The sequence below is a fragment of the Malaya genurostris genome, chromosome 3 (genome assembly GCF_030247185.1).
Source record: "Malaya genurostris strain Urasoe2022 chromosome 3, Malgen_1.1, whole genome shotgun sequence".
In the NCBI taxonomy this organism is placed as follows: domain Eukaryota; kingdom Metazoa; phylum Arthropoda; class Insecta; order Diptera; family Culicidae; genus Malaya; species Malaya genurostris.
In genome coordinates this window covers 115,095,197-115,239,375 of record NC_080572.1, presented here as the reverse complement: position 1 = coordinate 115,239,375, position 144,179 = coordinate 115,095,197, and the positions used below count along the sequence as shown (strand labels likewise).

The 144,179-nt window shown below is 36.3% G+C and overlaps 3 protein-coding genes across 3 annotated transcripts; 2 read left to right on the top strand and 1 right to left on the bottom strand.

Moving 5' to 3' along the window:
* Positions 1–1,119: 1,119 nt before the first annotated feature.
* LOC131433937 (uncharacterized) lies at positions 1,120–3,351 on the bottom strand. The gene is made up of 3 exons (XM_058600558.1): positions 2,913–3,351; positions 1,189–2,509; positions 1,120–1,129 (listed from the first exon to the last, which is right to left on the bottom strand). The coding sequence occupies exons 1-3, from the start codon at positions 3,349–3,351 to the stop codon at positions 1,120–1,122; spliced, it is 1,770 nt and encodes a 589-aa protein (XP_058456541.1).
* A 45,248-nt stretch (positions 3,352–48,599) lies between these two features.
* LOC131436244 (allatotropins-like) lies at positions 48,600–133,157 on the top strand. Its single transcript, XM_058604869.1, has 3 exons — positions 48,600–49,353; positions 116,642–116,991; positions 132,290–133,157. The coding sequence occupies exons 1-3, from the start codon at positions 49,348–49,350 to the stop codon at positions 132,441–132,443; spliced, it is 510 nt and encodes a 169-aa protein (XP_058460852.1). The 5' UTR covers positions 48,600–49,347; the 3' UTR covers positions 132,444–133,157.
* A 5,342-nt stretch (positions 133,158–138,499) lies between these two features.
* Positions 138,500–139,978, top strand: LOC131438845 (probable chitinase 10). The gene is made up of 2 exons (XM_058609179.1): positions 138,500–138,583; positions 138,637–139,978. The coding sequence occupies exons 1-2, from the start codon at positions 138,577–138,579 to the stop codon at positions 139,770–139,772; spliced, it is 1,143 nt and encodes a 380-aa protein (XP_058465162.1). The 5' UTR covers positions 138,500–138,576; the 3' UTR covers positions 139,773–139,978.
* Positions 139,979–144,179: the final 4,201 nt, after the last annotated feature.

Sequence of the window (144,179 nt, the reverse complement as noted above, 5' to 3'; positions counted from 1 at the left end):
TATGTTAACTTAAAAATATTATTTTCGATTTGAATGTGTCTTTGCTCATATTAAAATCAAATAAATGATACACGGTATTGAAACGATGACAACAGACATCCATTGGGTTGTTTTGGCCATACTGTGTGCGATGAAGTGAGCGACGAAGAAAATCCGTTCTTCGCAATGATCTTCCCGGAACGTTAAAATTAATTCTTTCCAGTAGTATGGGGCAATCAATGTTGTCATTTAGTAGGTCGAACACGAAGAGTTGTTGAAGGAGTATACGTCTGTTTTGTAAAGTAGGTAGGTTGATGAGAGCACAGAGATTCTCGTAACGAGGTAGTTGAGGACGATTTATCCAAGGTAGTCTTCGGAGTGCGAATCGGACGAAGCACTTCTGCACCCTTTCGATCCGATCGATGTGAACACCGTGATACGGAGCCCAAATTGTAACTCCATACTCCAGAATACTGCGTACTAGTGCGATGTAAACTGTTTTGAGGCAGTACACGTCGTTGAAGTTTTGAGTGTTTCGTTTGATTAGTCCCAAAACTGCATAGGCCTTCGCAGTAACGAATGAAAACTGCTCGATGAAACGGAGCTTGCAATCGAGAATAATGCCCAAGTCTTTAATAGACGAAACTCGTTCAACTGAAGCCATCATCATGGAGTATTCGAAAATAATTGGAGACTGTGCCCGTGAGAAAGTGATCACATTACATTTCTTAACGTTTACTGTCATACCGTTTCTGTCACACCAAATCAAGGATTCGGTCAATATCCATTTGTAGAGCACAGCAATCCACAAGGCTTGCAATGATACGATAAATTTTGAGGTCGTCAGCATACGTTACTTTAAATGACGACAATTCACTGTAAAGATCGTTCACGAATAACACGAAAAGAAGTGGTCCGAGATGGCTCCCTTGCGGTACACCCGAAGTAACGTGAAATGAATCCGAGAGTGCAGATCCGATTCGTACGGAAGCATTACGATCCGTGAGATATGATAGAATCCAATTGGTTAACCAAACAGGGAATCCACTACGCCTCAATTTTTCCACAGCGAACTGATGAGGAACACGGTCGAATGCTTTTGAAAAATCAAAATACACCGCATCGATTTGTTGTCGTTTTTCAAGTTTGTCTATCAATAAAGAAACGTAGCTCATTAAATTGGTGGTAGTAGACCGCTTTTTGACAAACCCATGCTGATCAGTGAAGATAATGTGCTTTACTGATGGGTAAAGAACATCCAACACCATGCGTTGATTGTTGTACACCTCGCGTTCAGTAAAAGCAAAAGCAGGTATACTCAAAGAATACGTCGGCAAACTACTCAGGTACGATTCTGACAAAGGCGGTGAGTTATTACTTAGCACGCTTTGAAAGAATGACGAGAATAGGTTGGCTGAATCCGAAACTGTCGACGAAGATTGGTGACGATAGTGGACACTGACAGGAATTCCACGGGAAGAAGTTTTATTTCGCAGATGAGACCAAAATTGTTTCGGGACAGCCTTCAAATTGATCTCCATCCGTGAGACGTACAGCCGAAAACACGATGCGTTCAATAATTCAAACTGGTGTTCCAAATCACGAACGAGCAATTTGTCATCTAGATTTTTTGTCCGGAAAAATCGTTTGCGAGCTTTCCTTAGACGATTCCTGAGGTTACGCAGCTCTCCATTCCACCAAGGTTGTTTGTTATTAGATTGATATCTGCGTTTTCTTCTAGGCACGAGATATCGAAAAATTGTATCTAATTCATAATAGAACTTCTCTATTGTTTCATCCAAAGTGCCATGCGCCAGTATCTCCACCCAGTTAATTCGTGTAATTTCAGCACTTAACTCACGAAAATTACACCGATTGAAATCGTAGAAAATTTCTGCATCGTCAATCATGTGCACGCATTGAGGAACTTCAATTTTTAAAATGAAAGAAAAATTGTGGTGATCTAGTTTCATTAGTGGCGATGGTGGTGCTAGAATTTCGCAATCATTGGCGCAACTAACAAATGCTAAGTCTAGCAGTTTTCCATGCAGGTTCGTTAAAAAGTTAATTTGTTGTAAACCGGAAGCAATCATAGTTTCCACTAATAAATGTTCATGCTCTGAAGACGCGTTGTTCGGCAGTAGACACCCAACTTCCTCATCCAAGCTCCAGCGTAACAACGATAAATTATAGTCGCCTAAGACTACAACCCTATCACGGTCTCCAAATTTATTGTAAAGCTCATTCACATAAAAGGCATGTTGCTCATATAGAGAAAGATCAGTATTCGGCGGTAAATAAATAGCACAAATGACAAAACCAGTGCTCTCGCATGTGGCACGGACTGCTATCTGCTCAAGACGGTCAGCTCCATGAACGTACACTGTGCTACTCTCAATGCCCTTTTTTATTCCAATCAAAACGCCGCCACCACGCAGATACTGGCTAGTCAAATTATTACGATCACATCGATAAACAATGTACTGGTCGGTAAGCTCTGTATCAAGTATATTACCATTAAGCCAAGTTTCTGTGAGTACAATCACGTCGTAATCAGAAGCAGAAAGAGACGAGAAAAGTGCATTCGTTTTGGTGCGTAAACCCCGGACGTTTTGATAGTAAATTGTTAGTAATCGGTTCATATGGTTATATACGCTGTTTGAAACAATGCTGTTGGATATCGATTGGGAATGTAGAGTTGAATTAGAATAAGCAGTGTGCGACATATTATAGGGTGACGTAGCACACATAAAATTTGTCGTCGGATGATTATTACAGGTCAGGTTGAAATTGAAAGCTTGTTCGTGGCTAAAATTTGAATTCCCGGAAAATGATTCCCTTTTGCCATGTAGATTGCAATAGAGATAGAGATTTGAACTGCAACCCAACTCCGACCTTGAAAGATACAAAGGATAGCTCATCAAGATTTCTACCTTTTGGAACTAGCTTGTGCACTTCGACAGTCGCGTCGGTATTCAGGTTACGCTGTACCAACTCGCGTATGTTCTCATCGGTGGCTTTAGGATTAAAGCCGGACAAATATAGCCAAAACATATTTTCGGTGGACTTACGTGTTGCCAATGGTATCACAATATTTGCATCCACGTCTTTTGTTCCTTCTGTTACATCAAAAGTAGTCTGATCGACGTCATCATCTGTTCGGGGGCACTTACGAGAGTTTTTTGAAGTTCCATCTTCTCTACTGGACTTCTGAAATGCGGCTGGAATATGCTGTAAAATTTTATTTATTTTTTCGCTGTTTAGCTCCATTTCTTGTCTCAGTTCTAGTAGCGCTTTGTTGTATTCCTCGCTTATAACGGTTATGGCATTGTTCGTGGATGAGATGGTCTGACGGAAAGTGGCATTTGCCATTATTTTTGTGCACGCATTGCACATCCAGAATATATTCGAGCATTCAGCAATTAAATCACGAGTCGCACTTGATTGCTTCACGCACTTTAGATGGAAGGATGATCGGCAAAATCCGCTGCAAACTATTTCTTTTGCTTTCTTTAGCTCGCAAGCGCAGGCACAACAAACTGAGATGGAATCCATTGTTTGGTTACGGGTGGATGCTTGGAATTAAAAATTGTCTGGATCGCTTATTCGGTCACACGAAGCGGGTGTACTCCAATTATACCGGGTGATGTAAGAAACGGTGATTATAATAATAACGATGAAAATGTTGAAACGGGCATAAAATACAAAAAAAATCACTGGTTAAAAATCGAATACGTAACACAAGCTACAAATCTGTTTACCTCAAACTGACGACAGGTCCTCGATGTTGCTCTCGTGTGTCTTGTTTCGGGAACAGTTGCTCAGCAAATGGTAGGAAAAATGAACCACTCAACTTTTATATGGATGCTCTTGTATAGAGGCAGACATCTCGCGTTCTGATTGGCTGGTGCTGTCATGCGTCAAATCAAACAGGTTTTTCAATAAAGTACTATTGAAAAAGTTCAATGTTGTTGCAATTCACGTTCAAGTTGAAAGTTTTCGATTCTATTGGTAGTTAGATTATATAAATCCTTCTACAGATCACTGAGCTATGAGCTTTCAAAATACGAGAAAGGCAAACGCGCCTTATGAATTATCCTCTTTGATACTCGTTTATACCAAACAATTCAGAAAAGTTTAATTTTGAACTATTTGAGAATATGTCACACAACTGAAAATTTTATCATAAAATTGTGATTATATTTCCGATGGCATGTAGCAAGAATTATGTTGATGCATTAGATACAACAGGAGATATTCACGATCAAAAACTTATCACTCTCTCAGAGGGTAAATTTTGAAAAGGCGCCCCATAGTAAAGTAAGTCGTATTCACGACAAAAATAACGGGTATTCAGAGTTCAAATGTGATAGAAAGGATTGGGCGGGTGATTGAGAGCATAAAGTCTTAGATTTTGTGCTTTTAACGGGTTTTGTTACATTAAACTAAAAACGGACAAGTTCAACAAGTAAGCATAAATACTTTTGTTAGATATGTATAGTTTAAAGTTCGATATTCAAATTCACAAATAATCTTATTATGTTTGTTTGTTTCATTTTATTAGTGACTTTAACTGTTTATGGTAATTCGCCGCAATAACCCAAATTTTGCTTTTTAATAAATTAAATTAAAAGTGTGCAATGGTTCCATGAAGAAATTTCTCATCCGAAAGAATAATAGAAATAACATAATAATATTGAATGATACTAGATTTCGGTTATAAAAATTTTTAAATATGAGCTAAAAACAGATTAATTTATCGAATTGTTGTATTTGTACACAAAAGGTTAAAATATTTAATTCGAATTGATATTTGTTTCAAAATTAACAGATTGATATGGAGTAGGTAGTAAAATATATTGAAAACTGAATGTTTCAATACTCCAAGTAGAAAAAAATCTGGAATTGTACTAAATTGCGAGTAAATTAAAAATATATAAATATAAAAAATTAATTTTTGTAAGGTTAGAATAACTATACTGAATAAGTTCAGTACCACCAAAAATCAAGTACGATTAAGTTCAAAGTAAGGAAGCGAATCAATTCTTAGAACAAACATTATCGCATAAACGATGAAAAGTGGGCCAACAATCAGTTATAATATTTCAAAACTACGGTTCCCGAAAAGTCGGAACATGTATTAGGTTAAGTAAAAAAAAGTTCAATGAGAATTAAAACAGATATAAGATCGAATACAGTTTCATATAAAAAGTATACGTTGTATTCTGGGCGATCTTCAAATTTTGAGTTGGCTAAAAGAAATTCGAAAGAATGGGTATTCACAGTTCAAATGTGATAGAAAGGGTTGGGCGGGCGATTAAAAGCATAAAATCTTGGATTTTGTGCTTTTAACGGGTTTTATCACATTTGAATTTTTGTTTATTTGAAACAAATTAAACTCAAAAGTTCAAAATGCAAGGAAAACCACTTTCGTTAGATAATTATAGTTTAATGTTTGACATTCAAATTCACAAACAACCTCATTATTTATACTTCATAAATTGACGGTAAGGACTGTATCATAGATTTTTAAAAGAATCTTGAAAATTAAAAATTGATTCTGGATTTTGGAAAATAATTTAATGTTCAAAGTTTTTTCGTTATGGCACTATGGAAAATTTTACCTTTAGAAAAATAATAAAGATAAATGTGCAATATTAAAAATTTTATTGCCAAAATTTTAAATACTGAAAATTCATAGATTACGATGATATAATTTATGAATGTAAGATTGTTTTATTTGATGACAAAAGTTCGAAAAGTTTAATTCGATTTGAAATTTGTTTATAAATTACCAGATTGAAGTGGAGAAGGCGGTGAAATGTATTGAATATTTAATGTTTGGATATAAAAAATTCTGGAGTTATGCCTAATTGTGAGTAAAATGAAAACATGTGCTTGTGCAAAAAAAACTTTTTGGAAACTAGGATAAAATATATTGAATAATTTCGGTATCCTCAAAGATACCATTATAATTAAGTTAAAAGTGAGGAAGCGAATCAACTCTTAGAACATAAATCGCATAAACAATGAGAAGTGCGCCAACAAATAGTTCTGTCTAGTATTTCAAAACTACTGTTCCTGAAGGGTTAGGAATATGTATTATGTTGAGTAAATAAAATATCAAAGGTGAGAAATTGAATAAATGTTCAGAACAAGTATTTCAGCCAAAATGATGAAAAGTATACAAAACATGAAAATGAATACAAATATAAGATCATTAATGAAATAAATTAAACTAAAATAATGAAATAAATAAAGCTAAAAACGGAAAAGTTCAACAAGTAAGCAAAAACACTTTTGTTAGACATTTACAGTATAATGTTCACAAACAATCCCATTGTTTATTCTTCATGAATTGCCGGCAAGGAAAATTGTTACGATGGAGTATAAAGATGATGTTAAGACTTTATTTCCTGAAAAAGGTATCTTTGTTTTATGGATCCAATTTTTGCTGAATGAATTAAATATAAAGTGTCCAAAGAACTTATAGAAGCGTTGAAAACAAAACGTTTTGTTTTGAATGAAATTATAAATTTGAAGTTGTTACCGTTTGGGTGCTGTCCCCTATATACCAGTTGTAAGCAAGCAAGAATCACAAGAGAGATGGTGTAAAAGATTTTTCACCACAGTAAGCTTGAAATTATAGCAAAATAAAGTCATAGGTACAAATTGTCTAAAATCCCGTCTAATTTGTTGTATATGATAAAGGTTCCGTTTATTGATAATTGTGTTACATAAATAGGGTAAAGTGAGTAAAATTAAGCACTTAAATTCTAGTAATTTAAGTAATAGTCTGTAATTAAAATTTATACAAAATGTCGCAATAAACACACAAAATACACAAATTACACAATATACTCGAAGTCAGCGTAAACAGGAAACTCGCGGAAAAAGCTGGTTATGGGAAAGTCAAAGAAGTTAGAAGATATATAGAGAGAGAGATTGATTACTTGGGAATCATGAACCAAGATTTTTTGGAATAAACCTGTCGAAGAGAATAGTTGAAGATAGCAAATATTATAGAAGAAGTAAGGAGTTATAAAAAAGGAATAAAAACTTTTTGGAATTGAAAATCAGGACCCATTAGTGACTTACTAAAGTCATTGGGGTAGCTTATTAACTGGAACACGAGGGCGAGAGAAAAACAAAACCGCGACCAGTAAAGGCCTCAGACCAACACCCCACGAACAGAAGTTCGGGGGTAATTGGTAACGATCCACCCGCAGCCGACCAACTATGTCTGTCGAATCATCCGTTTCCATGAGTGACCAGATACCACCGTGCATTACAGCCAGCTACTGTAGAGTTTTCCCAACCACCACCCAGAAACAGCAGGCCGGCCGAAGAACAGTTGCAATCTACACCCACACAAACACCTAATTTTGTAAGTAGAGTTAAAATAAAACCAGTGTATAAGTAAAGACCGTGTTTGGGTTTTTAATTGATGTCATCATGTCTTTGAGCCGACCTTGAGCCTCCGAACCTCACGCTTGAGCTCGCCAGGAAAAAGAGGCCTTTGGAGCCCACCCCAGACGGTCCCCGTGGCTCTGACCAGGGACTAGGGGCAATTAAATAGTGGTCCTTAAGACCCGTTAAGTAACAAAGTTTGACAACCTTATTTTGAGTGCAGGCACATTATTTCTGATCAATTTTATTCTGTCCAAGGTTGAAAGGTTACGAAATTTATGGTATGTTCCAATTATATTTACAAATTTATGTGTGTAATATTTTCATGTTATAATCAGTACTTAAAACTGTATAGTAAATTTTAAAATAATCTTGGAAATTAAGAATTGATTGAGGAAAATAATTATTTATTTTAGGTTATTTAATTATGGTACTAAGAAAAATTTCACCATCTGGAAAATAATAAATATTTGATAGCCAAAAATTTAAATATTGAAAATTGCTAGATAACGGTAATATAATTTATGAATATAAGCTAAAAAGCTTGAAATATGTTTAAAAATTATGTGATTGGCATGAAGGAGGCGATTAAATATATAGAAAATTTAATTCTGGAATTATAGGGAGCAAAAGGAAAATATATGATTGTGAAAAATGATTTTTTGGAAATTAGGATAAAACATATTGAATAATTTCGGTATCAGCAAAGTTGCCAAGTACGGTTAAGTTCAAGGTGATGGATGTGAATTAATTCAAACAAATAAAGTTTATTTCATAAAAGACGAAAGTGCGCCAACAAATAGTTCTGTCTATTATTTCAACTGTTTCCGAAAGGTCAGGAACCGGGAATCAGCACTAATTGGCTCAAATGACACGTTACCCTAGTTATTTGGAGATTTGTGCCTTGCCGTAGCTTCTCATCAATTTCCTGATGGAAAGGGAAGGATAAAAGGAACCCCCGAGAAGATTCAGAGATTTTACGAAGGCGACACCATTATGCATTCCCGAAAGAATGCAGAACGATTCACAGTATGTACGAGCAGAAGTAAATTCGGCACCCCATAAGGGATGCTAAACAATCTGCTGAGACCTATTTAAAGTTAATTTAGAAAGGATTCATTCACTCCAGGAAGAACGATGAACTCTTCTAACTATAGCTTCTAGCCACATTGCATTGTTAGAACAATAGAATATCCTTTAATTTTAGCTTCGCATACACAGGTTCAACCATGTATGGAGAGCCAAAAACCCTGATACGTACTTGCGTCAATGCGGGACAGTTACATATCAGATGATATGAAGTACCATAATCGCATTCACAAAAATCACACGAATAATACTCAGCACGTTGAATAGTAGCCATGTGATAATTGAGTTTGCAGTGTCCAGTCAGAGCTCTGACCAGAATACTGCAATTATGGTTGGAAAAATGCAGTAGACTCTTTGAGATTTTCAGATTCAAATTTGGTAAACATGTTTTTGTCTGAGCGCAAGTTTGCAAGCTGCGCCAGAAGCTGGCATGTTTGGATACAGTCCAAGAACGAATCTTGTGCTTTATCCAACTAGTTGAAAGTGTTAAAGCTGATTCAAAACCAACAAAATCATTCGTTGCTCCTGCTCTAGCCAACTCATCAGTCCATTCATTTCCAGTAATACCAGAATGGCCGGGTATCCATAGCCGTGAATCATTCGAACTGACTGTCGGAACAAAAATAAATTCGTTTACCACAGATTCTCTGCTGAAGCGCCGATTGTATTCCACACAGAATCTCGTAGATTTCTGCTTGGAACACAGTACAGTATCTACCAAGTGAATGAGACTGATCTAGCCTCATTTAACGGCAGTAGACACCAGCACCAGCACGACCATTCAACAGAGAACCGCCCGTATAACAAATTATGTGTTCATCAAGTTGTCGTTCCAAATAACCAGACAACCATACCTTACGAAGAGGATAGCTCACATTGAATGTTTTGTAAGGAAAACTGCATGTGAGAGTTAGGTCACTAGGAACGGTAAATACTCATCCCACGTAACCATTTGAGACCACAAGCGAGTGTGGCTAGTAGCACAGTCTAAGGGTGAAGCCAGAGAGAAAGCGACAAGCGATGCGATGCGATCATTAAAGTTCTGTATTTCATTCATTTGTTTACAGCAAAAAATTAACATGTATTTCAGAGTAAACACGAGGCGTTGCGTAGTGACAAGCGATTTTCGGTGCGACAAACAACGTAGCAGTACGTTCACAGTTTTTCATGCGATTAACGAGCGACCAAAGGTTTCCTACATTATTTTTCGTAATGGCGGAAGAAGATAATTTTATTGATATCAAAGCACTAATCGGAGCAGTTTTAACGGAATGCGCAAGTGTTGGAGATTTGAAAACACTAGAAATTACTGGCATGTACAGTCAATGAAAGTGCATTAAATGAGTTTTGAGAATATTTCGAGTTATGTCGATGGAAAAAGTTTCTACATTTTCCATAAATTTTTAATTGAAAATGTTAAGAAGCTTGCTTCTAATCGGTACTACTTCTGGAAATAGAACTTCGAAAGTTGAAACTACTGCAGAAAAAAACATTGTCGCGTGAGAAAGATTTGCATTCTGCAAAAAAGCTACAACTTCGGATAGAGCTGCAGGCGATTAACACTACAGCATGTAGACGGCTTAAATAAGAGTGGATTCAGTCAAGATGATTTCGATTCATTTTGATCAGAATTTTCTTTTCATTAAATAGGAATATAATTAAACTTTATTGTTTTGTTACGACTATCACTTTGACACTCGCTATCATTGGAAAACTTTCGCGTTACGCATCGCGTCGCGTGTCGCGTCCACTCTGGCTTCACCCTAGAGGGTTACTGTTCTAAGGCCCTGTAACCTTAAGACGGCATGCACAAGATAATGCTTCTTGTTTTAGGAACACATGCAGTGGTTTAATGCACAGAAGCGCCTTAAGAGCAGCAGTAGGAGTTGTCGTGAATGCTCCTGTCATCGCCATTAGGATAAACTTTTGGAGATGATTTAGCTTTGACTGAACTGTCGCAACTTCTCCTTTTTGCCACCATACAAGACATCCATATGCTGAAATTCGTCTAACGATAGTTGTGTAGATCCAATGAATGTATCTGGGATTGAATCCCCATGATTTTCTGAAAGCTCGTCTGCATTGGCCGAAAGCTATCCTTTCAATCCTGAAGTCAATATGAGCAGACCAATTCAGTTTTGAATCAAGAATAACCCCGACGTATTTAACTTGATCGACCACAGTGATTTCTGAACCGAAGAACTGTAACGGACGAGCTCATGCGATTATCCTATGATAAGTGAAAAGCACCATTGATGTTTTGCCCGGATTTACAGATAATCCAACCTGAAAACACCATTGCTTAACAGATCGCAGGGCTTGCTGCATTAAATCAAAGAGAGTGTTATACATCATAGCAGGCGCGTAGCCAGAGAAAATTTTCGAGGGGGGGGGGGGGGGGGGGGCGGGGTTTAGAACATGGTGATAAATCAACACATGTACAATTTATATCACAATGTTTCCCATGGGTTATAATTTTTTGTTTCGGGGGGGGGGGGGGGGTTTGAACCCCTAAAACCCCCCCCTGTGTACGCGCCTGCATCATAGGATAATCGTCGGCAAAACAATAAATCAGATATCCATGGGTATTGAGTTTCCTTAACAAACCATTAGTGACTAGGTTCCATAGAAGTGGGGATAGTACACTTAAGGACACTTCCATAGAAGTGAGGATAGTACCTTAAGGACACTCACACGCTTTCTAATCTCTGCTTGTCGAAGCGATGAAGAAAGAGATCGATTGCTAAGCATTGAGTGTATCCAAATTGTAATACTTGAAGGTATATCATGACCACGAGCTGCTTCCAGAATTGAATTGAAAGACACTTTATCAAAGGCACCTTCAATATCTAGGAAAACTCCCAAGCAAGATGGCTTTTGTGAGAAAGCTTTTTCAATGTTGTACACAACATCATGTAACAGGGTTGTAGTGGACTGTCCACGCTGGTAGGCTTGTTCATTCCATGTAGCGGATGCACGCCTAAACTAACATTCCTGATAAAGTGATCGACTATGCTTTTCACTGTTTTAAGAAGAAATGAGCTAAGACTGATAGGAGGCCTGAAACTCTTCGCTTCCTCATAAGTGTCGCGACCGCCTTTGGGAATAAATTTGACAATTATTTCCTGTCAGGCTCTTGGAATATATCAGTCGCAAGACTAATAGTAAGTATTTTCTTCAAAACATTTTTGAAATGTTCATACCCTTTCTGCAGTAACACTGGGAAAACTCCATCCTTTCCAGGAGACTTGTACGGAGCAAAACTCTCAATTGCCCATTTGACCGATTCAATCGTCACAACGCTTCGAGCAAGGGCCCAAGAATCGTAACTACCTGAAAAAGTCTCGGGAAGAGCTGTCGGTGATGGATCCATACATCCTGGAAAGTGAGTGTTAAAAAGATAGTGAAGTACATCACCTTCTTCAGACAAGTGTTCACCATCTGAAGTTCTTAAGAAACTGACATTAAAGTCCTTGGACTTCGAAAGTAACTTATTTAAACTGCTAGCCTCGTTGAGACTAGAGACATTTGTGCAAAGGCTTTTCCAACCACTTCGTTCAGACGATCGAAGCCGACACGAATGCTTCCGACCCATCTCTGCGTCGGTGGTTCCAAGCTCTTCTGCATAGTTTCCTTAGTCTAGCAAGTTCAGCATTCCACCAAGGAGTTCCTCTAGTAGCTCGCACAATCCGAAGTGGACAAGCCTCTTCATATGCTGCAACTATGAGTGAGTCTGTCTCGTCGACAACATTTTCTAAATCAATTGGGGTTTAAATTGTTGGTTGGTACCCGTAAAATCTAGTCGAAAACCCCTTTTCATAGAGGTCCCAGTTTGTAGATTTGGGATTACGATATGTGATAATATCAAATTTAACGTTTGAATGATCAAAGAAGATGTACTCATGATCAGACAACGAAGGTTCGAGCTCATCGGAGACGAGCCAATTCACCAACTCATGCGCAATTCTATGAGAGCAGAGAGTTACGTCCAAAACCTCCTCTCTTCCAGCTCTCGCAAAAGTTGGACGGTTTCCTGCATTGACTATGTGCAGGTTTGTACTGCTCACAAATTCCATCATATCAGATCCTCTCGAATTTATATCTGTGCTGCCCCAAATGTGTGAGCATTTATGTCACTGCCGATTACAAGCGGTAAATCACTTTTGCAGCAGTTTGATACAACCTTTTTGAAGTCATCGCTTGGCGAAGGTTGGTTATGCGGTAAAAATGCTGAACAATAGACATATGTCTATGCCATCAATAGTCATACCAACTGTGACAGCACAAATATCCCGAGTTGTATGCTCCGATATGAGAGAAACATCAAGAGCACTATTTGCAAGTATGCATACTCGAGGCATTTCACGTGGAGTAGTCATACCGTTCTTGTTGAAGGCAACGAAGACTGGTTTTAACAACTTTCCAACGTAGAAATTTCCCTTTTGGAAATATGGTTCTTGAACCAAAGCTATATAAGTTTTATCTTTTTGCAGAAGTCTGAATAGATTCATAGTTGCTGTACGTTTGTGCTGGAGATTGATTTGTGTAACTATAACCGTTATAAAATAAAGTAATGAACACATCATCTCCAGCAGTTATCGTACAACAACTAGAAGAAACCATGTATATTGGCTTATAATCGCCTATAGCGAACCATGGAAGGATTTTTTACGTGCTTTCAGCATTCAAATCTCACAAGTTGCGAAGTATGAGATCGTCCACTGTGCCAGAGCTTCGATTCATTTAGTAAGGGCAAAACCCAAGATATTCCGTTCACGACTGCATTGTTTAACCTTTTGCAGCCATTCAGTCATCGGCATGGAAATACACCTTGACTTGGGAGTTCCTATTTTTGAGGCCTTTCACGACATGGAACAGAAAACCAGTGGATCAATTCTTGGTAGAAAATAATTTCACCGGATGCCACACGGCTTACCTGTTTGGTGAACTTATACCAGCGGTACAGGTGGACAGTAGCGTTATTCTTAGCCAATTGGGAAACCGTTATCCACACTACACGGCTATCAAGGCTGCTCAGAAAGGGAAGTTGACATTAATGGTCAACTTTCATGGGTGGCTGAGCAGCCGGTTAACGTGAGGATGTGAACCAATTCAAACAAACAAACATTATCGCATTAACTACGAAAGTGTGCCAACAAAGTTCTGTCTATTATTTCAAAATTACTGTTCCCGAAAGGTCAGGAATATGTGTTAGGTCGAGTAAACAAAAGTTTAAACGTGAGAAAGCGAGAAACTGTCCCACCAAACCAAAAACCGCTGCCATTTCGCAATGTTTCAGAATCTGTCAATTTTCATGGCTGCGTCCTGTTGTTTACACTCTTCTCTAATCACTTGTGCAGTTTTTTTTTTTTTCAATTATATAATTTATTAAGGCACACTGCTTAAGCTCTAAGATGCCAAGGGCTTTTTCTAATTTTAATTAACAAATAACTTAAAACAAGGATAGTATATTAAGATAATGTAATGACTTTGGCAGATCCCGCCTTCAGCTAGCAATCGGCACCGGCCGGCGTACTGAATGTAACACGTTGGTAAGTATCTTGGTATTAGCCGCTTTTTTCTGTCCGTGTGGGTTCGCGGGGAACACCCCCAGGCTACGAATACCAGGCGGGTGGCCCATATTCATCTCATAGACTACAGCGGCCGTCCGTGGGCAATGATGATGATGTTACGGAGGAAAATGAAAAAAAAAATATATACAGAGAAGTAAATATTACGGAGAACAGAGTAAAAAGGGGATATGGGACTTGTGCAGTTGTTTATTCGTTTTCATTAGTTTGTTTCGAAATGCGTGGACTTTCAGAAGAACAACGTCGAAAAATTGTGTACAAATGGTGCACAGAACGCGGACTGTCACTGAGAAAGATAGCAACAATGGAAGGAGTGAGTGAAAAAGCCGTGCGAAATGCAATCAGGAAGTTTGGTGAGGATAACACCTTTGAAGATAAACCGAAAACGGGTCGAAAAAAAGGTCCTGCTAACCCTCAGTTGGATAAACGTATACTGAAGGCGTTCGAGCAAAAGAAGCAGGTTTCAGTTCGGGATGTGGCCAAAAAAGTGGGCACTTCGAAGTCAAATGTTCTTCGTGCTAAAAAACGTTTGAATCTTCAAACCTGTAAGAAGCAGAAACAACCAAAACGTAGTCCGAAACAAGAAGCATCGATTCTTGCTGGAAATTTGAACTGCATAATCATGGACGACGAAACTTACGTGAAACTCGATTACAAATCCTTGCCGGGACCACAATATTGTACGGTGCGAGAAGGGCAAGTGTTAAACCAGTCCGAGACATCGATTGAAATAGAAAAAAATGGTAAGAAAGCTATGGTCTGGCAAGCAATTTGTAGCTGCGGTAAGATTTCGAAACTTTTCATCACCACTGCTTCAATGATCAGCGAAATATACATCAAGGAATGTTTACAAAAACGACTTCTACCCATGATTCGAAGCCACAAGGATCCTGTTGTCTTCTGGCCAAATCTTGCTTCTTGCCACTACTCGAAAACAACGGTAGAATGGTATACTACCAAAAATGTCACTTTCGTCCCAAAAGACATGAATCTTCGACCAATTGAGGAATTTTGGGCATTAACGAAGGCACATCTTAGGAAACATGTCTCGGCAGCCGAAACCATTCAACAGTTCCAAAAAGATTGGAAAAAAGTGTCAAAACTTGTCGCCAAGAAGTCTGTACGGAATTCAATGAGGAACGTTCGCAAGAAGGTGCGCCAGCTAGTCTACAATGGCTAAGTAGCAAATGTTGAGAATAATATTCTGTTGTTTTAGTCTAATATTATCAGTATATCGAATAAAATTTGAATATATAACACTTGTGAATTATTTACAGCGAAATCAAAGTGCGTCCATACTTTCTGGGACAGTCTTTAGTCAAAAAGATAAAAAGTATAGGAAACTTGAAACTGAATATCAATATACGATCGTTACTTCAAGTTACAAGTGTACGAAATTCGAATAGTTTCAGAAAAAAAGTATTCTCTTGTATTCTGGAGTGAGATGTCTATCTCCTCTGTGTGACGAAGAGCAAGCAAAATTTCTCCCCTCGCACTGACAACTTCAACAAGAGCTCTTCTCTTTCACATATATACACCACTGTTGTATAAAGTGTGCACGCATCATGAGTGCGTTTGTTTATTTTCTTTTACCTCCTCCACTGAATCGCACCTAAGTGCTAGAGCATTAGCTAATAAATTCTGAGGTGGATGCAGATACTTTCACAGAGGTGTACACACCGATGAGCACTCTGGTGTATGGTTTGCGTAGAAGAAGCGTGGGCACGCAAAATCAGCAAAATAAAACAATTTATCGTTAAATTTTCGGTTTTCATTGCAAATTTTTCATAGCACGGCCAGATCTACTCTCTATTAATTGAAGTTCACAGAAGTGTTCGCTCACCATCACGCGCCAGTGGTCACTTGGGTGTATTTAGACGAGAGCGCGTGAGGGCGATTCATGCGAAAAGAATGTGTTTCACTCGCGCCAGCTGCTTTAACCACAAGCACACACTCAAATGCTGTCTATTCGACACTGAGACGAAGTGCGCTTTCCTCTTTGTGCGATGCTTCGTTTTTTCCATCCTCGGTGTGGACAAGAATCTGACGCCAGTGTGTATCACTCTGGTGAAATGCCATCTCTGTTCTGGACGATCTTCATGTTTTGAGTATGGTAAAACAAATCGAAAAAATGGGTATTCAAAGTTCAAATGTGATAGGAAGGGTTGGCCAGGTGATTAAATGTATAAAATCTTATGTCGTATTCGCTTGAGATAACTGAAACAGACAGGATAGTTCCACCAAGCAAACACTTTTAACAAAAATGTGTTAGTTTCGCAGTTAGCAACGGGGGCTCGAGCAAATCTGATATAAAAACCAGGTTCGAAACTGACTCCATTTTCAGTACAACAACTTCAAAACTAGGTTCGAAACTTGCAGCAAACCAACGGTTTGACAGCAGTTAGAGTGGAAACTGGGTTTGGTTTGGCATCAAGCGAAAACGTTATTAGATTTTGTGCTTTTAACGGGTTTTATCACATTTGAACTTTCATTTGTCTGAAATAAGTTAAACTAAAAACGGAAAAGTTTAACAAGTAAATTAAAACACGTTTGTTAGATAATTATAGTTCAATGCTTGACATTCAAATCTATAAATTACTCGTTGTAATAGCATCCTCGTTACTCATACTTCATGAATTTCTGGTAATGAAAATTGTTACGATGAAGCAGAGAGATTATTTTAATGTTTTATTTCCTGACAAGGTATCTTTACTTCATTGATTGCTAACGAAATTTTGTTTCTGAATAAATTAAATATAAAGCATGCAAAGAACTTATAGAAATTTTAATATGGTTTCAACCCACTCCCCCATGGAAGATTTTTCAACAGTAAGTTCCATGAACAATAGAGTACTTTTTATATAAAAGTGCAAATAAATTGACTTTTCTTTCAAATTTTTGCACCCTTTTAATTCAATTGAAGATTGCATAGATTTTTGTCGGAGTTTGCTTTTTATATTATGTGACATTACATCTAATGATTCTATATTTGTGAGCCTGTGTAACTCATTTGTACTAAACCAGGGAGGACGCTTCAAAATCATTTTCAGAATTTTATTCTGAATCCTTTGAAGCGTTTTCTTCCTGGTGGAATAACAACTTGACCAAATTGGTACTGCATAAAGCATGGCTGGTCTGAAAATTTGTTTATAAATTAACAGTTTGTTTTTGTCGTGAATACGACTTACTTTACTATGGGGCGCCTTTTCAAAATTTACCCTCTGAGAGAGTGATAAGTTTTTGATCGTGAATATCTCCTGTTATATCTAACGAATCAACATAATTCTTGTTACATGCCATCGGAAATATGATCACAATTTTATGATAAAACTTTCAGTTGTGTGACATATTCTTAAATAGTTCACAATTAAACTTTTCTGAAATGTTTGGTATAAACGAGTATCAAAGAGGATAAATTCATATGGCGCGTTCGCCTTTCTCGTATTTTGAAAGCTCATAGCTCAGTGATCTGTAGAAGGATTTATATAATCTAACTACCAATAGAATCGAAAATCTTCAACTTAAACGTGTATTACAACAATATTGAAGTTTTTCAATAGTACACTATTGAAAAACCTGTTTGATTTAACCCATGACAGCACCAGCCAATCAGAACGCGAGATGTCTGCATCTATACAAGAGCATCCATATAAAAGTTGAATGGTTCACTTTTCCTTCCATTTGCTGAGCAACTCTTCCCGAAACAAGACACACGACAGCAACATCGAGGACCTGTCGTCTCATTGTTTCCCGATATGAATGCACGAGACACCGTCAGCACAATGACACCGAAAAAGGCAGCCAAAAAGTCCTGCAAGGCCCATTGCCGAAACAAGACACACACGAGAACCATCTCAGATCTCAATATTTCCTACCAAAAGATTCATCAAGATGGGAGTTAAAATAATTTGCACCGTCACTAACACATTCAATTACGAACGGCAATGCGAAAGCGAAAGTGATGATTTTGAACACATCTTTATACTAGTTTACAAATATGCCGTGCGAAACAGAGTTGCCACAGATCAATATGTATTTTTGTCGCGAGTACTTTAGTATGCGGCCGAAAACAAAAATTGTTAGAACAAATGTTTCCACTTGATTTGCGCATTCTACTTTCCAGGCGTATCAGAACTGGCTAAACTTAAAGCAATTCTAAATATTTCTTTATCACAGTGATGTGGTCATCCTGAAAAGGACGGGGTTTTCAACGGATGGCCAGCTGCAGATGGCGAGGGATGATTTTCGTTTTCGTTGTCATGGGCAGCGTTACCGGTCAACTCCAACACTTCGGCAACCAAGTACTCCATCACTGCCGCCAGATAGACCGATGCACCAGCACTGACACGCTCGGCGTAGTTCCCCTTCCGAGGCAAACGATGGATTCTGCCGCCAACTGGGCACTTCAGACCAGCACGGTTTGAGCGGGACTTTACCTTGCCCTTAATTGTTCCTCCACAATATGCTGTTAACAGCTCGACGACCCATTCAGAATTACTGGCTGCCGCTCTGCTAACTCTCTCTTTTATATCGTTTCACTGTTTCCCGTTCTGCGTATAGGAAAGGAATTCTAACAAAGGGGACGTCCTACCGTGCTACCACTAGCACGTATAAAAGGAGATGTGATGTGAGAAATAGCGTCATTTAAGTTAAAGCAGCTACTCTGTACGTACGAGACACCGTCAGAACGATGGCTCCGAAAACAGATAGAAAAGCAAATTTGTACCGTCCCTAACACATTCAATTACGAACGGCAATGCGAAAGCGAATGTGATGATGTTGAACACATCTTTATACTAGTATGGGGTCGTGTGAAAATATGCCATGCGAAACAGGGTTGCCATATATACAGGTTAATCTGTATTATTATTATTACTATCATTATTATTATTAGAATCACTCTTGCATACCGAAGATCGTCGATACATTTCAGACCAGGCCATTGCAATTGTCTCGTACTGAAATTTCGAGAAGAATCAAATATCTTCGAACTTCATAGCTTCAATAAAAATAAACTACAAATTTGTCGTACCTAGCTTCCTATATTAGCAAATTAAAAAGGAATTGTTTCAAGTTTGGAACATATAGTTGTAGAATAGTAGCTGTTTAATGTAACTAATCTGTACTTTAATGTAGGTGTATCGCTTCAAATTCTATTAGTGAAAAAGAGGAAAGCTTGCACAATTCATACAATCAATCAACTAACTGATATTCGGAAAAGTGATGGGAGCGTGTCAGTTTTTTCGTATTCACGACATCCAGTTATGTCTCTGACATAACTCACCCGCCTTTTTTTAGACAGAGCTTAGAATTTCTGTTTATTAGAGGATATAAACATTTAATATATTTATTTCACTTTACTTAAGTTTACGTTTCGTCTTCGACTCATCAGTGCGTCAGCAGATTATGTTGAACTGCTGACGCAAACCCCCGGATCAACATAATCCGCTGAGCAGACGTAAAGTTAATGCTATTTGCAAGACACTTTTTTATTACACAAGAAGTGTAACATCTAAACTGACGTCTCGAACGAAACTCTTTGCCTGGATTCCTTCAATGTGATCCTTGAAAGTGAGTTTTTTGTCATACGTTAAACCTAAGTATTTAGCTTGATCAGACTATGTCAATTCTAAGCCATTCAATTTGAGAATGTGATTATTGTTTGGTTTAAGAAAAGAAGCTCTTGGCTTAAGAGGAAAGATAATTAATTGCGTTTTTGCTGCATGTGGTTTAATTTTCCGTTTTGACAGATAATCACTGAAAATATTTAAACTTCTTTGTAGGCGACTGCAGATCACTCTTAGATTTCTACCTGTGGCTAACAGACTTGTATCGTCACATAATAGCGATTTCTGAAAACCAACAGGTAGATTTGGAAGATCAGAAGTGAAAATATTATACAAGGTTGGAGCTACGCTTGAACCCTGCGGAACACCTGCTCGTACGGGTAGCAATTCAGATTTACAATTCTGATAGCTAACCTGAAGAGTACGATCAATTAAATAATTTTGAATCATTTTGATCAAATAAATTGGAAACTGGAAATCAGACATTTTTGCTATTGAACCTTTGTGCCAAACACTGTCGAATGCTATTTCTATGTCTAGAAAAGCAACTCCAGTGGATAACCCAGAAGATTTATTTGCTTTTATCATGTTCGTTATTCTGACAAGTTGATGAGTAGTTGAATGTTCATGACGAAATCCAAACTGCTCTGGTAAATTTTTTTATTTTTTTTACATTAAATAATAGTTGTACTATTTATTTATTTAGTACATTAAATATTTATTGTTTCTCTTTGGTTACATTTCTATATGATGTTACATGTCAAGTGATGTAGTAATGTTACTTTTCATCTTTAATTTACCGTAATTTTCTAGCTAATAATTTTTGATTAAATTTCTTTTTTACAGTTTAACTAAGAGACTGTTTGATTTATGAATGCTCTGGTAAAAAAATTGAATTCTTATTTATATGAGACATCATTCTCAACAAGATAATTCTTCCAAAAAGTTTACTGATAGAAGAAAGTAAGCTAATTGGTCGATAACTTGATGTTTCTGCTGGGTTTTTATCAGGTTTGAGGATAGGAATTACTTTAGCGTTTTTCCATCTTTTTGGGAAGTAATCTAATGAAAAACACTTGTTGAAAATTTTAACCAGGAGTCTCAAGGCAACATCGGGAAGATTTTTAATAAGAATATTAAAAATTCCATCATTACCAGGAGCCTTCATGTTTTTAAGTTTCCTAATAATTGACTTAATTTCATCAAAATTCGTCTCAATAATGCCATCTTGTAATAACACTTGAGTTGAAATATGATCATATTTCAGTGAGATTTCATTTTCAATAGGACTCACAACGTTCAAATTAAAATTGTGGACACTCTCGAACTGCCGAGCAAGTTTTTGAGCTTTTTCGCCATCTGTAAGAAGCATTTGATTTTCTTCCTTAAGAGCAGGTATCGGTTTCTGAGGTTTCTTAAGAACCTTAGAAAGTTTCCAGAAAGGTTTAGAATATGGTTTAATTTGTTCAACTTCTTTAGCGAAATTTTCATTTCGCAAAAGAGTAAATCTATGGTTAATTTCGTTTTGTAAATCCTTAACTTTGTTTTTCATAGTAGGATCACGAGAACGTTGATATTGTCGTCGACGAACATTTTTCAACCGAATGAGCAGTTGAAGATTGTCATCGATGATAAGAGAATTTAATTTAGTTTGAGCTTTGGGAACTGAAATATTTCAAGCTTCGATAATGTAATGATTCATTTGAATTGCTGTGTCGATGTCCGCAGAATTTTCTTAAATAGTTTCATGATTCACATGATTTTTAATGTGAGATCTGTAATTCAATTAATTAGCTCTATGATAGTTAAATATATAACTAATTGGATTAATTAAAGCTTCGTTGGAAAGTCTGAATGTTACAGGAAGATGATCTTAGTCAAAGTCAGCATGTGTAATCGGTTCACTACAAATTTGACTTTGATCCGTTAGAACCAGATCAATTGTAGACGGGTTTTTCACGGAAGAGAAACAAGTCGGATTACTGGGATGAAGAACTATGAAGTAACCAGCTGAGAGATGATTATGCAGTATTTTACCATTACTGTTATTTTGCATACAATTCCACTGGACATGCTTAGCATTTAAGTCCCCTATTACGAAAAATTTCGGTCGATATCTTGTGAGTTTTTGCAAATCGCCTTTAAAGAAATTTAATTGTTCGTCGGTGCATTGGAATGGCAAACATGCTCCAGCGATGAAATAAATTCCATGAATGGTTTCAACTTCGATTCCCAAGCTTTCAATAACTTTAGTATTGAAAGAAGGTAAAATTCGATGTTTAATTTGCGGTTGGACAAAAATGGCAACTCCACCACCCATTCCAGTAAACCTGTCAAATCGATGAACCACATAATATGGATTACTTTTCAATTTGACATTTGGTTTAAAAAAAGTTTCTCTCACAATGGCAATATGAATTTTGTGAACTTTGAGAAAATTATAAAATTCATCTTCACTCGATTTTGAAGAACGAGCATTCCAATTTAAGATATTCAAATAATTATTTAACATCACTGTTAAATTCTAAATTCATTATAATATTATTTGCAAATTGCCATCCAATTTGAAATGCTTCGAAACGTGATGAAGTCGAATTCATTCGAATGATCATTTGAAAAAGTTGATCTTGTAGGTAGATCATTTTATTTTCAGTTATATCGCCTAAATCGACTTTATTTAACGAAGCGAATGGCATTGAACGAATATTGGTAGGCAGACTGCCATTAGAACTGCCATTAGAAGAGGATGATTTGGCCGATCTACCTATTAATAAATTGTTTTCGTTAGAAGATGAACTGCAAGGCGTTCCTGTGTTTTGATTATTTACATTAGAAGAATGAAGTGGTAGATTTCTACCTGTTACACTAGCGTAACTGACATTAGAAGAAGATGATGACGAGGTCGATCTACCTGTCAATAAATTGTTTTCGTTAGAAGACGAATTGGAAGGCGTACCTGTTTTTTGTTCTAAATTCGAAGAAATAGGTGCCTTAGAAGAATTAGGCGTTGAATTTGTAACGGTTTGTTGATTTTCAGGTATGTTTGGTAAATTCAAGGTCGTTGATTTGACTTTGACTCTAAGCGAACGGCGGTTAATTTTTTTCCCTGACAGAACATTTCAAATAATTGGATTTATGATTTCCATCGCAATTTGAACATGAAAATTTATCAGTGGTTTCATTCATTGGATAAACGTCTTTCGAATGCGATTTACCACAATTCAAGCACCGTATATCCATGTGACAATTTTTGGTTCCAAGGCCGAAGCCTTGGCCACGACGACATTACGTTAAGTTTGCAATACGATTATGCCGTTTATAATGTTCTCAATGAATTTTAATGTGGGAAATGAAACGTACTTTTTCTAAAGTTTTGAAATTGTTTACGTCACTTCGATTGAAGTGTATTAGGTAAAGTTCATGGGAAATTCCAGAGCGTGGTTTAGATGTACCATTCGCCCTTTTTTTTATACGTATCACTTGGGAAGGGGCAAAACCAAGCAATTCTTTTAGTTCATTTTTAATTTCATTGATTTGATTATTTGATAACCCTTCAAGACAGCCTTGAAGGGTCTGTCTGATTTTATATCATATGAATAAAATTTTTGAAGTTTCTTGGACAAATATCGAATAAGACGTTCGTAATCTTCCAATCCACATTCTCCTCTTCGTCCGATTTGAAATGAGACTTTTACTTACGGGAGAAAAGTAGAAATCTCAGTATGGAATGCTTTGAAGTCGGAAATCATCACCGTCACTGGTGGCTTAGATTGTTGTTTCTTTCCAGAACGACAAGCGTCCATTTTGGGAATTTTTGAAGAATTTTCTTCTATGTCGCTACAATCGGATTCAGAAAGAATCTCGTAAATATTGTTAGACGGCATAGAATCAACGGAAGGGAAATCCATCCGTTGTTCTTTATTTTTACATTCAGATTCTATGAGATCGTGAATGTTATTAGAAAAATGTGACATAACGGATTGTGATTTATTACGTATTGAAATATTTTTAGTCTTAGGCTTGTTGCCTTTCCGGTTGGACGCAGGCATTTTTGAAGTGAATGAAATTTGAAATTAAATTAACTAGCCTAAATTAGTCTTCGATTAGACTCCTAGTTAGAAAAAGTCTTGATAAAGACTGATTTTGTTGTAGTCTTAATAAAGACTGATTAGTTCGAGAATAGTACTTTGAATAGCTAGCCTTAAAGAAGGCTGATTAATTTCTTATTCTGAAAAAGACTGATTATATTAGAATATCACTCTTTGTATAACCTTGAGAAAAGCTGACTAATTGTTAGTCTTTAAAAAGACTGTTAGTGATTCAGGTAGCCTTGAAAAAGACTGAAGCCTTGAATCAATGAAACTCTGGTAGCCAGAAAAAATTTCCAGGAGCCAAGAGCTATACGCGTGCGGTGCGAATGACTGCTCAACACCGACTGACATGGACGCTGCTATTATTTCTAACAGCACCTGTACTTATTGACACGCATTTTTGCCGAAGTTTGGAGCAATATTATGTCGAACTTGTCAGTAAACAACAAATAAAGCTTTTAGCTTTTACTGAAACTCGGTGATACGCTTGGCATGTAATGTCTCTTGTCGTCGCTATTGCTTGTGAAGCTGGAAAACATATAAATTGGATGAAGGAAAAGGATTTTTATATTTCGTGACAAATGAAATCAAAAACAAAGAAGTGACAAGTCACAGAGGTGCCATCGCATAAAGGTGCGAAGACGAAGGGGTGCAAAGGCACAGGAGTGCTAAAGCAACCCAGTGCTGACGACATATATCGCGAGGTGGTACACTGCAAGCATCACATTTGATCGCCACCAAGAGCCGAAGCACTGTACCTGGGGTCAGGTACAGGCAGCACACCAAGTTCAGTGGTGTTTACAACGACGGCAGAGCAACTGAGATAGCAGAAAACGACAGAAGACTGCCAATTGGAAACAGCAGAAGACTGCCAATTGGAAATCGTTGGATGAGCTTCACGTCGTTCTTTACGATAAAGGAACAGAGACATCAGCTACAAGGTAGATTCAATTTAATTTATTTTTTATATCTCTTATATCTGAAATTTTACTAAACATAAGTTTTCATTTTGGTATTATTAATTTACAAAAAAAAAACAGCTAATGTAATGGATGATATCATGGAAGATCATCCGAGTCCGATTCCGGATACTAGTAAGAGCTTAAATACTCCGAGGGCTAAACATTATCCACAGAGTACCACTGGGCCATGGATAGTCTATCTTCGAAAAAAGAAAAGATTTTAAATTTGATGCAAATTACAAAGGATTTGACATCACATTTCTCTGAAGTTAAAGAAATATGTAGAGTTAATAGAGATAAAATTCGAGTTGTTGTCAACGATTTGAAACAGGCAAACGATATTGTAATCTGTAAATTATTTGCTATTGAATATCGAGTTTACATTCCATCGAAGGAGGTGGAAATTGACGGTGTTGTGACTGAAGCAAGTCTGACAGCCGATGATTCACTTAAAAATGGAGTTGGTCGTTTTAAAAACTCCATGCTTGAGGGAGTTAGGATACTCGAGTGCAAGCAATTGTATTCAGCATCTGTTGTTGATGGAATTAAGTCTTATCGGCCCTCAGATTCGTTTCGAGTAACATTTGTCGGATTTGCGTTGCCTAGCCATGTCTATATCGATAAAATTCGTCTTCCTGTTCGGTTTTTCGTACCGCATGTTATGAATTGCACGAACTGTAAAAAATTCGGGCATACAGCTACTTACTGTAGTAATAAGTCCAAATATATCAAATGTCAAGGGCCTCATAAGGATAATCTTTGCGATAAAAATGTTGAAAAATGTATTTATTGTGGGGAGAGTCCTCATGATGATCATTCAGTATGCGCTGCATTTAAGTTGCGTAAAGACAAAATTACGCTTTCTTTAAAAGCACGGTCTAAGCACATACGCAGAAATGCTTAAAACGGTCATACATGTCTCCCCTTTGGAAACCGAAAACGGTTTTTCAAATCTTGCGGAGCAAGAGTAATCTGACTCTGACGGAAATAGTGAAGATACCTCGTTTGTCACTCCTCAAGGGTCTGTTAAGAGGAGATAACCAAACCACAAAATATCAAAAAAGACACCTAAAACTACTCTTTCAAAAAAAGATCCCCCTGTTAAATCTAAAAAGCCAAATTTAAAACCAAAAACTGTGCCTCCTGGTTTGTCAAATTCACAAACCAATCCCGGAACCAGCACAAGAAAAGACAATAATCCAGTGGTCTCCGTTTCACAGCCACCGTCAGGATTACTGAAGTTTTCGGAAATTGTACAATGGATTTTCGCAGCATTCAATATTTCTGAACCTTTAAAGACCATCATAACGGCATTCCTTCCAATAGCCAGCTCTCTCAGGTTTTGTATCATTTGATGGATAATTTGTCATCCGCCGCAAATGATTCAATCACTGTCCTGTAGTTGAATTGTTGAAGCATCATGCCAAAATTTGATTCATTTAAAGTTTTGTTGCATAGTCAAAAATATGATGTATTTGCTTTGTGCGAAACATGGCTTACATTAAATATAGTCTTAAATTTTAATGACTTCATCATTACAAGGTGAGATGAAAAAACTGCAACAAAGTAAAACGCCATAATTTTTTCATTTTTTTTTTAAATTTTATTGAATGAAAGCAAAAAATGTCGGAAATAACATCAAATTTGAGAATCGGTTTAGATTTGTTCGAATTGGCCACCTTTGGCACGAACTATGGCCTTCAAACGGCCAATGAAACCATCACACGCTGCCCGAAAGTGGCTCTGCGGTATTTTGTCCCATTCTCGGCGAAGCGCTTGCTTGAGATGATCGACACTTTGGTATTTTTTAGTGCCAACCTTGCTTTCCAAAATACCCCAGGCACAATAGTCCAACGGATTGGCATCCGGAGATTTTGGTGGCCATTGTGCGGTGGAAATGAAGCGAGGAACCTCATTTCTTAACCATTCTTGGGTGGCGCGTGCTGAGTGCGATGGTGCTGAGTCCTGTTGGAATGTCCAAGGTCTGCGGCCGAAATGTTTGCGTGCCCAGGGCTTCAGAACTCCCTCCAAAATATTTTCGCGATAGATTTGCGCATTTATTTTGACCCCACGGTCGATGAATACGAGCGGCGAGCGACCATCGGCTGTTATGGCGGCCCACACCATCACCATGGCCGGCTTTTGAGTTCTGGTGGCCAACCGAAGTTGCAAATTTTCAGCTGACCTCTCTGGCAAGTAAACACGATCATTTTGTTTGTTTACAAACTGCTGGATAACGAATGGTTTCTCATCGGAGAAAACCAAATTCGGCAGTTCACCACTTTCGGCCAAGCGAAGCAACTCTTTAGCTTTTTCGAGTCTAACTTTTTTTTGCGCATCAGTAAGATCTTGCACTTTTTGGAACTTCAATGGCTTTAGTCCAAGCTCATTTTTCAATATTTGCCGAATGGCATATTGCGATATGTTCAGCTCACGAGCCATTTTTCGGCCACTGCGACGCGGATTTCGTTCAATTCGCTTCTTCACTTTTCGAACCATTTCTGCCGATGTTGCTGTTTTTTTTCGTCCACTTCCTTGACGTCGGGCTACGCTACCAGTATCACGGTAACGAGCGATGGTACGAGACACAAAAGATTTATTCACTTTTAAATGCTGGAGGGCTCTAACGATAGCCACTTGTGGTTTTCCTGCCAAATGCAAAGCAATCACACTATCACACTTGAATTCCATCACAAATAACTTTTTTTCTGAAAAATTCCCACCAAAATGCTTTTGTGCGCTTGTAAATAATATAATGAGCTGTCACTAGAATAAATCTGACAGCTGTGGGACGAGCGGTTTAGAAATGACAGCAGTCTGAAGTTGGTTGCAGTTTTTTCATCTCACCTTGTATACGTCTCGATAGAGACTCCCCGTATGGTGGAGTGCTTTAAGGAATTAAGAAATGTTATTCCTTTTATATATTAAACATTCTTTCGACTTCTAGTATAGAAGTTGTTGCTTGTCAAGTAAACAATAAAGGAAAGGACATTTGCATTGCTTCGCTATATATTCCTCCAAGAGCTCAAGTTGGACAACTACAGCTCAATGAAATTGTCGAAGCCCTTCCTGCTCCACGTTTGATTTTAGGAGATTTCAATTCGCACGGAATGATGTGGGGTTCCGTTTACAATGATAGCAGATCATCTCTAATAACGTATATAATATTTGCGACAATTTTAGCATGACGGTACTAAATATGGGTAGCATGACACGGATCCCAAGACCTCCTGCACGTCCAAGTGCTTTAGATTTATCTCTTTGCTCGACTTCAATTCGACTAGATTGCACCTGGAAAATATTTCCTGATTTGCACGGTAGCGATCATTTACCAATCATCATCTCAATTAGCAGTAACAAAGGCATTGCTAATTCAATTAATATTCCATATGATTTGACAAAAAATATTGACTGGATTAAATTCCAAAGTAATATGTCAAGTATCTTAAATTCAATGGAAGAGCTCCCCCCACTTGAAGAATATGACTTCCTCGTTTGTTCGATTCTGGAGGCCGCAGAACAAGCCCAAACCAAACGATTTCTTGGTCCATCGTCTAACAGAAGACCTCCAAACCCTTGGTGAGACAAAGAGTGCTCAGATACTAAGCACGCGAAACAAAATTCTTTCAAGACGTTTTTAAAACGAGGAGGAGGAACTCCTCAGAATTTTGAAAAATTCTCGACTTTAGAAACCAAGTACAAGAGCATACTTCGAGCCAAGAAATGTAGCTATTGGAGACATTTTGTCGAAGGTTTGTCGAGAGAAACCTCAATGAGCACTCTTTGGAATACGGCCAGACGAATGAGGAATCGTAACGTAGAAAATGAGAGTGAGGAATACTCGAACCGATGGATATTTGATTTTGCGAGAAAAGTTTGTCCAGATTCTTACAGCATTATTAGGGAATCTTTTCCAAATAATGGTTCCATTGATAGCCCCTTTTCAATGATGATATTTCCCATAGCACTCATGTCTTGTAACAATAACGCTCCTGGGTTGGACAGAATTAAATTCAATTTGGTGAAGAATCTGCCCGACCTCGCAAAAAGACGTTTGTTGGAATTGTTCAACAAGTTTCTTGAGCAAAACATTGTTCCATCTGACTGGAGGCAAGTGAAAGTTATCGCCATTCAAAAGCCGGGGAAACCAGCTTCCTATCACAACTCATATAGACCCATTGCGATGTTGTCCTGCAACAAAAAAATTATTCTACGACGTCTCGACACTTGGGTCGAGACGAACGGTTTGTTGTCAGATATTCAGTTTGGCTTCCGTAGAAATAAAGGGACGAATGATTGCTTTGCATTACTTTCGTCTGACATCCAAATTGCCTTCGCTCAAAAGCAACAAATGGCATCTGTATTTTTAGACATTAAAGGAGCATTTGATTCAGTTTCCATTGATGTTCTTTCAGACAAGCTCCACAATCATGGACTCCCAGCGGTTATAAATAATTATTTGCACAACCTTTTGTCAGAGAAACGCATGCATTTTTCACATGGCGATTTGGCTACATTCAGAATTAGCTACATGGGTCTACCGCAAGGCTCATGCCTCGGTCCGCTGCTTTATAATTTTTACGTGAATGACATTGACAGCTGTCTAGTAACCCCATGTACACTAAGACAATTGATGGCGTGGTTTCAGTTACTGGACCCAAAGCTGTTGAACTGCAAAAACCATTGCAAGATACCTTAGATAACTTGTTCGTTTGGACTGTTCATCAGGGTTTCGAATTCTCTGAGGCGAAAACAAAGCTGGTCGTCTTTTCAAGAAAGCATGATCCCGCGCAGCTTCAGCTTCATATGATGGGAAGAATGATCCTACAGGTTTTGACTTTCAAACCTTGGGGTGTGGTTTGATTCCAAATGCACGTGGGGAGGACACATTAGGTTTCTGATAACAAAATGCCCACAAAGAGTAAATTTTCTTCGAACAACAACAGGATCTTGGTGGGGTGCTCATCCGGAAGATCTAATAAAATGGTATCAGACAACGATACTTTCAGTGATGGAATATGGATGCGTTTGCTTTCGTTCCTCTGCAAACTCTCATATTATCAAATTAGAGCGAATTCAATATCGTTGTTTGCGAATTGCTTTAGGTTGCATGCATTCGACACATACAATGAGTCTTGAAGTTCTGGCGGAAGTTCTTCCATTGAAAGATCGTTTTTGGGAGCTTTCATCGCGACTGCTAATAAGATGTGAGGTACTGAATCCCCTGGCTATTGATAACTTCGAAAGGCTAGTTGAGCTTCAATCTCAAACAGGATCCATGACAGTATATTTTAACCATATGTCACAGGAAATCAACCCTTCAAGATATATTCCTATCCGTGTCAGCCTCCTAAATGTCCCTGACTCAACTTTATTTTTCGACACATCCATGCAGCGCGAAGTGCGTGGAATCCCGGAACACCTACAATCGTTGGAAATCCCAAAAATATTTACAAGTAAGTTCAGGCATATCGACTCTGAGAAAATATTTTATACGGACGGATCACGAATTGAAGAGACTACTGGGTTTGGTATATTCAATAATAATGTTTCGGTCTCATTTAGACTTCAAGAACCTGCATCTGTTTATATAGCAGAGTTAGCAGCAGTTCATTATAGTTTGAGTGTAATCGTCACATTATCTCCAAACCACTTTTTTCTCTTCACAGATAGTCTGAGTGCAATTGAAGCCATTCGCTCAAACGCTGCTGGCAAAAATGAACCGTTTTTCTTGAGCAAAATAAAACAGTGCTTGAAAGACATATTGAATAATAATTATCAAATCACAATAGTTTGGGTCCCGGCTCATTGCTCCATTCCAGGCAAAGAAAGAGCCGATATTTTAGCCAAACGTGGTGCTATTGAGGGTTAAATTTATGAGAGACCGGTTGCTTTCAACGAACTCTATAGCGCGTCTCGCCAAAGAACACTTGCCAGCTGGCAAGCTTCTTGGGATAAAGATGATCTGGGTCGGTGGATGCACTCAATTATTCCTAAAATATCGACAAAGGCATGGTTCAGGGGACTGGATGTGAGTAGAGATTTCATTCGTGTAATGTCCGGACTCATGTCCAATCACTACATCTCCTTCGAATTAGACTTTCCGAGACTAATCATTGTGCTTGTGGCGAAGGTTTCCGCGATACTGACCATGTTGTTTAGACATGCGTGGAGTATCGTGATGTCAGATCTCAACTAATAAATTCCTTGCGTACACAAGGTAGACTATCCAATCTCCCAGTTCGCGACATTCTAGCTTGTCGTGACGTTCCTTACATGAAACTTCTTTATTATTTCATTAAGTCCATTGGAGTTCCAATTTAAATTTCATTTTATGTTAGACTGTTTTCTTTTCCATGAGTTCAACCAATAGCCAGCTATCTTAAAAAAAATAAAGCTATAATAGTGATGAACTGATACAAACAAACCTGAAATACTCTCGATCCCCGTCCCTGTCCACCATCTTCATTGGAACTAACAAGATCTTTTTTTGTCACTAACTTTTTCGTTCCCCCTTCCCTGTCTCTTCACCATCTCGATGGCAACTAATTAGATCTCTATCGTTTTCAGACATTTTGTTCTCACATCCCCTTTTTACCCCGTTTCCACAATATTTTTTTTTTCATTCTCTTCCGCAACATCACCATCATCGTCCACGGAAGACCGCTCCAGTCAAAAACCAGCATGCGGGCCACCCGCCTGGGGGTGTTTCTCGCGGACCCACACGGACCGAAGGATGCGGCCAACATGGATAGTCGCCTGCTGAAAGCTGAATACTCGAGAGTCCGCTACCCCGATACTACATTACATAATGAAACTATTCTAGTTTTAAGTTAGTCATAATTAAGATCAGTGTTGGTGATTGCCGAAAATTTGACAGAAACTGCTATATTGCTCTCTATATTGTATACAACATTTTCAATCCGTTAGGAGATGCTACAAGAACTCGAGTCATTCAATGCATGAACCGCGAGAGAATTTTTCTACATTTCTTCGCTCCACTTTATACTCTGAGTATTTCACGGCCCTTGAAAAAAAAAATACAGTCTGATAATGATCGTTGCTGTGTGGAATTTCCCAAGAGAGGATCACAAGTTGACAATTATCGCAGAAAATCGAATCGATGGTTCAACTTGATGTTTCTCATACTAGGTTGTAATATTTCAAAACCCTTGTGTGGAGCATTCACATACATTTTCATAGACACAAGTTATACAAAGGTTATATGTCCATAGTTAGAATAAGCGGCAATAGTAAAATGATTCTATCGCAATTGTCAACTGCCTGTATAGAATCGGATCGCGAAACGAGAATAAGCGACCGTTTGTTGCTTCAGAGAGGATCCCCACAGCAGCGTGCTAACCTTTGATTCTCAGAAATGTCATCGAAAAAAATTCGCTCTCGCACTGGTGTCTATTCTATGTTAAATGAGCCATGCCGGGTGTTTGTTGTTGCGATGATATTAATCTCTCTTTGATGGCACTGATTCAATCGTGTGAAGAGTGAAGAGTGAGCATTCTTTGATACGATAAAAGCCATCCTTGATTAAGATTAGTAAATATTCTTGGCATCTTAGAGCTTAAGCAGTGTGCCTAAAAATTATATTATAATATCGAATAAAAAAAACCTGAAATAGTTATAAGATCATGTACAAAATAAATGTATTTCATTTAATGTAATTTATAATAGCAACTCGCTTGATAAAAACAGTGTTCAGATTAACTAATGAATACCAACATACTAATATGATATTCGAAATGTATTAGGTTTAAAGTACTATGTATTGTGGATGCTACGGCGAAGAAAAACTTATGCCTACGAAATAAACGTATTTATGAAAAAAAAACTAGTATCTCGTTTTCATATACACTATACATAAATTTTTCCTTTTTTTTCTGGTGGAGGCGTTGAGTAGCATTAGAAACAATTATCTTTAGCCGTTACGTTTAAATACTGATGGCTCGGCAATTCATGATTTAATTCTCGCAAAATCGCAGCTGACAAGCTCGACTATAATTCAATGTTAACAAATTTAGGAGTGTCGAGATTATCAGTATTCATACATGTTGCCGAGACAATCACAGAGCATTCGGCTGTGCAAATCTTGGCATTTTTTGCCGAGATTCAGCAATACAATTTAAGTGTGTAATGCTAATGCTAATGATAATATGTATTTCGGACATGACGTATGACCATTATCAGTGATTGAAGTGATGATCATATGTTATGACCGAAATACCTGTTTGAACAAAAAAGTTAATGTCAGAAACGTAATTGGATGACGTGAACATGATAAAAAATAACATGTTTTTTCATGCATCTGAATTTTTAAAATTGTTCTCATAAGTAAATAGATTGTGTGAATAGTGCAAGGTTTTATTTTTCTTACTTTCATCATTGAAACGGTTCTAACATACAATTAACAACAAAACAGACAAAAGAGAATATTAAATTGTTCGACTGCAGAAGTACACAATCTACGAATTACAATAATTTCAATGGAAGAAAGTATCAAAAAGTTCATGAATATTTAATTTACTGTCTCTCACATCCTCAAAACCGTTGTCTGAGCACGAGAAGTGCTCATACCAAACATTTTGGAAAAATATAATTTTGAGTTATTTGTTATTATTGCATACTACTGAAAATTTCAACATAAATTGCAGAACATATTACCGATTGTATGGAAATTGAATTATGTTGTTGGATTAATTGCAAGATATTCACTATTAAGTTCTACCCATCCTTGCTCGAGATAAATTTTGAAAAGGCGACTCATAGTAAAGTAAGTGATATTCAAGACAAAAATAACATTGTGACTATTATCGTTCAGTTATTGGTAGATTGAACAAGTGGCAGTGTGTAAACAGAAGTGGAATGTTCCATTCAACAAAGACTCCAACTGTGAAAAGTGTAGTGCAAATAAATGAACTGGTTTGTTGCAACAAAATTTTACTAGTTACAAAAAAATTTTGGATTTCTATCCATCAACAACCAATTTACTGTTGAAACCCTATCCAGTTTTCGTTTCAGTTCTAGAACAAAATCTAACAAATTCCATTTTTTACTAAAAATATTCAGATTTGAAACATTTAATTTTCGTGTGCTTCACACAGAACGGTTTCATTGAACTTGAACACTGAAATAATCATTTGATGTTTAGTAGTTTTAAATGCACTGGATTTTCCTGCGTGTAGTATGAAGGCATGGAAAAGTTGTAATCTAGTATCACGAGGTTAAATGCTCGCTCAATTGGCAATAACCGGTTAAATACGTTTATAATCGAAAGTCATGTTATAGTTTTTCAAGTAGAAACTGTGGTGAAAGCTAATCGGTGAGAGTGTTCATGAAATAGGATGTTAATTACTTTTCACTAGAGTCAATTTCTTTGTAGTTTTAAGTACGCATGTCTACTGTATACAGACACATCTCGGTTATGCTAATGAAATGAACGTTAGATTGAATAGCGTGACTAAGAAATAAACCACACGATAGACTGAAGTTTTAGAAGATGTCTTACCCCGAGAGCTGAGCCATGGTTACATAAAATGTGCCGGATTATCAAAGTTGGATTAAAATGATGTAGCGTTCGAATCGCTATCATCCAAAATGCATAATAATAACGTTCTCATTGATTGTTTTTCTCTTCAGTAGCAGGCATTTTTTGCAGTGTGAGTTAACGAATTAGTTCATATTTCCGAAAATGTTATGTCAAACTTTCGCGCTCGCTTTAATACTCGTTCTTGTCCTTGGGAATATCATCCAATCGTTACAATGTCTCGCGGAATAAAATTTAAATAGTATTAAATATGAAATGAATTTCGGGGACGCCAATCAGTGTATGTTCGTTTCTATGGATGTGCAAAATAAAACTCATAGCGAACACATGTCAACTTGGTTAAATCGTCGAATGTTAAAACAAAATGAATATAAATGATGCACCATATGTTTGTGTTTCGTTGAATTTGAATTTATGCTACTTACACATTTCATAAACAACAGTTGACGAAAACGCTTTGATATGGTCAATTTTGAATACAAATAGTTTTATTTCTCAGATGCTTCACGCTCTAAGGTGCGCTTGCTCTTCTCACGAGGGTTGATTAATTTCATTTAGGAAAATCCCTTCGGTTACAGATGACTTGATCTGTTTTTCTTGCATCGGATAGGACGAGTGAGTGTTGAAAACAAAGAACAGCATCGAACGCGACGTGCAACTGAGAGGCAAAGTAAAACTCGTCTTATGTTAGCAAAAGTGCAACAAAAATCTAAAGTAATCAGTGTAAGTAACGCAAAGTAAATACCTTCTTCTACTGGCAGCAAAATGTTTATCTATAAAGATGCGTCGCAACGCGTTTTGTGTAGCTTATAGTATTCGGCTTGCGGAACTTTTTTGCTTAGCAAGTTATTTTTTGTTCGATCAGTCTGTCATCTCATAGGTGGATGCGGTAAACGTTGTTGAGTACAAACAAGCTCGGATATAAGGAATGCAATGCTGCTAAAGGATGCAAGAAAACATCCGTTTGCTCTTGCTTGTCGTAAGGAAGGATTGCCGTTACAGAAAGAAGGAGACTAATGTTGTTGAATTAGTTCTAATAAATATAGTAATCTGTATGATAAATATTGCCATACCCTTATGGTTGGGACTGAGTAAAGGATAAAATCCGTTTATGACGCAACCTCGGCAATAAAGATGGCTTTTTCGTAGCAGTGTCCATGCGGAGGTGTGAATAGTATGTTAGGATTGGATAATTTGCAAGTTATTTTATGCGAAAACTAATCAGACAACAAGCACAAGCTGATCATGGTTTTTAATCACAAATTATAGTAAAATTACATTCGCAATGTTTTTCAAAACGTAATTATCGAAATTACCTCGACACCCAGGGATCACAGAAATAGTTCTCTCGAATGATGAGCAAACACTGTGATAATCGCTAGCAGTCATAATATTTTGGAAATGAAAATGAACGTATATAGAACGTACTTAATCTAACTAGCAGTAAGATGATACTTTTTTAATAATTCCATATTTGAAAATCAATGCATCAATGTGCAAAGATGTAGTTCATTTCAAATTGAATTTATAAGATTTTAGTTTCATTATTGTGCTTATTTTGTAATAATATATTTCAACAAATTCTTTGTTACCAAAATTAAATAGTTTAAACACCCCAAAAATAAATGCTTGAAACTACAAAAAATATCTGATTATTTACCTCAAGTTCGCTTGTTAAAAATAAATTTCACTTGTGAGAGTAAATGTTTTAGTTATGCGTTTCGGTCAACTTCTCGGTCAGCAATATCGTAGTAAATTTATCAAAATGAACTAACTCGAAATAAACGAACTTTTAATTGAGTCCAGGTTCTAGAGCTTCGATTTTACAAAAAAACCATTAATTGAAATATAAAAACAATTTTTTTGTTATTCGAAATAAAAATTATTTTTTATTTTCAAGTATTCTATTGATTCCTATCATTTTATATTGCATACTTTAAATACAATTTAATGCCATAACATTTCGACTCAAATGTCGAGCTGGAAAGATTCTTAGGCTATACAATTGTAGCACTAGTCCTGGAGTTGTTGCAATTGCTTACGAGATCGGTCAAATATCGGATTTGGAATTTTCGCCTCACACACGGAAACTAAACTGTCATTTTTTGTTTATCATGCTAGAAGTTTAGCAATGACACTCAACAAAGACACGCACCACAAACGAGTAGTAAAACGTTAAAGTTGGGCATGACATACACCCTAACCGGAAAATTAAACGTTTCAATGAGGTGTCACTCGTGCAACTGAGCAATGACACAGTCCCAACAAATTTACCTGTATGCATGAAAGCAAAAAATGTCTCTGTTGGTTTAACCTATTTTTCAGGTTATGTGACGCCTGTTGTAATAAACAATTTTTACTGTTGGTTTCTTCAGGGTTGCAGCTAATCATTCACCGCTTGAACAACGAAATTTTGTCTATGTAGCTGCTTATAGCTTTATCACTAAACTCACAGATGATAAAGAAATGCAACAAAAGAATTTAATGAAGAAAATATAATTGTTTTTTCCTCGTCCTGAAAGAAACGGCAAATGCAATACAATTGACGGTACACAAATTTGAACCAATTAAGATATAAAAAAAATATTTTACATAAAAAACCTCAGATATAATCAGATACAACCGATGCAAATGTTTGGCATAATATCTTGATATTTTAACAGCTATCCGTTGTCATTTCATATTAAATTCCCAAGAAGAAATTCACCAGCAAAATGTTCACAGGGCTTTAAAAAAAATCCTTTACTTGCAGAATGGCTTACTGGAAGAGCTTTTCTGATTTCGTTTTCAAGAATGTTGCTGATAAGCCTAATGCTACGGGTGCACTTTCAGGGAAATACAAATAGTACCACGCAGATGAAATTGAAACATTTATAGTGTAGGAATATCTATCAAATACATGGGAAACTTGTTTTACAATTAACCTTTATATTCTTCTGCAAACTTCCACTTATATGAAATGACCATTACGAAACTGACATAAATGACTTTTCTTTGTCATTGAAAATTTTCAATATAAAGAATTTCTTGTGAGCTGAAGAGGATTTGAATACAGCAATTTCATTTACCTGAATGGTTATGATAAAATCAACAGATATGCTAATAAAATCAAGTACATTTTAATTGAAACAAACAGGACGTGAAACAACAATTGTAATATTGTAATTTTGTGATCTGCGGGATATCCGTGCAACATTATTCCGAATTTTTCGTCTATTTAGACATAACAGTTAGTCTGAAAATAGAACAAAATATCGAGAAAAGTTCCAAAAAAACGTTTTAATCCACGATATCAGTGAATTCCACCAAATTCTTCGATGCCCCAAACTTGGATTTAAAAATTGTTAATAAAACGCTTGATTGCTTAATACTAAATCCCATACACACTTCAAACCTCGAGCGCGAAAATATAGTTTCTCCGATCGACCTAAAATTTTGCATGGTGCTTATGGGACCCAAAAGGAAAACGAAAAGTAAAAGGTGTACCGTGCAGACTGTATATGAACCATGAATTGCAACAGCTACTTAGAAAACCACTTATCCAATGCCATAAAAACTTCAGTGAACGTAAGAAGGTTGTAGACGCAGCGGAAGAGTATCCCTATTTAGTACATTCAAGAAATGTGAATATTTTGAGCACGAAATTTAGTATAAAGTAACTTCATCTTTTTCTTGCATTTCCATAAATTTAGTAATTAACGTTAAATGTACTCGCTTGATAAATACAGTGTTTAGATTAACTAATGAATACCAACATGCTAATATGATATTCGAAATGTATTAGGTTTAAAGTACTATGTATTGTGTATGCCACGGCAAAGAAAAACTTAGGTATATTACCTATGAAACAAACGTATTTATGGAGAAAAAAAAAACGTTAAATTTAATTATGTTTTGTGTATGCGCTGGAAATTCGTCTGTAATCAGATGGAACAATTATTAGTAAAATTGTACAATAATTTTTAACATATAGCGATATTGGCTTAGAGGATGTATTTAGCCTCAGGTGTGCTAAATCACCGCCTACCATTTTATGTTTTCCGTGTCAATACTTGTTTGACACCACCATCAATTAATTACCAAACAGATGCGCGTTTTATTAATAGACACATTGCGTAGTAATTGATCCGTATTACTTATTGTCATCGAGGATTTAACGTGTCACAGTAAATTAATTTTTCGCGGTTGCGAAACTTTTGTTCCGCATCGCATTGTTTCGCGCAAGGATGCGACATCTCATTACAGGTTTAGCTTATTTATTGAAACGTGACGAAGTAGATTGCCGTGTGTTTAAGTTGTGAGGGAGGACAGATTTGGTGCGTGATTTGTGTTTTCTATGCATATTCGTTTTATTTGATTGTACATATCACGAATACATTATATAGAATACCAACATTCGGCAGAAGTCGTAAACTATAAAAAACTACTCAGTAAACAGTATTCCTCTGATATATTCGTAGCACAAAAAAATCCAAAATATGTTCTCATTCTGGGGCTAGGCTTTTGTAGATTATAGTGTTCAGTTTTGGGAGAAAAAAAGGCTAAATGGAAATTTGAAAAGACATGATTTCCTTCCGAAATGCCTGAAAAAGTCTAAGTGGTAACCTCAGCAGCGTTTACTTGTGTTTCAGATATAGACAAAAAAGAACAGCAGCGAATACTAGTTTTAAATTTGACAGTAGGACTGATCGAATAAATTAAATTAAAACGGCTGGCTTCACGATCAGAAATCCATATCATGATTATAATAAAATTATAGATCGTTTAGATATTTATACCAGAAAAGAAATATTATTAATGTGTACACTTTTTCATCCGATAGATAGTTCCTAAGATAGTTGTATCAGAATTTTGTTTGTAAATATTCATTTATATATATATATCTAATTATGATAAAAAAAATTTGAATTCTGATCAGTATGAAGAAAATATATTTGTTTTTTCCTGAAAGAAACGGCAAATGCAATACAATTGACGGTACACAAATTTAAACCAATTAAGATATAGCAAAAAATATTTTACATAAAAAAAACCTCAGATATAATCAAATACAACCGATGCAAATGTTTGCCATAATAACTTGATATTTTAACAGCTATCCGTTGTGAATTCATATTAAAGTCAGATACATTTTGTGCTATAATATCAAAATTTAGTTCAATTTTGATAAACACATCTTATCGGGTGGAGATACGTTTGTTTCAGTTTTAGTTCTATTACAGATCTCATTCATATAACACTTGATTTTGCTCTAATTCAGCTACTAGATTAATATAGTTGATCATTGCATAGATGGCTAAGCTTATTAAAAAAAAATAGATTGAAACGTTAGAATTTAGATCCCATACACTGTTATTGAATTCCATCAGGATCCGGAAGAATGACTACTTTAAAAACGGCATTCGCCAAATCTTGGTAAATCCAGGTGAAATCCCGCACCTTTTTAAAAATTGATATTTTTTCAAAACTAATCCCCGAATCAGAACTTAACTTGTTGTAGGCAGGAATGGCGTTTCGCCATAAAGTTTTTGCAGCATCTATACCGATAAGGGGCCACAACACCTTAATTTTACTGGAAATGTCAATTCTTACTAACATATCCAAAAAACTGCACACAACGAAAAGAAGCTTTACACAACGCAATAAATGGGTGGATTAGTAAGAATTAACACAACACCGGGAAAAGCTTGCTTTCTACTGTTCTGAAATTTTTACTATGCAATTCGCTTCTAGATTCACCTGTTTATGAAAATCTTCAGTTAGAATGAATTCTCTGTTCCTTGTTTGATGCCTACCAGATGTACTTCTAATTGAGAGTACTAATTCAAAATACCACTGAAATCCATTGATTTTAATGGAATTCAATGGTGTTTCGAATTGGTACTCTTATTTACCACGCTAAATTATGAAAATTTCTGTATATCACCATGGGATTCTTCGAAGAATTTGCATTTGACGATCGAATTGAAATTTATATACAGGGTCCGCCATCTAGCTTTTTTTTGAACTAGCGGTTATTTCGACATTGGAAACATTAATGTCATTTCTGATTTGACAGAAACTTAGTTTTATCCTTCCGCTGAACGAAAATGGTTGTGTATACACTTGAGGAACGCGTGAAAATAGTGCAGTTTTACTTTGAAAATCATGGTAATGTTGCGGAATGTGTGTCAAATAATCATCTTCTCGGATGAGGCACATTTTCCTCTCGGTAATTATGTTAATAAGCGAAATTGTCGCATCTGGGGGACGGAGAACCCGGACGTTATCATGGAAAGCCAATGCATCCCCAGAGAGTGACGATTTGGTGCGGATTTTTGTCTGGCGGTATCATAGGGCCATTTTTCTTCGAAAATGAGGCAGAAGCCGCCGCCACGGTCAATGGCGAGCGCTACCGCGCCATGATTAGCGATTGGTTCGTCCCGTTACTTGAAGAGGAAGACTTGGACAACCATTTGGTTCCAACAAGACGGCGCTCCGTGCCACGCAGCCAACGCTACGATCGATCTTCTGCGCATAGTCTTCGAAGATCGAATTATCAGTCGAAATTCGGATGTCGTTTGGCTGCCTCGGAGCTGTGATTTGACGCCGTTAGACTATTATCTTTGGAGGGGAGTCAAAGATAAGTGTTATGTGGACAAGCCAGAGACAATTCAAACCTTGAAGGACAACATTCGTGCAGCCATAGCTGAAATAAAGCAGGCAGCCATTTGAATGAAATTATATTCCACAATTAACCGGAAGGATTGTTTTTTTAATATGAAAAAATAAATTTTGAAATCGAATGAACCGTTTGTGTTTTGTTGCATGTTTAAAATAAAGTTATATGGCGGGCCCTGTATTGAACGTTAGAGAAAACGAATGAAAATTAACCATGATCTATGAAGATATACCTTTTATTGGTATTGGAAATCGAAGACCAAATAAACCAATGACACTTTCGTTAGTCGTCGTCGAAACGACAACAGTACATATTTCAGATTTTACTTTTTTGTTTTATGTCTCGGATGGGACTGTAACAATCAACGTTGTAAGTGTTCTTTCAATTCAACACCCTTAATTTTTTTATCATGAATTGAGAATTAGACTGGAAATCGTTATACATTTTTTTAAAGTTTTGGACACCCGTTCCAGCGGTATTTTGATTTTGGAAGTTGGATGTAAATTGATTTGCGTTACACATATTACTTTAGAAAAATATTAATTCACTCATCTTCGCCAAAAAAATGAACAAACGTGCTCCCGTATAAACGACGACACAAAAACACCTGCAATTAGGTCGGTGCATGGCCGACCCCACCAAAATCACTATAGTTGTCGCCTCTGCGCATAATAACCTGTTCATAAAATACACTCGATCTACCTGCCCCTTCGGCCAGCCAGCCCCGGTCTCCCCTACTCGCAAAATTCAAATGTTTATTGATTTACCAATAGTGTTTGTGGATACTGTACACTTGTACTTTGAGCTCTAAAGCTAAGGAACTGTTTCCAGTGTATATCATGTTAGCAAATCAGTGCAAAACTCAACACCAGAGCAAGTATCCTCGAGCAATTACAGTATGCAACCTTCTAGCATGACTTCCTAGAGATTTTCATTTCACCCGGTTGTGCTGTCATATTATTATATATGACATAAATGGATGAAATTATGCTAAGGGGATGAGTTGAATGAGCCTTGACTGCTAACAGGTGTATGTTTTAGAATAAATGTGCTACATCATGAATGGCTACACTTTCGCGCTCACAAATGAACTCTCTTGCTAACACGTGCTTTTAGATGTTGCGCAGTTGCGGAGTTCATTTTTGGGTTGCCTGCATGCGACATGTAACAGGAGAGTCAGCTACGATAAGTAGGACATATTATGCTACAACCCGCAACGTGAAATTTGCTTGTTCATGCTTACTTTTGCCTCATAACTATGAACCATATTTTTGCGGAAGCAAACAATTGACGTGCGTAGATTGAAACTGGGATAATTCAGTTGAGGACAAATTTTTTCTTTATTCCAACGAAGGAAAAAAATAATTTACCTTCGTATGCTTTACTGCTTTACTAAGTTTCTTACAAATGAGTGACCGTGTTGAGTTCAATTGACATTTAAAAAATATATTGATTGTCGATTCGGTCTGACAAAGAATTCACTTTCGAATTTATTAATCAATTTCTTCTCATTGAAGAGCAATACAATTATTTCCGAACAATTTCAGGAATGAGTAGACGAAAAAGTGACAAAATCAGAATCGACCTTCTCCGATTTGGATGAAACTTTGCACATGGCTTCAGTATGGCAAACCATAAGTTTTGAACCGATTGAGAGGTCAATCCGACTCACGACTGATTTTTCAAAAGGGCGTATGTATTTTTGCATTTCACAAAAATTGCCTTTTTGAAATACAATTAACTCGAAAACCGTTAATTGTACAATGGTGTTCAAGAAGAAGTTGTAGGGAATTGATTGGGCACTCAAAATACATATATATATACACTGAATTTTTTTTTTTGATTTTTTTCTCAATAACTACAAAATAATCCGAAAAAGTTAAATAAAAATAAGTATGGTTTTATTTTTTTTTTGATAATTTTTATTTTAAAGCTGTTATTAAAACCTACAGATTGATGGCTATCCAATCCGTGCCTTTTGAAAAATGAAGAAGTTACAGCTAAAACAGCTTACGGGTCTCGTTGTAATTCGGAAACCGTTCATCGTACAAAAATGGCGTCCAGGAAGAAGTTGAAGGGAATCAATAGGGCACTCTAAAAAAATATACATTAAAAAAATTGGTTTTTTTCTCAATAATTTCAAAATGAATAAAATAAATTAAATTTAAAAAAATCTGGGTTTCGATTTTTTTTGAAAATTTTTGTTTTAAAGCTCTTATTAAAACCTACAGATTGATGTCTATCCCATCCGTGCCTTTTGAAAACTGAAGAAGTTACAGCTGAAACAATTTACAGATATATTCGAAATTTCAAGTTCTCTTTCAAAGATAATCATTTAAACAGTAGAATATTATTCTACAGATTAAAGGCAATAAATTTGTTCATGATATCCTTTCTTCTAAAAGTAGCTGTTCTTGAGATACTTGGATATTTAATTACAACACCATTTATTATATTTCCATGAATTGTTTATTTGCTTGCTATATCTACAATTATTACATGTACATGAATAATTCTTAGTTATATTTAAGGTTTTATTTATGTCTGACGAAGCTGCCTTGCTGTACAAAAACAGACAAAATTTTGCAAGTCTCCTTAAATTTAAATCAATGTATAACATTGATGCTGAGTGGCATTTTTTGAAACTTCTCATGGTAAAGGACTATGTGATGCACTCGGGGGTAATTTAAAGCGAATGGCACGACGTGAAAGCTTGGCTAAACTACACGAACACCCAATCACAACTGCAAAACTATTATATGAATGGGCAGAGCAGAGACGTCGAGATGCATTCACGGCCATGTCTTTTTGTTACGTGTCACAAGAAGAATATAATCGGGGTGTGACCGAGTGGAGTAGTGTTTATAAGGATACCAAAATGATTCCAGGCAACTTCTTCATGAACGCCATTTTTGTACAATTAACGATTTCCGAGTTACAACGATTTGAAAAAGACAATTTTGTGAAATGCAAAAATACATATGCCCTTTTCAAAAATCAGTCATATAATGAGTGCCCCTAAAAAAGGAGATTTAATGTGAAAATTATAGGGGAGGAGAGTTTAAAGGATAAATTGTTTATATGATCGAATACAGCTCCGAAACAACAATATAGATTATTACCTAACTTGGCACAAGTAATTCTGCTATAACGGATATTTTAAAGAGGAGGGGTTAGTAAGTGTTTGCTTACAGAAGGAATTTGAGGCAAAATGTTTTAAATTCTCGATTGAAGATAGTAAGTGTCTCGATTAAAAAAACTCTCACTCCATCTGTTAGTACATATCGGAATAATTCTATAACAATTCAGAAAATTACCACCTAATTTGGCACAGGTCCTTTTTGAAATTCAGAGGTGGTAATAAGGGTATATTTATTTTTCTTGGTGAGATATTCATTGCACAGGTGAACAAAAGAATGGAGCACTGAGAGGGCAAAAAGCAGTATTAAGTTCACTTACTTCAATGTAAAATTTATTCGGCGATACTTCCTGACTAATACAGATACCTCTTTAACATCAAAATAGATTATAGAGTGTAGCAAGTGCCCCAAACATGGGAAGTATAAAATAAAAATTGATCGGATTTTACGGAAAAATGGTGCAGCATATTCCTAGCAACTTCACGGATAAAAATCCATGATATAATGAAACACAAAATTTCATGAGCAATTGATATTGATTGATATTATGAAAATTTTCATGGAAGATTTGTTATTGTTTATAATATCAATTATTTCGATCATGAAATCATGCCTCATTATTCATGATAGATATGTTTAATGATTTAATGTTTTTGATTCGTGGTACCGGCAATGGATTTTTATCCGTGTAAAAGAGGGTCTGGAAAGTATTTTCAAGAGGGAGGTGGAATAAGTATTCTTAACAAAGGGAGGTAACATTGATCTGAATTGACAAAGAAATCACACAATCAATGTGTATTTTTTTATGTAAATTGACAAAACTATCGACCCAAAGTGATGGAAATAATTTTACAACAATTGTATTAACTGAATTGTTATTCTATAGTACGAATGTTATTTTGATGATAGACAGCCTTCCGTTATCAAATAATAATTATCACTATCTTGAACGATTTCGTTGATATAGCGAGGAGGGAGTAGCAAGTGTTTATAATCATGGAAGCCTAAGGTTATGTACAAGGTGAGATGAAAAAACTGCAACCAACTTCAGACTGCTGTCATTTCTAAACCGCTCGTCCCACAGCTGTCAGATTTATTCTAGTGACAGCTCATTATATTATTTACAAGCGCACAAAAGCATTTTGGTGGGAATTTTTCAGAAAAAAAGTTATTTGTGATGGAATTCAAGTGTGATAGTGTGATTGCTTTGCATTTGGCAGGAAAACCACAAGTGGCTATCGTTAGAGCCCTCCAGCATTTAAAAGTGAATAAATCTTTTGTGTCTCGTACCATCGCTCGTTACCGTGATACTGGTAGCGTAGCCCGACGTCAAGGAAGTGGACGAAAAAAAAACAGCAACATCGGCAGAAATGGTTCGAAAAGTGAAGAAGCGAATTGAACGAAATCCGCGTCGCAGTGGCCGAAAAATGGCTCGTGAGCTGAACATATCGCAATATGCCATTCGGCAAATATTGAAAAATGAGCTTGGACTAAAGCCATTGAAGTTCCAAAAAGTGCAAGATCTTACTGATGCGCAAAAAAAAGTTAGACTCGAAAAAGCTAAAGAGTTGCTTCGCTTGGCCGAAAGTGGTGAACTGCCGAATTTGGTTTTCTCCGATGAGAAACCATTCGTTATCCAGCAGTTTGTAAACAAACAAAATGATCGTGTTTACTTGCCAGAGAGGTCAGCTGAAAATTTGCAACTTCGGTTGGCCACCAGAACTCAAAAGCCGGCCATGGTGATGGTGTGGGCCGCCATAACAGCCGATGGTCGCTCGCCGCTCGTATTCATCGACCGTGGGGTCAAAATAAATGCGCAAATCTATCGCGAAAATATTTTGGAGGGAGTTCTGAAGCCCTGGGCACGCAAACATTTCGGCCGCAGACCTTGGACATTCCAACAGGACTCAGCACCATCGCACTCAGCACGCGCCACCCAAGAATGGTTAAGAAATGAGGTTCCTCGCTTCATTTCCACCGCACAATGGCCACCAAAATCTCCGGATGCCAATCCGTTGGACTATTGTGCCTGGGGTATTTTGGAAAGCAAGGTTGGCACTAAAAAATACCAAAGTGTCGATCATCTCAAGCAAGCGCTTCGCCGAGAATGGGACAAAATACCGCAGAGCCACTTTCGGGTAGATCGTATGTGGAGAGGAACGTTAATTCAAGTACGTTACGAGCACCACAAACCGAGCCGGTGACTGCCCATGGAGTGGATGACAACGCGAATATAATTCACTCATCCGCTCTGCGTAAAGGCAGGCGTAGACTGAGCAAAAAAATGTAACCAAGCCAAAATCATACATTCTGTTTTGTGCGAAAGTGTATACTTTGCATATTTGGTCATTGAGCGAAGATCGAATTTAGTGCCAAAGATTTAGTGACGTATCCGACACATCGCACGTTTTTCGTTATAAGCTAAATTTTCTCCAAAAATGGGATTTTGCAAAGTAGCGAAAATTTCCAGAAGGAATGATTAAAGCCTTTTTACCTTTTTTATATATAAAAAAATAGGTATAGAATTCGCTCAAACTTTAGAAAATTTTTCCGAGGCCCGGAGGGCCGAATTACATATACCAATCGATTCAGCTCGACGAACTGAGCAAATGTCCGTGTGTGTATGTGTGTGTGTCTGTATGAGTGTTGTCAACTAAGAGGTCGAGATCTTAGAGATGACTGGACCGATTTCGATCAAACTAGTCGCAAATGAAAGGTTTCCCCGTCACCGCTGACCGTTTTTCTACAAACTCAGATTCATATGAAAAGTCGTATGCTCCCAAACAAGGTTCCTGAATTACGTTTGGATCCGACTTCTGGTTCCGAAACTACAGGATGATATGTGAAACGAAATTAAAATAGTGTTACTCACCGATCTAAGATTCAAATGAAATCTAGGAACCATAAAAGATTGAAATTAAACATCTTAAGATCCTATAAAACATCTCGCTTTTTTGTCAGATCCAACTTCCGGTTTAGGAGATACAAGATGATTAGTATAAAAATGTCCATTTCACATAAATTTATCTGGATTATCGGGTTTGTAGACTTGGGTAGTTGATAACCAAATAAACTTATTTCAGTTTTAGCGGTATTCAGTTTTCGATTCGAAAGGTACAGAAAATTTAATTCGCACTATGATTTCTCGAAGATGTCTATACTAATGTTTAAACAGTTTGAATCAATTGTAAACTATACAGCTTTTAGAATTTCGGTTCCGGTGTTGAATCGTTTTTCAAAGCTCAATTATTTTCTTTGAAAGGTCAAACCAAATAAACAAAAAATCAAATTAAAATACTTATGGTACCATACAAAATTGGTAAATCTTATCCGATTCCAGCTTCCGATTCTGGAATGAATTTTTAAAATTCAAACCAATATAGAAGATGACAATATTAAAAAGCTTCAAAGTTGAACTGAAAGCTATTGCAATTTATTCGTCACATTAATTTATGGCCATACGAATACATTTTCGGTTATGCTGGTTCCTGAATACCGGTTCTGGAAGTACCGTAAATAATGACGAAAAACTCTAAAGTGGAACTTACTTCGACATATCATGGAATGTTCAATCGATTATTACTTTTTTAGATTCAAATTCGATCCGATTTGCAGTTTCGACATTACAGGGTAATGAGTGAATAGAATTTAAAATTGCCGCTTGAAACGAGGGTCATTAAAATAATGCCATGAGAACTAAACCACCGAAGAATATTCATGCAAAAATACATGCGGATGATAAATAATTATTATAATTTAATTTTTAAAGATTATATGGCTTTCTATATAACAGTGGATCTTTATCCAATTTTGCCAGCGCCCATACATGATTAAATTATACACCAAAGTTATACTTGCAAAAAATCACTCTTTATAAGCAATTATTTGTGCCTTAATTGCCTCTAGAACCCCATCGACCGTGTAGTGTTTTGTTCAATCGAGTCGTCTTAGATGTGACTTTCCTACATTGCGATGATCCCCCAATTGTTGCAGCTTCCTACCTCTTAGGTTAATTTTCTCACAAGTCTTATGTTTCCTATTTAATTCTTCTGTTATTTTGCCCCTCTGCTTCTCGTATAGTATTGAAATGAAGGGTAATAAAGGTCAGAATAATAATCTGGGCTACGAACTAATCGAATGTTTTTAAGGTAGACAAGTGATAAGTGTATAACATTAAAACGTATGTATTGATCTGATTCAATTTGGTTATTCTAATTAATTATTGTGTATGTGAAAGATAGACAAATGTCACATTTTCACAAATATCCTGATAAACTTAGCTGTCATATTTATAATTCATAGCATTAGTTAGTCGTACTACAATTTTCAAATTACCTAGTAACAATGTGAGTGTTATTATTCCGTGACGTTGTGTAGCAAACCGGTATGCCGGCGCCAACAACCTGAATGCAACATCGCAGCTACCTAGTCAGGAGATGTAGTAAGGCACACAACATAAACACGCAGACGAGCTACGCAGCCGACTGCGATGAGAACGACGACGATGATGATGATGGATGGTAAGGAAATAAAAGGAACTGATCTTCTCGAGCAGCATGCACTCCTTCTTGGTAACCCCGAGGATACAGATACTACAGAAGAGCTAAGCAAACGACAGAAAGTGATCCTTAGTGACAGTGAAAAGCACTTAGTAGAATAGAGACTCTCTCTGGCCAATCTGTGTCAATTTAGCAGGTGCATCCTGCGGAAAAAATAATGCACTAAAACTAAAACAAAAAAATAATTCTCCAACATATTTTTTACAAGGCGGAGTGAGAGTGTTGCATAGTGAACTAGAGTAAAGATAACACACTGACACTATTGTTTTCCGAGTGCCCTATTCAAATTCGTGTATTTCTGTTTATACAAAGGCAGCAAAGGCAACGCTGAGAATTTTTTTCTCACAATAATCCTCCACTGAGCGGTTAATTCAAGTGCATCTTCATACGGATCCACTTAAATCTTGCTACTTGTCAGTCCTGTTGAGCCTGTCGGGTGAATAGCGACAAAAACATCCATGAAAAGTACATCGTCAGTGAATAGATTTATGACGAGGAAATTCTATGAATAAATTTGAGAATCCGCAAGATTTGTCGGATTCGGGGCGCCGTCCGAGCAACTAGCTGCAAGAGGATTCATCGTAACGCCTCTCATTGCGCTGCACATACCGTGGTGCGTAGGTGCTTCCGTTAAAGGGCAAACAAAAAAAGCGGGAGGAGCTGCAATAAATTTATCGCCGACGCTCAAGTGCAACGTGATAAAAAATACTGACAAATTTAGTGATCCATTGTGAAAGCTATGGAGGTGAGTATAGAAGTGATTTATTGTAATTTGGCTCTGTGTGCTTCAAAATTCAAACAGTTGTTAAGCGGAAATTGACAGAGGTTGTTTTGTATTTCAATCTGCACCTGAAGAATGCTACGATAATTGGAATCTGAAATTCGGGAAAAGATATGTTTGAAATCTCGTTTCAGATGCATATCCATGAAAAATATTCCCCATGGAAGCTTCTTAGAAGACTTTAGTACAATTCTAGTAGCTACTAAAAATTCCGCGTTAGTTCACATTTTGTGCGGCATAGGCTATGGCCGGGTGAGCATGTGAAATCTGCCCCAAACGGAAATCATATTGTTATACTGCATTCAAAAAAGCTTAGACTGGAGACAATTTTCTAAAATTTTAAAATCAAATTTCGAAATCAAAAATGCCTTTAAATTTACTTAAAGTACAAGTTATTTCTCCCCTCTCCGTCGTTCTCAAGTTATTATTTTGATTTTTTAATAGTTCGTGGTGCGATCTTACGCTAAATTTTCCGCCAATTTTGAGGTGAAAAACTACCAATTACCAAAATGAACTAAGTGTATGTATTATTGATACAAAGCTGTTTGGAATTTAATCAGCTTATAAATTATCAATAATATTAATTTAACTTTCATTTATATGTCAAATCTGTTGAAACAAGCATTTTGAATTACAGGGTGATGAAAGTTAAAAATGTCTAACCTTCATAAAGTTGACAACACAAAAAAGTACAGAATCTTCGAAGCAGATTGTGATTTTTTTAACTTGTGGGCCTGGTTATTTGATGGCTCTAACAACTTACTGCAACTGCGACAGTCTCGGATTCGTATACTTGAGACAAGAGTTTTACATCCGGCATTGGGAGATCCCTAAGATTGTATTTCCTCATTTAAACAATGCTTTTTTGTACCCTTGAACTTGCATCTATAGTAATTAGGATTTATCTTATTTTTTTTTTGGTTTCTTCTAATAACGGCCATCTGTCAATATTCAATTTTCTAGAAGTGATGACCATTTCTTTTTCTTTTGCTGATATGATCGAATGTCAACGCGCCGGGTGTCATCCGGAATCCTGTGAATATTGACAGATGGCCTATTGGCCGTTTTCAGAAAAACAAGGATTTTCTAGCGTATCGTAGAGTGCCCTTTTTAAAAATCAAAATACTGCAGTATCAATAGATTTATCGAACCGATTCACTGATGATGGCTTGTAGTAACCGTCGAAATACGTGAAGTATCTGTTATTCTAACGAGACATACATAGTTGAAGTGTAGTGATGCAACAGTGATCTAAAGAAAATTGGTACGTACAAAAAAAACTGCAATTCAATAAGTTAAAAAAGTTCAATTGACTACATTACTTTTATTAAAAATTGAAAGTTACAGCATTATATGGTATTACATTTCTTCTGTTCGAACGAAATCTCGAACCTCTAGATGGAACTCATAATCGTCCGCATAGTGGAATCGGACACAGAATCAGCGCATTTCGTTTATGTTGTTTTTACTGGATGTCCCTGACTCGACTCAGACCAGCCCAGTCCAGATGTCCAGTCAAGTTTGGCATATATTTCATCATCGAGCAAGCCCTTGATCTTCATCGAAACACGTACAGGAGCCTGTTTAATCTTGTATCTTGCTCTGGAAAGGATGTTTCACACTGTTTGAAAGTTGTGCATTCTGACCACATCACGAATTGAAAGACCGGGATTGGCCTTGTCGCACTTCAACACTCTATATGTACTATTTATTCTTTAAATTTCTCATGAAGTTATTTTTGAACTAGTTTGATCAAACTTGCACCAGTTATTTTCGATAGAAGTGTAAACAGAACGTATGTATGAGTATTAAATGAAGGTTTCATTCTGAAGTATTTTGGAAAAATTCGAAACGGTATATTAGTAAGTATTTTTTGGAATAATTTGCAATAGTAACAAAGGTTTCGATGATTTCAAATGACTTTTTTTATGACATTTTGTCATGATTAATACTCATCAATATATTACTGCGGAACCGGAGGTAGGATCCAGATAAAAAACGAAACGCAAAAACAAGTATGTAATAATTAACTTCATAAGCAAAAATAAGATGAACCGATTCTGTTCTAACCCCTGGGGTTGACAGTTCATTGCAAAAGTGGCAACTTTACGCCCTGCAGTACTAAATAATTGATGATTGATTTCGCTACATATAATGAACGTTTTACTCAAGAAGTGGAATGGATATATAGATATCAAGATATAGGTATGTTTCAAGAATCCGTTAAGAATTTCAAGTCGAAAATTTTGTGTCCGATTAAGCCCCACTTTTAGTCCCGCACAGTATATTCATTTTCAGTACGAAATGAACATTTGAAAGCACTAACCAGACCGTCATTACAATGGACAGAAATCAAATATACCCAAAAATCGGAATTATTTATTTTTTTTGTGGTTTAAAAAAAATCAGGTCGGGTACAGGTAAAGGTTCAGGTTTGAATTTAAGAAACTGCATACTCGACCGCCTCTATCAAGCAACTTACGAAGCTTGGTAATATCAGTTTAAGAAGTTTCGGAAACAGATTGTTCACCCATCAAACTGCGAGAAAGTTCGCTTGGAATTTGTTCTGTAAAAAAAATTGAGAAAATTCACCAAGAACTAATTCAGTACTTTCAATCTTGTAAATATTCCACGTGTACATCAAAGCAGCGAGAAAATAAATTTGCAGCTATGGTTGTTTTGGGTATCTACCATTCACCAAGAAGAAGTGCCAAATTCGTAGACTGTTTAGTTTTGAAAAGATTTACAATATTCTTTCTAAAAACTCATCGTAATATTGAAAGAGAGTGTCGTCGTATTTGATTAAGTCTGTAGCAGTGCCGTAGTGAGAGTGGGGCGAATGAGGCGACTGCCAACATCCAGGGGGCACCAAAACATGATGGAATTGGTAAAAATTTGTTGTACAAATAATTTACGAAAACATTAATTTCTTGCGGTTTTTTTTCGGCAAAACTATTTGAATTAGATTATGTTTTAGGTTAATATTATACTGCTACAAAAATCCGATGAGATATCGCCGTAATCATTATCCTTCATATATATGAAGATGCAATTATATCGTCAATTAGAATACATAACCACCATTCAGCGCCGACCGTAACAAATATTTTTTATGACCAAGAGACGCTCTCTTCTCGATTGTGGACGTACACTTGGACTTACCAAAGAGCAAATTCTCAGAAAGTAAACCCGCGAACGTTTTAAAGAGAAAAAAATTAATTTTCTCAAAACCGTTGGGAAGATTCCCCTTCCACTCTGAAAGGGATTACAATTCCCGAAAATTAGCTTTTGGGAGATCCAAATTTAAATAAATGTGAAAGTGCGTAGATATTTGTACTACTATTTACTCAACTGATTCGCGCGTTTCGACGAAGGACTACTCTTTGAATTCTTTATGGGAATGCGAATTCAAAATGCGATAAAAAACAGTGGTCAGGTCGCATCGATTCGAATAGATATAACTATATTTGAGACAGTTGGTAGTCGAACTTTAATAAAAACGAACAATGTTTAATTTTCCATGTTTACCAAGCCGTACTCATAGCTTCCCCTAACAGAGACGACAATTTCGGTTCCATTAAATCTCTTTGCATTTCGCATAAAACTAGAATCTCCTTGTCTGTACAAAACAAAGCAAAGTCATGGTGTTACACTCTTTCTGTAGAATTTGGCCTTTCTATTTCAACACACTTCGCAGTCGATTCTTAGCGTTCAGGTCCTTCAAGGTCGGGGCTCAAACATACAACTACTGGTTTGTAAGACCAGTGCCCTATGCATTGAACCGCCAACCCTTGTCCGCACTAGGACTTGAATTTATGATTGACTTATGTTGATACAACACCTCTTATCACCAACATAAACAAACTACCGATACTTTTCAGGAAATTCAAAGTTCTGAAAAAGCACTGAAAATACATTTAACCTCGATACTAATAAGAATATGAGGAACACAAAATGTAACAGCTTCCTAAATGTTCAAAACAGAAACTAACAGTGATTTTGACAATACCTTATGATAAAAAAAGAACCGGAATTTTATTAAAAAACGCAAAATTTCAATTCTTAATAAATTTCTTTATTATCGCCTTCAAAGTACTCTCCTCCTGCGGCAATACATGCATGCCAACGCTTGATCCAATTTTCCATACAAGTTTTATAGGCCGCCGAAGGTATGGCCTTTAGTTCACGCAGCGAATTCTTTTTTATGGTCTCTATGGTCTCAAAACGCGTTCCCCGCAATGGCAATTTGAGTCTGGGGAAGAGGAAAAAGTCACACGGGGCCATATCTGGAGATTACGGTGCTTGGTTGATGATATTGGTTGAGTTTTTGGCCAAAAACTGCGACAGAACCAACTCTGTGTGAGCCGGCGTTTTTGAATGTAATTCAGCGTTTTGGCACCAGCCGAGAAGCGACGCGTTTCAAATCCAAAACATCAGTTAAAATGTGTTCGGCTGATCCATAAGAGATGCCCAATAACACAGCAATCTCTCTAATCGGTACAGAACGATTTTGCAACACGATTTGCTTCGCCGATTCAATGTTTTCTTCAGTAACAGATGTTGTTGGGCGGCCAGGGATCTCATCATGATCCAAGCTTGTACGACCACCTTTGAAGCGTTTATACCACTCGTATGCCTGTGTTTTTCCTAGACACGATTCACCAAAGGCCTTTTCTAACGTTTCGGAACACTTAAATCCATTTGCAACACAAAATTTGATGCACGCACGTTGTTCTAACTTTTCATCCATTATAAAAAATTTTCAATTGCTTTGTATAGACGCCAAACAAAAACTAATCGTACGATATGCGTTAAAATTTGACAGAATGTGTATAAAAGTGTTGCCAACGTTGAGAGAATAAAAGTTTACCGATTGGACAAGCGCGGGAATTTTAAAATGAAAATTCCGGTTCTTTTTTGATCATAAGGTAGTTGTGTAGTCCTACGTCGACAATTCGAACAACCCAAAGGACTATTCCTTGTAGTGTTTCATGCTATGTACATTCGGGTGCCAATATTTTGGAGTCATCTCTAATTTCGTAAAGCGGTAGTGCTCAAAAGTGGAAGCACCTCAAAAAATTCCTATGCGAAAGTTAAGCTAAATCGGATAAATTCGAGTGTCATCTCGAAAAATTTATTTTAGAAGAAAAATCGACTCTGGAAATTTGGAAATTTTCGAGATCCTAAATTTTTTTTGATGTCAAATATTTTAAAATTGCTTTAAATGTCGAGATATGACCAGGTCTCGACATTTCATGCAATTCTAAGACATTTGGATTAAAAATAATCGATTTTGGAATTCCATGATCGATTTTTTACCAAAAAAAAATTTTTTGAGATGACAATAGATCTCGATGTTTAAGACAATTCTAAGACATTTGCCATAAAAAAGTATTTCGCTTTCGGAAATCTCATGTTTCATTGTCGATTTTTCTAAACTATTTTCGAGATGACACTAGATCTCTATGTTTCATGCAACTCATGACAGCTATCATCAATTCCTCTTTTCACATTTGATATAATAGGTTTTAAGTCGTATTGAAGCTTTCATAAAACCTTTTGCATGGTCTAACAACTTAGCAAGAACAACTCACCAAAAATAAAATAACTAGAACGGGGATTAAACATTTAAACATTGTTATTTCAATTCACTCACAAAACTACTTTCGTGTTAATGTGTGGTTTAAAGTATATCTGTGACACATTTGCTGTGGGTTATAGGATTTATTACATTTTAGGTTAAGTGTAATTTGCATTAAGGAAAATTTCATGTTCACCATTTTGATGTTCTATAGTTGCATTTATTGCCATTTTCAGATTTCAGAATACAAATAAGGAGGATTGGAGGAGTAATTTTAATGTTACCGTAAAGCAGGTTTTAAAACTTTATTGAATTTTTCATCATTTCGAATTAGGTTAAAGCAGATAAAAAATTCATATGCAAAAAATTTGAGCCTAATCGGATAAAAGTAGTGCTGGTTCTTCATTTTGATTTATAAACATTTTGAAGAACTGTTCACTTGGCTGTTTCAGTAGACTTTTTACAGTTTTAATGCGGGACTCACTCAAGAGAGCTACATGTATTTACTAAAATATTTACTACAATAACCCTACAGAAAAATGAAATAATGTATGTTTATGGTGTTTGTTAAAAAATTGACGGGGGCGACTATTTCGATTCTGGTCTGTAGTTACTTTGATTAAAAGTACATCTTAAACTTAAATAAATCTTAATAATTTCATTGAGCAATCTTTGTTGTTAAATTATACTAGCATCGAGAACCCTATGAAACAATGGCAGCTACAGTGGAAGAATTTGGTATTGTCTATCTGTGTGACGAATTTCAACTGATAGTGTTAACTCAAGTTCGCTTTCACGTGCGATGTGAATAAGGTTCCCTCGCAAAATAATGAATGATTCAATTTCCTCGAAATACATGAACAGGTGGTGTGCAAAGTTTGGTGTGTTATACGTTGATGGGACATATGTTAACTATGCAATCTACGTGCCGCATTCGAAAGTGAGCTGTAGACCTAGTGTGGAAGGACATTCAATTCGGAGGTGTGATTGAAAATGAATGGAAAATGACCCAACAACTATGTTGCAACATCTCGTTGCACTGAAATTAAAAACCGCAGCTGAACGAGCACAGTAGGGCATGAATGGAGACTTTTTTTTCTCAATTTTGGATAGTCGCTCACGGTTTTCAGCTGCTATAATACTTTTTAGCTTTCCCGCGAATGTGATTAATCATCATGTGCTAATAACATAAATCGAATAGTGACTACACTAAGGACATCGAAAATGATCGTTTATTGTTCTTTTCAATTTGGCTGAGCATGAAATCGATAAGTACTACTCACTCATAAATTCAATAAGAGTTGAGAAAAGAGGAGGTAAATAAGCTACAGGACTCGTAAAGACGACATTTTGCTTTAAGACCAGCGCCATATACTTTGAACCGACGACCCGGGTAAGTCCCATAATGTTTCGGAAGAGTTAAATACATTTATAGATTTTATATATTCAAAGGTATATTTACCAAACGTGGATTACCTCCTGAAAAGTTAATCACAATAGGCGTGTGCGACGGACTCAAAACTTATTCTCCATTTTTAAAGTTTAAGACTAGAAAAAATTTTGCTAATTTTATTGTAGACAACATTTCAACTACTGTAATCTTCATAACTGTAACTAGTGTTGTTCGAAGTGGAACATTCAAGCTGGCTCAAGATTTTTCAATATTATATACAAATCAAACATATGATCAACCAGATTATGTGTTTCGATTGTATATCAAATTGATAAACTGGATGTGCTTGTGTCGTGTGATAGATTGAAACGGTTTCTGTTTATTTCGAAGGTCTTTATTTTGTACGTAGTTTTTGCGGTTCAATTTCTATGTTGTACGACTTCGGTTGTATCCCGGGTTGGCCGTTCAATGCATAGGGCTCTGGTCTTACAAACCAGTTGTCATATGTTCGAGCCCCGACCTGGAAGGATTCGTAGTGTCAGTAGAAAAGTAGCACCAGCCATGCAATGGTTCTGTACACTCTGAATCGGTTGCGAAGTCTGTTGTAACAGAAGGTCATATTCCACTACAGGAATGTAATACCAAGGCTTTGCTTTACGACTTCGGTTGCTCGCGGCACCGTTTTTTATTCTTACACAAAAATTTATATCAAAGTGCTTAGTCGATACTTAAATTAACAATAAACAACATATTGTTTCATTATCGCATCGTTTGCTTAGAGCGAATCCTATATCTATCGCGACCACTAAGGAAGAGTCTGACAAGTCGTCATTCTTCAGTAAAGTAGATGAAGCATCAATATTCCTTTTCTTCCATTTTTTCTGAACAATGAAAATTGGATAGAAACCAGCTCGGCAATTGAGTTGATTATAGAGTGTTCGAAAAAGTAATTTTTCATGACCCGTCAAAAAGTCAGTTCGGTAGTTTCAATAAAATAAATGATTGAATAAACCATAATTTTGATATTTACTTTGACATTGCAATTCAATACATTGACATAATTAAGGCTAAATAAATTGCTCTTACCAAAAATTAGTTATTTATAGTTATTTCTAAATCTGGCAGCTTACACCAAATTCATCATACATAAATTCATTGCGGCTAACACGTTACTAAAAATACCCTTTAACAACAATAAGGAATTTCGAACACGTTTTATTCTAAACACGATTATTTAAAACTGCTGCTATGATATCTCGAAAGCTATTCGACTGATTCTGCTCAAAGTTATCTAGCTTTTATACTACATGTGTAACTTCAAACTGAACTAAAAGAATTATAATTGTTTCGGGAGCTTTTGAGAAAATATATAAGCCCAAAAAAGAGGAAAATTGACAAAACAACTCGTAAAAATATTTTTTGATTGAATTTTATGGTTTGAAACTTTCCAAAACAATTATTTTCTTCTTTTTCTTTATTTCTGTTCCAAACATAGTATCAAGTACCAAAATGATGTAAGGTTTTTTTGATTTCCAATAAACAGAACAGTCGGAACCAGTACAACAGTGGAAACCTCTTCTTTTATAGGGGTAGATGGGGTAAAATGTACCCCCTAAGGAAATGTAGCTATATCTTAACTCTAGAGAATAACTCGGAAGAGTTTCATGCTTAACTATCTTTTGTAATCATTATTTCTCAAAATTACGTACAAATACTTACTGAATGCATTGAAAAATACATAAAATATCTTATTTTCCAAAACCCTTAAAAAATGTCTATTGAAATATATGCGGGGCATGACGCCTGATCGTGGAAAACATGAAAAATATACATTTTAAATTACGCGAAATGATGATTATCTGAACATAGAGGCAGGATGATCTTAAACAACGAATAAACATCCATCAAAACAACGGATTAAAGTTCATGACAACCACGGGGCAATATGCACCCTCATAAAGCTTCTTCTTCTTATTTAAAGGAAGCTTTAGACTTTTCTTTGACGAAATATTTGCCAGGTGGGAGATTGTTCACTATTATTCATTAAGTTGATAACTTATGGATAATTTTTGTTAGCGAATTCTTGAGCTTTTTGCCTCACACAATTCGGGTCGTTTTGCCTGGTTACATAATTAAAATCGTCTTCCTCACCCTAGAAAGTTACTATGGAACGAACATAAAAAAATACTTATAACAGAGACATGATTCGTTTTTTCTAAATTTTCCAAATATGATTGAATCATCGCTACCAAAATTTTATAGTAATCTGTTGTTATGGCGGACTTTCAGTTTCATTAAAATTTCAGTGAAAAAAATTGGTAACTTTTGAGAAAAGCAAAAGGTGCGTTATGCCTCGAGGGTGCTTGTTACTTATTGATGATTACACTGACAATTGAATTGTAATTACCCAAGTAGCAAATGTAACTTATTGAAATTTCAAGATGTTCTACAATTACTTTAAAATTATGTTAGATATGTTCAGAAAGGTTTTTAAATATATTAAAATTGGTTGTGGAACTTATCACTGTAAAGCGTATCACAAAAGTCAGACCTTCTAAGATGAATGACTATACTGTATTGTTGTTTAATTCAACTAGAAGATTTAAACTGATCAAAATAAAACAAAACGTAGTGCATTTCTTTCCGAAATATTAACATATTAATGATTCCTGTTATTTAGATAATCACGTTGCGTGAGCCATTTCCTACTCAACTCACTGTTACCATTGATGCCATATTAGAAAATATTCAAGAAAGAATCATTTAGAGATCTTTCAGGTTCAATAAAGGATTACTTTGATCTAAATCGTCTGTAAATTTTGAGAATGTTTGAATATACGTATTTCAAACACCATTCCGATCATCCTCATTGAAAATAATAGACTGTTCTTTTCACAGAAATTGGTGTACAATCATCAAAACACGTTAATTCAAAGGCGCTTGAAAATTTCGGGCGTACGAATACCATAAAAATGCAGTTCGGTGTAGATTTTTGTCGGAAATATGATCAGCAATTTATGATAAAATTCTCAGTAGTATAAAATATCCACAAATAACAAAAAGATATAGTTTTCTAAAACGTTTGGTTTCAACTAGAGTTAAAGAGAAAAACTTATTTCTCATGCTCGGACGACAATTTTTTTTTATTTTGAGCGACAGTGCATTTTCGGGTTACTAACTGGGTAGGTATAAAATTGGCTGCAAAGTCTGCAGAAACAGAAGGTCAAATTCCACAAAAGGGAATGTAATATCAAGGTTTTGTTAAACAATTTACACAATATATCAACTTATGAGACTGATTTTAGATATTCAGAAGTGAGAAGTTTTATTTGTATTTGGGACATCCACTTATGTCTCCGACATTACCCATCCACTTTTTATTTACAAAAACACAATAGATTAATTCTGCAATATGTAGCATTATCATTTTTCATGTAAAGATTACTTTACAAGATCCATGTTTGTGTTAGGAGCAGGTATATTGGAAATTCAATGTGGAACTTATTCACTAGAAATTAAGTTTGTGAGATCGACGCATGAGTTTTTGCATTAGTTGCACAATCGTTGTGAATTCTCACAATAAGTGAATTCGTAATAACGGAAAAACTTAAAGATATGCTGCACAACACAGAAAAAGTGCGCTTTTTCTATAACACAACAGTTATTAGAATAGTAATATAAACTAACTTAATAAACTGCACAATCAGTAGATAAATACAGGACAGCAACTTATCATGCTACTTGGGTAACTTCTAATAATACGGAACCCACTCATATCACACTTCACCAAATTCTTCAGAAACTCAATATTACAGACCCAAAATGTACTTACCCTTATGCTTTCCCTATAATGCTAAACAATATGAAAATTTTGGTTAAAATTCTCAAAAGCCAAAAATTTCCTATGACTAAAACGTACAGAATTTAGTGACTGCCCTCCTTATATGAAAAAATCTGAGATCTGTGATATACAGGGTGGCCCATTTAAAGTGGAAGCATCGGGCAACTCAATATCTTTTGACAGATTTTCTGTCGCACTGCTCTGCAAAATTTAATCAATAAATCTTCCATATAGTAGAAAAATAATCAAATCAGTTCATTCTGCTTAGAATTGAAATTCAAGAAAAGCTAAATTCTTAGTCAAAAGCTCTTCCGTTTTTCTTGAAACTGGTCGAGAAAAATTATTTCAGTTTCAGCTTACCCAGTAAATCCGAACATCGGACGCATCGTGCACGAGAGCTTTTGATTGCGTTTAGAGCTTACATAGTGTATCGGTAGAACAAAAGAGTGAAGATATACCAAAGCAGAGAGCGGATGTCTGATACTCAGGAGAGATGCGATATATCAGGGTTTGGATTTCCAATCCTGAACATAGGGCAAGAGTTTTTCTGGCCCTAAAGAGGCGAACGACCATAAGGGTAAAGCCTCTATGATCAAAACAAAACAGTGTTTAACACTCCTTCACACACAATCGGGGAGACGGCGGCTCGAAAATGCGAAATTGTTTGATATTCCTTCTCTCTATTTCTCTAGCGATACATAATGTAAAAATAAAGCTTTCTTAGGTCGACGCGGTTGATGCAAATGGTGCAGAATTGTCCGATGCCGGGCCGATCGTAGCGCTTCGATATCGTGCTCAATCGGACCGATAATCGGGCCGATGATCGGACCGATGCGGGTCGACAAAATCCACCGGGCACTAACACATTTCATTATCAACGAACACATTACTAAACATATTTTCTCTTGCAGAAATTATTGCGGAATAAAGATTTATGCACCTTCTATTAGTAATCCCGCAAAATAGGAACCTTCAATTCAGAAAGTTTAGCGCACGTGAATTAAAATCTACATTATACATTTAAACTCAATCGCTCAAGCCACTGTGATAAACTGGTTGCACTGCCTATATAAACACATAGATCTATCTAAAAGCAAAGCCTTGGTATTACATTCCTGTAGTGGAATTTGAACTTCTGTTTCAACAGACTTCGCAGCCGATTCAGAGTGTACAGAACCAGTGCATGGCTAGTGCTACGAATCTAAGAATCCTTCCAGGTCGGGGCTCGAACATACGACAACTGGTTTGTAAGACCAGCGCCCTATGCATTGAACCGCCAACCCGGGACGTAGATCTATCTACGTAGCAAATAAAATGTACGTAATACACAAATTTTCAACACTAAATCAGGTGTTTCGCAAGATAGTAACTTAGAACCCTTATTATTTATATTATTTTCCAACGATGTTGCATTGCTTTTGGGATATGATTGTAAATTAATCTGTATCTCGTGTATGATTGTAAATTAATCTGTATCGCAGTGTTGCAAGATTTGCAAATAACGTTCGCAGATTGGTGCAAGGAGAATAAACTAACTATTTATGTAGCCAAATGTCAAGTTTTCACATTCCATCAGATTTAAAGCCCTATTATATTTGATTGTAGTATTGATGGAACAATTTTGTCTAAAGTGAATACCTGATATTGGAGGATAACTAAATGCTAAACTGACAGTCGATGGCCAGCGGTCGCAAGTTATTTCAAAAACTTCACACCATGCTTTATATTGTTTGTCGTCCACCAGATTCTTGCAAACGCTTCAGTAATTTTGTGTCCGCAACACATAACATGGAGTCGTGGACTAGATCGTGTTCAGAAACGCTTTGTTCGCATTGCATTACAAGTCTGCCGTAGATGAAACCTGTAAACTTGCTACCATATTCCAGCATATGACAATTATTGGGAATCGTTACATTACAATGCCGAAAAGAATTCAACAAGCATTGACTATTTCGAAATTGATCAACGGGAAGATTGATTATCCAGAACTACGCTGCAAAATTAACTTTCGAGTACGAAACAGATCATTGTGAAATACGATTCTTCTTCAAAACGGATTTCACAAGACTATATTTGGAAGTAACGAACCTATAACTGCGTGCACAAAAGCTTTTACTTATGTTGATGAAACTTTTGGGTTTTAGTCAATATCTGACAATGAATGAAATGTGGATCCATATGCATTCATTCACTCTGGACTCAAAACGATTATCATTTGAGTGGACTGCAGCCGGTGAACCATGTCCGAAGCATTGAAAAGTACAACAATCAGCTGAAAAGGTTCAACCTTCAGTATTTTAGGATGCTCATGGTATAATCTTCATCGACTATCTTGAGAAATGACAAGCAACCAATAGCGAATACTACATAGCGTTTTTAGATCGTTTGAATGCGAAGAAAAAACCACTGTTTCACCAAGATAATGTATCAGGAATCAGTAGACTAATTGGCTCAAGTGGCACGTTCTCCTAGTTATTTGGAGATAATGTACCGATTCACAAGTCGATAGCAAAGATGGTTAGATTGAACGAATTACACTATCGTCTAGTCCATATCTGACCCTCGGTGACTATTGGCTATTCACTCAACCCAAATGTAGAAGAAATTGCAGAATGTGAAGCCTATTTTGAGACAAAAGATAAATTTTTCTACAAGCACAGCATCGAGAAATTAGAGAAGCATTGGAAAGATTGTATTGCTCTCTATATTGTTAGTCACACTACACTTCTATGTCAACATCTGTTCACTGCCTTCACTCACTGTGCTCTTCTGCCTATCCAGTACTAGTCCACACAGCTTACACACTCACCTTATTATACTCAAACTCATTGTTTTTTTTATTAAATAAATATTTATTAGAATATGAGTTAAAATTAAAATATGAAGATTTAAATTGGGTGTTCAGCCACAAGTGGTGACTTTTCAGACCTATTATATACATATCACCATGAAGACATCATTTGCTTCCGCAATTCTGTGATTTTTGTGTAGGGAAAATTGTAAACCTACTTGAATTATGTAATGTGTAAAAGGAATCTATATACTAACTTACTAACTAATACAGAGATCGAATCGATTCAATTGAATATTGCATCGATTTTTTGTCGGAGTTTGCTTATAATATTATGTGACATTATATCTAATGGTTCTATATTTGTGAGTCTGTGTAACTCATTTGTACCAAACTAGGGGGACGCTTCAAAATCATTTTCAGAATTTCATTCAGCGTTTTTTTCCTGGTCAAACTCATTGTTGCTAACACGGATACCACATGTACCAAACAACATATAAAGACAACGTAATCATTTTAGTTGTGCTTGACTCGTACCGAAATTTGGAAAGTATTATTTTTGTCAGTTTCAAGATAATTTTTTGCAAAAAAATAAGTTTCTTGGAAAAAATCAATGTTTGTTTTGCTGATTATCGTAAACTCTATGAACATTTCAAACCCTTTCGAACCTTAACTTATATGTGTCAGTCTAAGTTTTCATGAATTTTTAATGTTGTTTATATAACGGATGATTGATGCAATAGCAATAACAGCATGTAGCCGTTCTCATAATTTTCAATGTTTGATTTCTAATTGATTCATTTATTAATCAATTTGTTCGAACAGTTTTCCACATCACCCAATCGAAGCTCGCTTTCGTTCAGAGTTTACAAATTATGTCAGAGAGTAAATTATTATGCAATAGATTTTTTCGCTTCTCAGTCACCTTTGACTTTGCAATTTTCTTCCTCCAGGAAGCCACTTCTAAGGCGGCGAAAGTGCTGGATTACTATAGAACAACCAAGCAAAGAACAAATCATTTCCATTTTCAGTTTTTTGCTTGTTTCCTTTTCTAGCGGTGCAGTGGTAAGATGAAAATAAGAAAAGAATAGAAAAGAGTGAAAATTGTCCTTTCTTCGAGATAATTACTGCGATTTGTGCCTTTGGGGCAACACTTTGTATCGAAGTAGAACTGCTGTACTGACTATTATTTGCTACGTTAAGTACAACGGAAACATGTGTGAGATATGCTTAAGTATATATTCAGAAAAGATAAGAATTTAATATTTATACATAAACTTACACTTTTTTCTCTCAATATTTGTGAACCCTACGATATTATATTCATTCCTTTCCGTGCCGAGGGATGTTCGTTATGATTTGGGTAGAGAAAAAAATTTTCAGTAATACTTGTATGAATGTAATATTTTGATAGTAAAGCTAGAAATTTGCATGCCAATATTTGATTGAATTGCTTACCAACAAGCACCCAGTCAGGTTCCGTGAATAATAAATGTAGGAAAAAGATTAGAACCAGTTTGACTATTTCACTATAAACCTACTTAATCATAAGATATGTGATATTAGGACGAAATCGTCTAGTTGCCGCGATAAACAAATTAAAATTAAGAAGATTTATCCCAGGAAACATTTTCCCTAGATAACTACGTTATTCTGCTGACTCATATGCTGCTGGATTGCGTATTTTAGTCCTCATAGCATGTTTAGAGATAAACAAAATGAGTTTTCTCGTTCATCAGTCAGACCAGCCGCCACGACTGCTCGAACATATCGATAGAATCCTTTTGCTGATACATGCAAATATACTGCATATATGCGAGCGTATATTTCCCCCGCATTTGTTTGGTTCATTGAAACGTGAAGTGACGTCTCTGTTCTTATAATTGCAAACTGAAAGCATAATGCAATGTTGCATGATGTTATTGGATGCTCATATTTTCCGAAGAGTTTATCTAAAAATTCAAGACACACGCTTTTGACACCAAATATTTTTTCTTCTATTTATAGATTCGCGTGCTTCCAACAGCTTCGCTTTTGCATTGATTGACCAATCAGAGCGATGCTTTCCCTTTGATATATCGTGTACTCCTTTTCAAAACCGTCGTCTATGGTAGGAAAATCCGACAAAGTGAATCATTTTGATTGACTAATTGCTTTCACTTTTGTAGTGAGTACGTCTTACTTTACTATGGGCGCCGTTTTAAAAATTCGAGATTGGATCCCCAGAGTTGCGGTTATCAGAATACGACTATGTAAACCAAAAACAACAACGTTATAATTAACGAAATTATCCAGTAGTACAGTTAAGAAATACTCTCGGCATTTTAGAGCTAAGGCAGCACTAACTAAATGAAAAATATTTGATTCAATTTTCAACAATGTGAGATAACCATAAATATCTTAAAAATTAGGTGTATAAAAACTTGTGGAAATAATGAGAAAAACTCATCGCGCTTGGTGGTATTTTCGCTCTCGGACGACGGGTTTGAGGTAGTCAGACAAATATCAGTCCCGATGTTCAACAGGACGGTATTCATTCCGAGTCAGGAATTCAACTTAAGGATTCTGGAACAAAATTCAAGATATGAATTTCAGATCCTGGCACAAACTTTAGATCTCGACTCCAAATCTGACTTCTGAATAAGAATTCAATTTCTGTACTGGTATTCAGAAGGGCCACATCATAGCATTCTCTACGATATTAAACACTGTTCGGAGCATTTTTATCGAACGCGAAGTTGCCTTTATTCGTACTCGTTTGGTGCGAATTTCGTACTGCGAAAAGTGCTCAAAGCTAATCAATTTATTCTAGATTTGCACTAAACAGTAGAATTTATCTCCGATTTGCAAAGAACCAAGTTTTATAGTGCTTTAGATAACCATTAGAGCCATTAGAAAGGCGTTAGGTACAACAGGATATATTTAAGAACAAAAACTTATCACTCTTTCAGAGGGTAAATTTTGGAAAAGCGCCTCATAGTCGTATTCACGACAAAACTTGGCCCTCATCTCAACTAGGAACGCAACCAATTAGTATGGTAGTGGCTGGTATTAGTATGGTAGTGAAGGAAAGAACCTTTGAAATAAACCCATCGGACATGTCCACACAATCAAACCATTTAAACTCAACCAACTAGGTCTTTGGCAAGAATTAGTGTTCGTCCATTAATCTCTTGCCACACACAAGTGCCAACTCAGGACGAATAATCCAATTTGCTTGTGAACGTCACTAAATCTGATTATCTTATTTTTGTTTTTATTTTCGTAAACGTGATTTTCACTGATACTGATTTCACATGACAAAAAATCAGTTGTGAAAAGTTCACGAGCAAACATTCTGTTCGATGATATTTAAGAAAAAAGTTCGCGTATCGAATATATTTGATACGATTCTTGAACAAAAGATTTTTGGGAATTTCTCAGTTGCGAATTTATTCTGAAGAGATTTTTTTATTGATGAATATAATAATTAAATCTTGCACGAATCACTTCGGTGTCAAATTGAAGCGTCTTTGACTCATCAGTGCGTAGCAGCTTATGTTGAGACGAAACGTAAAATAACTTTGAAAATTTGCATAAATTTAGGGGTTAAAAAAAGCTTTTTTCCCCATTTCAAATTATCAGAATCTGTACGGCTAGATAGCCGAAATGTGTTTCGTCCGAGACATCAGTTTGTACCTCATACTTCAGATGTATTCAGATGTAAAACGTTGACAACAATCAGATAGCTGAGAGAAAAAAGTACGGGTATGTAATGTCAGAGACATAACTGGATTTCGTGAATACGAATAAAACTGACACTCTTTCTTTACACTTCCGAATATCAATTAGTTGATCGATTGCGTGAATTGTGCAAGCTTTCCTCTTTTTCACTGCTACTACATTGAACGTTCTGACACACAATTAAATATTACGAAATAACCAGTATAGTTCTTCGTTTCGGATTTAAATATTTCAGAGAAAAAAGTTATCAAAATGCCGTACGAGATAAATTTCTGGCATTCAGAAGGGCCAAATTGTGTAATTCTCTAAGATATTAAACGCACGGTTGCGAATTTTGCACTGCGAAAATTGCACAAAGCTAAATCAAATTATCATGAAAACTGGCTCTGTGACCTGAGCCTTTGACGCTTTACACCACGCAAAGGGTCTACTTCCATTGCCGACTGCTCCTCCTGACGACCGAAGTCCAAATAAGAGGGCGACCTGGACGTTTCACGCTTTATACTTGGTTTGTTCTTACTGATGTTGGTGGGAGAACCTCACATCGACATCCAGTTTCGTCTGTAGCAATAGAAGAAATTAACAGTTTTTAATCAAACCTTTTATACATGTTCGGATCTGATATGTGCCTGACTACCTCAAAACCGTCGTCCGGGTGCGAAAAAGGCAAGCAAGCGTGATGATTTTTTTCCAAAAGTTTAAGAAAACTTTGTTTTTCAGTTATTTATGTTGTTGAAAATTTAATCACAAATTCCTGATCATATTTCCGATAGCTTGTAGAATAAATTATGTTGTTGGGTTAAGTACATCAAGAAATATCCGCGATAAACTTCTGCCCATTGTTGTACAGGGAAAATTTTGAAAAGGCGCCCCATAGTAAAGTAAGTCGTATTCACGACAAAAAGCAGAAATCCATTGGATCTATTTTTGGTTGAGTTTTTTTCAGCAGGATTCCACACAGCATGTAGGCTGGTCCTGTCCAGAGAAAGATAATAGCCCCTTAAAACAAATAACTGTGCACATAATTACTCGCCAATGTAATATCTCCTATGTTACTCATTCCCGCCGAAATTTTTCCTATAATTTATCACGATTCGACAATTTTGCATCTCATCATTGAATTTTCGGTATAACAAGAGCTATTCTAGTTTGATTGCTCGGCAACAAGTTGGAATCGTTGGCTTCGTTTCGAAACATCTCTCCTATCATGGCTCTTCGTTCCTTCTCTGGAATTGAAGGCAACCGCAAACGTTTTCACTCTTGTGCCACAAGAACGCAATAAAGCTCAACCTGTTGCATGTTGCATGTTTATCGGGGTAATGTTCGACAAGACAAACACATATGAACATGCTGGCGATCTAAATAAAAATTGAGGAAGATGTGTAGGCTAGCTGTACTCAATATCGTTGCAGTGTGGCTTTTACATAAATGAATACACTCAGTATTCGGGTGAACCCGATGTTTTCTCTCATGTCATACAATTTTTGAGGATAGTGGGTCTGGATTTATGACTATCACCCATTAAAGTTGAATGTTAATTAAACAGACTTTAGCTTACGGAGAGTACAATCGATTGTGCTTGCACCAGCATACCATCTACTTGAATACCGTTTATTGAGGATATTAGTCTCGAACGGAGAAAAAAATACGATACTAGAGTTACATATAGTTTCCTGTGAAAAGACGATATGTTATCCATTGGACTGATGTCAGGAAAATGGAAATCACAACGGAAGGTATCCTCTTGAATATATACAAACAGCATGTGGAAGCTAGTACGGAAATCACTCTCTATGAAGCCTGTATTGTAAAGACAGGGTAATGATCCATTCTAAAGTAAATTTGAATAATTAAGGAAGTGTTGGAATTGTTCCGACGACGAATCAATGCTGTGTATTCCTTTTCAAACTTCTAATCGTTCGGTCAAATGCGGATATCAAATAAACTGATTGCATATTAAACTAAAAATTGGCCTTGAAAGTGTTTCTCGGTTTATATTACAATTAGTACAATGAATGAATTCCAGTCACTCGAAATGCTTTAATGTAAATCAAATAGTTTTAGTGATTACGGCAAACTAAAGGCTTAAAGTATTTTTAATTATTAAATTATTAATATTGCTTGTGAGTACGGTGGGTGATACCAGAGTCGTATTGAGGAGGATAGTCGCGCCAACGTCCTGGGGCGTCATTGGTTTGTTCACATGAAAATACAACTCTACATCGATTTAGAATACAGAACCGCCATTATTTTTCTTGAGCAAAAGTCTTTCTCTTGTCGATTGTAGATAATTTATACTGGATATACGTAACTCCACCAACCGCCAATTATAACGGCCCATTCATAGACAGGACCAGGAAAAAAATGCCGGTCTTGAAAATAGCACAAGACATTGATATTTAACTTTTACTGGTCGTAAAAGAAATACCAAATCGTGAACTTGTAGATACCTATAAATTGGTTGATTTGTCATAAAAATCGAAATGCTACAGTCTGATTTCGTTGTTGTCTAGTCGAATGCCGTACCTCTAATGTGCCGTTTATTGCTAACTGTAAGGAAGGATTTTTTTCATTAAAAAAACTTGAATAGGTTTGGAAGTTCAAGAAAAATCACTGGAACATCAAAAATATTTGCTACAATGTGAAAATTTGGATGCTGAATTTAGAAATAATGCATATATTAAACATAAATTGAAAAAAATAATTCTTTCGGAACATAAAGATCGCGTCATGTTTTTCGAGCTATTTTGAATTCCAATTATTCAAACTACTAGAGCTTGCTGTTTGGTTGCACACCTGATGTCTCTCGTCACGAGCAGATGGCGCAAATAATCCGTTATCGTGAGATTGTTAATAGGAAAGTCTCGGTAAAAGGAAGTTGTATTGATTTCATTTTTACTGATGACTAGACTGACGAAAGACTGAAAAAATTGTGGTTTATCCAAAGTAAATATAATCTTTCTATTTACGTACCATGGGCTAGCTCATGCTTAAACCTAGCAGGGGTTCCTCGAATGTAGAAATTAGGTAGTTTTGTGACCTCGATTTTTCTTCTCATACCACATCTCGATGGACACTTTTTATGGAGGCACAAAAAGTTTTATTGAAAAGGCGTTCAGCAAATGAATGAAGTCACTCAATTCTCAAATCAAAAAAATCTACAAAGTCTTGCAAAATACACAGATAAAAATATTTCGTGAATTTATATCAATTTACATGCACATATTTGGAGCAGGCAATTGAATGGAAAGTTACTTTACATTTTTTGAAATACACAGTCTCGTTACTAAACATTTTTTGAAATACACAGTCTCGTTCATTGGAAAATCTATGCAATTCAATTTAATTTTACATCGATCATGGTTTTTAAATCAAATTTTCGATTCAACTTATGTCTATTTCATCACATTATGGCTTGTCGTTTAAATTTCATTATTTGTTTCTGTGTATGGTTGGAAACCAAACAACCGTAATATAAAATTTTTCGCCGATAATTTTTCCTCGATATTTGGGATCAAATTCTGATTCAAGTCGTTAGCGTAATCTGCAAACAAAAAATTTCTTTTGTTTTTATAATTTTATGTAGAATTTTGTCCAGATCCGACTCCTGGTTCCACAAGTACCGGAAATACTAATCGAAATATATGCCCAAACAAACTTTTGTGTTCCTACTCAATATTCAAAGAAAAGTTTTTTTTAATGAATCCCTTATTATTAATAATGAAAACATGAGATAGATGAGAAAGGCATTATAGCACCACTAGGTGGATTAAAAAAGGTGTTTCTGGTTAGGATTTTCTTGCTTTGAGTTCTACTGAACTGAAAAAATTTTTGTTATATGTTATCCCAAGTAGCATGTTAAGTTGCTGTGCTTTATTTTTTTACTGATTGTGCAATTTATCAAGTTAGTTTATATTACTATTCTAGTAACTGTTGTGTTATGGAAAAAGGGATTTTTTCTGTGTTATTGCAACATATCTTTAAGTTCTTCCGTTACTACGAACATTTATTCACAACGATTGTGCAACTGATACAAAAACTCATGCGTCGATCCCATCGCAAAGGGAGTAATAAAATCAGCAAAAAACAATTGTGAAACTCGTGAACAGTACTACGTAATGTAAACAAGAAATAGAATGACGTTTACAAAAACATAACAAACTTAATTTCTAGTGAATAAATTCCACATTTGATTTTCAATACAACTGCTCTTAACACAAATATGGATCTTGTAAAATAATCTGCACATGAAAAATAGATAATACTACATATTGTATCTTTTGTGTTTTTGTAAATGAAAAATCAACAATGAACTGCATTTTTATGGTGAAACATGTATTCGTACGCCCGAGGGTAAAAGCGCTTTTGAATTCACGTGTTTTGATTACTATACACCAATTTCTGTGAAGATAACAGTGTATTATGTGTAATGAGTATTATCGGAATGGTACTTAAAATATGTATATTTAAACATTCTTAAAATTTTCAGATGATTTTGATCAAACTAATGGTTTGTTGAACCTGAAAAAATCTCGAAATGAATTTTTCTTGAATATTTTTCAATATGACATCGATGGTAACAGTGAGTTGTATAGAAAATGGTTCGCGCAACGTAATGACTTATATTATCTAAATAACAGGAAACATTAACATGTTAATATTTCGGAAAGAAATTCTCTACGATTTGTTTTTTTCATCAGTTTAAATCTTCTAGTTGAATTAAAAAACAATACAGTATAGTCATTCATCTTAACAGGACCGACTTTTGTGATACGCACTGTAGGTATTATTTTGGTAAGCCCATGTGCTGGAGTTGCAAAAACAAGTTGCTCAAGCGGTATTATATAACTATGAGAGGAACTATGACTTAATTTTTCGTTCAATATCTTTAAAAAGTGATGTTAGGTCAGCTCATTTTTTTTTCGCGTCTGCTCAAACTGAATTTATTTTTTATTTATTTTTTTATTTTTTTATTTTTTTATTCATATACAAATTATCGGATTGTTTTTGTTTTCATTGCGTATGTAATGCTGTCTTTCTGCAACTTTTATGATAATATTCTTATGTTTGCAAGTTTTGCGTTCATTTCAAACAGATAAATCTTTGTACAAGTTTTTTGCAAGTTTTGAATTTTATATGCACACACTGACCTAAAAATTCACGAGGAAACTACAACTATGCGGACTCGCCAGGTTCTCAATTCGGCTTAATCATTTTTTGCCTTGCGGAGAGCATCATTTCGCTATTTTTTCTTCCGCAAGAGATTTACAGTAATGTCGCCTATATTGTGTCCGATACAATTATGACAGCCGTTTGGAAAATGTTTGATAAGTTGCATAATTGTTATAGTTAATCCCATTTTACATGACGATGTGAAATTTTTTGCAGAACTTCTATAACTGTTAGTGAAACATGAACAAATTGGTGATTTGTTGCAGAATTGTTTTGGATGTAATTAAAGTTGTTCTACATTGATTTTTTCGGTAGTATTGTGAAACTTAATAGTGATAAGTTGCACAACCGATTTTAATATATTAACATATCTAACATAAATACTAATTCTATATCAATTGTACAACATCTAGAAATTTCAATAAGTTATATTTGCTATTTGGGTAGTTTTATGACTAGGCAGGAAGTGTAAGGAACATAAATATAACAAAAATATTAATTTTGTTAAACGTATTCTTTGAAATAAGGATAAGCAACACGACTTCATATTTCGACAAAACTAAATTAATCAGTTTGAATTCGTCACACCAATTGCCTTCTTTATGCTTGTTATTATTTGCTAAACGGCTCGGAACGAGAAAAAACTACACCTCAGCAAAATGCAAAAGTAACTTTACGTAAAATTTCTTTAGTTTTCTTACGACCTTGTAAGTAAGAATATTTTGTACACTAAGAATCGGTTGCAAAGTTAGTTCAATACTTGAAAAAAAATGAGTTAGTTTCCTCTGACGTACAGCAATTTAATGTCTTTCGACAGAATAGCATATAAATAAAGGGTCGGCAGAATGCGCGTCATTTTTTTCTCATAAAAAGGAAGTATGTTACGGGCACAGGTTTAGAAACAATCAATCTGTTGTGTAAATATTTATATTTGATTAGTCGTAAGGCACCGAGGTCGATATTGTGAATCGTATATCCAACCCATTTGATATTGCTATAACTTATGCTAGTCGCACCTATACGGTTCCTACTAATGTGTTACACACTTATCAGTTCAAAACTATGTCAGCCTTTCTTACATCAAAAAATTGTCGTCAGTTTATTTAGTCAATGTAGCTGTAGAATAAGTTCAGAAATTCTCAAAATCGAATAGAAATTTCGAATTATAAATTTTGTGCAGATCGCTTAATAATCTGCTCGTGTGCTCTTGAGGGGTTATGTAATTATGTTACAAAAACCTGTTTTAATCCACCTAGTGGTGTAATGCTGCCTTTCACATGTATACTATTGTGGTATTCTATTCAAAATTTTAGTATAACATACAGAATGAAACAGTGCTTTGCTCGCTCCTTAAGAAAACGAAGTGGGGCTATGGATTATATGGACTTCCGGTACCGGAACCCGAGAACCGGTATAATCGAAGTTGGTTCGTACGGCCACCAACTAACATGACGTACCAACTCTACTAAATTTTATTCAAATTTTGAAGATTTTATAAAATTTTGTCATCGCACTCTAAATGACGATTTAAATGTTTGTTGTATCCGAAAATATGCAGTAATTTTTGGTAGGACCATAAGACTTTTCATTTGAGCCTAAGATTGGGAATAACGGTTTTGAGCCCAGTTTACAATATTTTTTACGGTTTTTGTTCCGCCAGTTTAAGCGACGGTGTACAATATTGAACACACTTAACCCTATAACTCCGGAACCGGAAGTCGTATCCGGATGAAATTCAGGAATTGCGTATGCGACCGGAAGACCTTTCATTTGAATCTAAGTTTGTGGAAATCGGACAAAACATCGCTGAGAAAAGTGAGTGAGATTCATTTTGGTATATATGACCACTGTTTCCGGTGCTTCCGGAACCGGATACCGGGAACCAGGTTAGCCGGAATCGTTTATTTGCCTACTGATAATGACTATCGATTTGTGTAGTTTTGATACCAGTTTAGATTTTTTTTAAAGTCAAAATCGGTTCAGTGTTCCTAGAAAACCTAGTGAGATTTTTTGACACATACACACACGGTTGTTTCAGAGCCTTGCACCCTTTTTGAACTTCGGAACTGTGTTTCGTGTGCCGGTTCGGATGCTTTCTCTTTTTGTATGTTTGAAAGTGTGTTGTACCTTCTGGCCACATCTCGGATCAAAAGACTTGGGTTTGCATCAACGCACCTCAATACCTTGCTGCGTAGTTGACGATCCCTGAATTCAGTTATTTTGTAGATCTTCTGATTTCGTTCCAAACTCAGGGCTTCCTTGTAGGTTTTGAACTAACCCTTTAGTCAGCTTGAAACTGGACTTCAGTGCATGTGCTCTTCTGGAAACCCATAAAGAAGTTCTTTCACACTTCCCTTTCAATGGACAGAATCTCACAGTACTACATCATGATTTTACATTCTACATGCCGAGCATTGTTGCTGTCGTTAGCGAATTCTATTGCTTTGCGCTCCGAGTAGAATTGAAAGTAAATAATACTACAAATTTTATTCAGTCGAAGTCAATGCACTAGCTTTAGACCGAGAAGCTTTTGCTTCCCAATCAAAGTTTCAAGATCTTGTACTGAAGTTTGAATACGACACTATTTGAAGTCAACAACGCGATTATATTTTTCTTGATGCAAGAGCGTATTGTTCACTGCATTTTCTCATTACTGCTGTCTTAGATGAAATGGGAAAGCGAACTGATTACACATTATTGTTTAGAATTTTACGCAATGTTGAACATATTCTTCGTGTAACTAACTCCTTAACGCATCCTCGGTGCAAATATACTGTCTTCGAATATGCCCGTCTCGAACAACGTTGAACTATTTGCTGCACGAAAGAGAGAAGGGTGAAAATGAATAAGCAATAATCGTAAAGAACCCGAATCTATGAATACAATCTTCGCTGTTGGTATACATCGTACATGTTCGTTTTATACATTCGTTTGTCATTCGTTGATTTACTTTATTCTTCGAATTGGTTCGAATAGCGTCACTGCGATGATCGTTGAATTCCATTCTTCGCGAAGCATTCTTAATCTAATAAATTCATCATATCTCGTGAGGAAGCAACAATGGGAGAGTGCTGGGATATGCTTCATCACACCCACATAAGACTATGCTACTAATATAGAGGAAGACGTCTTAATTTGCTTTTTTAAAGGCAGCTCTAACGATCATCGCGAATTAGGTTTTAACGATGATCGCTGCGAACAACCATGCTTAGTTTAAGACATGGCACTTCGGTTTTCGTTCGGTTTAAGACATGGCACTTCGGTGCCGATCAAAAAAGTGTTTTGTTAAACACTTGTCCCGGGTTGGCAGTTCAATGCATAGGACGCTGGTTTTACAAGCCAGTTGTCGTATGTTCGAGCCCCGACCTGGAAGGATTTTTAGTGTCATTAGGATACATAGTACAAGCCATTCTGTACGCTAAGAATCGGCTGCGAAGTCTGTTAAAACTGAAAGGCCAAATTCCTTTGCTTTGTTAAATACTTGCGATGGCTAAGACAAAAACATTTTTGAAATTACAGATTTTGGTTATTCTGTTGAGTTTGGGTTTGAGTAGGAAGTTAAAAGAAAGATGAAACTAATAGAGCATTGAATAGAGTGTGGAAGCAATAATGAATGCATAAATTTATGCATTATAAATTTTAGTTGTGCTAAACTAAAAAAAAACAGTTTCAAAAGAGTAAAAATCAGAAACGGAGAACCGTTGAATACCGTATCCCTTCCACATATGAGTCGAATTACGGTACGTTGTTGACTTCGGATACTCACGAACAAGTTGTAGTGACGATGCAAACACACGTTATAATTCATTACGGTAAGGGAAATGACAGCGTCAGCGGAATCGGAAATAAACCAACCAGTATCACAACCGTTTTCTTGACGAAGCATGCTGTCTTGCCGGAATGAGCTTATCAAAAAGTTTTATGAGTAGCATAACGACATATATGGTTCTTATATACATTATTATTCTTAAACAGTTTGTAAATAATATTGTCTAGAAATATTCATTTGTAATCGATTGAATTGAATGTCATGCGTACGAAAAATGAATATAAGATTGTGTTTGTTTCTTGTTACAAAATAGCACACAAACGACGGCACGAATTATGCTTCAGAAGAAAATCTTCACCCTCAGTGGATGGACAACCTCTAAGCTTTGCTGCTTTCCACGAAATTGTGCAAGGCGCAATTCGGTACTGTGATACATGTTTGCATGGCTAACAGTTTAAAACCCCGCAACGTTTAAATGCTCGAAGCCATGGAAGACAAATTAAATGCAATGTTTTGAATCTCAAAGCTAGGGGTCTAGCAATGAAGTCTTTTGGCAATGAATCTGGTAGGGTAACTAGCAACTGTGTTTGTACTAGTAAGTTTTGAGTAAATCGGATAAATCATGCATAGTAAAATTACCTTTTAGCTGTAATTTAGTTTATTATATCTAAAAAAATGAAGCTAATGTATTGAAAAGAAAATCATGATAAAATTAACCGCCCACAACATAAGCTGTGTTTAGATGTACAATAAAAAACATGAAGAAGTTTTAATTGATTGTTATGTTTTCTTTTTATTTGCATTGATTTATGGGAAAGGAATTGTATATAGGGGTGGGAATATTAGACGTACAGCTCTATGGAGGTTGTTCAAAAAAAACTTCACAGAAACTTCACCTGTTTGTTTGGGTACAGTATTATTAGCATCTTTTTTTTCCTGGTGCTTGTAGATAATATATATGTATATTAATATTATAGGGGGACGAGCTTATTAACTGCAAAAAGAATATCCTTAGGTTGATTAATGGGTATAAAAGATCGCATTTAATTCATTTTAGAAATAGACATTATTAACCACATAATATAAATCCTTATCAATATTCCATGAATTTAAAGTTCGATTGAACAGAGACATTTGTTAGAAATTGAATTGAGATGCTTTGATGGTTAGTACGACAAATGGGATTCAGGATAGCTGTTTGAATCTCAATTGTTCCATTTTTAGATCGAAAACGGGTTAAACCCCAAATGACCACAAAATGAATCGGCCACGTAACTAGCCGCCGAGCTTTACGTCTGTTGAGCAGTTTATGTTGAACTGTAAGATAGCATAACAGTTGAACATAAATTGTAATGAACAGACGAGTCGAAAATGAATCGTAAAGAAAAACAAGTTAGGTTAATCACAAAAAATAGCATTTGATTGGGCATCAGGCAACTTGTGGTGAAGTGATTGAGAAAAACGTGATTAATCCACCTAGCAGTGAGATGATACCTTTTTTTATCAATTCGCATGTGTTTTTTTGTATGGATATTCTTAGGTGTTTTAGTTCTCATGACATTATTTTAATTATCGTCGTTTCAAACGGCAAATTGAGATTTTAATCACTTACTACCCTGTAATTTCGAATCTGCAAATCGTATCGAATTTCAATCTTAACGTGTGATATTCGATTGAACATTCCATGAGATGTCGAAATAAGTTCCACTTTAGAGTTTTTCGTCATTATTTATGGTACTTCCAGAGCTGGTATTCAGGAACTAGCATAACCCAAAATGATTCGAATGGCCATAAATTAATACGCCAAACAATTTACATCTTCTATATCGGTATGAATTTTGAAAATTCATCATCTCTAATTCCAGAATCGCATAAAATTCACCAATTTTGTATGAGACCTTAAGTCCTTTAATTTGAATTTGTTTTTGTTTTTGAAGTTCGATTTGGCCTTTTTGAAAAAATGATTAAACTTTGAGAAACGATTCGAAACTGGATCCGGAGTTCTAAGATCGGTGTAGCCGAAATCAGATAAATTCACCTGAGGAGTATGTAGACATCTTTGAGAAATTGTAGTGCGAATTAAAATTTGGGGGTACTTTCCGAATCCAAAAAAGAATACCGCTTAAACTGAAATAAATTTATTTGGTGTTCGACTATCCAAATTTGCAAACCCGATAAACCTGATTAATTTATGTGAAATGGAAATTTTTATACTAATCACCCTATATCTCCTAAACCAGAAATTGGATCGGACTAATTTTTATAGGATTTTAAGACATCTCATTTGAATCATAGATGATTCTTAGATTTCATTTGAATCTTAGATCGGTTCAGCCATCTACGAGAAAAATGAATTGCATTATTTTAATTTCGTTTCACATGTCATCCTGTGGTTCCGAAATCAGAAGTCGGATCCAAATTTGGAAGTATACTAGTTTTCATATGAATCTGAGTTTGTAGAAAACGGTTTAGCCATCTCCGAAAAAATTGAATGAAATTATTTGTCACACACGCATTTGCTGATCTCGACGAACTGAGTCGTATGGTATATGGAAGTTATGTTCTTCCAGCTTTTATTGCTGTAAGTAGTTTAAATCAATATAATTATGGAATTACTTTCAACTCGAAAATGCTGATATCATCTGGTTTATAAATGCCATATTCAAACGATTATGTTGCCAAAAACGAACCGTGCTAAAATCGGTCCAAGGCAAATTGTCATGAAAAAGGATGCTGTACACAGTCTTTTGGGCACTTAGAAACAATTGTATGTCACAGTATAAAAATCGTGTTTTCCGTTGCTCCCAAGCATTTCTTTGTCATACAGTGCTCAAAACTTCTACTGCTGGAATAAGGGGAAAAGTCGTTTACAAAAAAATATTGATATCTCCGTTAAAAATGGACGGATTTTAACAAACTATGGCTTGTTGGATAGCTATTACCGTGCGGAATCTAAGTCTAAAAACATATTCTGTTTTCAAGGTCAATTGTGACAGATACTGTCAAAAAACTTTTGACATAAAACTCCGTATAACTCAAAAAGTAAACATCTTATCTCAAAACCATTCAATAGCGTTTTGGGTGACGGGGAGACCTTTCATTTGCGACTAGTTTGATCAAAATCGGTCCAGCCATCTCTGAGATCTCGACCTCTTAGTTGACAACACACATACAGACACATACACATACACACACACACACAGACAGACAATTGCTCAGTTCGTCGAGCTGAATCGATTGGTTTATGACATTCGGCCCTCCGGGCCTCGGAAAATTTCTCGAAAGTTTGAGCGAATTCTATACCTATTTTTTATATATACAAAAAAAGGTAAAACAGTTATTTTGAGTGATGATGCAGCTGTGAAGAGTGTTGTTTGTTGAGTGTTGCGGATTGGCACATTGTCACAAACCTGAATTACCGGTAGCGACACCTGTCAAAGAAAAGATGAACCACGAAAATGAGGGTTCTTTCAAAGATTTCCATATCGGCAGTAGTGACTTGCAACGATTTTTTCGTTTATTCAATAGTAAAGGTGGATATCAGTAATGGGGGTGGACTCTGAGTGGAGGAAAGTCGATTTCAGGGAGATTGCTGCTACTTGCTCTGGTTTGAACTACGATTAAACATGGAAAATCTTCAGATTGGTGAAATTGGGTAAGGTTTGGGTTTTATTGGACCCACATATTTTTAAACAGACACCAGTGTAGTGTTGATTTCTCGAGAACCGAAATGTTTAGCGATCGAGTACCATTTATTTTGGATACTTTATTTGTTATTTCCGGGTATTTGAAAAGTGGTATAATGCTTCATTCTGGATAAACGTTAGTTTTCGCACAAAGGATTAATATCAACATTACCCCCTCAGAGTAAAACTTTTTCTTCAACTTTTACCATGATTTTTTCAAATGAAATTTGCCCGTTTTTATAAGTAATCGTTGAAAAGGTGGAGTAATTGGGAATATTACTACCGATTTGACAGCTCTTGCTGAGGGTATCATCTCTAAACAAGCAGCGCCTCTACATTTCATTTTTGCGTCATTGTGCCAATTCGTGAAGCTGGAAAGTGTTTGCGGGTGGCAGAGACTGCGAGTTTGCCGCCCAAAATTGAACGACGTTAACCGGTCGAGCTGCCATCTACATGTCAATGTCGGTGTTATCAGGTTGTAGGTTTTAGATTTAGACTGAACATCAAAAGTCCATCCGCGAGTGTTTATTTTTTCGGTAGTGGTGTGTCGTCTCGCGTTGTTTCCAGCAGTGCGAGTGAGAGAAGTTGTATACTGGTGAGATCGTTCCTTAGATATGTTTTTTTCTTATTTGGAATCATGTTATATTTCTCCTTAATAAAATCCAGGCAGGAATAAACTCCGTCGATTACTCGGGGAACGTTTGATTTATTTTTCTTCGGGTTGAGAGCTAAGTTCGGGACGCGCGCGTGAAGTTTATAACCGTGCCGATTTTTTTTTTTGCAACCGTGCTTAACTGGAACGGATGTAAATATAGTTTAGACTTCGAGGAGGATCCATGTGGTATTTTTTATTTATTTATTTATTTATTTATTTATTTATTTATTTATTCATTTATTTATTTATTTATTTATTTATTTATTTATTTATTTATTTATTAATTTATTTATTTATTTATTTATTTATTTATTTATTTATTTATTTATTTATTTACTTATTTATTTTTTGGTTAGAGAGTGAATATCGACATTGCTTCGTGTCGCGCAAGGCGTTGTTGTTGGATTGATGATGCCCGGGTAGGTGTAAATAGCAAACAAAGATCAAAATAATAACAATTTTTACCATCATATCTTGGCTTGATGTTTCTGTGTTATCATAGCGATACTTGATATTTTCGTGATATTGCATCCAAGGAATCAAGAAATTATACGATATCTGTTTAACATCAAAATTTGTTATAATATCTTATTTCATTATTGATGAGCTATTCCAATTTCATTAAGTAAATTGATCCAGTAGTTCTATCTTCAAATAAAATACTATTAAATAAACTGCATCAGAATCAGATAAGAGAAATGTTTATGATATTACTCTATTCTGAATGCTAGAATCTAAAATAATTGAGAAATTTATCGTCTATAAATATTTTGTTCTTGGTTTCATATTACAATGACAGAATTTTATATTTTGTAGCTATTTTCTCATGCAGGTTTTGTTATGATTTTTGATATTTTGACTCTTATTTCAAACTAAATAATGTTAATTTCTACCATTGAGATGTTTGGTTTTAATAACAGAATTTGTTATTGGTTTGCAAATCACTTCTACCCGGGTGGTCGAGTGATGTCTTGCCAGTATTACGGCTGTCTGTTGTAAGAGAAACACACACAACAGAACACAATGAACTGAATGTATGCAATGGTGGAGAATCTCCCAACAGCCGGCTGTCCGGAGTTTCACGAGTTTCGGAAAAAAATCGTATTTTAGTGGAAAGCATATATTAATACAAAACACGATAAAATTGCAACGTGCTCTCGGTAGCCGGCTACCCGGAGTAATGGACACATGATAATATTATAAGTAATAAATAATCACATTATCTACCAATATAAATCCTGATCATTTCCTCGCTTCACTAACACCACTCCTTTGTGGTGATGCAGAGAATTCCTCGGTCACTAGTAGCAACAATTGCTGAACTAATACCGTTTTCGTTTATTGATTAGAGCAGCCCGAGAGCTGACCCAGAGTTGCCCAAACAACTTTTGATGTGTTTGTTTTACCAACCTGGGGTCACTCTAGATCGGACTCCAATCGCGTAGTTTCGCTCTGTAAATTTTCTCGGGTCGTACCACACCTCCATGTGAGTTTGTTTATTTTTGCCTTTCTCATATAGAAAGGTTATGTAATCACTGTGAAAACCGACTTTTGAACCGAGGCCCGGAGGGCCGAGTGTCATATACCATTCGACTCAGTTCGTCGAGTACACAAAATGTCTGTGTGTGTATGTACGTATGTGTATATGTAATGTTTTTTTGCACTAAATTTTTCGGAGATGGCTGAACCGATTTTCACAAACTTAGATTCAAATTAAAGGTCTTGAGGTCCCATAAAAATTCCTGAATATTATTTGGATCCGACTTCCGGTTCGGGAGTTATGGGGTAAAATGTGCAAAAAAAGAAAATATGTGTTCTAACTTTTCTCATAGGTGGCGCGACCGATTTGCATAAACTTAGATTCAAATGAAAGGTCCTGTGGTCCCGTAATTCCTGAATTCCATGCGGATCCGACTTCCGGATCCGGAAATATAGCGTAAAGTGGGTTGAAAATTATATACCATCACTGAAAATGGGGAAAAACCTTAAAAAAATTTCTAAACCGACCTCAAATCTTTTCCAATTGATAGTTTTTATCAGTAGACGGTCAAACAAACCGATCTCGGATATTCTTTCAAGAATCGCGGAGATTTATTTTGAAGAATACAACAGTATTATACATGATAGTATTATTGATATGAGAAAGGCATCATTACACCACTAGGTGGATTAAAACAGGTTTTTTCTTTTTTCATGAGTTGTTGTTTATGGCGCGTACCACGTGTTCGTTTTACTCGGAGTCAGAGTCGCCCGCGTATAGGTTCAAAAACGAAAACGGTATAACATTCCTTCCCTTCCCATGTTGACCTGCATGGGCGTAGCCATCTACGTTATTGATCAGTCCATGTTATAAGTCAGGTTAGGTTAGAGCATGCTGCCTCTACGAGCTAAGCTAATCACAAAAAATAGCATTAATCAAATGGAATCAGGGTTTAGCACATTACATCTTGTAATTTCGAAACCGGAAGTCGGATCCAAATAAATAAAAAAATACAGGGTTGTGTACTAGACAAGACTGATCACGTGGACATTAAAAATACACTACACTGTTGGTTGTTATTAATTAAAGTTTTAATCACTTATTACCTAAAATAAATTGTTTTTTCTCCTCGAATCTATACGAAGGAATATTTTTATGTAGTTGATGTAATATCGAAAATCTTTTTAAAATTGGTCGAGCTGTAAATATAGAAAGTACTGTTTGTACGGTTTTATTTCCAAATTTTGTCGTTTTTTTCACTAAACTATCATTTCTTTCAACAGACAATTCACTCAACAATATTTATTCCTAATTGCTCGAAAGTATTCTTTATCTATTTCTTTGAGCGTCAAAGAATAGTTCTATCTTTTATTTTTTTTTATTTTTCAAGTGTAAATTAGTCTGCATTTGCGTTATGTTGAAAATGATATAGGAAAATACTAGATATGATTGATAATTTCGTTTCTGAAAACCGAGGGTAGATCTTTAGCAAAGACATCATATTAACAAGATATCCAGCTCTCACATTTCACGAACAAATCATTGGCAACATTATTTTTAGCGAGCATGGTGCCCTTAAGCGAGTCCTCATCGAATCTCGTGCATAGAAGTAGGGGAGGGAAATGTCAAATTCGTGCACGCCAAAATAGCAGCACTGCTTACCCATACAATTGACATGATATGTTGAATGTGATGCCGTGCGATGGCCTTGCTGGACTGAAGATTGATTTCGATCCAAGCTGACAGGGTCTGTCTTTAGTTAGGTTACACCAAACAAACTCTTGACATTACATTCCTTTTGTGGAATTTGACTTCTCTGTATCAACAGATTTCGCTACCGATTCTTAGCGTACAGAATCATTGTAAGACTAGTACTACGATCGTACTGACACTAAGCTCTTCCAGGTCGGGGCTCGCTCATAAAACAACTGGCTTGTAAAAACAAACTCCCGCTGTGTTGAATTGTCAACCCAGATTATTTTTGTTCTATAATCAATCGGCCGACATATTATTAATGATATGCTTATTTATCGCAAAAATAAAATTGGGAAAAATAACGAATCTCTTGACTGTCGGCTGTCTGGAATTTCACGAATTTGGGAAGTAAAGCTTACCATGACATACGGTCTGTTAATTAAGATCGCGTCCAGCATAATTTTGATTTGTAAATCATTCACTGTAATTTTCGAAGTTACCATTTTTATAATCGATGTATTTGATTATTCTTGACAATAAAAATTTCTCCACGTCTTATTAGAGCCAATTTTCGTTCACATGTACAGTATGCAGGAATACCAGTATAACCTGTAGTTGTGAAGAAATTTTACAGAACTGCTGCTGTAAGTTAAATAAATATTTGAACGGTCGAAGTACAACGGTTTCATTGATGAAACGAAAATATGTCGGTTGTTTTCAAATGATGAAAAAATGCAAGCGAATATTTCCATATATTTTTTAAATTCATGGTTAAATACATGACATTATCGTTATTTTGAGCTGCTACTAGATTAAGTATATCACATCCATTACAGTTTCATAAAGATAAAGTCTATCGTTAATGTAGTTGTCTGTGTATCCTGTAGCTAAACAGACTCATGTTCATGTACTATATCGAATTTTTCACGTTAAATTGAGTCATTGATAGTCAAATATTTATTGGCGCTCATTCAACAAATAAAACACCCTCCACTTTTCGCTTTGTTTGCTCAAAACGAATATATCCTTTCGATGTTGCTCAAATATCACCGGTTATGCGTAAACGCCATAAAATACCATGCCAGACCGTACATGCGCTGTCTGCATCAATTGGGACTTTGTTATCATAGAGGATATGTTATCATAAACCCATAGACAAATGATGATGAATATTCTTTTGAAACTGATGAAGCTTTTTTGTATGCATTAGGGATAAATGCATGAAGAAAAATTTTACAGAAATGTTTTTCATTTATTTGGTAATTAGAGATAGTATAAACATTATTACTATTCACTTGACAATTTTTTTTTCTGTTGATTCTGACTCTTTCCAAATTCCTACCGTAGGTTTTCGTAACTCTGAACTACACCGACAAAAATATTTTGTAAATTAAAATTTTTATTATATGCACTTACTAGGAACACGAAATTGATTGAAAATTACTGTAAAATTAATGCGTTCTAATTCAGTATTACATCCATGATGGGTCTCAATTATTTTTTTACTGAAGTGATGTTTGTTTCGCGCTACCGTTAACGTAAATTAATTTTCAGTTTTGTTTCTGTGTACTCATTATGATGTTGTCACTGGATAATATGTTGAACTGAATAATCTTTTATCGAACTTGTCTGTTGCAATCAATCAAGCATCTATTTACTATAAATAATGTGTTGTCGAAAGAATTAAAAAAATCCTTGTATAAAGACTATCGCAGAGAGTTTTGTAACTTTTTTCCTTTCTCATACATAAAGACTATGTAATCACTGTGATAACTGACTCTTTTTTCGAGGCCCGAATCGATAGTCGTGTGTATGTAACAAAAATATTTTGAAGAATACTACAGTATTATATATGATAGTATGATTGATATGAGAAAGGCATCATTACACCACTAGGTGAATTAAAACAGGTTTTTTTTTTATTAATGATTCAAAGCAAAGTCTTTTGAAGAATCTCTTGGTAATATCTATGAATATATATGTTTTATGTAAGGGGTGGTGTCTTTACGCCTCTAGGGGATGAAAACTGGGTTTTCCAATCTTATTCAAACTGTTGAAGGGTTTCGACAGCCAAGGCATGTTTCCTAAGATGTGCCTTCGTCAATGACAATTTTTTTGGGAAAATTTTTTGGAACGAAAATAACATTTTTGGTGGTATACCATTAAACAGTTGATTTCGCGTACTGAAAAGGCGCAAGATCTGGTTTGAAGACGGTTAGATGTAGCTTCGGATCATTAGTAGAAGTCATTTTTGTAAATATTTCTTGAGCATTTACATTTTGCTGTTTATCGATGTAGACATGATGAAAGGTTGGAAATCGCAGCCACAAATATCTAATCAAACCATAGCTTTTTTACCTAATTTTTCGACTGAATCGATGTCTTCAACTGATTAAATAGTTGGCCTTTAACACCTTATAATATTGAGGCCCCGGCAAAGATTTGTACTTGAATTTCACGTATGTTTCGTCGTCAATGATTATACAGTTCAAACTCCAAGTAATCATTGCATCGTACACCTTTCAATCTCTAGGTCTGATCGATGCTTCTTGTTTTGACCTATGTTTCGGTTGCTTTTGCTTCTTATAGGCACGCAGATTCAAAGGTTTTTTTTTCACAGTTTTCTCTTTGACTTCTTCCATTCTTGCTATTTGTTATTACAGTCCAGACCGAGTGCTGTCCTGCTGAAATAAATGTCACACATTTTGAAACAAACTGATGGAAACAAATAAACGGATACTTAAGTTGTGAAAGAAAATTGTAGGGGAAACCGGGGCAAGTTGGCCGAGTTTTGCTTTCGGAATTTCTTTACTCTTACTGGTTACACTTTTTAATAAACGGTTTGTTATAAACATACAGTTATAAACCATCAAATACGAAGAAAAAATCGGCCAACCAACCCCAGGTGCGTTAAGACCTTTCACTTGACCCTAGGATTGGTAATAACGGTTTAGAGACCAGTTTAGAAATTTTTTTACGGTTTTTGTTTGGCCAGTGACGGTGTAGAATATTTAACACACTTTACCCTAGAACTCCGGAACCGGAAATCGAATCCAGATGAAATTCAGGAATTCCGCATGGGACCTTGAGACCTTTCATTTGAATCTAAGTTTGTGGAAATCGGTCAAACTATTGCTGATAAAAGTGAGTGAGATTCATTTTGGAATATATGACCACTATTTCCGGTGATTCCGAAACCGGAGACCGGGAACCAGGATAGCCGGGTAAATCGGTTTGATTAGTTGACTACTGATAATGGCTATCGATTTGTGGAGCTTTGAGTTAAGTTTAGTGGAATTTTGCGGTTTTTGTTTCGCCGGTTTAAGTGACGGTGTACAATATTTAACACAATTTACCCTATAACTCCGGAACTGGAAGTTGCATCCGGATGAAATTGAGGAATTCCGTATGGCACCGTGAGACCTTTCATTTGAATCTAAGTTTATAAAAATTGGATAAGCGGTCTCTGAGAAAATCGATTGCACGTTTTTAGTTCATTTTGCACATTTTACCCCATAACTCCCGAACCGGATGTCGGATCCAGATGAAATTTAATAACAACATATGAAAATACAAGGCCTTCAATTTAAATCTTAGTTGAAGAAAATCGGTTGAGTGGTCGCTGAGAATATCGAGTGCACTTTTTCTTCATTTTTTGCACATTTTACCTCGTTACTTCCGAACCGGAAGTCCGATCCGGGTAAAATCCAATAGCACCCTATGGGACCAAGACCCTTCATTTGAATCTAAGTTTGTGAAAATCGGTCCAGCCATCTCCGAGAAAATCGAGTGCACATTTTTGTTACTTACACATACAAACACACACACAGCCATTGCTCAGTTCGTCGAGCTGAGTCCAATGGTATATGACATTCAGCCCTCCGGGCCTCGGATAAAAAGTCGGTTTTCACAGTGATTGCATAACCTTTCTATATGAGAAAGGCAAAAAGTGCACCATTTTGTATTATGTAGGTACGTGAAATCTGCCCTCCTCCCTTCTTAGTCTTAATTATTTTAGACTTAGTTTCGGCAATATTAGTAAACTTTTTTCATTTCTCGCTTCTAGCTTTTCCTCCTCCAGCACATGCTCACGTATGGTTTCATTTTTCTTCTCGTCCAATGCTGCTTTTATTGGGGAATTGGTTGAAGTTTGGATGAATTTGCGATTAACACTTGCCTTGTGGGAGATCTGACGTCTTCAGAATGGCCTACATTTGCGGTAGATTCTATACTTATGGTGAAATGTATCCTTCACACTTTGAATATATGCTAATTAAATCGTTATTGTTAGTGATTACTCTTACACAAGAGCTATAAATCATGAGTAATTATAAATGACTAACATGAGGTTATATGTATATGTATTGACCAACTTGCTAACCATGTATATGCCTGTTGTTTTTCAATGTTTATCACATTGTTTGTATCACGATAATACTTGGTTTGTATTTCATTCAGTAGTTTGTCAATGATGAAGTTATAGTTTACCTGTTATACGATATCACACAGCTAGGCTTTATTGCTTCAGCAACATCAATGCACTGAACTCAACAGAATTGGACATTATTAGCATTATAAATGACAGTTACTTAGAAAATAAACAATTTCTTACAATACCCGTTTTACTGTATTCAACTCGTTTTTATTGCAACACAAAACGCAATGCTGCATAAATTCGCGTCATAATTTCATATGTAATTTTTGCTCACGATATAATGCCACCGTGCCCACCATGCATTTCTCACACCACCTCAATACGAAACAGCAGCGCGCAAGCAATAAAAAAAATGCGGAAAAGTTTATGTAAACTTTTTCAAATTTCGGTTGTTTTAGATAATATTTTATAATTTTGAGTTGCATTTTTAGATTCTTTGTGAAATTCTGCTACAAACACTACTTTTCAGTTCTAAAATTATCCCCGTGGAACAGAACAGTAACCGTTTATACATTTCAAAAACCAATTACGGCTCGGCAAAGCAAAATTTCAAAATTCTAAGAATACTTAGTGATGATAAATTTGATTTCGAAAACTTAAGTGTTTTTGGTTTTTCGAAAATCGGTCTAGTTTTTGAATAATTGACCAAAAACGGGATTTTCGCATTCCGCTACATTTCACCTTATGGACAAGTTTTGTTCTGGTTTGAGTCAATTTGAGACAAATTATACCAGGAACTCTAAATGCTAAAAGTTTTGATGGCTGTAAATTATTGTAATCATATTTTTATCTACAACTGTCAACCTTTGATGATTCTAATCTTTTATTTCTATTTGTTAATAAATTTAATTATTTACATTACTTATTTCTCATGTATGTTTTTACTTATAATCATCATCAATATTAGCATAATATCCAATTCCGTTCAAAAAGAGGGTAAAATTTCACGAAGATTCAAGTGCACATTGCTCTTAGCTAAAATTACTACTCGGCCAACCAACCCCGCACAAAGCTCGGCCAACCTACAACAATGCATTTTTTCTAGAACAATTGAACAATTACCAAAAATGATTTAAGGTTATACTGGAAACTGATATGCCATTTTCCAAAGTTTTCAATACCCTTTCCAATGGTACCAGGTTTTTCGAAATCGGATGTATATTGATCCGCGTTGTACGTATTACTTTACAACAACTGAAATTTACTCACCGGTGCCGAAAAAGAAAAAAAAACGTTCTCCTGCACAAACGATAACACGAAAACACCTGAAATTACGTCGGTACATGGGTGATCTAATACTCCATCAAAAACACTATAGATGTCGTCACTGCGCATGATAGCCTTTTCAGAAAAGCCACTCGGCCAACCTGCCCCTTCGGCCAACCAGCCCCGGTCACCACTACGCAATAGGACGCAACCAAAGAAATTGACATTTTCTCAACAGATCCCCAATTATAAAAGATCCGGAGTTTTAGGTAATTTAGTTTGATTTTATCACAAAGCATGCATTCGTAGTGAATATTCAAAATAGCAAAAAAATATATTTATAACAATATCAAACAAATATACTGAATTAGTAAACATGTTTGCTTCTCGTCTTGATAAGCCTAATGAGAATTTCAGATAGATAGTAAACGGATTGCTACATTAGAAATGTTCGTAAAGCAGGTTTGTTGTCACTTCCGATCAAAATATATGTGGTATTTTACAAATGCAGTCATTCAGCGTATTACCAGTTTTGATTGCTTATTCCAAAAAGTGAACGGTTTAGTGGTCAATTGATAATAAATGGAGCGATTCACGGTAAATGCAATCAAAATAGCTTCGGTTTATCGTAGGTAAAAGAGTTTGCGTATGATGCTATCGTATGTACCATGCAGCCAAACTCATTCGGAATAATATTTATGTACATGATTGACTCAGCTGTAAACATCTGCCTGTACGTGATGTGTAGTAAGCGATGTTGAATCCGTAAAAATGTAACGCGCCGTTGGAGAGGGTGGCCAAGATTTTTTTTCTTGACTGCCACTAAAAATATTTTTTCCCAAAGCAAATTCCTTGCTGCATTGCGATGTTGATTTATTCAATTTGCTTCTATTTTTTGCATGAATGAATCCTTCCGCGGAACTGCGATACTATTGTTGTACGGCTTCGAAGGATATGAACCAATGATAACAACTGCAAGGTGTATGTTTTGATATATGGAACATAAATCGTCGGCAGCTCAGTTTGAATGTATTTTCTCGACTTGACCTGTTTTGTAACTCCCTCACGTTCGTGAGCCTCTCGAACTTTCGTGTAAAATTTCGTCATAGTTTTTTTCTTCTTCATTCAATTTGTACTCCTATTAAATTGTGATTTATATGTTCATGGCAGATCGTGTTCATTATTGTTTTGTATTCATTACTCTTACTGTATTTCTGTGACTTTCATAACTCTGACGTCCCCCAACCTCATCTTATCAGTCATGGAAAGAGAAACTTAAGGTGCCGAAAAAGAAATGAAGCGGCAATAATTCATCAAGTGGCAAGGATACGCGAATGCACAGTGGTCCAGGAAGCAAAATTAGCAGGAAACAATTGTTTACGCTTTTATTATTGGCCTCAGAGATTTGAAGTCTTCGGCACATTAGTTCCACTTAATAAACTGCGTGTTTTGGCCATTGTGGTTTTAGGGTGGTCCTAAAACAAACTATGAATTAAATTTTTTTTCAAAATCTGGATGAGATAGAACAATGCATCCTTCCACAATAATTTAGAATAATCAATTTAAGGCAACTTTGTCGAAGATATTGGTTGTGTATCTTTAACCGTTATTATATTAGAACGGTTAACATATCCTTAGTTAGGGTGCTTCTTAAAAAACAGTTTTTATTCAATAACTTTTTCATTTGAATTATCTCAATAAAGTAATGTTCTAAGAAATTCAGGACCCTAAAAAGACGCTACTTTTAGTGGAAGAAGATTTTTTATACTACCTGATTCAATTGTTATGTAAGATTTTAACAATAATATACGCCTTTTTTAAATAACGGTTTCTAAAAATGGCGCAATCCGAAAAAATAATTTTTGATTGCTTTTGATAGCTTGTACTTTTTTATATAATATGAGAAAAAATTGGAAAACAGTTATTTTTCTATCTCATTTAAAACAAAATTTCATGCAAGTATTTTTGTACGTTACCATATAGCATGATAGTGAAGAATATTTTATTTGAACAATTTTAACAAGTCATTTAGGGGTTAATCTAAGTTTGTGCTTAGGGCACATAACCGTTTTCACTTTTCCTTATGTTTCGTCTTAGACTCGTCAGTGCAGAACAGTTCAAATTGAATTGCTTAATGCAAACTTAAACAGTTCAACTTGAACCGCTATACAGACGTAAATGTAATGCTATTTGCAAAACACTTATTAATTGGCACCGAATGATCATACCTGAATCGGCCAGTATTAGACGAAAATCACGTTTCCGTTCGGCACGTCAGCAAAGACATGGCACTTCGGTGCTGATTAATAAATGTTTTGCAAATACCATTAACTTTATGTCTGCTTAACGGTTTAAGTTGAACTGTTTAAGTTTGTATTAAGCAGTTCAATTTGAAGTGCTCTGCACTGACGAGTCTAAAACGAAACGTAAAGAGAAGTTAATTTTAACAAGGTTATCAACCCTGCTTTCATACCATGGGCTCAACTACGAAAAAGTCGTTAAAAGTTCCGTTTTGCGCGAGAAAAACACGTGACAGTACTACTGAATTGTTAAAGCGTGTTCATTCGTTTGAGATTGACTGCGGTGAAAAAAAAACGAATTAAGTTTTACAAGATCACATGACAACTTCATGATGCTCAGTTCGTGCTGGCATCTCATCAGACACGGTCGACAATTGCTTACGGTCGAGACGATAGAAACAAAGACAATACAGTGTAGTGAACAATAGAGTGTACGAAATGGGCAAATACGATTTAACAAAGCCTGAAACTTGGCCTACAAGACCAAATTCAATTTGTATTGATTTCAAGCGCTGCAAAGTTAGGCCAGCAGCAACCGAAATTGAAATCTTGCTTAAGGAACGAATGCATCTAAACGTTACTGATGTAAGTGAGATTCAATTCAACAAGGCGTCTAACTGTGTGTACATTATGTTCAAACGTGAAAAAGATGCAATTGCTTCGGTTAATAACGGGGTGCACAGTATTGATCATGACAATGTTAAATATAAAATCCCTGTGTACATGGTGGACAATGCCATAGAAGTACGCGTGCATGACCTTCCCCCGCAGACCAGCGAGGGGTATGTTCGGGAATGTAGGTCGCAGTACGGTGAAGTTCTTTCCATCGAAAGGGAAGTATGGCGCAATTTTTTTCCGGGTATCCGGAATGGCGTGCGAGTAGTACGTATGCAACTACGTAAAGCAATTCCATCTTACATCATTTGTGATCAAGACGGGATACATCCGTGTAAAACGCTGATTACGTATGAAAATCAACTGGTTACATGTCAGTTTTGTGAACAACCTGCACACTACGGCAAACCTTGCACTGAAACTGCAAAAAGGACATCTTTAAACAAAAATAAGGACAACCGCCCAACAACGGAAACTAGTGAGCGCAGTACTTCTGTTGTACCATCAAACCCACCAACAACTGCAATTAATGCACAACAAGGCGCGTCTACAGCAACTAACAACCAACCCAAGAATGCGAATTACAAGGAAAACGAAGACAAAACGGAAACCAACAACGATACCACCGATGCGGCAATGGAGGACGAGACGAGCCACGAACAAAGTGCCCCTCACTCATCGCAAGATAAAAATGGAAGCTCATCTCCCCCTAGAAAAAGGGTGACAACGAGATCCAACGGTAAAAAAATTATTTTATCTAATAAAAACATGGCTCATTCGGCCACGTAAAGCTTGTACGCAAATTGGCCTGAATAAAAAATTTTTCATAAAAAAAAAAAACTTCATGATGAATCAAGTTTTTGTTTAACATATACCGATGCTTAAATTAACAATAGCACCGTTATCTGTCAAATGATGTTCATTCAGCGTAGTTTGTGTGATTATGTTATGTTCGTGTGAAACCTAAAGCGGCCCATACACGTTCAGTTTTCCATAAAAACTCTGAATAAAAAACTGCACGATTATTTGAACTGAGCAGGTGTTGCGTGAGGTTAGTTTTGCGTTTTGTCTTCATGTCAGTATCATCAGTTTTGGCGATTCAGTACCAATACGGACTCTCTCCGCTTCATGTGTATATTTGCACTATGGAGTTGCTTCTCAAGATTTCTTTTCGTTTGTGCTTGGAGAAACCAACGTGGAAAATTTCAAAGGAAAATAATCAAGAGGAATTGGGTCTACGAATCAGTGAACCTCGGCCAGGGGAAGGAAACAGCGGTAATGTTGTGAGGCGGTTTTTTTTAAAGAAGAGAGATAGTTGCTAAAATTACAGGACTGGATCATGATTTATTGGAAAGATTTTATGTTATACTATCACTAATCAACAGCAAATGGAGATCGATGTGTTGTCTTTTAGAATATATACGAACAGTACACATGAACTATACTGCAAGTTGTATGGTTGGTACGCTTTGTCACCAACTGTACACAAATTACTCGTGCATGGAGTGACTATTGTACAATATGCAATTCTTCCAATTGGAATGTTCTTAGAAGAAGCAGCAGAAACGAGAAACAAATGCATTCGAAGATTTAGAAAAAATAATACAAGAAAATTCAACAGACAGGTCAACTTGGAAGATCTGTTCTTAAGGCTTCTAATGACTTCCGATCCCATAATTTCTCTGGAAAACAAAACAAACAAAAATACTAACAAAGTTTTCCTTCCAGAAAATACGCGGCTTCAAATATTGTAATATGATACTTGTTAATATACTTATTGTTCCAATTAATTTTACTAAGTAGTTTAGGAAAATCCCCTTCCTTTGCATTACCACTTATAAGAAACACTAGGAAATTGATTTGTTGACGCTTTTCACCATGTAATTGCATATAAATGGAATGAAAATTAGGAGATTTCTCTGAGATCCCTATTGAAACTGAGTTTGTAAAAATCAGTTAAACCATCTTCGAAAAAAATTCGTGCGCAAAAATGTGACAAACACAAACACTTTTGATTGGTATATGATATTCGGCTTTACGGACCTCTGTTCAGAAATCAGTTTTCACAGTGATTGTAAAACCTTTCTTTATGAGAAAGATAAAAAGTTTAAAAAGTACAAAGAATAGATTTTAAATATTTGTTATGAAAATACACTATCAATTCCTTTTTCTAACACTTCTTAGTATACTACTAAGCTAGATGTTATATGATAACGTACAAAAATACTTGCACGAAGTTTTGATTTAAATGAGATAGAAAAATAACTGTTTTCCAATTTTTTCTCATATTATATAAAAAAGTACAAGCTATCAAATGCAATCAAAATTTTTTTTTCGGATTGCGCCATTTTTAGAAACCGTTATTTAAAAAAGGCGTATTTTATTGTTAAAATCTTACATAACAATTGAATCAGGTAGTATAAAAAATCTTCTTCCACTAAAAGTAGCGTCTTTTTAGGGTCCTGAATTTCTTAGAACATTACTTTATTGAGAAAATTCAAATGAAAAAGTTATTGAATAAAAACTGTTTTTTTTAAGAAGCACCCTAACTAAGGATATGTTAACCGTTCTAATATAATAACGGTTAAAGATACACAACCAATATCTTCGACAAAGTTGCCTTAAATTGATTATTCTAAATTATTGTGGAAGGATGCATTGTTCTATCTCATCCAGATCTGGAAATATTTTTTTAATTCATAGTTTGTTTTAGGACCACCCTAAAACCACAATGGCCGAAACACGCAGTTTATTAAGTGGAACTAATGTGCCGAAGACTTCAAATCTCTGAGGCCAATAATAAAAGCGTAAACAATTGTTTCCTGCTAATTTTGTTTCCTGGACCACTGTGGAATGTATGTAGTCCTGAATATCAGAATGTTTGGTGCAATGATGCCTTTCTTATAGTTGAGAGAATCATCGAGATCTTTAACTTGACACTGGAATAGAACCAATTAGGTAGGCCATGAACTAATAAGACCTACAAATTAGAACTGTTTTATGCCTAATTTAGAAGTTTTTAAACGGACTGTTTGAAAATATTAACACTCATCAAACACTCATCACCCTGTACTACCGGAATCGTAAATCATTTGAGTTCAGCCATCTCCGAGAAAACAAATTGGATTTTATTTTAGAGATTTTTCAACTCTAACTTCGGAACTCTCGGAACCGATAGTTGAAGACTGGTACAGCCAATAACGCTTCGTTTGGCCATATAATAAAAAGACCTAGTTTGAACCCAGTTCCGAAGATGTTTGGCAGTTTGCATTTCTCTATAAAAAGAATATAAAATTACTGGAAAATCCGATTTTTGATCGAAGCCCCTGATCCAAACGATTCGACTCGACGGAGTCGGAACCTTTAAAATATTCTTCAATCCGCTTCACTTTTTGGAGATGGCTGAATCGATTTTTCAAACCTAAAGCTCATTTAAAAGCTATTATGTTCGGAGATTAAATTGCTTATATTTCATACGGCTACGGATATTTGATTATGTTAGTGGCGTAACCGAAACACTGAATTTTTGCTTTTCTCCTTAGAAAGGTAATAGAGTTTCTGGAATGTGAATTAAGTTTGAAGATCAATAGCTGTCACGTTCGGTTCCGGTGATATAATGGTATAAATGACGTAACCGACAAAACGCTTTTTTTTCTTCGCACATTTTCTCTTCTCGAAGATGGCTGAACCGATTTTAGTAAGCTTAGGCTCATTTGCAAATTACTATTTGATTGGAAATCAAATCAGAAGATCAAGCGATTATCAATCCGTTCCGCTTGTTTGAGAGCTACTCTTGGATTGTGAATCAAGTTCGAAGATCAATTGGCTGTCACTTCCAGTTCCAGAGATATATAGTGATATAAGCGACATAATCGACAAATCGACAAATCCGCTACATTTTCTCGAGATGGCAATATTCACAAGCTTAGGCCCGTTTAAAATCTAATTTTGAGATGTGAATCAAGTTCCAAGTTGATCTGGCTGTCACTTCCGGTTTGAGAGATATGATGATATAGGTGACGTAGCCGGCAGAACGCAATTTGTCTCTTCGCTCAATTTTCTCAAAGATCCTACGGTCGGTTGAATGCTAATATTGCATCATTGATCAAGTTCGGAGATCTAATTGCAGATACTTCCGGTATCGGTACGATATAATCGTAGAAAAGACGTAGTCAACAAACCGCATTTTTCCTTTCCTCACATTTTTTTCTGAAAGTGACCAATGATCAAGCGCAAATTTTTGGTTTCGAGAATGTTGTCGAGTTGTGAATGAATGTTTGTCGAAAATCAGTCCAAATTCGCATCAGAAATCAGACTAATGAAAAAATGTTTTAATGAGATTGTTTGAATGACAGAGAAAGGCATTATTACACCACAAGGAGGATTAAGATAAGATTGTTTTTTCTATGGCCTCAATTTTCTTGGAGATGGTAGAATGGCAGTGAATCATTTCTCCAAAAGTCGGTTATTTCTCCGCAAGCTGTTTTGCGGAGGGCTTATTTCGCCGAAAGGATAATTAAGCTGAAATTTTTAAGGCCTATCTGAGTCAACCTGAGTAAAGTTACTATGTAATTTTGTTGTTCCGATTATAGAGGTTTTAGGCTTAATATCATTCTCCTCTTCGGACTAGAAAAATATTCTGACCCTATGTGCGGGTTTGGGAATCGAACCCAGGTAGGTTGCGTGAAAGGCTATACTCGTCCCCAATATGGAAAAATGTTCCATTTGACGAAGCGTTTCACTCGATATGATCGTTAGAAGCGTTACGTTAAGTTATAGAAGCTAGAAAGCGTTGCACTTTTCTTAAATTTAGGGTTACAAATCGTATTAGATATTTTGTGGAAATTATAAATGTGAAAAACCGTTATAAGGATTTGATTCTTGCGGTAAACCAGTTACGATGCGTTACTTTTAAGGAAGTTATAGGTGTTACGAAATGTTATATATGTCGTTCTTTTGTAAGTTATAGGCGTTACGAAGCGTTACATGCGTTACTTTTTAGTAAGTTATTGGCGTTACGGAGTGTAACGAAGCGTTAAATAATAGGTGTAATCTTTTGTAAGTTACAGGCGTTACTAAACGTGACATGTGTTACTCTGTATAAGTTTTTTGCGTGACGAAGCGTTACATGTGTTATTTTTTTGTGAGTTGTTGGTGTCACGTGCGTTACTCTTTTGTGAGTTACAGGCGTTACGAAGTGATACATGCGTAACCCTGGCCCCTCCCGAAATCAGAAACAGAAACGAAAAAAAAGTTCGAGGAATATTATGGCGTTGTTGATCCTGTAGATTACACCGTGAGATAGAGGTTTTGAGAGTTATGAGATGGTCGAAACTCCATTGCCGATAAAGCACGCAGCTGCAGGCCCTAAGAAGCAGAACAGAGTCAAAACCACATAAAATGGAGGATGAAACCATGGTAATAATGACAATAATAGTAAAACATTAAATAGTTCCGAACGACCGGAAACAGAAAGTGCGCGAGCATGCCTTAGTTAAGCAAGATTCTGCAGTTGAGAAAGATATCCTGCTGCTGGATCTCGCACATACTTATTTAGGGCTAGAAAGACGAGGCTAGCGCACTTCGAGCACATGTTTGGCTGAATCCATTATTATACGTCAGAGAACAAATGAACTGAAATCAGCACGAGTGTTTCGAAGCGGCACGAGTACCTTGAAGGGCGTCTTAGGGTGAAGCCATAGAGAAAGCGACACGGCAGAGCTCCGTCCATTCAAGTTCAGCTGAAAAATGACATGTTCGTCAGAGTGAGTCCGATGCGATCGGCAAGTAGTCGCTTCGCAACGCATCGAGTTCACTCTGACGTACTTATCATTTTTCTGCTGAACTTGTGTAGACGCAGCTCTGCCGCGCGACTCCGTGCGATCTGTCAAGTTTCGCATCGCTTCGCTTCGCGTTTCGTGTCGCTTTCTCTCTGGCTTCACTCTTAGTGGGACGGAAAGATCACAGTGTCGGTTCTCTGGAATCGTCATAGTATACTTTTGGAGGACTACCTCAAATCAGAAAAAGGTCAGTGATAGCGTGCATTAATGAGACGATTGAAGACCGAAATCGCTGTGAAATGGCCTTGATTGAAGCACACGGGCACCACTACCATTGACATCATTGGTTAGGTTTCAATTACTTGCGCATCACCCTCCAAGTAATTTATGTGAGAATCGTTTTGGAATTTCAGATCACTACTTTCAGAATCTGAATTCGAAACCAGTATGGCCAAAATAAATTTGTATGACCACTCACTAATATGACCTATAAATTTAGAAGATGTTTTTAGACACTGGCCAAGACCAAATGCTGTTCGACTGAGACAAAAATAGTCCGTTACTCGTTGTTGCTAGAAACCGTCAATACCACTGTATCTATACGAGTATAACGGGAGAGAAATTCCATTAGTACATCAGGAAGGGGATTCAGATATGTCTTGGGATACAATACGATCTAACAAAAAAGCACGGGGTACGAAAAAGCATATTTTCATAATTGTCCAACTCAAGACAGCCAGCCGCCTGAAATATTGCCACTAGCACTCTATCACATTGCAACTAAGCATTTTCATTTTAATGTCTAGTTTTTTTTTTGTGTTCATACTATATTTGCTCACTCATTCATTGACTGAAGACCTTCTAATTGAAAATAATAAACATTTACTCCGAAAATGAGGCCCCTATCGGACGATCCCTAGTTAATCATATAAACAATAAACAATTTAGTTTGTTTGGCCATCGTAATCCTTGTTGCTTTACTCGTCATAACATGTGTGTTTGAAGTAAAATCAATAATACAATCTAAATTAGACATATTAACCATATAAAACTGTGCACATAATTTTAGTAGAACATTGAAAAAAGATGATGACTAATTGAGTGTTGAAAATAGGCATAACATCGACACCATACAGAAACTTGTTTATAGGTTCAAATTGTACACACCTTTTAAACCGACTTCTAAACACATTTCTTGTATCGAATACACAATCCTACTTTAGCTTACAGCTACGGTAAGGGTAAAGTTATGTAGCTTCATTGCAACAAAGTGCTTTCTTTTGCAAATGCGAACATAAATTAGGTCCACGGTGACAGGTCGAAAGTCAGCTACACAGACGGCTAATTTGGTTCGTTGAGGTGCGACGAAAAGGCCACTCTTGCACGTCCGGTTGGTATAAATTTAATAACTGATTTTAAAAACAAAGTTGGATGCAGTTTGCTCATCATACCTGTGATTTTGCATCCGTACCATTTGGTGGTAGCAAATATAAAAACAATGTTCATCCTGTTGGATGCGACCACTACAAAGAGAAAATAGTTTGAAATTCATAGTTTGTCCTATCAACAGCCTCTGCCTGACGTTGTCGTTTTTGTTACGTTGAAATCGTTCCCGGAAGTGGTACGGTAGCAAAATTTAGAAAGTTAATATGTTAGTTAATATACTGCTTCATCGGCCGTGGGTGAGTCGACGGAACATGCATTTTTGTCCGACTGTATAATTTATCGCAACATGTCCGAAAGACCAAAAGCACCGTTCACCGGGGTATCAGATGGTAAATTTGCTAGTTCTACAGTTGGTCGGTTTCTTTTTATATTCATCATCCGGCATGAACAAAGCTATCGATAAATATTTATTAGTCAATCAATCTTATTTTTGTCATGGTAATCACTGAGGTGAAGAAATTGATTCATTTGCGCCATAGAAAAATTTAATTCGCCTCGTAATAACAAATGTTGTGGGAATATTAGTTTCAAGCATATTCAACTTTTACATAACTTTAAAATTATTCAAATATTCAATGCTTTACCGGGATTAAATGAGATGTTAGGAAATAAAATGGAAGACAGAATTTTGAAATATTATTAGACCAGCTTCGCATTAAGAAAATACTTTCTTTTTCTAGTAGTACGAATACAAAAGATAAACGTAGCTCACGACATACAAAAAAAGCTCGTGAACTAATTTCTGTCGAAATTTCTAGATAGATTTTGGGAAGAAATAGATAATCAATTTTATAATGGCTGGTATTCACACGAAAATAACAGCTTTTAGTTCGATTGTTATCTTCGAAGATCCGCGATTTATAGAGTAACATGTGCAGAGAAACTTGAGGATTTTCTTGACAAACAATAAATAACAAGCAGCTTGTATCCTGTATTGTTGCAAAACACTCTCGTTGGTTCAATTTTTCATTAATTTCATTTCATTCATTCATCTTTCGAGTTCGAGATGGGAATCGAACCCTAGTAGATTACAAATATGTCGATGGTGTTATCAATCACGCTATTTTTAAGTCGCTTTACTACCTTCTTGTACATTTAATATTTTTTTAACTCCTAATTTAATCAATACAGCGTAGATCTATTAGCCATATTCGCTTTGTTCTTCGCCAGATGCCATTGAATAATTTTTATCAGCCGCCGAGCTATGAAAACCGCGGACCACTTATTGAACTTAACGAAATAAAAAATGTATGTTGAAATGGCGACAACTAGAATTTCAATTTATAACCAAAATTTCGCATAAAATCGTCATATAGTATTTACAGAAAAACATCAATTTGAATTTTAAAATAACTGCGGTTATAATATTTTTTAATGCTATAATTTCCACATTCAAAATCCGGAGACCGGAAAAGCCGAAGACGGTTTGTATGATCAGCAACTAACATTAGGTCCAAATTGGAATAGTTTTGAGCCCTATTTTTAAAAATTTTACGCCTTTTTCGGCATCACACCTATAACTCGTTTATGAAGAATCAGTCATACGTCGAAACTATTAGTGAGTTTAAAAAACATTTTAAATTGAAGAATTTTGGCTTTCGCGTAATACTGTGAAGTTATGGGTGATTTTAGGTTCATTTGCGCAACCCTGTAGATTTTCTTAATCTCGATCTATACGCTTTTACCGTAAAACTTTGTAATTTGCGAAGATCGGACTAGCCGTTTTTCAGGAATGAACAAGTTTTGGAGATCTTGAATGTGGAAACAAGATGACCTGAGTTTTTGCTGCATTGATCACAATTTTCCAGCTTGTAAAATATTCAGTTAGAGCGTCCAGACCTGTCCGTAGTTTATTCTTCAGAGCATTAATGACACGACCTTGGTAAAAAATGGCAGTATCATCAGCAAATTGTGACAGAACACCACCACCCGAAAGAGGTGGGATGTCTGATGTAAAAATGTTGTATAGGATTGGACCTAGGATACTTCCTTGGGGTACACCAGCAGCAATAGTAAATCTTTCTGAAAGTGCATTATTCAGAGAAACCAGAAATGCTCTATCTGAAGGATAATTTTTGATAATTTTAATGAGATCCCGATCAACAAGTAAGGGCTTTTCATGTGGACTTCTCTACTGGTGTTATTTAAGGTATTTCTTCAGATGCGTCCTGCGGTGACATCAGAGAAGGAATAGGCTTCGGTTTTTTTCTTAAGCACCTCCGTTAAGGACCAGAAGGGCTTTGAATGGGGGAGAATTTCTCGAAGTCTTTGTCCGGAGCGAGGATGTTGTACTGTCCAGCTTCGTAATCTTCGGCAAGTACGAATCCGTTTCGATTCTGTCTTTCGTTTCCCCACAGCTCATGCCGTGCGTGCAGGTCCCCTCTTCATTAAGGGAACCTTAGAATTATTTTATTTTTAATGTAATCATGCTCGGTCGTGTCTTGCATACAACACTTTGATTTTTTTTCTTTAGACGCTTAGGGAAATATTGATTGGTATTTTTAATGTAGTTCGAAACCACAAACGTCAAAGTTTAGATAAATTCAAGTTGGCTCATTAACATTAAAAGTGCCTGCGAATAATACAGGGTGTCCCACGACAAATTTAGAATTTAAAAATGCAATAATAAAAAAACGGTTTGATAGATTTCAATGATTATACATTTCCGAGAAGCTGCGATTATTTTCTTTGGGGAGCAATTAAAGATAAATGTTACACCAACCATCTAGAAACAATTGAAGACCTCAAGCATGAAATTCAAGCTGCTATTGATGACATAAGAACAATCATTTTCACAAATTCTTATGTCATCAATAGCAGCTTGAATTTCATGCTTGAGGTCTTCAATTGTTTCTAGATGGTTGGTGTAACATTTATCTTTAATCGCTCCATAAGAAAATAATCGCAACTTATCGGAAATGTATAATCATTAAAATCCATCAAACCGTTTTTTTTTATTTATTGAAAATGTACTCAAAAATTGAGTGGATCGGATTGGCTACTACCAAGCCAGCCGTGGGGGTCATTTGAACGAAATTATTTTTCATAAAAATTTAATTTTATGATTAATTTAATGAAATTTAATTAATCAACCTTTCAAATAAATTTATAATCTTTGAAATCTATCGAGCTGTTTTTTTATTATTGCATTTTTAAATTCAAAATTGTTCTTGGGACACCCTGCATAACCGAATCATAAGGAGACCGGTGAGATACGAGTGAAACAAAAACCATAACAATATTGATTACGCGATACAATGTTAACAGTTTCATTTTTACGTTAGCCGCACGAGCCGATTTGATTTCCTACTGAGATCGTGGCACTTTCATTGAAGACGTGAAAGAAAAATCTATGTATTATTTTTGAATATACTCCTACATTTTCCTCGCGTTCACGAGTTCCATACCGCCGGAATTGTTGAGTAAAGCTACGGAATGCAAACATACCACTTAACCGATGTATGAAATCGTTCACGTAGCTTTCAATGCCATTCAGTGTTTTTACCAAACAATCGAAAGGAAGCATTCCCGCCGATGGGCAACATTCTCGACCAGATTTCTGTTTACTCAATTCCACAATTCAAACAGATGATGCAAGAGTACAATTCAATACATGTACTAACATTTATGTGGTTAAAGTTTTTGAAGTCTCTTCAGACGAGCACAACTTCCTATAAATTGGATAAAATTATCATTAAAATGATGCTCATATGTGGTTAAAAATAATGTTCAATCAGATAAAAGTCATCGCTTATGACAAAAAATGATACTTTTTGAAGGGTACAGATACTTCTTGCACTGAAATGCGTAAGAGCAACTGCACTTCGGCATTACACAATTTGACGCAACCCTATAACTTAGCACGAATTCACTCTCGCTAATAACAACTACAAGGTCTATAACCGCATGCTTTATTCTAGACATGTTTTACAAACACAAGCCGATCTTAAACAACATCCAAAACGTTTCTGGTCTTTCGTGAATAGTAAACGCAAGGAGGTAGGCTTCCCTTCTACTATGACTCTTGGAAATGAATGTTCAAATTCATCTACTGGAATTTGCAACTTGTTCGCTAAACATTTCTTAAGTGTCTTCAAAACAATTTCATTTGATCCTGCTCAGATGGAATTCGGGCTCAGAGATGTTCCTTGCGATATTATAAGTCTTGATAACATTCAATTCACATGCGAAGAAATCATTTTTGCGTTGAAAAAACTGAAGTCATCAACATCAACTGGCCCAGATTGTATTCCTGCCATCATACTCAAACGATGCGCGAATGCACTGTGTGTTCCTCTAAAGATAATCTTCAATAAGTCTCTGTCTCAAGGAATATTCCCACAATGCTGGAAAAAATCGTACATGTTCCCTGTATTCAAGAAAGGAAATAAGTTCTAAGTTATTCGAAATTCTCGTTAGCAATGTTCTGTTTAAAAAAAATCATACATATCGACCGATCAACATGGTTTTTTCCCCGGTAGATCAACAGCTACAAATTTAGTTCAGTTCACGTCACATTGCATCAGAAACATTGAAGATGGAGCACAGTTTATACAGACCTTAAGGTGAAATGTAGCGTCATAAAATGCGCGCAAAATTTCATCCGCTTCAGTTGAACGAACCGTCGCACAAAGCAAACCACGAAAAACGGACACATGCAAACAAGAACTTTTTACAATGATTGAGCGCAGTGGGCTTAGCTCTCGTTATATTCGCTTGTGAAAAAGACTGGACGTAATGGATTTTTGAATTCTTCACACTTTGAATATATCCTAATTCAATCGTTATTGTTAGTGATTACTCTTACACTAGAGCTATAAATCATGAGTAATTATGAATGACTAACATGAGGTTATATGTATATGTATTGACCAACTTGCTAACCATGTATATGCCTGTTGTTTATCAATGTTTATCACATTGTTTATATCACGATAATACTTGGTTTGTATTTCATTCAGTAGCTTGTCAATGATGAAGTTATAGTTTTGCTATAAAAATTGCTACAATCTAAAATAATACCTGTTATACGATATCACACAGCCAGGCTTTATTGCTTCAGCAACATCAATGCATTGAACTCAACAGAATTGGACATTATTAGCATTATAAATGACAGTTACTTAGAAAATAAACAATTTCTTACAATACCCATTTTATTGTATTCAACTCGTTTCTATTTCAGCACAAAACCCAATGCTGCATAAATTCGCGTCATAGTTTTATATGTAATTTTTGCTCACGATATAATGCCACTGTGCCCACCGTGCATTTCTCACACCACCTCAATACGAAACAGCAGCGCGCAAGCAATAAAAAAAAATGCAAAAAAGTTTATGTAAACTTTTTCAATTTTCGGTTGTTTTAGCTAAAATTTTATAATTTTGAGTTGCATTTCAGATTCTTTGTGAAATTCTGCTACAAACACTACTTTTCAGTTCTAAAATCTTCCCCGTGGGACGGAACAGTGACCGTTTATACATTTCAAAAACCAATTACGGCTCGGCAAAGCAAAATTTCAAAATTCTAAGAATACTTAGTTATGATAAATTTGATTTCGAAAACTTAAGTGTTTTTGGTTTTTCGAAAATCGGTCTAGTTTTTGAATAATTGATCAAAAACGCGATTTTCGCATTCCGCTACATTTCACCTTAAAGCAGCGTTCGATCGTGTTGACTATACTCTGCTACTCTGCTACACCGATTGGCTTAAATCGTATATTGTTGGCCGTTTACTTTCTGTTAAGCTTGGAAATTGTGAATCAAATAGCTTCTCGAATCTGTCGGGTGTGCCTCAAGGTAGCAATCTCGGACCTATGCTATTTTCTTTGTTCTACAACGACATCTGTTTTGTCTTGCCACCAGGGTGTAGGCTTGTTTATGCAGACGATCTCAAGCTATTTCATATCATTAGATCTGAAGAAGACTGCAAGGCCTTACAACGACAAGTTGATGCCTTCAGCGACTGGTGTACGCGTAACCGATTGACGCTTAGTATATCGAAATGCTCCGTTATTTCATTCACACGCAAGAAAGAACCTATTCTCTGGAGATACACTATTTTTGGAGAATTCCTTGAGAGAGTATCAATTGTAAGGCACTTAGGTGTAGTACTTGATTCTCAGCTGTCGTTCAGAGACCACTACTCCCATATCATTGCACAAGATACCCGTAATCTTGGATTTATCTTTAAAACACCAAAAGTGGTTTCCTCCTATAAGATTCTTGGAAGCAAGATTAGATCAAAATATTATGCGTTATAAGACTACATCAAATTCTAACTATTCAATTAGGTTACACGATTATTGTTTGGTTAAATAATAGGGTCTGAGGGATTATGCTGAGAGATGATTCTCTTTGATGACACTGATTGAATCGTGTGAATAGTTGCTAGAAAACCACAAATGGCTGAAAGGGCAAATTAAAGAAAGAACACAATTTTGAAGCTACTGTTCCGCTCTTGCCATTAACGGGACATGGATTTCGTTCTCATAGTTTGCAAGCGAAGGTGAGAGTGACATTAATTTTTCGTCTATTATGAGTCAATAAAAATTACTTTTATTAGCTCAGACTATACTATACTAAACACACCGCACACATACAAAAGCGAGTATCCAGCGAGCGAATTGATGTGACTTTCATTCACTCACACCTTCACCACCCTACGAGGAATGCTCGCTCACAGCCTGGGGTTAACTAAAGCAAAAATGTATTTGGGCATATGTTTATAGATTCCCTTTTGTGTGATATTTCATACTTCGCAAATCGGACGAGAGGATGACATCATTGACGCACTGTGACTGTGACTGTGATTGACATAGGTCAATTCAAACCAATTTTTCAATAGCATGCAATTGAAATACTTAAACGACGTTACCTAATAATTTTAAGTTAAATGTTTTCGAATTGATAGGATATGCGGTTAGTTCTGCATTTTTTTTTTTAAATTAACACCCAGCCTGGTATAGCAAATAGTAAGGCATTTTGATGCAGAAACAAGACCGATTACAATCAAAACGTGTATAACAGTGGTTAACTATACAGATCATCATTTAGGGGTTAGCCTATGTTTGTGCTCAGGGCACATAACCGTTTTTACTATTCTTTACGTTTCGTTTTTGACTCGTCAGTGCAGAGCAGTTCAAATTGCAATAAGCAGCTCAATTTGAACTGCTCTGCACTGACGAGTCAAACACGAAACGTAAAGAATAGTATACAGATCACGTTATCAGTTCATTCATCGAGTAATTCATTCTTGAAAACGAGGAAAGAGAATTCTGTTTACGTTGATTATATTGACATGACCGAGAATACTTGGACAGAATATCGGTCTATGCGCTCCTGAATTGAATCTGAAACGAACATTGCTTTTGAAGCATTACACTAAGTAACAAAAGTCCGAGTTTCATCGGTGTTCGTATCTAGGAAGGTTGTCTGGGATTCCTTCAGGGTAAATTGAACGAATTTATGCTTTACTGCTTCAAACTGCACTTCATTATGGTAATAAGGACCATACTCTTGTTGATAATTCTAATATGGAGCAAACCACGACAGTATACAATGCCCTAATATAAGAATGGCTTAGAAACGATGTACGTAATATAATCGAAAAGTTTAGTTTAACGTCAGTTAAACCTCATGATATTGAATAGAGTTCACTTTATGTATCAAGACTCCAAGAAGCGAAAAACTGAAAGTCATTGTGTTCTGTTTGTGAGTAAAAATATGGAAAACCTTAAGGCGTTTAGAACCTTTCTGTTGATCAGACACTGATTTCCGAAAATATCCAGCTGAAGGAACAGAACATTATTTGGTTATACATTTTTAAGAACAACTTGAAACTATCAGCGTATGCGAGGTTTAAGCATTTCGAAGAAAAAATATTAACGCCATTTACGTCGACCAGGAATAGAAGATGATTTCCTTGTGGACGTAGTGGAGATTCAGATGTAGTGTTACCAGTTTTAATCGACATGTTACGCGTAATGAGGTATATACGTATTTAAATAGTCTGAAAGCATCCATGGCAACTGATATGCTTCGATTTCACTAGAATGATATTGATCTAGTGAAATCGAAGCATATCAGTTAATTTTATCAAATGTAGCAGACGAATCGGGATGAATATCGTCTATTAAATGTTCTTTTCCCAATTTCTTAAACTAGTTCCATCAGAAGAATGTTGAGTTCGATTCGGTAATGCGGTCATCCAGACGAAGTTATTTATCTTGATCATGAATGTAGAACATCCAAACTGTTTCTGAAGAATCAGATGACATGCATATAAGCATCTATGAACAAATTGTCTACCCTAAAGCAAATACAACGTCACTGTTTGGCGAGGTTGTGCACGAACACACAAACTCAGACTCCAGCATATTTAAAATAAGATCTTAAAGATGATCCAAAATCTGCTCCCTTGGACAGTGAAATACATGAGATCTGAATACTCTGCATAGCCTTTATACGACCAACGATGCGTGAACTTTGCTGCCTCCCAAGGAATGGCCGAAGCACCTTCTTCCACCGCAGAGATATCCACAAAACCACCTGGAGATCACCTGATCGATATACGGATAACCAAGTCGACCACGTTATCATCGACGGCCGATTCATCTCCGACGTCATAAATGTCCGCATCTACCGCAGTGCAAACATTGATTCTTCATGACGCGGTTTGTATGTGCTTAAAACTATCGACGTTGCACAATACTCGTCGCATACGAACACCGACACTCAATCTCGAGCAGTTGCGTAGCGTTCGTACACAGTTCAAAAAAGTCGTGTGATTTTACATCTTAACAGATGCACATAAATGGAGCACACAAATTTATATTCAAGAACATGTAAAATTGTGTGACTTGAAAATTACATGGCTTTAAAACGAATGGAATAAAAATCAAAAGATCGGCAGCAACAACGCGGCTTGAACCGAAAAACATTAGATCACAAAGCACACCAGAGCCACAAAAGCACATATCTGATTGGTTGGTAAATCGTGCATATAAATTCATACAGTCTCACTTGCTGGCCGAGTGCAAATTACACTCGGATCCAGTAAATTTCTATACGAATGGAATATTGCGTTTGGTAGAAGTTTGGTAGTTATGAATTGTATCGTTTGTAGAATTTGTATAATGTCACTTGTAAAATTCATATTTTTTTCTGTGTACTGTCAAAAAATACGCGCATCAGCTGGAGCTAGTGCTACCAAGGGAAAAGCAGCTTGGCGCGGCGACACTTGAAGGTGGCTGGAGGAATATATGGTCCGCCATAAGTAGAACTGCCGCAACCGTACAAGACACGAGGCTATCGAATCGAGGAAATGACTGGTTTGACGGCGAATGCTAGCAGTAGGTCGAAGAAAAGAATGCAACGAGAAACGATACAAAAAGTCGCACGGAACGACCGAAATTAGCTCTGCGCCTAATTCGTATTACTGTTTTTGAATTAGTTGATTTTAACAACAAAATTTCCAAAATAACTATAAAATTAGTTAAAATTGAGAATTTATTTGCTGAAAAAACTCTTATTTTTAGAGAATGTGTTTAGTTGTCGAATATTCTGGACACAAATCAGCAATATCTCATTCCAACACGAAATTCTCATTGACAACTAATTTTGTTTTTAGAATCAGAAAATTTGTTTCTATTTCTCTATCACCAGTTTATTAGCCACAAAATTCATGAGAAGTGTCAAAACAAAACAATCCATTAAAAAGCTAAAAGGGACAGTCTTGTTGAAACTGCTTGCAAATTGTTCAGATGTTTTATGCATGTATTACGATATATCCATATATAAATTTCTAAACCGGTATGTAAAAATGACGTAAACTGTTAGTGGAACGTGTATTTATTCAGAATTTGTGCGCATTTGAAGCGATTGTGCGTAATAATGTTTTTACGCGGAACAGTGAATTGAGTTTCGAATGTTGCACTCTAATTGTACATGTCAAATGATGTTTTTTGTATCTTCCAACCTTCCGGGCCACGCCGTTCGATGTACTACTTGTATTCGGTTTTTATTTTCCGAGTGCTCAAAGTTTTCAGTGAGAGAGTCGATTTCGCGAAGTCGAATGAAGAAAACAGTGATTTAGAAAAAAAATGTTCAAAAAGAAGTTTATGTTTCGCTTATGTCTTTTTCTCCAATACAACATCGTATTTATACCTACCAATATATAAAAGTCAACGGCGACTGAAACTTTTTTCGGTATTAGTGTGCCATCTAGTGGCTAGTAGTCATTACGGTGTTAGCGTTATTTCGACGACAGAGCGCCATATAGCTGCAAATTGCAGAAACCAATTCAACCATTTATGTTGGTTGAAAACAACGTTTTATTTCTCTAGTTCAACTAAAAAATTAGTTGAATGGATATGAAGTGTGCCTTAGCTAAGAAATGACAATTGGTGAATTCAACTAAAAAAATAGCCATTTCAATAAATATTTTATTATTATCAAGGAAATTAGAATTAAAAAATCTAAATTAGCAAAAGTAAGATTTTTTTAGTTGTCTCAAAAAATAACTAACTAAAATCAGAAAATCAACTAATTTTTTCGCCAAAATGCTGATATCGGTCTTTCCGTGCGCGGGACAGACAGAACTCGGTTTTCCGAAAATCGTCATCGCGACGCGAAAACAGAAACAGCTGTACCGCGTAAATGATACACGAAAGTTCTATGAGAAGGCGACTGCTGCATTTACCGGCCACAGGCCACAGAAATACCAGAGGTAATCTTATCACGAACGAATGTGAGGTGATCGACAGGTGGGAGTAGTACTACGACGAGCATCGCAAGCGCAAGCACAAGATACAGAAAATGACACAAGAATAAATCTGGATGCACGCTCTGCTGATGAAAGATTACCAGTACCTGATCTGTCGGAGATAAGTGAGGAGATCGGTAAACTGAGGAACAAAAAAGCCGCTGGCAATGACCAATTGCCGACGAGCTGCTAAAACTGGCTACAGCGATGCATAGGATGATTTCTAAGATTTGGGAGGAGGAGATTCTACTGCAGGAATGGATGGAAGGAGTGGTATGTCCCATCTACAAAAAGGGTGATAAGTTTGACTGTTGCAATTACCGAGCAATCATATTGCTTAACACCGCCTACAAGGTACGCTCCCAAATTCTTTGCGGTCGTCTACTACCAGTAGATAAGATATTCGTAGGTCGTATCAAGCGGAATTTACTGGGGCCCACGCCGCTAGGGATTACATATTCGCGATAAAACAAGTACTCTAGAAGTGTCGTGAATACAACGTACCCACGCATCATCTACTCATTGACTTTAAAGCGGCATACGACACAATCGATTGAGAACATCTGTGGCAGATCATGCACGAAAACAGTTTTCTGGATAAACTGACGCGATTGGTCAAAGCAACTATGAATAGTGTGATGTCCCGATCAGAAGAAAATGGTTAAAGCATACCTTATTATACCCTTATTTTTGAGTAGCAAAAAAACTTAAAGTGATATTCGCGAGGTTGAATTTAAATCTAAATTATCTAAATAAAATACTTTGTGGAAACATGATTGACATTAAAAAATAAAACGGTTCATAACTCTTTCACTAAGTTTGTACAGTTTATAATTAAAAATTTTGATGAATATCACACAAAATTGTAGTTTTTCTTGAATTTTTGATAAATTCACTAGTAGTTTTTAAAACTGCTCTAGAAATAATCAAAATTATCTAAAAATTTTTTAAATACGTTGGTTTTATACCTACCCTGGCCCCTCCCGAAATCGGACTCCTCCATCAATTGCTTTGTACACAAATGTTGGATAATTATTATGGTGATAATGCTTCTTTAGATTACACCGTGAAATAATTCGAGAGTTACGTGGCGATCGAAACTACGCTGCCGATGAAGTCCACATCAGAGGGCAATGTCAGAACTACATGAAATGGTGCTGAATGGCCGGAAAGCGTAGGTGCGTGTGATAGCAGATTCCACAAGGAGTAGCACTGAGCGCAAATATAAAAAATTGAGTTTTACTCTGCAGATGAAAAAGATATCCTATCGCTAGGTACCGCGCATTCTTACTCAGGACTAAAAAGAGGAATGCGAGTGCGCTTCTGAAGCATGTTTGGCTAAGATGATGCAGATTCCGTTGAACTTTTGGTGTCGGTTGGTAACATTTGACAAAATCTAAATCGATTATTACAAGCCAAAGAACAGAATGATTATCCGGCAATGTACTGAAACCGACACGAGTGAGCGGTCTAAGGTCAGAACAGGTGACGTCGGTTTTCTGGAATTGTCATGCTATACTTTTTGTGGACTACCCTAAAAAATGATCGTAACCATCCACAGTAAGTGTTAGTGTGCATTATTGGAGCGAGTGATACCGATAAAATCGTTTTTCAGAGACATTACGTCGGTACACAAGAGTATCGCAAGCGTGGTTGAAATTAACGATTCACGGTTCCAATTGCTTCCCATCCACCTTTCGTGCCCGATTTGTTTTCATCGAACTATCGCGATCTCCCTTCGCTTGTCTGTTCCAAAACCTATTCAAAGAAATTTAAATGAGTTTCATTTTGGAGTTATCGGCCGCTGTTTCTGGTACCTGAAACCAGGAACCGTCAAACTAAGTTTATATAGCCATCAACTAATATGATCTTCACATCGGAATAGATTTACGGCACGTTAAAAGGCTGTTCTTCACGAGGACTACTAAGTGATGAAAGTTGAAAATTTAAAATTTAAAACAGGAGCTCACATGATTTGATTTACTCTTTTTTTCTTTTTGATTTCTGAATTACACAGAGTGTAAGGTTAAAAACACTTCTTTATATCCAGTATGTAAGCGGGAAAATCGATTCTGCAAAGCATCCTTTAATTAATTTAGACTCTACCCTCGTATCGTTCGATTAATTCAAAAGGAATATTAAACTGACTTCTAGACTGATGAGAGACATTCTACAGGGTGGAAATAAATGACTTGCTCTCAGAAACTTTGTCTTTTGACACTTTCAGCGAAGAGCGTTCAAATATTAATTTTTGTTTATAACATGAAGCAAATGACGGTAGGTGGTTTGTATAATCGACCATTGTACCGTAGGAATGATCTGTGAAGATGTTGTTCACTCATGTAGGAAATAAACCCAATAGCTTTTCCGATTTTTGGAGATTCTCTTTTCGTTGGATTACCCTAAAGAACCTGCATAACCACATCTCAGAAGCAACAATCGTAAAGGTCGGTGTCGACACCATCAGAAAATCACACAATGTTTTTCTAAAATTATGCTATGTTTAATGTATCTATTTGATATAAATTCTGTATGGATGGCGATCAAAATAACAAGACATTATATTCAAACAAAGTAGCGATAGCTTTCAATTATATCGAAGCTTTTAATTATATTCCAGAATCGATATTTTAACGATAATCATACGTTAGTTGAGATATGGCGATATATTCTTAAGGGGTGCTTCCTATTACTTCTTTTTTTATTCGTATGAGTTAAGTGTTTAAATTTTTTGTTTTCAAATTTGTCGCACTTCCATTACCTCGATAGAAATAACACATACACATTTTTTTTTCACTGAAATGTTGTTTGCTTTTTTACCTTTCTCATATAGAAAGATTATGCAATCACTGTGAAAACCGACTTTTAACCGAGGTCCGGAGTTCCGAGTTTCATATACCATTCGGCTCAGTTCCTCGAGTACGCATGCCTGTATGTGTGTATGTATGTATGTACATTTTTTTGCGCTCGCTACCTTTTCTCCACGATGGCTGAACCTATTCTCACAAACTTAGATTCAAATGAAAGGTACAAAGTTCCTAAATTTCATTTCCGACTTCCAGTTCCGGAATTACTGGGTGATTAGTGTAAAAATTTCAATTTTAAATTATTTCATCACTTTACTCAGAGATGGCGTGACCGATTCTACCAAAATTAGGTTCAAATGAAAGGTCTCATAGTCCTATACAAAACTCAAAAGTTTCGTCAGGATGCAACTTCCGGTTCCGGAGTTATTGAGTTAAGTGTGTTGAGAATTTGGTACTAAACTATTCCAATCGATAGTCATTGTCAGTAGACGGCCAAACAAATTGATGTCAGTTTTTCTGATTACCAGTTTTCGATTAACGACAGGATATTGTGACTGTTGACTCAAAAATGGATCCCACTCACTTTTCTCGAACCGATTCTACCGGTTCCCGGATTTCGGTTCCGAAAGTACCTGCAATAGTGGAACTCACTTCGTTTCCTTAGAGATACTATTACCGATATGAGAACAGTTTTACTCTGTAGGTTATACTAGTTGATGGATAAACCTTTTTGTTTTTCAAGAATAAAAGAAAACAGAATATGAGAGATATGAGGTATGCATCATTACACCATTAGGTGGAATAAAACAGGTTTTATGGAGATCATTTCTAATACTAATTTTGGCTCATTTTTGACACGAATTTATGCAAAATAATTCGGGTATTTCACAAAAGCATATTCCAGCGTTTATGCCACATATTCGGAATATATTTCAGACCAAGCGTAATAGATTTGAACGTGATCATAGATCAGTAAGTGGTAAGAAATAAAGAGAGTTTTTTCGGTTAGGTCATTTAAACCTTTATATATCCGGAATCAGAAGTGGCAGTGATCTTCGAACTTGAATAATGACCCAAAAAAGGTTATGTTGCTTATACCATTAATTCTCCGGAAATAACAGCTATTAAATTTTAAACTAGATCAATGGCTCAATAGCAGGTATCAAACGAATCCAAGTTTGTTGAAATCGAGATAATTGAGCACAACAAATTATGTTGGTTACGTGACCTATACTTTTATATCTCCTGAACCAGAATTGACAGCTATAAAATCTTCAAACTAGATCAATGATCCAATTGCAGCTTTCAAACGAGCTTAAAACTGTTGAAATCGGTTTAGTCATTTTAGAAAAAATGGGCGCGAAAAACAGCAAATTTTGTCGGTTACGTGACGTATACTTTTATATCTCCGGAACCAGAAGTGACAGCTATTAGATATGCAAACTAAATCAGTGGACCAATAACAGCATTCGAACGAGTCTAAGAGTTTGCTGAAATAGGTTCAGCAGGTGGTCAAATTCCATATTCCGATGCAATTCATAAAACCTAACTTCAGTTCGTGCTCGCATCTCACACGACGCAGTCGAAAATCATTTACGGTCGCAAATCATTTACGGTCGAAACAACATAACAAAGACAATACAGCACAGTGAACAATAGAGTGTACGGAATGGTCAAATACGATTTAACAAAGCCGGAATCTTGGCCTACAAGACCAAATTCAATTTGTATAGATTTCAAGCGTTGCAAAGTTAGACCAGCAGCAAATGAAATTGAAATCTTACTTAAAGAACGAATGCATCTAGACGCTAATAATGTAACTGAGATTCAATTCAACAAGGCGTCTAACTGTGTGTACATTATGTTTGTTGTGTGTGATAACATTAAATACAAAATCCCTGTGCACATGGCGGACAATGCCATAGAAGTACGCGTGCATGACCTCCCCCCGCAGGTGACCGATCAGTACGTTCGGGAGAATATGTCGCGGTACGGTGAAATCCTTTCCATCGAAAGGGAAGTATGGCGGAATTTTTTCCCCGGTATCCGGAATGGCGTGCGAGTGGTACGTATGCATCTACGTAAGGTTATTCCATCTTACATCATTTATGGTCAAGGTGGGACACATCCGTGTTAAACGCTGATTACCTATAAAAATCAGCTGGTTACATGCCAGTTTTGTGAACAACCTGCACACTACGGTAAACCCTGCACCGAAACTGCGAAAAGAACATCTTCAACCAAAGACAAGGTCAACCGTTCAACAATGGAAACTAGTGAGCGCAGTACTCCTGTTTCACCATCAAACCAACCAGCAACTGCAACCAATGTACAACAAGGCGCATCTACAGCAACTAGCAACGAGCTCAAGACTGCGAACAAAAGAAACTAAAAGAAGACGGAAATCAACAACAAACCCACCGATGCGGCAATCGATGACGAGACAAGTTACGAACAAAGTACCCCTCAACCCTCGTAGGAGGGAAATGGAAGCTTCCTCCTAGAAAAAGAGTGACAACGAGATCCACTTCAAAAAATAGATTATTTAAAAAATCGGCTAATTCGGCCACGTAAAGCTTTTACGCAAATAGCCCTGAATAAAAATACCTTTTAAATAAAAAAAATAGAACCTAACTTTTCAAATTACGAAGAATTTCATTCGTTATGACTTCATGTCTAATTTGAAAGAATTTTACTAGCTCAGACTGTAATTTGCTTATGACTAGTGAGAGTAACTGCATGAATTTATATGAACCCTTTATCTGCAGATGTGTGTTTCCATGGTTCAATGGATTTAAAGACGTACTTTGTGATCTGATGATTATTGGCTCAAGCCGCGGTCACTTCCCGATTTTTCGGTTATTTCGTTGCAATTAAAGGTGTGTAATTTTCAAATCATACAACTCTGCATGTGAATGTACGTAAATTCTCGTAAACAGCGAAGCTGTGTTTTCGATCTATGCAGCATAACCTTTTCAATTCGTTAACAGTTTTTTTTCCTTTTTTCCGTTTTTAAGCATCGCTCTAATTGACAGATTGATCTTTTAAATACACTTCATCCTGTAGTTACTGCATATGATTAAATTCAATAGCTGAAAATGGGACTTAATACCTATCATTTGGGTCTAAGTTTGTGGAAATCGGTTCAGCTATTTCTGATAACATGAAATGAGTTCCGTTTTTGAATTTTTGACCACTATTGCCGGTACACCTAGAACCGTGAACTGGGACTGGCTCCGAAACCGGAACTTGGATTCGGACCAAATATAATAACAGCCTATTGGACAATAAATCCTTTGATTTAAACGTAATCATTTGTGAAAATCGGTTTAGTTATCTATGAGAAAATGAAATGAGTTCTGTTTAGGAATTTCCGACCACGATTTCCGATACTTCCGGACAGAGATGTCCATCTCCTCTGTGTGACGAAGAGCAAGTATAATTTCTTCCCAACATCATCGAGAGCTCTTCTCTTTCACACACCACTGTTTATTTTCTTTCAACTCTAGCTCTGGATCACACCAAATTGCTAGAGCAGAGCTCTGTAATTCTCTGAGGTGAATGAAGATATTTTCTCCGAAGTGTGCACGCCGTTGAGGACTCTAGTGTACGGTTCGCATAAGAGAATTTATCGTTAAAATTTAGTTTTCCCTTGATGCGAAAAAGATTGTCATAGCAACGCCATGGTTTCCTTCTATAAATTCAAAAATATATCACAGTCGTGTTCGCTCACTAGCACGCGCCAGTGGTAACTTGGGTGTATTTAGGCGAGAGCGCGTGAGAACGATTCATGCGAAAAGAACGTGTTTCACTCGCGCCAGCTGCTTGAACCACAAGCACACACTCAAATTCTGTCTATTCGACACTGAGAAGAAGCGCGCTTTCCTTTTTGTGTGATGTTCGCTTCTTGCATCCCCTGTGTAGACAAGAATCTTATACTAGCGTGTATTACTCTGGTGAAATGCCATCACTGCTTCCTGTGCCCGGAACTAATATCCAGTATAGCCGAAATTGGCTTGTATGAACAGAAGCTAACAAACTACAAATTTAAACTGTGTAGAGCCGAATTTAATAAATTAACTAAAACTTTTTTTTAATTTCTTTCCGTTGTAGGTTATCAAAATGTCGGCTTGCAAGTTGCTATTTGTGATGATGCTATACGGTATTCTGCTTTGCTATCATACCTCAAATGCCGGTCCGGCACGCCAGTTGGCCAGTTTGGCAGCACGAGCATCCAAAATTCCCCGGTCAATCAGGGCACCGTTTCGCAATTCGGAAATGATGACGGCCAGAGGATTTGGCAAGAGGCGGGTCCCAATTGGAGCGAACGTAGGCAGCGGAACCAGTGGAGCAACCGATGACACGCCCTGGGGATACGACAAGCGAGAAACGCGAAAATTTTTCGAGCAGCTTGGTGGGGATAATGGAGATCCGGTGGCAGCAACGATTGGAGAACAGGAAAGGTATGTAATTCGAAAAAAAAAACATATTCGATCCTAAAATAAGTAAAGCTTCTCTTGTACTCTTAAGTTAAGTACTGAGCGAAAGCTAAGCTACCGAATTTGGGTTTTAATTGTCTTTATGCTTCGTTTTCGACTCGTCATAACTCGTTCATAACAATTTGTATTAAACGGCTTTGCCACCTAGCAGCTCAATTTGAACCGCTAAATAGATGTCAAGTTTCTACTATTTGCAGAACAGTTTTTAGTTTGCCATCAGTAAGAACGTTGCAATCCGGTGCACCTGCTTAGCAGTTTATGTTGAACTGCTAGGCGGCATAACAGTTCAACACAAACTGTTTTGCTTCGACGAAGAGGAAACGTAAAGATAATTAAAACCAGTTATGTGCTCTAGTTGTTCGTTTGCAGTATTTACTGAAATCGCCAGATTGCTATCGCTAATCCTTCACTCCTGCTACTTCTGTTTATAATATTCAAGTATAATTAAGAATTCTTACCCTAAATTAACTTGACACGAATTAATTAAGTGATATGCAACAGTTTTCGTGGCATAAAGTCATCATTAACAGCCGTTCGCGTTCGGAGAGCCAGTCATCAGCCTGTTAGTGAAAACTGAATATATAATCTTCATCACTTTCTAGCCCCGTGAAGAGAGTTGGCTTGCAATGAATTATTTTGTGAGAAGAACGACGTTCAGACCACGAGAGAGAAAATTATATTCACGGCTTCTGTGCTTCATGAAGACTCTAATACCAACACACTGTGCCATCTGTGCATATGTGGAATATATTTGCTTCCACTAGCGTTTTGTTTGTGTGGTTCTTTTTGGCTGGAAAGGCGTCGTTGTTGTGAGCGGTGGAATTGTTCGTTCACAATTCAATGGAAACTATATATTCATTCACTGGTGAATGAATATTCCAAACCCTGGGTCTCAGACATGTGTTACAGAAATAACAAGACAGTAAACGTAAAGAAATGTAATACAATAGCAGTTTCAGTGGAAAAGTTTAAAGTGTCTGTTAAAAACACCCGTAAAAGGCACACCGAGAATTAGGTACATCAGCAATCTTCAGTAACATTATTTTTTATCTTTGGGCCCCTCCCGAAACGAAATCCTGGGTACGGGCCTGCACTCACCGTAATGTCCAGACATTGTGCTATCCGACTACCACTTGAGGGTTGAGGGAATAATCTGATTCCTGAAATCCGTACACCGAAAAACCGAGGGAATGTTATGTGAAAGCTTTTGTATTTTTTGCGTTATGACGATGGTCTTGGCAGATTTCGCATTGATATCATCATGTTGTGTTGATTGTTTAAGAAATGGTATTAAAAATTGATATCACACGGTCAAAATTCCGATTCTAGATTAAAACTTCATGACTTTGGAAAAATAATATATTTTCATGTTATGATTATACACCATGATTAAAACTTCTCGGATCATGATCCATTTGGACTAATTTTGCTGAAATTTAAACGTAACGCACTTGTCGTTATTGGGTATAACTTCAGGCGTTTTTCTGCTACGATGGTAATTTTTGCAACATAAATTCAGGCGTTGTGTTCTAAAATATAAAGATTTCAAATATGAATTAAATGGAATGGTATGATGAACGTATTTTTCACGCAATGTCCTGAATGATGTACATATGAATAGAAAAACGGTGAAAAGCACGACAAATTTCTTTTTTTCAGAATCATTAACAATTAAAATATTATGTTTTTGAAAAACGACAACACCTAGAATAACGTGTTTACTTGCGTTCATTGCTCCAGTTTGTATTTTTTGTTTCAGAATTTAAACACTTCAACAAACTGCATGAAAAACACGTGTGAACCAAACCTCTAAAAAAGAAACTATGTCGAATTCTTGCAAATGCCGCGGATTGATTTTTCCTATGTTTTCAAAACATCGTTTGCAAATTCGTCTTATTTAAAATATTTAGGTGAATCAATACAGCTTGTGTTGTTATATCTATGAAACAAATTAATCAAAGGGGTTGGACAACATTTTTTTCTGATATTCGTTAGATGGTGTTCCAAATTCACAATCGAATTTATTTTTTGCTCCCGGAATATTAAACTAGCAACAACTATCACATCAAATATGTAAAAATACATCCATACAAAATGTGACATTGATATTTGTCAAATGAAAAGCGTAGCCGTGGTTAGTCTTTTATGATGTGGGTAAAACAACACGATTATTATAAGAACATGGTTCAGGATCAAGTAAACATTTTTAGTAGTACTTGCTTTTCAATGTCTGCTTTTTGCCCTACCTATTAAGCAATCTATCACATCACTTGAGGCAGAGGGTTCAAAGTGATATCCGGGTAGAAAATTGGAGCTTTGAGCAAAAAAAAAGCAAGCTTTGAGAGAAATACATTCCTCAAGTAACGCATTTTCGAACCATGGGAGAAGATATATTGCTCATGGTTTCATGAGAAGTTAAAAAGATTGGTTTCATGATATTCTAATCATGTCAGCAGTAACGGATTTCTTTCCGTGAACTTTAACTCAAATTAAACATCTCAACAGCATGATTGCCACCATTAAAATCGAAGTAAAAAGAAAAAATAAGAGAGGAAATGTGGACACATTTGCTTTATGGAAAAACGACGACTTTTTTTTTATTTAAAAGATATTTTATTCAGGGCTATTTGCGTACAAGCTTTACGTGGCCGATTTAGCTGAGTTTTTAGATAATTTTTTTTTGTATTGCATCTCGTTGTCACCCTTTTTCTAGGGGGAGAGGAGTTTCCATTTTCCTCCTGCGAGGATTGAGGGGCAGTTTGTTCGTGGTTCGTCTCGTCATCCATTGCCGTGTTGATCTCGTTGCTAGTTGCTGTAGATGCGCCTTGTTGTACATTGTTTGCAGTTGCTGGTTGGTTGGATGGTAAGCTGTTAACTGCAGCTGGTGTACTTTGTTCCATAGGGGATACGTTGGATGGTTTCGTTGAAGGGGATGCTTCACTGTTGTTGGTGACTGTCACAGGTGTACTGGGGTTGCTTGGGGTTGGTGTGAAGGAAGCACCGTTGTCCTTTGGTATAGTTGTCTCCTTGTCCGGTTTATCACATGGTTTACCGTAGTGAACAGCTTTTTGGCAATATTGACATGTGGCCATCTGATTGTCATAGGTAACAAGTGATTTGCACGGTATTCTTGTATCCTGACCGAATGTCACATAAGAAGGTATAGGCCTCCTCAAGCGCATGCGTAACAAACGTACGCCATTTAGAATACCGGGGAAAAAATTCTTCCACTTTTCTTTTTCGATAGAGAGAATCTCTCCGTATTGGGACATAGTTTTGCGAATATAAGGATCGATGACGCTTGAGGGAAGATCATGCACACGCACTTCTATAGCACTATCTTCCATATATACTGGAATGTTGTACTTGATATCGAATTTTGCACTGTCTGAAGTCAACAATAATTGTATTCTTTTGTACCGACGGTAGATTTTGTTCGTTTGGTTCACTCATTTTCGAGGTCTATTGTTTACTACACAATACTGTACTTGGTTTCTTCTGTCCCCAACGTAAGCGGTTTTGTTTTATCGACTGACTTGGATGAGATGTAAACCCGAACTGAAAAACGACGACTTGTCAGACCCTTTCATATTCGCAATCTATTATCTACTCAATCCTTTTATCTAGTATCTATTTCCTTTGTTTCGATTACAGGGTCAAAAATAAATAACTGAAGTTTTCTGCACAAAATGCTTGGTGATTAATTCAAGCATTTTTATAGCTTATATTGAACTACAAAATAAAGGGTGATTTTTTAAGAGCTTGAGAAATTTTTTAAACAATAAAACGCATAAAATTTGCAAAATCTCATCGGTTCTTTATTTTAAACGTTAGATTGGTACATGACATTTACTTTTTGAAGATAATTTCATTTAAATGTTGACCGCGGCTGCGTCTTAGGTGGTCCATTCGGAAAGTCCAATTTTGGGCAACTTTTTCGAGCATTTCGGCCGGAATAGCCCGAATTTCTTCGGAAATGTTGTCTTCCAAAGCTGGAATAGTTACTGGCTTATTTCTGTAGACTTTAGACTTGACGTAGCCCCACAAAAAATAGTCTAAAGGCGTCAAATCGCATGATCTTGGTGGCCAACTTACCGGTCCATTTCTTGAGATGAATTGTTCTCCGAAGTTTTCCCTCAAAATGGCCATAGAATCGCGAGCTGTGTGGCATGTAGCGCCATCTTGTTGAAACCACATGTCTACCAAGTTCAGTTCTTCCATTTTTGGCAACAAAAAGTTTGTTAGCATCGAACGATAGCGATCGCCATTCACTGTAACGTTGCGTCCAACAGCATCTTTGAAAAAATACGGTCCAATGATTCCACCAGCGTACAAACCACACCAAACAGTGCATTTTTCGGGATGCATGGGCAGTTCTTGAACGGCTTCTGGTTGCTCTTCACTCCAAATGCGGCAATTTTGCTTATTTACGTAGCCATTCAACCAGAAATGAGCCTCATCGCTGAACAAAATTTGTCGATAAAAAAGCGGATTTTCCGAATGGACCACCTAAGACGCAGCCGCGGTCAACATTTAAATGAAATTATCTTCAAAAAGTAAATGTCATGTACCAATCTAACGTTTAAAATAAAGAACCGATGAGATTTTGCAAATTTTATGCGTTTTATTGTTTAAAAAAGTTCTCAAGCTCTTAAAAAATCACCCTTTACCTTAGAAAAGGGACGACAAAAAAATTATTGAGATTATGGCAATAAATCATCTGATATTTTCATTGCTTTTCATTGTATGAGTGAACATTGATGAAATTTTGTGCAAAACTAGTTTAGAGTGCAATGTATACATGCGCAAAATTTCGTATCTATCTGTCAATCGATTGTCGAGATGACTTTGAAGCAATAAGTTGACGATTTGACGATGGAACATGCATTTACGCAGACGCCAACCAATACGCTGGCCAGGAGTTTTCGTCCAATTCAGCAAGACCTACTTAACGACCCGCAACATCAACGACCATGTATATAATGAAGCATCCATCAAACTTCGCTCGATGGAAAAAGTATGGGATATTATGACTTCAAAAAACGGCAAGAATTTCAAGGATAGGTTGATACTGTAATTTCGCAAGTGTTGCACAGGATTTGATGGGTAGCGTTAAGTCCAATGTGCGGGCGTTTATCCAAGAATTGAGTTACGATACATTATGACATATTTCGAAGAAACTTAAGTTCCCTTAATTCTCAGTGAACTAAATCAAATTACTAATTATTATATATTTCCCACTAATACAATTTCCTATAATATGAGAGCAAATGAACATGTCCATTCGTGTCCGTATAATACCGATCGCCAAGCAAGCGTTTCATTATATCGCGCCGCGCATTGTTTTGTTATATCGACGAGGGTGGAGCTTATGCCGTAATGAAGAATAATACAGCTTATTCCGTAATAAAGCGGAAAAATAGTATATAAGAAATTATTTTACGTGCTCAAGGTAATTGCTATTTCAACGATTGTACAGTAAACATTGCGAAATAAAAAAAAATATTTAAAACTGGAATTTTCTTTCTGCCACCGAAAGACCACCATAAGAGTTTGATAACTAATATTTTGTTGTTTTGCGATCGCGGGCTTTACGTTCAGATTATCGGGCCTTTGAATCTGCACACTTAATTTCCTTTACCGAACTCAGCAATATTTTTACCAACTTTTACACAGCTGAACGTCGTTTTTGTTACGCTAGCTTGTTTGTGACTAGTTTGCAACGAGATGTTTGAGTGATTTTTTTTAGAAAACTATTTATTGGAATATGAGTTAAAAATTAAATTATTAAGATTTGAATTGGGTGTTCAGCCACAAGTGGTGACTTTTCAGCCCTATTGAATACATGATTTGGTTATTACCATGAAGACATCATTTGCTTCCGCAATTCTGAGATTTTTGTGTAGGGAGAATTCTAAACCTACTTGTATTGTGTAAAACCCGATATTTGAGTGATTGTTGCTAACATCTAACCACTTGCATGACTCAAAAAGCGCAGTTTATACTAGTTGTTAGGTCGGCTAAGAATAAGTTGTCGTTACGTTGTAATGCCCTACTGAAATAACTTATCTTTTCATAACTTGAAAATAACTTGTTTTCAAGTAAACTAGTTGAAACTTAGTCACCATCGACATTATAAACATTGAATGAATCCAGAATACTTTTCTATCATCAATAAAAAGGCAGAAGAGTACTTTAAATCACAAACTTGATACAAGGTACAAATTTCGAAACGATTTTAAAACTGTCGAGCGGAATTCAATTTTACTTAACTGTTTTTCATGCGCCTTTAATCAAAATCTGTTTATGAAGATATAAAAAATAAACAACATAATAACCCTATGTTCAAAATGCTCAAAATTATTCCAAGTAAAGTGATTTATCATCATTTTTAATTCATATATCATGAGAATTATAATATTATCACAGTCGATGTTCAATCCCTTTATTATTTTCTTCGTGTTTATGACAGTACATAGAACAAAAATGACTATTCTGCCTTTCACTATTTTCGGCAAAAAATAGTTAAAAAAAAGTAATATCCTGGTTTTATTTATGTTTCATACACTTCTTGAGACTCCATATTGTGTTCGCCATATTCAAGCCAACAAAAGTTTTTTTGTTTGCCTTTTCGTTATCGTAATGTTGGGAAAACCTACCGATAACTATCTGAATCACTGTAGAAATTATATGTTAATAAACCTTTTTTCAACTAGTACCTAAAAGAATAGCTGTGATTAAAGATATGATAGAATCAAGTAACGATAACTTACAAATGATAGTTAGTTCAATGTTTACGCTGTCGCTTTGTTTTAACCAGTATAACATAAAAAACATGTTCGTGCTTTTGTTGCAACATAGTTGGTCTAAGTGGTATCAGAACTAGTTACGGGATGCTACTATTGGAGTTAAATAAACTTATTTTCAACTAGAAGTTAAAAGTATAGTTGTTATTAAAGATAAGTTTCGATTAAGTAACGATAGCTTATAAATTATAAATAATTCAATATGAAAAAAGATGTAGTGATTTCAAACCTAAATAACTATTTCGTAACTATTTATGTTATGAAGAAACATTGTTGTAACATATTAGTGCTCTTGTTGCAACATAGTTTGGATCTAGTCGTATCAGAACTAGTTGCGGACTGCTACTTAGGAAACTTCGTCGGAAACATTCCCCAGTTGTAATTAACGTTCCGATTGTATTTACTATTTGCATGGAACCAAAGTGCTTGAGGAGCATCGCCTGTCGCTGATGCAAGAACCGGATATTTAGAAACTAGAGCCTGTGCTACCATATTTTTATAGAACGAAAAAGAGCGCCTGCGGAAAAGAACTTTAATCATCATTGTGCTCAACTCACACTTACAATCCATTATTTAACTCGAAGATAATCGTATAACATGAATAACAAATAACGAAGAATCTAGACATTGAATTTTGTTTAAAACTGACTTCATTTTACTCAATTTGATCAAATTCAACTAAAAATCAATATGGCGTGCTGACAATTGGATTCGTTAATATTTACCGAGTATCAGTACTATTTCATTCAAATCGGTACAAAATTACCAAGTTTTCGGTGTATGTATTTTAGACAGTCGAATTTCGGTAAAAAGATAAGCATAGCGGATAAATCGGTAATTTCGATTAAAGTGATGATTTTTTCCGGAAAACATTACCGAACTGAAAATTCGAAAATAAGTGTGTGTATGCTGGTAACTCGACATGCTATCTCCAATTTTATCAATTTAGAAGTAAATTCCAAACTAATTTTACCAATTTAGAAGTAAATTCCAAACCAATTTAGATGGAATTCCAAAAATTTACATGAGTCATATATCAACTCAGTCTGATCCCAGGAATGTACGGTTTTTCCAATTACGAATTTTTTTCGTAAAAGTTTTCAAAACAGTGGTCGTAGTAGCATGCTGTCACAAACAACGTGTCGTCCAATACGTTCGATATCGTACGTACACTAGAAATGATACGTTTACAACCGGAAGCAATAATCTGAACAATTATCGGTAAAGCTACCGTGATACCAGCTATAGAAACAAACAAATTCAAAATCATTTGTGGATTTTACTCTAGCTGTAAAATCTTGCCCCAAGATAATCACTTTCAACATGGGTGAGTATTTGTATTGTCTCGACTTACGCTATTGAAACTTGTTTGTAGTATGTGGCAGTGATAAATCATACGCCATGTAAGACATTCAAGGCCTTCATTATTACCGTTCTTATCTTTGGTCCAGATAGAATTAATTGGAATTTTAGAAGGATCGCTTATTTCTTTTTCAGAACATAACATTATCACATAAATGCGGTATTTTAAGTAAGCAAATATTTTTGGAAACTTTCGAACGTCACAGAGTGGATAGTTTTGATACGTAAGATTAAGAAATGTGTAATTTTGCAGTTTCATAGCGATAATTATTATCGAGCGACAATGAAATTTTACTTGCGGAGGTAAACGAGACTTTGTTTTCTCGTCTAGTCATTATCTTCGGGAATCACCTCCCGAACGCATAACCTAGAATTTTTGCTCGATTTCATCACGCCAGAATGTTTCTCTGGTTTTGAAAAAACTGCTGTAGCCGGTTGTATTTTCAATATGTCATTCCAAGTTATTGAGAATGAGAATAGTAGCAAAGTCTACTGCTTTTTTGGAATGATAGAATCAATTTAGATATTCTTTTTTTTTTATTCAATAATATAATTTTTAAGGCACACTGCTAAAGCTCTAAGGTGCCAAGGGCTTTTTCTAATTTTATTAACGACTAACTTAAAACTAGGATAGTATAATTGGATAATGTTGTATTGGGGTCGCAGTGGTCGACTTTGGCAGATCCAGCCTTCAGCTGGCGATCGGCACCGGCCGGTGGATGGAATATGTCATGAGTCTTCCAGATGACGTTGGCCGCATCCTTCGGTCCGTGTGGGTCCGCGGGAAACACCCCACGCTACGAATACCCGGCGGGTGGCCCGCATGACTAGAGCGGCCTTCCGTGGGCGATGATGGTGATGTTACATAAGAGAACGAAAAAAATATAGAGAAGTTAATATTGCGGAAAACGAAATAAAATGGGGATATGGGAACGAAATGACTAAGAACGACAGAGATCTAATTAGTTGACATCGAGATGGTGAAGAGACGGGGAGGGGGGAAGCGAAAAGGTTATACCGTTTTCGTTTATTGATCAGAGCAGCCCGAAAGCAGACCCAGAGTCGCCCAAACAACGTTTGATATGTTTGTTTTAGCAACCTGAGGTCGCTCTAGATCGGACTCCAATCGCGTATTTTGGTATATATGACCACTATTTCCGGTACTTCCGGAACCGGAAACCAGGATAGCCGGAATCGGTTTGTTTAGTTGCCTACTGATAATGACTATCGATTTGTGTAGTTTTGAGACCAGTTCAGAAACATTTGTACGTGTTTTGTTTCGCCGGTTTAAGGGACGGTGTACAATATTGAACACACTTTACCCAATAATTCCGGAACTGGAAGTCGGATCCGGATGAAATTCAGGAATTCCGTCTGGGACCGGAAGACCTTTCATTTGAATCTAAGTTTGTGGAAATCCGGAATAGGTTTGTTTAGTTGCCTACTGATAATGACTATCGATTTGTGTAGTTTTGAGACCAGTTTAGAAATTTTTTTACGTGTTTTGTTTCGCCGGTTTAAGTGACGGTGTACAATATTGAACACACTTCACCCTATAACTCCGGAACCGGAAGTCGGATCCGGATAAAATTCAGGAATTCCATGTGGGATCGGATGACCTTTCATTTGAATCTAAGTTTGTCAAAATCGGTTCACCCATCTCCGAGAAAACCTAGTGAGATTATTTGACACATACACACACAGCCATTGCTCAGCTCAGCGGGCCAATTTTCACTGGTCGGTTTTTCAAGTAGTTGCATAACCTTTCTATATGAGAAAGGCAAAACGTTGTTCGTGAATATACATGAATTTAGTAGACGATGTCCTGGAGAATATCAAAACGAAAGACGATGTCAGTCAAATTGAGATCAACCGGTTGCATTTATCAGAGTTTGAGCTAAGAACTTAAGCTACACTTTTACTTATCCGAATTAGAGTGCCTATAATCAGAGTGGCGACAGCTGTTCGTTTGGAATGATAACTTTGTTCCAAACGAGTGAACGTGAAACGACCTGTTAATTACAATGCAAAGCTAACGAAACTGCCAACATTACGGATGATATGTCGTCACTCTGGTTCTAGGGACTCTAATCCGGATCGGCTGAAATGAAACTGCTCAAAAAAAAAACTATTTGGCGGAACTTGAAACCAGCATATTATTATTTAATACATTAACAACTCTTGGTCATTCATTTAATCGGCTGCCTGTATGGGCACAGACAATACGAATAAAACTGAACTTTTACTTTTACAGAATACGAATAAAACTGACACTTTTACTTTATACTTCCGAATATAAATTAGTTGATCGATAGGCTAAAGTACAGATTAGTAACATTAAACATTCTGACACACAAATATTACGAAATAACCAGAACAGTTCCTTATGATAAAATAATGGTGGTTCTGGAAAGAACCTTTTATGAAGGCGTTCGTGACGGAGAGTGTCGAATTGAGTTCAAATTCCGATGGATACTGCTGACTTCCGTCTTCTATTTCCAGGATGACCTGTTGTCCATGAATGCGAAACTGATATGTGTTCTGTTGGAGTCTCCTGCTTCTTCCGCTTGCGGTAACAAGTTTTGTATTTCGCTTGGAGATTCCTCGATCGCACCATAATGAACACGATGACAATGACAGCCAAATTCGAAATGAAAGGCTTCTGAGCCGGTGCTATGCATTTTATATAGCAAATCTGCAGAAAGTTCACTACAAACTACAACTACAATGGGCCGTATACAGTATATTGAAGTAAAATTTCGCATAATTATTTGGGTATAAAATTATGCTTTTAAATGGCACCTGTGAGAATTGTGATGTCGATTATTTAATTTCGGATTTCAATATTTTAGTAAAAGATACTATCAAAATGCTGTACGGCATTAATTCTGGCATCCCAGAAGAGCCAAATTGTATAATTTTCTAAGATATTAAACACTGATTGAATATAAACGATTTTAAACACTGTTGCGAATTTAGAACTGTGAAAAATGCAAAAAACTGATCAAATTATCTTAGATTTGCACTACACTGATAATTTTAATTTTCGATAATTCGAAGCAATTTTTATAGTTCTTTAGGTAACATTTAGAGCCATTAGAAGGGCTGATATTGCATAATGTTAAACATTGTTGTTCATTTTCCGTTGTATTTTGCTCCAATGCAAACGACCACCAACAGGATGATGTAATCGATCTTCTTCGAAGGGAAACTGGCTCTACGACCTGAGCGTTTGAGGTTTTGTACAACGCCAAAGGTCTGCTCTCATTACTAGCGACTGCTCCACCTGACGGCCGAAGTCCAAATGAAAGCACGACCTAAGCGTTTGAGGCTTTATACCACGCAAAAGGCATGCTTTCATTGCCATCTGCTCCACCGGACGACTGAAGTCCAAATAAGAGTTGCGACCTGAGCGTTTGAGGTTTTTAACCACGCAGAAGGTGCACTCTCCGAAGCTGCTGGTTGATTAAATCATTCCCACGACGTCCGCTTCCATCCAACGCACAAGAAGAAATGATCGATTTTCGACCACGGTTCCCCTTTTATACGCAGTCAGTTGAAGATATGTGCCTGACTACCTCAAAATCGTCGTCCTTGCGCGAAAAACCCAAGCGAAAGTAAAGAGTTTTCCGCGTTGTTTTCAAATTTTGAGAAAACTTAATTTTTGAGTTGTTTGTGGTTATCTCACACTGTTCAATATCTTATCATAAATTCCTGATCATATTTTTGATGAAATAGTGAAAGAATTATGTTGCTGCCATTAATACAAGTCGAGATATTCACGATGGCTAATTTTGAATATCATATAGCTAATTTTGAAAAGGCACCCCATAGTAAAGTAAGTCGTATTCACGACAAAAAAGTTTTCCCTATGTATGTATGTATGTTATTGGATATGTATAATATACTGGATAACTATGGAACAAAAATTACTAATATTTGAAGGAAAAGGATGTTCTAGGTCGCATCAATTTCCAAGATGGCGAATTCCGGTTATTCGTTACGAACCATCAGAATATGAGTATTTTCGGAACGGGTTTGATGAGTACCTGTTGGAAAATGATGTTTAAGGTGGTTCTGAATTTTAAGATGGCGACTTCCGGTTTATTGATATTCTTTGAAAACCTTTACAATATGGGTATTTTCGGAACGGGTTTGATGAGTACATGTTGTAAGACGATGTGTGAAGTGGTTTTGAATTCCAAGATGGCGACTTCCGGTTTATGGATATTTCTTGAAAAAACAATGCAATATTGGTATTTTTGTAACGGGTTTGATGAGCACATGTTGGAAAATGATGTTTGAGGTGGTTCTGAATTCAAAGATAGCGACATCCGGTTTGTTAATGTTCCTTGAAAACCTTTACAATATGGGTATTTTCGGAACGGGTATGATGTGTAGATGTCGAAAAACGATGTTCGAGGTGGTTCTGAATTCCAAGATGGCGACCTCCGGTTTACTGATATTTCTTGAAAACCCTTACAATATGGGTATTTTTGGAACGAATTTGATGTGTAGATGTTGAAAAACAGTGTTTGAGGTGGTTCTGAAATAAAAGATTGCGACTTCCGGTTTATTGATTTTCTTGAAAACATGTAAGGGGTTTCCAGGAATTCCAATATACCTTGAAATTCAGATACATTTCAAACATCGTTTTGCGACGATTACACATCAAATTTGTCCCGAAAATACCCTATTGTAAGGAGTTTTGAGGAATATCAATAAACCGGAAGCTGCAATCTTGAAATTCAGAACCACCTCAAACATCGTTTTCCAACATGCACTCATCAAACCCGTTCCAAAAATACCCATATTGTAGGGGCCCTCAAGGAACACCAATAAACCGGAAGTCGTCATCTTGGAATTCAGAACCACCTCAAACATCGTTTTCCAACATGTACTCATAAAAACCCGTTCCGAAAATACCCATATTGTAGAAATTTCCTTGGAATGTACCGATTTTTTTTAAAGTAAGCTTAAATAATTACCTTCCATGGGAAATTTATTAAAAGCAATTATCTGTCAACATCCGAAAAAGTCCATTTTTGCCTTTCTCATGTAGAAAGGCAATGCAATCACTTTGGAAACCGTCTTTTGAACGGCAGGTCGAGTGTCATATACCATTCGACTCAGTTCGTCGCGATGTGTATGTGTAGCTTTGCTCAGAGACGGCCAAACCAATTTTTACAAACTCAGATTCCAATGAAAATGAAATGAATTACAGGGTGATGTGTGCAAATCTATGAGAAAATGCGCACTCCTTATGCTCGGAAATTTCTAAACCGATTTTCTTAAACAAAGATGCAAATAAAAGGTGCAAATTCTTGAAAATGTCTTTGAAAAGTTTTCAATTACATGAGTATTTTTCACAAGCGATGGTGAAACGAGGTGCAATTTTTTATAAAACTTTCTGGTAAATTCATCTAGTTGGCAGATCTTGTTAGTAGGTGGCTATATAAACCTACTTTGCGACTATTAGTTCCCGGTTTCTACTTTCGAAAGCACCGATGTTTAAAATTTCAAACCATCATTTAGTGCGACGATGTAAAATAAAAAAAAAGTTCTTATTAACTTCACATAACTGTTTACAAATTGAAAAGATTATGTTAGTTCATTCCCAAAGAAAGTTTCTAATTCTAATCTCGACAGAATCTTTTAGTAATATTTATAATAATATGAGAGATAATAATATGAGAAAGACATCATTACATCACTAAGTGAATTAAAAAAGGTATTCTTTAATGCAAACGTTAGCTTGTTCGAATTTGTGAACGGATCTTAACATTGATATCGATATTATCTCAAAAAACCTTCGGAAGAAATTTTTTATGAGCGCAGTATTCCTCTGCGTAGTATGCTCTCCTGGTATGCCGGTAATCACTTAAAAAGGTTTTTTACCATTTGCTTTCTAAATTATCACAAAAAATGGAAAAAGAAGTATTGACTAACTTAGCCGTTGAAAAAGACAAAAAGTTACTGATGTAATTAAGCCAATAAGTCTTGAAAGGGAGGGAATCAAAAGCTGGATTTTGAAAAAAAAAAACATTGAAACTATTTTGTCCAGTTCTTGCACTGATAACATTTTTAAACTACCAAAACATCCATGTCAAAATTTTAATCCGGTGAAATAGTGATAGTATTTATCCGAAATAAATAAATTGTTCTCATGCAATTTTCGAATGATGAAGATTCAGTTATCGAAAAATATTTTCTGAAAGTTTTTCACTGACAAATTTGAAAGAGGGAGAATGGAATAAAAATCGAAACATTATTATCAACACTAATAATAATAATATTTTACATCTTTGTGATTCAATAAATTCGGCGTGATTTAATGATAATAAGGTAGACTGATCGTTTTTTCTTGAAATTGGCGGCGTAGCAAAACTGGTAGCGGCGGTGGCAGCGTTACGCAACGGCGCACAGATCTAGTTCCAACTCGTTTAGCTGACCCAGAATCGTATGTCTGAAATTTCATCTTGTTGAAATAACGGATAGAATCATTCCTTCGTGAGTACTCTCTCCGTTAAACTTACTAGATTGATCCTCAAAATGATTCCGAGAATGTTCCTCAGAACGAAATTTCTAGGAAAGCAAGTTGACGTCATCGATTACAAAGTTTTAAAACACTGATCGAGATTGATTCAACGAAAGTTATTGATTAAATTTTTTGTCACCTAATGACAGCTGAAAGTAATAAATCATTGCGAGTTGTTTCTGACTGGTATTCTCTGCACCGTCACACATATCAACATACCTACTGTAGCACTGTAATGACAAATGATGTTGTTAATCAATTTGAAAAACGTTTTTCCTGGATAGTAGAAAGTGTGCTTATTCAATTCCTGCTTCAGAGGTTATTTTGTTGCATTTTCGTTATCGCTGTTTAAAAAAAAACTAGAAAATACAAAATATTGACATAGTCTATATGAAATAAGTATAGGTTACGTCAGTTGAAGTGCCAATCTGGGCCATAAAAATGGAATCTAAAGTTATATTTTTTACTTTCAAATCTATAACATTTTAATCGAATTTGTCATCGGCACCTACCACAAGCAAATAACAGCATTGATCATGTTTTGAATTTTTCACAGTTTTTCACTGGATTGGTTTGCCAACGAGATGTCCACGAATCCGACCCTAGCCCGGACAATTTTGCAGCGCTTCGTCGACACCAACAAGGATGGACTGCTTACCACGAATGAGTTAATCACTTCCAGTGGAAGCGATGGTAACGAACTGTTTTAATCTTCTTCGCTTTAAGTGTTGTGCATTTTCACCAACCCACTGGCGTGTAGCTGTTACTGGATAGTTGTTCCCCATGAAGACCCCGGAATTCTTTCAGAATGATTGGATGTACTGCTTCCGAATGCTGAAACTCAGAAGAATGTTGTTGTAATATATTGTAAGCAGGCCTGAATGTTAACTGCTGAGCCTTGAAGTGCTGATTTGTTGATAAAATTAATGTTATAGTTATTAGGAGCTAGCAGCTTTAGCGTTTATTAGTGATTGGATATACTTTATAGTATACACATATTTTATTTACAGTTGAGTTCTTAAATCATTGTGCAAAATAATGATAGTGATTTCATCTGTATATAAAATATTGTCTATTCTTGTTATCCGGAGAGCAAACGAGAAAGACATCTTTAAAATAGCAGATTAAGGCTGGATATCGTGCTATTTCTAAGATGTCGGCAGAATCGAGCGGATTTATCAAGGAATCATATGAGACATACTATAGTACAGAACGAAACGAATCATTCAAGTACAAGTATAAAACCAGTAAACAATGTACGATGCACGTAATGTTAACGCAATCACAGCAACAGAGAGAACGCTACCTTAACAGATATATCGGATCAAGTACTGTAATATAATTGAGCAAAAAAAATAAAGTTATATCATGCAAGGAAAACTAACAAAACGCAATTGAAAATAAAACCTTAAAACTTATAAAAATAGTATCTTAGCAATTTCCTTCTTATGGGGAAGTAGTGTTTCGAACTGTCCATGCAGTGACTATGATGCGATCGTGGCCGATATCTAATTTCTCTGTGATGAGTGTAATACAATGCGGTATATATTATGGATTCTCATAGTAAATCATTATACTTTCGATGTTGTTCATTTTTTGATGTGGAACACATCTTTGTTTTCTATATAGGGGTTCAAATCAGAAACTTAAGGAAAAATACATGTAGAAATATGGTCAGGTTTTAAACACTTACAGCTCAGTCTATTTTGTATCAATTATTAATATTATTTCATCATTTTATTGGAAATATTTCTAAGTTTCGGTTTGAATAAATCAAGCCACGTATTTTCAATTATAAATAAATGAATGAACAGTGTCCTATTTTGTCTGCTAAAAACCTCCGGCATACCGGATTTCCCTGCCATAGACGACGATTTTGAAGGAGTAATCGATATAAGCATCACTTTGATTGGTTAATCGATGCAAAAGCAAAGCTGTTGGAAGCACGCGAATCTAGAAATAGAAGCGAAATTATGGCTAACGTTTCAGCTCTACATGTAATCCTTGAAAGTGAGTTTTTTGTCATACGTTAAACCTAAGTATTTTGCTTGATCAGACCATGTCAATTCCAAGCCATTCAATTTGATAATTTGATTATTGTTTGGTTTAAGAAAAGAAATTCTTGGCTTATGAGAAAGGATAATTTATTGCGTTTTTGCTGCATTTGGTTTAATTTTCCATTTTGACAGATAATCACTGAAAATATTTAAACTTCTTTGTAGGCGACTGCAGATCACTCTTAGATTTCTACCTGTGGCTAACTTGGCTTCATGTTTATCAGGTTTGAGGATAGGAATTACTTTAGCGTTTTTCCATCTTTTTGGGAAGTAAGCTAATGAAAAACACTTGTTGAAAATTTTAACCAGAAGTCTCAAGGCAATATCGGGAAATTTTTAATAAGAATAATCATTACCAGGAGCCTTCATGTTTTAAGTCTCCTAATAATTAACTCAATTTGATCAAAATTCGCCTCTTGTAATAACACTTGAGTTGAAATATGATCATATTTCAGTTAGACTTCATTTTCAATAGGACTCACAACTTTCAAATTAAAATTGTGGACACTCTCGAATTGCTGAGCAAGTTTTTGAGCTTTTTCGCCAGTATTTGATTTTCTTCCTTGAGAGCAGGAATTGGTTTCTGAGGTTTCTTAAGAACCTTAGAAAGTTTCCAGAAAGGTTTAGAATATGGTTTAATTTGTTCAACTTCTTTAGCGAAATTTTCATTTAGCAAAAGAGTAAATCTATGTTTAATTTTTTTTTTGTAAATCCTTAACTATGTTTTTCATAGCAGGATCACGAGAACGTTGATATTGTCGTCGACGAACATTCATCAACCGAATGAGCAGTTGAAGATTGTCATCAATGATAGGAGAATTTAATTTAGTTTGAGCTTTGGGAACTGAAAGACTTCTAGCTTCGATAATGTAATGATTCAAATTATCAATTGCTGTGTCGATGTCCGCAGAATTTTCTAAAATAGTTTCATGATCCACATGATTTTCAATGTGAGATCTGTAATCCAACCAATTAGCTCTATGATAGTTGAATATAAAACTAATTGGATTAATTATAGCTTCGTTGGAAAGTCTGAATGTTACAGGAAGATGATGTGTAATCGATCAATTGTAGACAGGTTTTTCACGGAAGAGAAACAAGTCGGATTACTGGGATAAAGAACTGTAAAGTAACCAGCTGAGAGTTGATTATGAAGTATTTTACCATTACTGTTATTTTGCCTACAATTCCACTGGACATGCTTAGCATTTAAGTCCCCTATTACGAAAAATTTCGGTCGATATATTGTGAAAAATTTCGATCGATATATCGCCTTCAAAGAAATTTCATTGTTCGCCGGTGCATTAGAATGGCAAATGAAATAATTTCCGTGAATGGTTTCAACATCGATGCCCAAGCTTTCAATAACTTTAGTATTGAAAGAAGGTAAAATTCGATGTTTAATTTGCCGATGGACAAAAATAGCAACTCCACCACCCATTCCAGTAAACCTGTCAAATCGATGAACCACATAATGTGGATTGCTTTTCAATTTGACATTCGGTTTAAGAAAAGTTTCTGTCACAATGACAATGTGAACTTTAAGAAAATTATAAAATTCACTACTTTATGTTTCGTCTTCGACTCGTCAGTACATAACAGTTTATGTTGAACTGTTATGTAACCTGGCAGCTCAACATAAACCGCTAGGCAGACATAAAGTTTCTGCTACTTACAGAACACTTTTTTTTATTAGCACCGAAGTGCAACGTCTTTACTGTCGTGCCGAACGTAAATTCATCTTCATTCGATTTTAAAGATCGAGCATTCTAATTTAAAATATTCAAGTAATTATATTACATCACTGTTAAATTTTAAATTCATTATAATATTATTTGCAAATTGCCATCCGATTTGAAATGCTTCAAGAAGTGATGAAGTCGAATTCATTCGAATGATCATTTGAAAAAGTTAATCTTGTAGGTAGATCATTTTGTTTTCAGTTATATCGCCTAAATCGACTACGTTTAAAGAAGCGAATGACATTGAAGGAATATTGGTAGGTAGATTTCTACCTGTTACACTAGTGTAACTGCCATTAGAAGATGATTTTGCCGATCTACACGGAACGACCGAAATTAGCTCTGCGCCTAATTCGTATTACTGTTTTTGAATTAGTTGATTTTAACAACAAAATTTCCAAAATAATTATGAAATTAGTTAAAATTGAGAATTTACTTTGCTGAAAAAAACTTTTATTTTTAGAGGATGTGTTTAGTTGGCAAATATCCTGGACACAAACCAGAAATATTTCAATCCAACATGAAATTCTCATTGACAACTAATTTTGTTATTAAAATCAGAAAATTTGTTTCTATTTATCTATCACCATCATTACTGAAGGTCAGTACAAAGAAAACAAAAATGAAATTGATTTTGCGAAGTCGAATGAAGAGAACAGTGTTTTAGACGAACATTTTTTAGAAAGAAGTTTATGTTTCGTTCATGTCTTTTTCGTATTTATACCTGCCAATATAGACAAAACAACCGCGACTGAAAAATTTATTTCGGTAGTAGTGTGCCATCTAGTGGCTAGTAGTCATTACGGTGTTAACGTTTTTTCAGTGACAGTGCGCCATATAACTGCAAATCGCAGAAGCAAATTCAACCATTTATGTTGGTTGAAAACAACGTTTTATTTCTCTAATTCAACTAAAAAATTAGTTGAATGGAAATGAAGTGTGCCTTAGCTAAGAAATGGCCATTTCAACAAATATTTTATTATTATTAAAGGAATGAGAATTTAAAAATCTAAATTAGCAAAGGTAAGATTTTTTAGTTGTCTAATAAAATAAATAACTAATTTTTTCGACAAAATGCTGATTTCGGTCTTTCCGTGTACCTATTAATAAATTGTGTTCGTTAGAAGATGAACTGGAAGGCGATCCTGTGTTTTGATTATCTACTTCAGAAGAATTAAGAGGGATTTGTCTACCTGTTACCAAAGCGTAACTGTCATTAGAAGATGATGATGAGGTCGATCTACCTGTCAATAAATTGTTTTCGTTAGGAGACGAATTGGAACGTGTTTTTTGTTTTAAATTCGAAGAAATAAGTGCCTTAGAACAATTAGGCGTGGCATTTGTAACGGTTTTTTGATTTTCAGGTATGTTCTGCAATATGAAGGTCGTTGATTTGACTTGTTGTCTAAGCGAACGAGAGTTTAAAAATTTTCCCCTGACAGGACATTTCAAATAATTGGATTTATGATTTCCATCGCAATTTGAACATGAAAATTAATCAGTGGTTTCATTCATTGGACAAACGTCTTTCGAATGCGATTTACCACAATTCAAACATTGTGTATCCATTTGACAATTTTTGGTTCCATGGCCGAAGCCTTGGCAACGACGACATTGCGTTAAGTTTGCAATACGATTATGCCGTTTATAATGTTTCCAATGAATTTTAGTGTGGAAAATGAAACGTACTTTTTCTAAAGTTTTTAAATTGTTTACATCATTTGGATTGAAGTGTATTAGGTAAAGTTCATGAGAAATTCCAAAGCGTGGTTTAGAAATACCATTCGCTCTTTTTTTTTCACAGCTCCAGCGGACTTTTTCTTGCTCCAAACAAAATAAACAAAATAAGAAAAGAGATTTTTAGAAGGCGAATTAAGGCACTTTTCGCTATGACTTTTAATTTCAATCATATGAAAATGATAAATACAAATGGTTTAGCCTTTCTCATATAGAAAGGTTTTAAAATCACTGTGAAAACTGTCTTTTGAACCGTGGCTCGGAGGTCCCAGCATCATAGTCATAGCGTCATATGCCTTTCTCATATCACTCATATTATCACGTAATACTGCGGTATTCTTCAAAACACTCTTCTTCGAATCTTGAAAGAAAAAAAAGTTTGTTTGTTCATTAACTAGTGTAAACGCTGGCCGATTAGATAGCTATCAAACTCCTTCTGGTAACATTAGATCTAAGAACTCGTTTCGAGAAACGCCTGAATCATCGTGAAAGTTTAAACTCGATACTATATTTGGCTTGGTTTTTATGTACAGGTCTTTACGATTGACCAATTATTATCTGTTTAGATGTAATGGATTCTGATTCCTTGAAGTCATTAAGGATTCCGAATTTCCAATATATGTAACAATCACTTGCAATCCTTAATAAAATTCAAATTCCATAGATATGGCGTTGAAAGTAGGTTCAAATGTGAAAATAATAGCAATAAAAATTCTACTAAACTTCGAAAAGATTGGTAGAAGTACAAGGACCTTCAACCGAAGGAATGCTTTCCAATATCATTGATCCTAAACAACACGAACGAAACATTTGATAACCTCCAATGCTTACACTTCCATGCACAAGTCAGAAATACCGAGCCTAGTTATACCATTCAGTACTACCAGTGAACTCTCTTGCTAACAATGGAATAGAATAACTTATCACATTTGTGGAATCAGATTTTTGCTTATCACAATCGTCTATCGCCGTAGTGTAATGATATTTCAATGTTTCACGTGTGCTGATTGTTGTTCTGTAATCGGAAGTTCTTGTTATTTACATTGGAAGCAACTTCTACAACTCTATCTACGCAAATTCCTGAAAAATGAGCAGGAAATTTAAGTGAGTCATTTTATTGATGACACCAACGGCGGGATTTCTTTTTGATCTTTGCAACGCAGCCTACCATCTTTGTAGTTCATATAAAAGCAATAGACACTTGCAAGATCCAGTACCAGTTTTGAAATAAACACAGCGAACGAAACAAATATTGGAACATAGTAAAGAGTTTACGCACCAAGTGGAACTATTTTATTGAATACGAGATGATGGGTAAAGCAATATTGCTTATTGTTTAATTACCAATATTAACGTTTATTTATTAGTATTGTCAGCAATCCTTCTATTGATACTGTTGACTGGATCATTAGCCAGTCCCACATTTCAATTCACCGAAGGAGTTTTGGACTCGAGATGTCCTCTGGAGGATAATCCTATGAATCCTAAGCATCTGCCACATCCGAGTGATTGTGGGAAATTTTTCAAATGCTTCAATGGACGTGCATTCCTCATCAATTGTCCAGCGGGTCAGGAGTTCGGAGCGCAGATTCAACGTTGCGATTATCCAGCATTTGCCCGTTGTCGCACGGTTTTGGCGGAGCCGGAACCCGCAGAGTTCAAGTTTGAAGATGGAATTGACGATGTAAGATGTGCTTTGACTAGTGACCCCATGATGCCGGATCACCTTCCCCATCCTAGCAGTTGCCAAAAATTTTACAAATGCTTCGGTGGAAAAGGTTTTGAGCTTTCATGTCCTCCAGGTCAAGAATGGGCAACTGCATTGAATCGCTGTGATTTCCCATCGATTGCACGGTGTTCGATTAGTAAAACTTACCAAGCAGCCAAGGATTCCAATAAAGAAGAGCTTAAAGAGGAAATTACCCAGCTTCAATCTGATACAGTTCAGGCTCTACCAATGAAGGCTGAGTTTATCTATAGCGCAGGAGTACCGGATACTCGTTGTCCCAGATATGATGATCCATTCCGTCCTATTCATTTGCCACATGCTTATGACTGTGCAAAATTTCAAAAGTGTTTTGATGGTCGAGCCTATGTGTTAGATTGCCCACCTGGTCAGCATTTCGGTGTGAGAATTAACCGGTGTGATTTCCCACAGTTTGCACAATGTCTACAATCTAAACAAAAGCGCTTGACCAAACGTGACGCGAGAGCTGCAGATTACGAATACGACTATAGCTACGAGGATGAAATTCCCTTGGATTCTAGTGAATGGACTGACGAGCAGCGAGAAATGATCGCCGGTGTGAGTGATATCCGTTGTCCAAGAAACGATGACCCTGATTTTCCGGTACATCTAACGCACCCGAAAGATTGTGGAAAATTCTACAAGTGCTACGATGGCAGAGCGTATCTCATCGTATGCCCTACGGGTCAACATTGGAGTGTGCGGTTCGATCGCTGCGATTATCCTAAGGTCGCCAAGTGTACTATTCGACCATAACACACGAGTTTAAGTTTATAAGCCGCGAGTGTGAATAGTTTTAATATACATATTTATTGACAGATAGAAATAAAATAGACTGGATTTCTTTTAATGTTCTAACAGAAATAAAAATGTCTTTTGTTACATCTGGGACCAGAACGATTTTTAATGAAATTATAGTTTCTCAATAAATATGTACTTATTGCTCACAATTGAAGACAAACATAATTGTTCTACTTACTCTCATTTAAGTTTGAAATATTAGTGTTTTTTTTTGTATTCAGCACAAAATTAATAAGCAAATACACTGGAGACGGTTTTGCCGTGAATACGTCTTACTTTACTTTACTTTTTTACAAAATGGGTAGAGCTTAATCGTGAATATCCCGAGTTGTACAAAACGTAACAACATAATTATTTATCCGTGTCATTAGAAATATAATCAGCAATTTATGATTAAATTTTCAATAGTGCGAGATAACCATGAATAACTCAAAAAATCAGTTTTCCTCAGTTTTTGGAAACAATGAGGGAATCTCAACACACTTACTTGCCTTTTTCGCACCTGGCCGACGGTTTTGAGGTAGTCAGACCCATATCAGTTCCGATGTTTAACTGTTCGAGTATGAAAGGTAAGCCATGGTCGAAAATCGACTATTTCTGCTTGTGCTTTACACGGAACTGGATGTCATGGTGAAGACCTTCTATCAACAGCAGCAACAACAGACCTTATGTGTGGTATCATGCCTGCAACGCTCAGGTCGCGCTCTCATTCGCTTTTCAGTCGTCTGTCGTGCAGTTCTCAACTACAAACAACTGATTATCAGTAATCGCGTTCAGCTTCTGAATACTGGATCTGGATTTTCGTATTGAATTTTGGATTGGATACTGGGACAAAATCCCAAAATTGAATTTCGGAACTGAATCCAGAACCTAAATCCTGCTCCACTAGAATTTTGAATTGATTGCGAGGTTTTGGGCATATTCAGTAGTGTTCTAGTTCTAGATGCATAATTTATGTCATTTTTTAAATTTATATCTGGATATTATAACAAGAAAAACTGGCAACTCCAGCAGTGTTTCACTCGTGTGTCAAATATAGAAAAAAAATAGAACGCAGCGTATGCCAGTTTTAAATTTGACAGAAGAACTGTTCGAATAAATAAAACTAAAACGGCATGCTGTGGATACGTTTGTTCCAGTTTCAGTTCTATTATAAATCTTCCATATTAAACTTCCAGCTGCTGAATTGCTCTTAGAATTTAGTTGCAGAATAATTATACGGGGAGTAAGTATGTAATTTTACGAAATTTTATAATTAATGTCACTCAAAGAGGATCAATACAGAAACCATATTTGACTTACCAAGACGCTCGCATCTTACCCTGCTGAACTATTACCTTAGGGCATATTCAGGAGTGTTCTAGTTCTAGATGCATAATTTATATCAGTTTTAAAATTTAAATCTAGAAATTATAACAAAATAAACTGGCAGCCCCAGTAGCGTTTTATCTGTGTTTCAAATATAGAAAAAATAGAACGGCACTGTATACCAGTTTTAAATTTGACAGTAGAACTGGTCGAATAAATAAAACTAAAACGGATTGCTGGAGATACGTTTGTTTCAGTTTCATTTACATTATAGACCACCCATATGAATCTGGCAGCTGCTGAATTTGCTCTTAGAATTTTCTGAAACGTCTAGAACTAGTGGCATCCCGATTTTTTTAATTCGGCTTTCTAGGAAGAATCCTTTGTCTTAGAATTACATGAAACATCAAGATATTGTATTATTGAATTTTTTTTTATTTCGATTCCCAAACTTAGAAAAATTTAGAGATCTCTTAAATCGAAAATTTTTTATGCCGAATGTCTTAGAATTTCATGAAACTTGGAGATCTGGTGTTATTTCGAAAAAAAAAAATGCGGTTTTAATTCGAATGTCTAATTTTTCAAAAACAGGAAGTACCTTACCTTACCTAACAGCTTTAGGCCTGGGGTGTCCTTTGCTGTATCAAGCATACGTCTCCACATAACTCGGTACATGGCTGCTCGTCGCCAGCCACTCAAGGCACGGATGCTTCTGAGATCACCCTCCACTTGATCGATCCACCTTGCTCGCTGTGTTACTCTTCTTCTTGTACCAGTCGGATTAGATTCAAGAACCATTTTCACTGGGCTGTCGTCGGACATCCTTATGACATGCCCAGCCCATCGTAGACATCCGATTTTAGCTGTCCGTACGATAGGTGGTTCTCCTAGCAGCTGTTGCAATTCGCGATTCATACGCCGTCTCCACGTTCCGTCTTCCATCTGCACTCCGCCATAGATGGTCCTTAGTACCTTACTTTCGAAAACACTGAGGGCGCGTTGGTCCTCTGCCAACATAGTCCAGGTCTCGTGGCCATAGAGAACAACCGGTCTAATGAGCGTTTTGTAGATGATCAATTTCGTGCGTTGGCGTACTTTCCTCGATCGAAGGGTTTTTCTGAGTCCAAACTACGCACGATTCCCTGCCAAAATAAGTCTATGAATTTCTCTGCTGGTGTCATTATCGGCGGTCACCAGTGAGCCCAAATACACGAACTAGTCAACCACCTCGAAATCGTCAACGTCTATCAATATTCGTGGTGGGGGGCGTAGTGTTTCTTCTCTAGAGCCTCTTCCTCTCATGTACTTTGTTTTCGACGCATTTATGGCCAGTCTGATACGCCTAGCTTCAGCTTTCAGTCCGATGTAGGTTTCCGTCATCTTCTCAAGGTTACGTGTCACCATATCAATATCGTCAGCGAAGCCAAAAAGTTGCACGGACTTTCGGAAGATCGTGCCATTCGTGTCGATCCTCGCTCTTCGAATCACACCTTTCAAGACAATATTGAACAAGATACAAGAAAATCCATTACCCTAACGTAGTCCTCTCCGAGATTCGAAGGGACTCGTGAGGGTCCCAGATACACGGACGTAGCACATCACTCTATCCATCGTTGCTTTGACCAATCGCGTCAGTTTATCCGGGAAACCGTATTCGTGCATGATCTGCCATAGCTGTTCTCGATCGATTGTGTCATATGCCGTTTTGAAGTCAATGAATAGGTGATGCGTGGGTACGTTGTATTCACGACACTTCTGGAGTACTTGTCTTATCGCGAATATGTGATCCGTAGTGGCGCGGGCTCCAGTAAATCCCGCTTGGTACGGCCCTACGAATACCTTAGCTTTTGGTGATAGATGACGGCAAAGGATTTGGGAGAGTACCTTGTAGGTGGCGTTCAGCAATGTGATTGCGCGGTAATTGCAACAGTCAAGCTTATCGCCCTTTTTGTAGACGGGCATACCACTCCTTCCATCCATTCCTGCGGTAGAATCTCCTCCTCCCAAATCCTAGAAATCATCCAGTGCAAATCCTCCCAAATCCTAGAAATGTATCTGTATCTTGTGCTTCGCCCTTCAGATGCTCGTCATAGTACTGCTTCCACCTGTCGATCACCTCACGTTCGTTCGTGAGAATGTTACCACTGGTATCTCTGAACATTTCGGCCTGTGGCGTGTAGCCTCTACGTGACCGGTTCACCTTTTCATAGAACTTCCGTGTGTCATTTGCGCGATACAGCTGTTCCAACGCTTCGCGATCTTGGTGGCGCTTTTTCCTCCGGAAAACAGTGTTCTGTCTGTTCCGTGCCTGTCTGTATCGTTCCTCGTTTGCCCTCGTGCGGTGTTGCAGCATCCTCGCCCTTGCTGCATTCTTCTCTTCGACCATTTGCTGATATTCGCCGTCAAACCAGTCATTTCCTCGATTCGATAACCTCGTACATAGAACGGTTGCAGCAGTGCTACTCACGGCGGACCTTATGTTCATCCAGCCGTCTTCAAGAGTCGTCGTGCAAAGCTGCTTTTCCGTTGGTAGCACTAACTCCAGTTGTTTCGCGTGTTCCTCCGCAGTACGAATGCTACGTAGCTGCTCGAGATTGAGTCCCGGCGTTCCTGTGCGACGAGTATTGTGCACCGTCGATAGTTTTGAGCGCATACAAACCGCGACAAGGTAGTGGTCAGAATCAATAATGGCACTGCGGTAAGTGCGGACATTGATGACGTCGGAGAAGAATCGCCCGTCGATGAGAACGTGGTCGATTTGATTTTCCATATGTTGATTCAGTTATCTCCAGGTGGTTTTGTGGATATTTTTGCGGGGAAAGAAGGTGCTTCGAACTACCATTCCTCGGAAGGCTGCAAAGTTTACGCATCGTTGACCGTTGTTGTTTGTTACCGCGTGCAGGCTCTCCAGCCCAATCACGGGCCTGTACATTTCCTCCCGGCTTACTTGAGCATTCATGTCGCCGATGACGAGTTTTACATCCCGCCATGGCAGCTGTCGTAGGTTCGTTCCAGCTGCGCGTAGAATGCTTCCTTCTCGTCATCGGGTCTCGT

Coding starts and splice junctions, on each gene's coding strand:
- LOC131433937 (XM_058600558.1), bottom strand. CDS start 3,351: ATGGCAAATGCCACTTTCCGTCAGACCATCTCATCCACGAACAATGCC. Junction 2,510..2,912: donor GCACAAGCTAGTTCCAAAAG/GTAGAAATCTTG, acceptor TTGTACTCACAG/AAACTTGGCTTAATGGTAAT.
- LOC131436244 (XM_058604869.1), top strand. Junction 116,992..132,289: donor ACGATTGGAGAACAGGAAAG/GTATGTAATTCG, acceptor AATTTTTCACAG/TTTTTCACTGGATTGGTTTG.